Raw genomic sequence first — 120845 nt, 5'->3', positions numbered from 1 at the left:
CCAGTGATTGACTTGTGAAATCCGATAGACTGTCGATCATAACAACATACCGAAACACAACCAATGGCTCTATAGCTCACCTTCCCCGATAAAACACAATAGCGCTTGTAATTACCCACACGGGTGACGTTCACACAGTGGGTTGAGGTTTCGGTAATTATTGTTTGTTTGTTGTTTAACGCCGTACACAGCATTATTCCAGCCATATGACGGCGACCTGTAAATAATCGAGTCTGAACCAGACAATACAGTGATTGACATCATGAGCATCATGAGAGGGCTCAGTCATATGCTCTCTTGAAGAAGATTGTCTTGAGTTTTGACCAGAAGCTGTTGATATCCTCCAGACATCCACTGGAACCTCATTCTACAGAGCAGCTACAGTTTCTGATTCCATTCGTTGTTGGCCGGGCTGGTGGCTACACCTTCTGTTGTTTGCATGCAGGTCGTTATGCCCGTTCAGGTAGGGAAATCCTTGTTCTCGTAGGTACACAGGGACACAGGGACCAGGCCAGGGACCAGAAAATCAGAGGCGATGAAGAAAGGTTCGGTATGGGTACTATCTCAGCTATGAAATGAACAAAAACACACAGGATAGCACGTAAGGTTGGTTGGTTTGTTGTTTTACGCCGCAGTCAGCAATATTCCAGCTATATGACGGCGGTCTGTAAATAATCGAGTCTGGACCAGACAATCCAGTGATTGACATCATGAACATCGATCCACGCAATTGGGATCGATGGCAAGCATCCACCAAGTCAGCGAGCCTGACCACTCGATCCCGTTCGTCGCCTTTTACGACAAGCATAGTCGCCTATTACGGCAAGCACGGGTTGCTGAAGACCTATTCTACCCCGGATCTTCACGGGTCAAGCACACATGGTGTCTTAAATGTGGGTGGGAACCGACTTGTAGTTAATTCATAAATACTGGGCAATAACGTTTGATCTCACTTCCATTTACAGCCCACCCCGTGTCCACTTATTCGGAATTCTAGCTCCGGGTATTCGATCTTTTTCATTACAAAGCAAATTTTACATGAAAGCATAGCCTGGCGGACACAGATAACGAAGGTCCTGTATGACACACTGTAAAATATACGTCTGTATTTAATCAGATTATGATAAATTAACAATTAATGTATGTTGATACGATAAGATTTCGTCAGCGTCTTGGGACACGTATGTTTATAAACGTTTAGTTAAACGATAAACGTGCCTATGTGAATGAGTGAGTGTGTGAGCTAGGTTTTACTTTGCTTTAATGAGTTAGATACAACAGCGTCCGTCAGCTAACTGTGCAACCTCAAGTGAAGCATCTCCTTGACATAGTAATTTGAAAGAATTAGGTGTTCTTGAACTTCTTTTGAGTAGTATATATACATCGTCAACGCCAGAGACAAACCAGTCTCGATCATTCACCATAAGGCAAAATGGAGGTGAAAATTTAATATGCATGGATCAAGGAAAATCAGTGATGACACCAGGTGTTCGCGAAATGGGTAAGCATGTCCTGTCCTACCGGTAGCACAACCCAATCACACCAATTGTTTAAACATGTTAGTGTTTGTTAACGCCATGCCCAATCAAGATTTCTTCCCCCATTGATCGCGATTAACGTGTTGCCCAAACCACTCTTTCCCACCATTGTCTGCTCGCTGGGCATAGCTGCACGATTACTGAAGTGGTTAGACCCGTGAAGATCCGGGGTAGAAGATGTCTTCAGCAACACATGCTTGCCGTAAGAGGCGAATATGCTTGTCGTAAGAGGCGAATAACGGGATCGGGTAGGCAGGGTCGCTGACTTGGTTGATGCATCTCATCGTATCCCAATTGCGTGGATCGATACTCATGGTGCCAATCAATGGATTGTCTGTTCCAGACTCGATTATTTACAGACCGCGGTCATATAGCTTGAATATTGCTTAGTGCGGCGTTAAACAACTACTAGTATCAAACTGATGTGGTTAAGCAATATTCCCTCACTTCCACCATTGTCTGCTCCTGTATATCAAGGTCATGAGTCAGCACCAAGACAATGCCAGACCTTAACAGTTATGGAAGACGAAAGGGTCGACAAATATGGGGATAGGTTGGTTTAAGTGTGTGAGGTACAAGCCATTAATGCCGTACGTTGTTTCCAGGGGCCTTTTTTCTGCAAGCCTGTACTGCATATAGATTTGTCTACAGGATGTAATCTTTCCTCTGTTGTAATTTGTTTGTTGTTTAACGCAGCACTCAGCCAAATGCCAGCTATATCCAGTGACTGACATCATGAGCATCGATCCACGGAATTTGGATACAATGACATGCATCATTAAACAAGTCTGCGAGCCTGAGCACCCGATCCATTAGTCGCCTCATGACAAACATACACACCTTTTACGGCAAGCATGGGTTGCTGAAGACCCATTCTAACCAAGATCTCCACTTGTAATTAATTGCTGTTTTTACTGTAACAAATGAGACAAACATATCTCATAAGTGATAAAATAACACTTCAGAAGACAGCAAAGATGTGTGAAAAAGACTCTATTACAAATATACAGTTCGATTTACTCTTCTGGCAAATTCATATGTGATGTTGGCTACTACATATTGAAGGCATTCATTGTAGTTGAGATGTGTGTGTTGAGCAAATATTTCTGAAAGGACTTCAGGATGTGAAGTCGACTCCACCACCATTGTAGACGAGCCTTTCCATGACAAAGACAGTACAGTGTGACAAGCTGACTGCTGTCCATGCTTGCTGTGACTGTACAATTACCTGTTCGAGGCGGCTTTACTCCCCTGCTTAACAGACATAGTATTCATCAGTACACGTTTTATTGAAATAACATACAAACTTGATAACAGTTGAACAAAAATGTTTTTAACAGGTATCACAATTGTGGCCTGTCACGTGAATGGAGGGAATAGGATTTTGTGTTAGACACATGTCAATCACAGTCGTTTTTTCTGATTAACCCATATATGCACATAAATATGTTTTAACCCTTGAACCAGCATAAGGTCAAATGAATTATTTCCAAGACAAAATAATGACTCCTTGGCTGTTAGTAGGACTATCTGGTTACATTACTAATTACTAATAGACATTCACTGTATATGTTTCAAGGTTTGACAGTGAATTTATTATATTTATAATTTACCAAGCAAATATTATACAGAAGCACAAATAATGTACAGTGTGCAAAGATATTTAAAAAATACCTTCTTGTATGGACAGTGAGTTAGTGAGGGGATTAATATATACTGCTCGAATTTGTGAAATTATTTTACAGAAAGAAAAGATCAATGCACCATGACCAAGTGCCAGTGATTAATTAACTTGTCTCGCTCGAAATAGTACTTTTTATCATCCTCCTGGAAATGGTAATTTTAAACCCCTGAGAATTTATATTTATTTCCCGAATCTAATGAAACATGTCTAGGATACATGGCACAAATATAATTACACACATCCAAGACAGTCTATGGTCTTCTAATTAACATTTTGATCTGCAAAGAAAACAGCCTTGACTCGTAAGTACATGTACATAACAACAGCCTTGGCCTGTAAATGTGGCCTTGTCCCAATAACAAGATTGTGAAATATAAGATGATATAAGCTGAATAAACATGTGCAGCTGATATAAGATGCAGAGTTTTATGAAGATTGTTTCCTGATCATATCAAACTTCCGATTACCCAAGCAGATAAGAGGCATTAAATAGACACTTATCAAGCTTATTTTCATCAGCTGCACCATGATAGGCTGAGTAGCTGCTAAAACATCATACTGATAACAATATTTACAGAAAACAGAAGCATCATTATGTTATATCGTAAAAAAATATGATAGACTGGTAATAATGTGGAAGATATTATGGAAAGATAAAAACATGGATTTCCTTGATATCACTTACAGATCAGCTTCATTGCAAAAAGATGCAAGGTAATCACATTATTATTTTAACATGCATACATGACTTAAAAGAATCGTTCCTTGTTATGTTGCAAAGTATACAAAGTCTTGTTTGAGGAACGTACACATTAAGTTAATATAAAGACCAAAATTCTGCATGTAATATAAAACTTGATTATTCAACCGACTTCCCATAAATAAAAAAAAGAACAGTACATGATTAAAACTCTTCCTTTATGCCCAAACCTATATGTTCCACAAGGTTTCATGCTAACACTGACCATATTTTCTATAGCAGTTAACAAAGCTATGTTAGGACTATCAATAGAATCATGAAACATGTAGACCGGTATGTCAAAGATTTACATAAAATACACACACCCCGGCAACACTGCCGAGTCCCCACCACCATCAGGACTATATCAATAAAATACTGAAAAGAAATGTCAACATGACAAGAAAGCTGAAGGCACTTGTTCATATTTCCAATGTTTGTTGAAAATTGCCTTTGCCTGACTTTATGAACTATTCCTCATTGCATAGCACTCGGCATGAAGTAAGATCATTTCTAAATTTATATACCATATTCTACGTAATAAGTGCCCGGGGTGCTCTCTTAATTAGAAATAGGGAGCTCTTATTAGAATATCATTTTGGTGAGGAAAAAAAAACGAGTTGAAAGATCGTAATAGTAGTTTATGCTGATAGCCTGAAATGATACAAAAGAAGAATCTGTGCATATTATACACAATAGATATATTTTCCAGAATTTAATTGCCCATAATTAAGGGTGCTTATAACACACGAGTGCATATTATACATGAATAAATAAGTCTTGTGTACATTGATCAATCGGAAGGGGTGCTTATTGGGATTGTTCACTAGCCTGTATATTAGCAAATATTGCTGTGGGCGCTTATTAGAGCGGGGCGCTTATTACGTCGAGTACGGTATACCAAGTTCAGAATATACTTATTATGAAACATAGACATAGAGAATAACCAACAAACAATGAGGAATTATGGATTATCTGTCCAGAGTAAATGAATGGGGCATAGAGTTTCAAGTGGGTTATTCTACATAATAATCATTCACATTATAAGACAGAAAATGAAGACAATATGTATGAAAAGTCAACCGGGCAGAGAAACTTCACTGAAGGCAAACTATTGTTCAGAAGACATTCATCAAAGCTTATACATTACCTGTCTAGTGTTACAAGATATTTTTCATTCATAGCCATCACCAATTGTGAGCCACCAGGAGAAAAGGGACCTTATGGGTGCTAGGAAACAATTACGCTATGGTGCCTGACCAGTTTTAGCCATTGACATATACTACACACAAAAAGTTAAGGACCACAGATTCTTTCATATTACTATTGTTATAACCGACTTGATATTGTCTGATTGGCTTGCTATCAAACTGTGTTAATATGTCTGGGTTTGACATAATACACCTACCTCACACATCAATACATATAACGATACTTGAGTCATGATTAGGTGTCATTGACTTGAAAATTTAGTGTTAAAATATATATCGACCCAAAAGTATCACAAAATATCAATTATTATGATAATAAAAACATTTATTATTCTGTATGTGTATAGATATAAATTACCTTTGTATACCCGCAATTAATCAATTTAATGATAAATATAAACGAGGCTCATTAAATGTTTAAAATTGAAATTTTGGCCTTCAAATAATTAATGTCCATCCTAACCAAGATATCTTATTAAATGAAAATCTTTCTGTAGTAGTTAATTATCAGTTTAGTATATTTATGAATTTGTATTGATGCAGTATTGACATTAAAAAGTTATTGATATATATCGACATAGCAATATGGGACATCCCTTAGTCATTATATAAGAATCGCAAAATTAAATTTACACCTTTTTGCGTGAATTTCTCCCCATAACCCAGCGAACAAAAATTTGATGATTTCATGACAGGCTAACTTAGACTTGTTCTAATAATACTTTTATGTCAGATTTAGCATTTTCTGTTGTGATTGGTGGTAACGTAACTTTGGTCTGAATGGTTGTCAGATCAGGTTATTACAACATTTCAAACATAATACTTTTTGAAAATCGATGCATGGGTAGGCATATCATGTATCGTGTCATCAGGTGTAAACTGGCAATACATCGATGTATCATGACACCCGTATGTCTTCAAAACTGTCCTTCCTTAGACCACACCTTGTGTTATTACTTGCTTTTCAGATTTTTTACAGGAAAATAACTGTATAGGTGGGGAAGAAAAGCGAAAGCAATTCAATTTTTCCTTTTTTAAATTTCTGCTCTACTACAGGTCGGCTGGTATAAAAATATATAAATGGTTTAATGTGGGAGGAAAGCCTGCAACACAGCTGTTGCTTTAGCAATTCAAACCTGAGGGACGGAGCGGGAACACTGTTGTGCATCTGTGCATCCTCTCAAATTCAGGAACAACAATCTTTATCTGGACTCCCATGTTTAATAATGTCAACTTCAGCGGGTCCCCGTTTAATAATACTTTTTGGTGCAATAAGCTATCAGCTTATCGGTAGGATTAAAAAAGGAGCAAATTCGGACTTTATTGATGCTGTCCATTTCAATAAAATTTAGAGTCACCAGATCCATAAGGCAAGTAAAAAAAATGTATTGCAAAGTAATAACCCAAACACTATCAGAGGTCATGACATGATGTACAACACCAACTGTCAAACAAGAACAGCTTTCTACTGCCATTTGAAGATTTTGAAACTACGGAGACTAATTTCAAAAGCATTCTTACACACTCCTACATTTCTCCAGGACATATGAGATATATGACTTACTCTGTATAGAGGACTACTACCAAATGCTTAAGAAATGCTGATTCATGGTGGCTTCATGGCTCTGTGATTATCATCAAAGCTGGCTACATGTGTTGGAATGTGTCATTAAAACCTCACCAGAAAGTGAAAAAGTACCCAATATTGAACACAATAGCAGTGAAGATGAATTTCGCATGGACAATCTTGAATGCTAGTTGTGATTTTTGATATTTCAAAGATTTATGCTGAATCATACGAAACACTTTCTGTTTTTTTCTGTGTGCAAAGTACTGTGGTGTCACAGCTGTAGGCCTATTGGTCCAATTGATTCTTTTGTCAAATCATTGGGGTTTGACTAAAACCAAGAGTGACAAGAACCTAAAGCAAAGGTGTTTCAGATTCAAGCAATCAACAATAACAATTGTTGTACACATGTGTTCTCTCTGGATTCATTTGATATGACCATCAGATAATAGGTTTTCGGACATCATGTTTTCAGACGGCCAAGTTTATTGCGATTACTTACGCTATAATGAGGGGTGTGGCGTCACACAGACATTGTAAATACTCATATGATGGCCTATTTTTCAGACCAAGTTGTCTTTTATAAGTGAGTGAGATGTTTTACAGTTGTTGATGTGATAAGCGAGAAAACAATGAATGTTCCTTCAGCGTCCGACAACCCATAACACAGGGATACAAACATTCATAAAGGCCACATATCATTCCTGGTTTATGGATTCAACTTTAATAATGGTTAACCCTGCAACATTGTTCATGTATTGTAAACCTGTAAAATCCTCATCCACCAAAATTGACATTCTTTTTCATAATGCAACATTTTCTTTCTGCAGAGATAATTTCCCGGTACAGTGGATGGTTCATTTATCAAGTTGTTTTTTATCCTTATTTCTGGACATCCAGAGCTTCTTCTACCATTGTGATGGCCTGAAATAGATAACACCAGTAAACAAATGATCATATAAACGTACATGAGAACTTTGATACCACTCATAAAGCAGACACATTTTCACAGCCCTGTTTTGAGGTCCCCAAAACTTGTACAGTTGAACCCCATTGTCTCGAACTTCTGTGGGCCAGAGAAATAGTGGACTTATCTGAGTTTCGACAAATCCGAATTGACCTTATTACCATATGACCAATCAACAATTTCCTGCATTTGGTGTTTCATGTCCTAGTCCGTTAGGCAATAAGTTCTTGTTATAACTTGTCAAAAAAATGAAGTTCCACTTATCAGGATAGGTTTTTTTGATCTCTTGGAATTATAAACTGAGTTTGGGACCACCGAGAATTTGTCACTTCCAGTTGGACACATCTGGGTAAAAATAGTGATAAGTATAGTAAGAGTTTGACAGAATGGAGGATTTGACACATTTGAGTTCGAGACAATGAGGTTCAACTGTATATACATATATGCAGTGATGAAAGAACTTTTGTCTGCTCTGACAGGACTTTTTAAGAGTCCAAACTAAGTGTCTTTGGTAGGCCAACTTTGAAAAAATCATATTTTTTAAGAGTGTTTTAATTGTTTTCTTTTTTTCATGATCACCCTCACCCATCAACCACCTCCCCTATGAAAAAAAATACCAGTCCCTTAATCCATTTCAAGACAAGCATGAGATACCAGCGACCTATTCCCAGAATATACACAATATCTTGGTCTTTGTATTTGTATACATGACATCTATCTATGATCAGTCTGTTTCCAAGGCAATGGAAGTGACCTACCCAGACATAGAAGGTCGCTGCCCCCGCTGACACATCTCGAACCTCGTCCAGTTCAAACTTATCCAGGAGTGTCTTGGCTCTCTTGGCGATGGCTATTGGGATCTTTGCAGCCTGGGTCTGCACACACTGACGTTTCAGACTCTCCTTGCCCGTCTTCCCAACCAGAGCCTGGACTGCCTTCCAGTCCTAGATACATGTGTACATAAGGGTAAAGGTAAGTCCCAGCAAGGTGTGTGTACATAAGGGTAAAGGTAAGTCCTAGCAAGGTGTGTACATAAGTGTACAGGTAAGTCCCAGCAAGGTGTGTGTACATAAGGGTAAAGGTAAGTCCTAGCAAGGTGTGTACATAAGTGTACAGGTAAGTCCCAGCAAGGTATGTACATAAGGGCAAAGGTAAGTCCCAGCAAGGTGTGTACATAAGGGCAAAGGTAAGTCCTAGCAAGGTGTGTACATAAGTGTACAGGTAAGTCCTTGCAAGGTGTGTACCTAAGTGTAAAGGTAAGTCCTTGCAAGGTGTGTACCTAAGTGTAAAGGTAAGTCCTTGCAAGGTGTGTACCTAAGTGTAAAGGTAAGTCCTAGCAAGGTGTGTACATAAGGGTAAAGGTAAGTCCTAGCAAGGTGTGTACATAAGTGTAAAGGTAAGTCCTAGCAAGGTGTGTACATAAGTGTACAGGTAAGTCCTTGCAAGGTGTGTACATAAGTGTACAGGTAAGTCCCAGCAAGGTGTGTACATAAGGGTAAAGGTAAGTCCCAGCAAGGTGTGTACATAAGGGTAAAGGTAAGTCCCAGCAAGGTGTGTACCTAAGTGTAAAGGTAAGTCCTTGCAAGGTGTGTACATAAGGGTAAAGGTAAGTCCTAGCAAGGTGTGTACATAAGTGTAAAGGTAAGTCCTAGCAAGGTGTGTACATAAGTGTAAAGGTAAGTCCTAGCAAGGTGTGTACAGAAGTGTACAGGTAAGTCCCAGCAAGGTGTGTACATAAGTGTACAGGTAAGTCCCAGCAAGGTGTGTACATAAGGGTAAAGGTAAGTCCCAGCAAGGTGTGTACATAAGGGTAAAGGTAAGTCCCAGCAAGGTGTGTACATAAGTGTAAAGGTAAGTCCTAGCAAGGTGTGTACATAAGTGTACAGGTAAGTCCCAGCAAGGTGTGTACATAAGTGTACAGGTAAGTCCCAGCAAGGTGTGTACATAAGGGTAAAGGTAAGTCCCAGCAAGGTGTGTACATAAGGGTAAAGGTAAGTCCCAGCAAGGTGTGTACATAAGGGTAAAGGTAAGTCCCAGCAAGGTGTGTACCTAAGTGTAAAGGTAAGTCCTTGCAAGGTGTGTACATAAGGGTAAAGGTAAGTCCTAGCAAGGTGTGTACATAAGGGTAAAGGTAAGTCCTAGCAAGGTGTGTACATAAGTGTAAAGGTAAGTCCTAGCAAGGTGTGTACATAAGTGTACAGGTAAGTCCCAGCAAGGTGTGTACATAAGTGTACAGGTAAGTCCCAGCAAGGTGTGTACATAAGGGTAAAGGTAAGTCCCAGCAAGGTGTGTACATAAGGGTAAAGGTAAGTCCCAGCAAGGTGTGTACATAAGGGTAAAGGTAAGTCCTAGCAAGGTGTGTACATAAGTGTACAGGTAAGTCCTAGCAAGGTGTGTACATAAGGGTAAAGGTAAGTCCTAGCAAGGTGTGTACATAAGGGTAAAGGTAAGTCCTAGCAAGGTGTGTACATAAGGGTAAAGGTAAGTCCCAGCAAGGTGTGTACATAAGGGTAAAGGTAAGTCCCAGCAAGGTGTGTACATAAGGGTAAAGGTAAGTCCCAGCAAGGTATGTACATAAGTGTAAAGGTAAGTCCTAGCAAGGTGTGTACATAAGTGTAAAGGTAAGTCCCAGCAAGGTGTGTACATAAGGGTAAAGGTAAGTCCCAGCAAGGTGTGTGTACATAAGGGTAAAGGTAAGTCCCAGCAAGGTGTGTACATAAGTGTAAAGGTAAATCCTAGCAAGGTGTGTACCTAAGTGTAAAGGTAAGTCCTTGCAAGGTGTGTACATAAGGGTAAAGGTAAGTCCCAGCAAGGTGTGTGTACATAAGTGTAAAGGTAAGTCCCAGCAAGGTGTGTACATAAGGGTAAAGGTAAGTCCCAGCAAGGTGTGTACATAAGTGTAAAGGTAAATCCCAGCAAGGTATGTAGATAAGTGTAAAGGTAAGTCCTTGCAAGGTATGTACATAAGGGTAAAGGTAAGTCCTTGCAAGGTGTGTACATAAGTGTACAGGTAAGTCCCAGCAAGGTATGTACATAAGGGTAAAGGTAATTCCAGCAAGGTGTGTACATAAGGGTAAAGGTAAGTCCCAGCAAGGTGTGTGTACATAAGGGTAAAGGTAAGTCCTAGCAAGGTGTGTACATAAGTGTACAGGTAAGTCCCAGCAAGGTGTGTACATAAGGGTAAAGGTAGGTCCTTGCAAGGTGTGTACATAAGGGTAAAGGTAAGTCCCAGCAAGGTATGTACATAAGGGTAAAGGTAAGTCCTAGCAAGGTGTGTACATAAGTGTACAGGTAAGTCCTTGCAAGGTGTGTACATAAGTGTACAGGTAAGTCCTTGCAAGGTGTGTACATAAGTGTAAAGGTAAGTCCTAGCAAGGTGTGTACCTAAGTGTAAAGGTAAGTCCTTGCAAGGTGTGTACATAAGGGTAAAGGTAAGTCCCAGCAAGGTATGTACATAAGGGTAAAGGTAAGTCCTAGCAAGGTGTGTACATAAGGGTTAAGGTAAGTCCTAGCAAGGTGTGTACATAAGTGTACAGGTAAGTCCTTGCAAGGTGTGTACATAAGTGTACAGGTAAGTCCTTGCAAGGTGTGTACATAAGTGTAAAGGTAAGTCCTAGCAAGGTGTGTACCTAAGTGTAAAGGTAAGTCCTTGCAAGGTGTGTACATAAGGGTAAAGGTAAGTCCTAGCAAGGTATGTACATAAGGGTAAAGGTAAGTCCTTGCAAGGTGTGTACATAAGTGTACAGGTAAGTCCTTGCAAGGTGTGTACCTAAGTGTAAAGGTAAGTCCTTGCAAGGTGTGTACATAAGGGTAAAGGTAAGTCCCAGCAAGGTATGTACATAAGGGTAAAGGTAAGTCCTTGCAAGGTGTGTACATAAGTGTACAGGTAAGTCCTAGCAAGGTATGTACATAAGAGTAAAGGTAGGTCCCAGCAAGGTATGTAGATAAGGGTAAAGGTAAGTCCCAGCAAGGTATGTAGATAAGGGTAAAGGTAAGTCCCAGCAAGGTATGTACATAAGGGTAAAGGTAAGTCCCAGCAAGGTGTGTACATAAGTGTACAGGTAAGTCCTAGCAAGGTATGTACATAAGAGTAAAGGTAGGTCCCAGCAAGGTATGTAGATAAGGGTAAAGGTAAGTCCCAGCAAGGTATGTACATAAGAGTAAATGATAAGATAGGTTCTAGCAAGGCATGTATGCAAAAGGAAAGCAGGTAAGAGCTAGCAAGGCATGTGCACAGGTCTAAACATAGGTAAGTCCTGTCTCAGTCTATCCACAGGTCTAAACACAGGGAAGTCCTGTCTCAGTCTATCCACAGGTCTAAACACAGGGAAGTCCTGTCTGTCTATCCACAGGTCTAAACACAGGGAAGTCCTGTCTCAGTCTATCCACAGGTCTAAACACAGGGAAGTCCTGTCTCAGTCTATCCACAGGTCTAAACACAGGGAAGTCCTGTCTCAGTCTATCCACAGGTCTAAACACAGGGAAGTTTTGTCTTAGTAAATATACACAGGTGTACCGGTAACCAGATAAGTCCTGTTACATTGTGTACACAGGTGTTAAAACATAGGTCGGACTGACACAGTGTGGCCTTGCTGAAAAGACATGTAATACTGTATTTTGTCTATCATATGACAGGCTTAGGGGTTAATAGGCTTTGGGCGCCTAATAGAGGATAAACATTAAGTTCAAGAAAGGTTTTGATTCTGTTGAACAGTTCCGACTTGTCACATGATATCACAACTTTATCAAGACACTGGGTCTCACATCGTTTCTTGACAACAAAGAGCATGTCATCTATATTATCATGGTTAGCACATATTATTAATGATATCATATAAAAAACAGATAAAACATGAATTGTTTGATAGGCATCAGGGGCATTTCATAGAAGTTGACGGATGAAAAAGTAAACACAACTTCTTTGATTACTGTGAAGCGGACGTTTCGGTATACATCCTTATACTGTTGTCAAGCACGAATTGAAGCCAACGTTTGGGTATAGATCTTTGCTTGACAACGGTATAAGGATCTATACCGAAACGTCGGCTTCACAGTAATTGGAGGAGTTGTTATCCATAGATAAAACATGTGAAAGAATTTTAATATCTTATACAAGATTGTTTCAGATAGCTTTTACAGTATTTGAGTAATGTGGTTCATATTCAATGTAAGAGTCAAGCCTTAAAAGATGGTGGTCATGGACGCTTACCGCCACAAGGGTGGTCATGGACGCTTACCGCCACAAGGGTGGTCATGGATGCTTACCACCACAAGGGTGGTCATGGACATTTACCGCCACAAGGGTGGTCATGGACGTTTACCGCCACAAGGATGGTCATGGACGCTTACCACCACAAGGGTGGTCATGGATGCTAACTACCACAAGGGTGGTCATGGACGCTTACCACCACAAGGATGGTCATGGACGCTTACCACCACAAGAAATCATGGACGCTTACCGCCACGAGGGTGGTCATGGACGCTTACCGCCACGAGGGTGGTCATGGACCCTTACCACCACGAGGGTGGTCATGGACGCTTACCACCACAAGGGTGGGTAAAGTGCTTAAAGCAAAGGATTCAAATCCCTAAACATCAGATCCTGGAAGCAAATCTTATGCAATACAGCTGCAAAGAATTTACCTGGCACCAAATCGTATGCAAAACAGCTGCAAAGAAATTACCTGGCACCAAATCTTATGCAAAACAGCTGCAAAGAAATTACCCAGTAGCAATTTTTATGTTATACAGCTGCAAAGAAGTTAACTGCTGATAAAACAAAAAGATGTGTGACCCTGGTGCATACATGTCAGTACTGAAAATTGTGTTTTCTTAAAATTGTTCACAAGAAACATAGTGTCATTTATTACTCCACTGATTCACAAAACATGTAGAGCACATCAAGATTCAGAACAGTATATATGTTGTTTCAAGGGGAATCCCCTATTAGTGGCATCTTAATTAGTAACATCCAAGGAAGACTTTTCACTGGTCACATATAACAGTGAGTTAGTGCCGTTTTGATCAGTATTTCAGTAATATCACAGTATGTCGACTTAATGTGGGAAGAAAGACCACAAGAAATATTTTCAACTTTGAAGAAAAACAGCCTTAGCATATGTTTGGTGCTGACAGATCAAGGATCATAACTTGATCCCATGAACAGTGGATCCTGACGTGGCTAAGGGACACAACTCTGAACAGGGAGACGTTACACCTTAGATTACTGGGGCACATTGCCACAACTCCTCACCCCCACCTCAACAGAGAATAACATAATGGCAATGTCCCTTGTGGATTGAACCCTTAACACATTTTAGTTTATAAAATGGCCGCCCCGTGGCCTTTTGTAGAGCATCCGCCCGGGGAGCGGAAGGTCCTGGGGTTCGATCCCAGGCCGCGTCATACCAAAAGACGTTTGAAGATGGTACTTGTTGTTACCCTGTCTGGCGCTCGGCATAAAGGGGCTAAAACAAGGACTGGTCGGCTCGGAGTCAGTGTACTGTATCTGAGTGGGGTATTCATGTTAAACTGTGGCATGGTATCTCAGTGAGCTAGCACTATAAATCGGCATCAGTCCGGACTAGTACAAGCAGCCACGCAAACATGTGCATTCACGTCGGTATATAAGTGCAATAATCTTGGACGCGACGATAAACCAAATTTCACCTCACTAGTTTATAAAATAGAATCAATTTTAAACACTAGTATAATCTGACATCAACACCTGGCAAAATATTCTTGACAGGGAACATATACATATACATATATTTCTGTACTAACATGTTTCTGCTGCAAGCACATTGCCAACATGGCCAAGTCATCTCTGTACAACAAACACTTAAATCTTGCAACTTCCTAGCTCATATGTAAGAATCTAGTAAGCAACATTTTGAAAATGGAAACTCACTACAAGGTTCTCCTGTGAAGACAAGAGGGTGAAAGTAGCCATGTACTGATACAAAATAAGAGAGGATGAGAATGAAAGCAGCTATATTGAAGACATAGACATACAATAGAAATTGAAGATGGAACAGAAAATTGAAAGAATTATGCTGAAAATGTATGCACGAATGGTCTAACAATTGGAGTAAAAACAGTGTGCTAGCCAGATATACATGAGTGTTATTAATGATGTCACTGAATATCGTGATATTGATGTAATCGTAAATGGTTAATACTGATGTTGTATTTATACAAATTTATGAATATTGATACTGAGTTATAAATTCACTGCCACAGAAACGTTTACATTTATACATATTACCATGGTTAAGATGAACAATGAGAAGGCAGAAAAATCAATCTTAAACATTTCATGGATCAGCCTACTGGGTAGTTCATATTTAGCATTAAATGGATTAAATGCACAGGTAATTTGTGTCTATACAATCACAGAATAATTTTATTATTAATCAATGTATTGATTATATATTGTGATATGTTTGGGTCAATAGATCAATACTAAAATAGCCAATCAATGACACCTCAAACATAGTTATGTGGTTCAAGTTGGAGAATCAAGTCCAGTTGCACACCATTGGGGGAGTTACAAAGGGACATAACTCTGTCAATTGTCACAAACTGCTAGATACTTGTACATCTCTTTGAATTTGATCATTTAAATATAAAACATCTGCAGGCTAGTGTCCTCACACATCTTCAGGTTCAATATATACTGCTCAAAAGAAGTTAAAGAACACACAATTTTTTCATAAGACTATAGTTAATCTGTCATGGACGTGACTTCTTTAACTAGATTTTTTTCAACGTTTGGGTAGTCTCACGTAACAATACATGTCTGCATCAAACTTCAATTACATTTGAAATCTTCAGTCTTGAATTACGAATTGAACATGTTGAATGTCATTGAATTGTCTATCAGAAATACATTTAAGGGAAATAAGCATCAAGATTACAACATCTACCAATATATATGTACGAACCTTCGTATCCTTCTCCTTATGGCCGAGAATGAGCAGTGTGACAGTCATTACTGTGTGGACGACCAGCGGAGGCTTGGAGTAGCTACGGATCTCGGCCACAGTTGACTGCTTCAGTTCCAGGATCTCGTGCCGGATTCGCTCCAGACGCTTGAGTCGGCTCAGCATCTGGTTGGCCTCCTGCATCTCACCCGCCAACTGAGCCTCAAAGCCGTTCTTCTTGACGAAGTTCATGGCCTGCTCCAGCTCCTCTATTTCACGTTTTGTCATTGCTCGCTTCAAGTCTGAAATGACGTTATAAGTCAGACACAAGAAAACTTGACTGTTGTAAGCAGTGTTCGAAATACCTGCCTGCCCGACCGTCCGAGACGGGTTGATTTCAACTCGGGCTGCCAGATTTTCAAATCCCCCTGCCCGACGGTCGGGTTATATTTCATATGTAAAAATATTCTAAATATTTCCCGATGATAAGCATGATGTATTCTAGGATATTAAATACAAATCTGACCTAAAAATTGTTTGCTATTTCTTTTCTTGCATTACTTCATGTTCAATGAATTTCGATTTATAGTTTTAATTAAATCATCCTGAGAAACATATGATTATAGTGGGCAGGCAGGTTTTGGTCAGGGCTGGCAGGTATTTCAGCTAGCCAGTCCTGTGGTCTGGCTGAAAATTTTGGGAGTTTCATACCCTGTTGTAAGGTTATGATAAGGTATGGCTGTTTCAAAGTTGCAGCACTTCATTTGCTACAGAAATCGTAGTGCTATGTCTGTCGTAAGCCTATTGATGTAAGGGGCATTACTCTCATTCCTGGAAGAGCTTATTCTATGTTTATACCTTGTCTATTCTGTTGTCTATCACAATGTTAAAGTAAGGGAGTTTCATCACTGTAACTACATGGGTTTTTAAAGTCCATGGGCTGAAAAAAGGGAGGGCTTAAATGTGTGCATTCCTGGTACATATATATACATATATATAAGACCATAATAATAGACAGCTCTCTAATGCTGAGGCAAGACTGCATACATACTGTCTTTAGCAGTAAATTCCTTGATCAGTCTCTGGGCCTTCTGGAGATCCATGTCTGTGTCCTCCAAATTGTACTTCTTGAATTCTGTCACAGAGTACTCCAGCTTGAACTTGTCGCGTGACTTGATGGCCACCTTCAGCTGGTACCGAACCCTCTTGTTCCGGTGCTCTGTGGAGGAAAGGAGCCATTTGGATGACAACAGGATGGAAAATATCAGACTGCAGGTGGTGTGAAGTAGCGTAGTGGAATACATGGGTACTGAGTCAGTGAGGGAGGGAGGGAGGGAGGGAGAGTGAGAGTAACGGGGGAGTGTGGGTGAGTCAGTGAGTGAGAGTGAACTTGAGTGAGTGGGATACATGGGTACTGAGTGAGTGAGGGGAGCGAGTGAGTAAGTATGGTTTTATGCCGCCTTTAGCAATATTCCAGCAATATCACGGCGGGTCACACCAGAAATGGGCTTTGGCGTGGCGAGCGAACGCTTTAACCACTAGGCTACCCGAGTGGAGGGGAGGGAAGTGAGGGAGTGTGAGTGAGTGACTGGGATACATGGGTACTGAGTGAGTGAGTGAGGGAGGGAGGGAAGGGGAGGGAGGGAAGGGGAGTGAGTGTGAGTCAGTGAGTGGGATACATGGGTACTGAGTGAGTGAGTGAGGGAGGGAGGGAAGGGGAGGGAGGGAAGGGGAGTGAGTGTGAGTCAGTGAGTGGGATACATGGGTACTGAGTGAGTGAGTGAGGGAGGGGAGGGGAGTGAGGGAGAGAGTGAGTGAGGGAGTGGGATACATGGGTACTAAGTGAGTGAGTAAGGGAGGATTTAATGTTGCATCAACCGTTCTGCAGACATAGTAGGTAGACAATAAAGAGTATATGGGAAAGATTGGATAGTGAGGTAGGAATGGGTTGGACAGCTTGAGATGTCAGATTAGGTGGGATTGTTGGGTTAGCTGGGTAGAAGACAACATAGTAAGTAACCTAGAGAGGTAGATGTGCTAGGTGTAGATGGATAGAGTGGAATAGACCGCCAACCAAGTGAGGTGGATTAGAAGTGGTATTTGGGGTATTAATGAGATAAAAGGAGTTGGTTTGGTTGATGGGTAAGGTGGGCCTAGCTCAGAACTAATTCCTGTAAACTTTAATACTTCAAAGCCTGACAGTTATTTCCTAAACAGTCACCCAAGCAAAAGAAGATGTGAGTGAGTGGATGCAAGAGAGGATGTTAATCTGTCCATACTCTCTTCTCTGTATCAAGTGCTAAATCCAACTGCAGTTATACCTATGTAAAGTTTGGACATCTTGGCCTCTTCATCCTCCAACTGCTTTCTCCTCTTCTCATCATTCTCCTGCTCTCTTCGTTTCTTGAGACGATTCAGTTCATCCTCAGTCTCCTTCTCCTTGCGTTCTTCCTCCTGATACACACACAACATAAGTCAGTCATAGTGTTAAAATGATCATTTAACGCTCATGCATAAAACGCATTGTTTAACCTTCTCAAGAGCATTTTTCAAATCATATAATTGAGAAAATGTATGCAATATAAAATGAAAACAAGCATGAAATACTCACATCCCCCGCCAATATGACATGTCGGGTGTGTGCAATGCATTAGCTCCTGTGAACTATGTTCACTGGGCCTTTTTGTAAATGGCCTAATTGCTGCACTAAAAAAAAGTTATTACTGGTGTTGTTTTTCCATCTGCAGTTTATGATAGAATATGTTACTGAATTTGTAATGAGTAAGGATGAGACATATGGACGAACAACTTCTTTATTACAATTAGGAGCGATGGTTTCGGTGTAGGTTCTAACACCGTTATCAAGCAAGTGAAGTACAGAGTATGGTTGACAAGAATATATCTTGTTTATACAGTTGAGTAGGTTTAAGATCAGTTACACTGTTGTATTTGTAATGAGTTGTGTTTCTGTATGCAGTTAGTCAGTGAATGCAACAACTGTGTCCATGACACTTTTGGAGGAACATACACTCAAGCAATGCAGAACTTACCAACAAGAAAGGAAATGTATTCAATACTGTGAGATGACATGTGCCAAGCTTGGTAAAGAAATATAGATCTGCTCCGGAAACGAGGACTACCACCATTTTAAGTCTAAGTCAAAGTCATTGCCTTGGAAACTCGAAAAATAATTTGTTTTAAAATCCCAAACTATCAAAAGGCCGCAGTTCAACACTAGATCGATCTATGTGCCAAGTTTGGTCAAGAAATATGGTACGGTTTTCAAGATCTGCTCCGGAAACGAGGACTACCGCCATTTTTAGTCTAAAACAAAGTCGTTGCCATGGAAACTCGAAAAATAATTTTTTTTTAAATCCCAAACTATCAAAAGGCACCAGTTCACCACTAGATCTATTTATGTGCCAAGTTTGGTCAAGAAATATGGTACGGTTTTCAAGATCTGCTCCGGAAACGAGGACTACCGCCATTTTTAGGCTAAATCAAAGTCGTTACCATGGAAACTCAAAAAATATCTTTTTAAAAATCCCAAACTATCAAATGGCACCAGTTCAACACCAGATCTATCTATGTGCCAAGTTTGGTGAAGAAATATGGTACGGTTTTCAAGATCTGCTCTGGAAACAAGGACTACCGCCATTTTTAGTCTAAATCAAAGTCGTTGCCATGGAAACTCGAAAAATAATTTGTTTTAAAATCCCAAACTATCAAAAGGCACCAGTTCAACACTAGATCTATCTATGTGCCAAGTTTGGTGAAGAAATATGGTACGGTTTTCAAGATCTGCTCCGGAAACGAGGACTACCGCCATTTTTAGTCTAAATCAAAGTCGTTGCCATGGAAACTCGAAAAATAATTTTTTTTAAAATCCCAAACTATCAAAAGCCACCAGTTCAACACTAGATCTATCTATGTGCCAAGTTTGGTGAAGAAATATGGTACGGTTTTCAAGATCTCCTCCGGAAACAAAATGTGACGGCTGGACGGACGGACGGAAGGACGGCCGGACGGCACCCATTCCTATATCCCCCTTCCACTTCGTGGCGGGGGATAATAAACTAAAGCACAAACCATTATTTCAAATAAATAATAAACATGAAACATTATTTAAAATAAACAATAAACCATACAGGCATTAAATAAATAGGAAATTAAATTTAAACTGCATGTCAATTCTAGCCATACTCAAATAGTTAACAAGTCATAAATATGTATAAAATGAATTTCACACAAAAATAATGGCACAGGCTGACTATAAGTTACATGTAGGAAACCTTACCTTTATATGATCCTATTTGGCAGTCATAAAACACAACAGAATGATCTTAATGAAACTGCATAAGACTATCTTTGAATGGTATCAGTATTTCAGTTACATATGGCATATTATTAGATTCAGTAAGAGGAAAGCCAGAAGTGATGCAGGTCTTTGGCCTTAACACTTAACCCATGATACAGGTATGGTACAGACAAACCTAGAAACATAATTAGGGTGAATCTAGAACTTGAACCTTATGGTTCCTTGCTGTGCCTAAGGGATGCAACGCTGCACAGAGAATTGCGGTGTGTTATATATCATGTTAGATGACAGGGCCCCATTTGCCCAAAACTGCATTAACTCATTTCACAATATAGTAAACAAGTCATCAGTTGAGTGAGTGAGTGAGTTGGGTTTAATGCTGCTTTGAACAGGTTTTTTTAGTTATATCATGGTGTGTCAGCTTAATGTGTGAAGAAAGCCAAAAATGATGCAGATATTAACCACATTGGTGAAATCCATGAGCATGGGTTTGCTGCTGAGACAACAAGAAATACGATCAGCTTCAACCCATGACCTAGGTTCCTGGCATATCTAAGGGGTGCAACTCTGCACAGAGAATTGCAGCACCTTAAATGCCACTCATGCCTCTTATTTGGTGTTTAGGAAATGCTTCCCATATGAATTAACCCCAGGGATTCAGGTCAAAAAGTTATCTCTCCTACCTCTTTGACCTTCTCCACATCCTTGTACTTCTCCTCTTCTTCCTTGCGGCGCCTCTCCTCTTCCTCTTCCAACTCCTTCAGGCGCTTGGCCTCCTACATACAATGTCAAATACATCTGATTGGTTGAAACACGGAATAGTGGTACTCGAAAGATGGAATAGTGAAATTTGAAATGTGGAATAATGGGATTTGAAATGCAAACTCATGGATTAAAATTTAAAAAATGCCACATTTCCAATTTATGTAGCTAGGAAATAGGCGTGTCAATATGTTTACAACACTAATTTTATATATATTCAAATTGATTTATATTTGAAGAACCATATAAGCTGGTTCAGTTGGTGTATATCAAAACACATAACCTTTATCTCCCAAATAAACCCCTGCACATGGACTGCACATTAAGAAGGGGCTCACACAAAGGTAATATGGATTTGTCAGGGTTGTGTTGATAGCCAAACATGTTTTCAGCAAGATTTAATGTATATTTAATGTTACACTTTCATCATGAAATGTTTATACTATTTTCTTTGATAAATATGCCTTCAGTATCATATTGTCAACAAGAGTGCTCTGAGAGCACAACATCCCCTGCATGAATTTTTTTAACGAGTTTATATTTTCTTTGTATTTTATGAAATAACAACAGTAGATGGCACTGCATTTGAAACAAATTGTGCAGAACATTTTGTTGGGAGTAATCCAGTCTGAATGCTAATGCCATAAGAATGTCGCTCACCCACAAAAGCCTTATACAAGGAAACTAACTATAGTTAGATATTGTGACATTTTCACAACAGAGACTAAATGACATTGTTTTATAATGGTTGTTACCTGAGGCAGAGTTGTTCTACACTACTCTGACAACCAAGGGCTTGTGATCTGAGAAGAAACATTCCAGAGTTCCTGCTTCAACCTGAAGAGTTCCTCTAGTATAGACATGGTCTATTGAACTTCCATAATCAGTTGTAGGGCCTTTTATGAGCTGTTGAAAACCGTACTGTGACATATGCTGGTCTAAATGTTTAGCATCAGAATTCTGTGTGTTGTCACTAATGTCAATGTTTAAATCTCCAAAACATAAGCATTGTGTTGTTGATATGTTGTGAACTTGTTGCAGAGCACCAAGAAGAGAAGAAACTGGTGTCTATGGAGGTTTGTAGACTATACAGATCATGAGGTTTGGGACAGGGCTTGCAAGATAAAAGACTGATAGTTCTATGCCATCTACATTCATAAACTTAGGACTGTCTGATTTCTGTTTCACAATACCTCTCTCACAATTAGGCAAATGAAACTCGGGGCAGTAACTCTGTCAAAATTAGTCGAAATAAAATGACTGCGATATGCGTATCATCAACATGTCGACATCTTGTGTGTAGAGTGTCAGGGATATTCTCTAAAAGCTGGAGGAGGAGTTGATTTCACAAGCTTAGTACCTCTCTCCCAATTAGGCAAATGAAGCTCCGTAAAAAAAGGGGCAGTTACTCTGTCAAAATTAGTCAAAATGAAACAGGACTGCGATATGCCTATCATCAAGATGCCGACATCTTGTGTGTAGATTGTCAGGGATATTCTCTGGAAACTGTAGGAGGAGTTGATTTCACAAGCTTAGTACCTCTCTCCCAATTAGGCAAATGAAGCTCCGTAAAAAAAGGGGCAGTTACTCTGTGAAAATTAGTCAAAATGAAACAGGACAGCGATATGCCTATCATCAAGATGCCGACATCTTGTGTGTAGAGTGTCAGGGATATTCTCTGGAAACTGTAGGAGGAGTTGATTTCACAAGCTTAGTACCCTCTCTCACAATTAGGCGAATGAAGCTATGTAAAACAGGGGCAGTAACTCTGTCAAAATTAGTCGAAATGAAATGGGACTGCGATATGCGTATCATCAACATGTCGACATATTCTCTGGAAACTGTAGGAGGAGTTGATTTCACAAGCTTAGTACCCTCTGTGAGACGGACAGACAGACAGACGGACGGACTGCGCCACAACATAACCCCCTTCGGCCATTCTGGCCTGGCAGGGGATAAAAAGGATGCATTTTTTGCTGACATATACCTCTTCTTCTTCTCTCTTTCTTCTTTCCTCTTCTTCCCTTTTCTTCCTCTCTGAAAACATTTAGCAAAAATATTTATTTGATTGAAATTGATTTCATTTACTTTGCTACAAACAGCTGTGTGAGCCGTTAGACCAGCTCATACAAACCAGCCAAGACAGCAGCCAAGGCCACCAGTAACCTATTGTCAATAAGCATCTCGTCAAATTACTCTTGTTTATTGTTTCCTCTATCTCAAAAAAATATCAAGAGTAATTTTGTATATTGCCCAGTATTTGGACACTTCAAAGCCATGGAGCTTATCAGTCGCAATGACCGGGACAAGTTGTATATTTATATACAGTGGTCCCTCGCTACAACGCTACCTATGGGGTCCAAATAATTGGTGGGCGTTATAGACGATGAGCCGTTTAACCGAGGCCGAGGTGGGGGAGCGCGTTCTGCCAATCCTACGATCTTGGCCTTGTCTCGCACATTGCATTGATACAAGTTGTTTACCGTTCATAGTGTAAAAATATATATCCATTATGTTTTCGCCGTTTGTTATTATTTACAAGCCTTAACTGTCACATTCAATGTGAATGCTACTTACATGAAAATATCGATCGATAATGGTAGTAATAGACGCTATGAGTGAAGAGCCAATCACAATTCATTACACAAGTACAGTGTTTCAGTGGCATTGATTGGTCATGTTGCTTAAAATACGGAAAACGAGAGTTTTGACCAGCGCTACGCGCATTCATACACATTCATACAAATATAGATACACATTCAAGCCAGATTAATTGGTTTGATATGGTTACTTGATCCGAATCAAAAGGCATGACCGCCGTGTTGTGACAGCAACATGTGAGTTGACAGTGTCGCCTCACTTTCCCATGATGCTGCCTCTCAAAATAGACTCTGTTGACATCAAGAGTATAAATCTCCCTATTAATGCGAATTGCTGTTGCTAGTGCAAGTAGAAATACCATTTTGAGTGTGAAAATTTTCAAAATGTTAACTTCCAAAGGTTCAAAGTTCTCCGAAGATAGAGGACATAAGATGATAAGGTCCCAAGCAGGTGATCAAACTTAGGATGATTGATCAGCAAGTTTGTAAGACTGAATAAGAGCTTGCAGCTACCGGGGAAATCTTCGCACACTTAGTAGTAGCAATAACTGAGTTAACTGCTGCTAGATAAGTAGCCAAAGTCGATCCCTTGAGTTACCTTGTAGAACGTAAGTGCTGGAGATACTCCGCAACTTGTTGAGGTGATGCAGTGGTCGGGCTCGTGATGTCTCTGGCTTGACAATGTCTGTCCTCTTAGAATAACCCTTGAGTGAGGTTGAAGTAGAAGATCTGGTCTTAGAGAAAGGCAATGGTAACTGCGATCTGCAACATTTACCAGGACAGTGAACCAACTCCTCGCTGGCCCAAAGGGCACGACCAAATGCAGTAGGTGTTTTGTGATGGCTGCCTTCTGCAGAACTTGAGGTATAAGGCTTGTAGAGGGATAAGCATAAGCGTTGATGTCCTCCCACGAGATGGCTAAAGCGTTGCGATACCATACATGTAGATGGTCGATATGGTCAATACGAATCTTGGCAACTGTGTGTTGAACTGAGTTGCAAAGAGGTCTACTTCGGATAAAGTTGGCAAATCCACCGAAAGATTTTCGGATGAAGTTGCCACACTGTTGTAGATGGTTGATCCAGATGGGATAACGCATCTGCTATGCCAATTTTGATACCTGGCTCAAGCTAGTTGGAACAACTGGATCGTAGTGGCCAGGAGGGATAGAATCAAGTGGTGGCTATTCTATGTACTGCGAGTTGAAAGTCTTCATGTTGAAAATCATCCGTAAAGTGTTGCTGTCTTTTCTCGGGACCAGAAAAATTGGGGAATATTACCCTGGGTTACTTGGGATGGGACCTAGACAATCTATTGCTTGCTTTGTGACTAATGTACCGATGGCGTTTTGCAGGGATGGAAGTTGGCTGGCAGCGTACTGTCTCTGCATAGGCCTGGATTTGGTTGGGGCATTGTTGATAACAGGAATCTGTAGCCATGACATAGGAGTTGTGTGACCAATGGATCTTCCAGTATTGTCCAATTTCCTGCAAAAAAAAATAAGTCTTCCATCTACTGGAGACTTGAATATGGGTACGCCTGGGGGAGGAAGGTCTCAGTCGAACTAAAGCTGTGTTAAGACCTTGACCTTGACTTTTTCGCATAAAATTCTCTCAAGTCATGTTGAATGCATTGTCTGCTATTACAGATGTTGTCGCTGGAGCTTAAGGAGATCCACAGATATTTGCAGGTTTGTAACCTTGGGTGATCTTGTGTATCCTGTTGGCAAATAGGAAAGTGGGGGACCAAGGGAGTAGATAGAGGCAAACCTTGAAAAGGTCCTCCCATGGGCAAGATTGAAGAACATCTTGCCATTGTATAGCCGTGACAGAGCCCAAGAAGTGAGATAAATAGAGAATGCTACACTCATTCTCGTTAGATACCATTTTTGAGAAACGAGTGGACTTTCTATGGTATCTGACCGAGCGAAAGCGATGTCAGATACCATAGAAAGTTCACGAGTTTCGTAAAAATGGTATCTAACAAAATGAGTGTGGTATTTTATTTATTACCCACGTTAAATATATATTTAAGTGTAAATACATAACAACTTTCGTTCGTTTACAGACCAAACTGAAACCGGTTCCAAAATCTGGTTGCGCATGAATATTGATATATGACCAAATATGGGCATTGTTGACATGTTTATGCATACGCATTAACAACATGCGCCTGCTGTTCTGTTTGCAAACAAACAAGCACCGACGCTCAAGATCCTTTTGGAAGAAAGTCTTCAACTTATGGTAATTCAAGCACCATGTTGTTAGTACGCAGGACACCGATAAGAAAATTTGAAATGTCACATTAGCGCCGCGCTTTGAATATTGGACCAACAGTCACACGCATCACACTGTCGGGGTCCCGTCTGTGCAATCAAAATGGTTCGGTTTCCTTGATATATCAGCTGAATTTATATCATGTCCGTACCATTTTGGAAGAGGGAAATCAGACTGTTCGCCAAAGACATTCATGTTAACTGTACCACCCTATATACTGAAGACGTGAAAATCAACAAACTCAAATCTGCTTGCATGTCAGTGACAGCTTCGAACGATCGAAGGGCAAGGTCGCCACCAGAATAAGAAAAGACAACCGCGATCCACTCACAGCGTTTTACGCTAGAGATAGGGAATGTTACTGTTCACATTTGGGATGTTTGGGGCCACAAAATCAGAAGTCAAGCACACTTCCACGGAGTTTTCGAATGATTTGTATCGGAACTGTGAACTTTAAGTGATCTGGTCGTGCTGTCGTGTTCGTTCATTCATGAACAACACCTCCCGAAACAGCGCCACAAAATACGCTTCAAGGCACAACCAGATCATCCCAAGTAAGTCTAGATATCTGTTCAGATAGTTTAAACAGACTTCATTTCACCAAGCCTATCCTTTTACGTTAAATCAAATTGAAAGTTGCGAAAATGGTCGGTTGCGTCACGCTAAAGGGACGCGCTCGATCGGCAGTCGTACATTGTAAATTGATTTAAAGATCTAGCTCGATTAAATGTCTGTAGGACCTCTATGCATAACTTATATAGAATGCAAACCGAATTTGATGCGTGTTACTATCTTGTTTGGTTTAATAAAGTGTTTGTAAATATCTCTCGTTCTCATGAATTTCTTCAGTTCTGCCTTGCAATCGCAAAATGAATGACGTCTCGCGATTTTTTATGAATGAAAAAAGTAGTCCCAGTGTGACAGAGGTCACGGTTATCCAATCAGAACGAATAAAACAAGGTCAACCTTGTACGACACACGTGTGACGTACGGATTTAGTATCTTACCACCTGTATCTTCACCACGTGGGTAATAAGAGGTCCATAACACCTTGGAACTTGTCATGTATCAAAGCTATTGCTTGCCTGATATGTGCTTCTTCAGAAGATTTGGCATGGGCGACTGTCATTGCAGACAGTGTAAAAGTGCGGTGTAATGTGGTATCTGGATCCAATAATTCACAGTCCTCAATGATGGAAGTATGGGACAACCTCTTAGGGTTTAATGTGTGAATGTCCCCATCTAAGACATGCCTGTGTACCACTTTCCGACAAACTAAACCTTGGTGGGTGCAAATTGTCCCTATGCTTCCTGAATTGCGAGAAAGCCTGATCCAGGTTCTTGGCTAGGTCCAGCATAACTTGTTTAGAAGCTTAGGTAAGCGTAGGTACAGTCAAGTTAGACAGACGATTCCAGTCAATTGAGTCTCCTCCGAGCAACTTCGTTCTGAGCCCAACTTCTCCACTATCCAAGGCAGCAAGTCCACGGGATCCACAATACCAAAACTCCCAATCGAGGAAAGTAGGGACTCTTGGTAATGACTAGTACCTCCTGGTTGCTTCGGTGTAGTATCCGGGGTTAGCATGACTTGTCGCATTCGCATATGTACAATGGGAGGGTGGTGTAGATTCATCAGTGGTAGTCATAGGAGGCACAGCTGTATGTATATCCCAATGTTCTAAGGCTGAAGTCTTGGCCTGTAGTAAAGATTCAAAGTCTGTGGTAGAAAGTACTGGTTGATCCCGGTGATCCCAAGATGTGGGTAAACACTGTCCTTGTTGTCAATCACTAGCATGATTTATCCTGTGAGAAGATGCAGGTCAAGAAGTGAGAGAGTAGATGCTGGGCAATCTACTGCAGGAAAGTCGATCTTGTGACAAAGCAGGATGATGTCAATCCGGTAAAGGTCGATCCCTAGGAGAGAGAGGTATCGGTGTCAATCACCTAGACAATATTTATCTGCTGATTGAAACATCTCGATCCTCAGGTCAAGGTCTATCTGAGTATGGATCCATAACAGAAGCATAGCGATGTCGATCCGAATGTCAATCCCTCTGAGGGGTGTATCTATAGCGTCCATGAGTTGGTGTTGATCCAGATGAAGAGGGGATCGATGTTTATCCGGATGTCGATCCAACAAAGTGTCTTGATAACGCTGTTCAGGTCAATGGCAATCTGAATGTCGATTTGCAGCCGAGGGGTGACAAAGTTGATCTGAAGAAAGATCGTCTGGTAAGGTGTATCGACTTTGAGACATAAAGGTAAGAGTTCGTAGGATGGTATCGATCTACTGGTGAAGGGTTTCGATATCGATCCTAATGTCAATTAGGTTCTACAGATTTATGTCGATCTGAAAGTCGATATCGATCCGACTGATCTGAATTTGCAGAATGATGTTTAACCACCTGTCGATGTCAATCCTTCTGTCGATATCAATCCAAATCATCTGAACATCTGAACGCTCCTCGCTACAATATTGATCTGAAGGTGAAGTGCGAGTACAATCACGACTCTGCCTTGTGGAGAGGGTGAAGGAGAGGGTGAAGAAGAGCATGAGGTAGCTTCCTTACTCATTGGTGAGTGTCCCTGCGACTCCTGAGGAGAGGCTGAAGAAAGAGTGGGATCGATTGTATCATCATGTTGATCATCCTGGTGGGAAAAGGGGGATGATAATCGGCTCTCTGCTGAGAGTTGGGGCACATAAGGTGTTGCTTCGCCATTATCGTAGAAGTATGGACCGGAGACTTCTCCTTATTTGGCACAGTACGGATAGCGATGTGATGGTAGATGTCTTGGTAGGTTTGGCCATGGAAACAGATGAGCTGACAGATGCCTGCACAACATGTTTAGGTTTCTTGGTAGCAGATGGTCCATGCTCCGCATCCTCAGATAACGACTTCGATCGTCGATCTGTGTTGCACTTTGCATTTGCAAAAATAAGTCTGAAAATCTTCCTCAGATAAATGTTTGCATTGAAAGCATCTGTTTGACACCTTGCACTGTCCACGATAATCACAGCTGTTGGAGTGAGGATCTACTGTAAGAAATGTATGATTATATTTTTGGCAAAACAGGTGTTTATCTGTTTTAAACTGTCTGACATGTTGCGGTTGTCCGACAGTTACAAGTTGCAGGTAGGTATGTCAGGTCATCAGGTCACTTAGGGTCACTTAGGGTCGGGTCGGATTGCACAGGATTGCAGTGGTGCATTACCAATGGTTTAGGTGGTGACCATGGTGATGCTGGGATTTGTTCAGGTAAAATATTTGTTCTAAGACGTTACCTTACCAGAAACGAATGAAGAAGGAAAAAATGCATAGTGTGAGATAGGAAAGGTTTAGAAATTTAAGAGGTATATTCTCAATATGGTATCACATTTTTCTGTGTGTATTCGTGAGGAAGTGGTGCTCATAATACATAAGTCTTGAACTTTTGCTCTGTTAACACATCACCTCACAACTGAGGAGTCAAGATCTTATTTTTGAAAGATGCTCATATCAATATATTTTCATGGAATTCTGCTCATATTAATTCCTTCTAGCTTACCATCATCTTCTAGCTCCCGCTTTCTTCTTTCATCGTCATCCTTCTTCTTATTCTAATAACAATACAAAAAGTTGGAATCACCGTAACAGAAAATCTGGTATATTTAATTTTCATAATAAATAACTTGCTTGCATTGTAAGGGGAACCACAAGCATTAATCCTGAACATTGTATTGATATCCGTTAATTTTACAAAAAGCAAGATGTACAGAATCTACTTTAGAACGCATGAACACCTACCTGCTCCTTCTTCTTTCTGTTTTCTTCTTTCTCCTTTTTCAGCCGCTGTCTCTGTTTCTCCGCCTCCTCCTCCAACTCACGCTGCCGACGAAGCCTCTCTGAACACACAAAATAAGATTGGAGCTTGATGTTCATATTTTACAGAAGTATTTTGTCTCCATTGATCATGTCTTAACAATAAAACAGTCACTCAATTATGTTTAAGTCTATAATAGTGATCTTTGAATAGTGACAGTTCAGATTAATGTGATTATTTACTGTTTGTGACCATTACCTGATAAAATAATTGTCATAATAATAATAACAAGCATGAAATACTCACATCCCCCGCCAATATGACATGTCGGGTGTGCAATGCATTAGCTCCTGAGAACTATGTTCACTAGGCCTTTTTGTAAAGAAATATAGTACGTTTTTCAAGATCTGCTCCGGAAACGAGGACTTCCTCCATTTTCAGTCTAAATCAAAGTCATTGCCATGGAAACTTGAAAAATAACTTTTAAAAAAAATCCAAAACTATCCAAAGGCACCTGTTCACCACTAGACCTATCAATGTGCAAAATATGGTGAAGCAAAATGGTACGGTTTTCAAGATCTGCTTCGGAAACAAGGACTACCACCATTTTCAGTCTAAATCAAAGTCGTTGCCATGGAAACTAAAAAAATATTGTTTTTAAAAATCTCAAACTATCAAAAGGCACCAGTTCACCACTAGACCTATCTACCGGTATGTGCCAAGTATGACGAAGAAATATGGTACGGTTTTCAAGATCTGCTCCGGAAACGAGGACTACTGCCATTTTCAGTCTAAATCAAAGTTGTTGCCATGGAAACTCGAAAAATAACTTTTTTTTAAATCCCAAACTATCAAAAGGCACCAGTTCACCACTAGATCGATCTATGTGCCAAGTTTGGTGAAGAAATATGGTACGGTTTTCAAGATCTGCTCCGGAAATGAGGACTACTGCCATTTTCAGTATAAATCAAAGTTGTTGCTATGGAAACTCGAAAAATAACTTTTTTTAAAATCCCAAACTATCAAAAGGCACCAGTTCACCACTAGATCGATCTATGTGCCAAGTTTGGTGAAGAAATATGGTACGGTTTTCAAGATCTGCTCTGGAAACGAAATGTGACGGCCGGCCGGACAGCACCCATTCCTATATTCCCCTTCCACTTCGTGGCGGGGGATAATAATGGGACAATGACCTGGGCTCCCGGTAACTGGGAACACTGGTTGCTATTTACTTCATATTCACTATCTTTTTAAATGTGAACATAAAGTAGATCTCTTATGGGCAAAACAGGTATGTTCTATAGTCTCTATACAGTTTTAGGATCTCTACATGATCCGCTGATGGACTTATCATCATATCTAGTGATATCTAGACTAACTGAACAAGTTCCAAGTATCCTTCAACTACACAACTCAGAACTATCATCTTCATATAAACACATCCTACCTTCCTTCTCTCTATCATCATCTTTATTTTCCTTCTCAAGCTTGAGCCGACTAGGAATATCACACAGAAGGACCTCAATTTCAGCGAATGACACTCCACTGCCAGGCACAGCTCGCCTCAACAGGAACTCCTCCCATGCCCGCTTGGAGAAGTAGCGGCCATGAACTGTCTGGACCAGCCACCTGCAAACACAAAATGTTTAGGTGTACGCTCAACCATAGGGACAGTGACTTATGAACGAGGCAGTGAGTTGGGTTCAACGCAGCTTTGTACAGTATTTCAGTTATATCACAACATGTCAGCTTGATCAGAGGGGTGGGTGTGTGTGTGTGTGTGTGTGTGTGTGTGTGTGTGGGTGTGTGTGTGTGTGTGTGTGGGTTGTGTGTGTGTGCGGGGGGGCAAATTGATGCAGGTCTTAGACTTTTACTATTTTGGTGAAACCCACAAGCACAGGAATGGTAATGATAGACAAAAACACGGATTTGAACCCACAATCTCTTCCGTTTCAATGTTTATACCATTGAATATTGATTGTAGATGTAGATATTGATTTTGATGGAATCAGTCACACAGCCTGTAACTGTCATCTGGAACACTGTGTCAACCTTTCTGAGGTTGCATGATTCCGTAATGGGATGTCCTCAGGTCTTTGTTTAGTGGTAACCAGAACTGATTTGAATGAGATTGTCTTTGTGTTGAAATGGCAATCCTTCTAACATATAATTCAAAACTACTGGGTATCCGTGCTCATTGCTTGACATGCAATCAAATATTTGTGTCTATGGCGTACTTACCCAAATTATAGCATTATTGTTACAAAAAGTTTAAAGCTAATTTCTAAACATGCATAACATTAGTATCAATATACAGAAAATGTAAGTGTGTGGTTAACATATATGTTGAGATTGGGAAATCTGTGGAGACACAGAAATGAAGTTCCAATTGGGATGGACATAAATGAATATGTTTATTTTGGGAAAATGTTTGAATTTTCGTGCCAAATACGCTTTCTTGCCTGTATGTATGAAAAACATAAACATCCTTTTCCTAAACATTGGCTTAACAGGTACACAAGTAAATTAAATGTTTAACTGAACATCTAGGTAACTGAATGTCACGTGAACTTTGTGATTAAATGCTCTCTGCTGTAGTGATATAGTTTCTCTCTCACCTAGCTTGCTCCTCCGTGATGAGGTCAGTCTGTGTTCGGTCTAACATGGAAAACTCCCAGCGCAAGTCCTGGACAAGGAAATAACGACGATCCATCTCCTGCAGAGCATCGTACAGTTCCGTCTCACTGCACATGTCTGTTGCACAGGTGTATGCCAGTGAGGCCAGCACCTGTCAGAGGATGAATTAAACACTACAATCACTAATGCATCAAGGAAACATTTAACAATGCAATCAATTTTAACAGTATGATAGATTCCTATGAAAAACATATTTCTAATACGCTAATGGGAGGTTTTAGTGTTGATTCTATCACATGTTTAATAAAAAAACAGAAACAAACAAGAAAACAGCTCTATCACTATCTCCCGCTATACATCTTCCCGAGGCAAGTGAGTTAACTGACTTTAAAAGTCCAGTTTCCACCTTTGCCAAATTAGGCTGAAATTCCTGGGCTCAATCGTAGCGCCACCAGTGGTTATATCCCTTCTAAACCTCTCTTATGAACCAATCAGATTCCACCTCTCGTATCCCTTGCATTTGATTCAAACAAAATGGTGGCGCCCAGTCAAGACAATCTGATCGATAATCAAGATCTATACTGTGATAAAACGGGTCTTACTTCGCGAGGTGCATCAAATCATGTGAGCACTTTGATTAAAATCATGAAAAGATTTGGAAAATATCTGTTGAGTTGGCGGTGCACATGCTTTGTAAATCCTGCAATCGACCGAAATCAGCACGACATTTTACAAACCGGATACCGATTTTGTTGTGCGATTTTGATTGGACTATGCATAGACTTGTTAGCCCAGCCAAAATTTAACTACATAATACCAGCCTAGTTCGGCAAGGGTGGAAACTGGACTTTTATAGTCAGTTAACTCTCTTGCCTTGGGATGATGCCGCTATAGGACACATCACAAAGTTGTTGGTTCATATAGTAGTGAGTCCAGTATAAGCTAAAACAAAAAGAGTCCTATAAAGCCTAAAGAAGAGATAGGCACTAGGGTCACTTTATGTTGTCAAAAAAAGTGATTAAATGTGATTAAGTGATTTAAAAATAGGTTAGGTAATGATGTTTTATTCAAATTTGACTGCACGTATCAGCTTATACATGCAAATGATGTAACAGTGTCTATATCAATATATGAAAAGTGAAATAATATGTTACAGTGTACACATGATGAAGATGATGAAGAGGGCCTGGAAAATACAAGATAAAACTTCTCAAACATGTGTTTCCATTAAAATTCTTAACCAAGGACCAACCTGTGGCATGCTGATTCCACCAATTCGAAGATCTCCATGTAGAATCTGAAGCTGTACAGGAGTAAACTCCCCTGTCCTCATTGTGTCGTACTGGTTGAACACATGGTCAAAAACGTGGCGCTTTTCAATGACACTCAGTTCACCCATTTTAGTATCCTAAGAAGTAATGGTTAAAGTAAAACCATGCCAACACAAATAGTGACATTATCCAACAGTAAGAACAGATACAGACCTGTTATCTATTATAGTGATGGTGAGCTGAATTCATAGTTCATGGATACATTGCTATTAGTACCATGACTACCCAGCATAAAAAACTGTCATTAGTCCCAACCAAAATTCATAATGGCTAAGGTATCAAATGACATTTTTAATACAACTTTTGTTATCGTCTTTTTCATAGACAAGATGGTCAATTTCCTGGCACACTGATGATTTACAGTTGGCAGTGTCAAATACACAGATGAAAATATTTACATTTTCACCACAAATTTCACTACTAATTAGTTGTTGGTTTTACAGTTATCAATGCATCAGTGTATCTCCCACTAATATCTAGTAAATATGAAGAATCATCCTTTTTTACACACATAGTTATGAACTTAAAGCAATGTTAAAAAAGTATCACTCAAAACTTACGACAACTTTAATAACATTTTTTATGTTACGAAAATGGATAGATCTACTCATCAGACAACATGGCAAAGGCTAGAAACGACTCCTGTTAGCAGGATGGCCGGCGGCACTCTTGCAGACATTAAAATGACAAAAGCAAACAATCATAATAAAATCTTAATAGAAATCGAAAGAAGTATGTCCATGCTCAATGCCTTGTTTGTTATAATATTTGGTCTCATACATTTTGAGTAGGCCTCTCATACATTTTGATTAGGACTACTTTTGAGATCAACCGTTCTCGGCGTTTCGAAAGAAATCGTCGACAGATTACAACTGAAATGTCAAAAAAGTCTAAGGAATCACATGGTCAATGCCACTGATATAATTAAAGTGAAAGTCAACCACATACTTTTATCCGAAATATGTTTATTCCTTATCCGTATCTACTTCCGAAATTGGCACCTGTCATTGTCGGCCATGTTTCAACAAAACAGTTACCAAAGCCCTCATTGTAAAAATAACTTTCATTGGTCGAAACGAGCCAATGAAATTTCTCAACGCATACAAAGTAAAGAAGATAGTATCTTCCTAACAATTAATCAACAACTAAACTGTTGTGTGACTGATGGAACAGACTTTTTCTTTTCAAAAGATAATTTCTAACCTATTGGTTATTTATTCCACTTTGGGTCAAGGGACCAGTGCCAAAGAGGTGCAGTCAAAAAGATCAAACTTTAATACGATCACGAATAACATTTATGTCATTATAATGTAGACGTAGATAATGCCAAATAGAAATGGAAAGGTCCGTTATTTCAATACTAGACTTGGTAATTACTTTGTCAAAGGTTGAGACATTGCTTGTGTATTGAGGGAAATCATTAATTGCTGGACTGATATACACACGATTACAGGAAATATGTTTTACCGTTTTATCAGCCCTCGGATATAAAACTTGAAAACAAACCGTGTCTACAATTATATCAGGATAAATATCATCAATCTATTTATGAGTTATTCTGCAGGTAGACAATTAATCTATAAAATCTTTAATTACAAATAAATGCAAAAAATATATAATGCTATCTAGGTGTACTTGCCTTGCTATTCTGTAGCTAGGGATACACACACATTTATACCGTATACCCTATACATGCATTACGCCGTTACGGTTCATTATCACGTACAGTCCGTTTGACTCCAAATGAGAACGATGAATTGCAAAATAACTCGAAATCCAGAAAAGTGTATGAAACATCAATACGGTACTTGACCATGAATACCCTGTACCCAACAAAATCTGAATTTTGTTCATTTTAAGACCCATTGCGGATGAAGTTCTTTAAGAAACTATCATGTAATTTTGTATAGAAATGTGTACATGACACGTAGGGGGACAAACCGTGGAAGGAACAGCGCAAGCACGGTCTGCACGTGCTACACAGTGACCGTGTTCCATTCAATGACAAGATGCGCTACTCAGCAGATGTTAAACAGTTGATGTTGAATGAGTATGATTTCTTTAGATGTGAAGCAGGAAGAGCAAAGCCTTTTTATGCAATTAATAAATTCTTGAAACGAGCTTCAAAAGCTCTTGGTATGTCCCCTCAGAAACTTAAAAATGTTGTTAGTCGACGAGATACAAATAGTCAGGCCAAGGAGGTAGGGAACATGTCAAATCCACGCAAGGTTGATACATTAGACAGTTTTCAGAGGCATCAAGTCAGACGTGCAATTGTTAAACTGCACTCAGAAAATAAGTACCTGTCCCTAAGAATTTTGAAGAAACACCTTGAAACTGACCATGATTTACGTGTTAGAAAGTACAAACTATGGCAGCTGTTGCATACATTTGGTTACAAATACAAAAAGATAACTGGAGAAAATAGGGCTGTGTTGTGTGAACGGTCTGACATTGTCCGTCTCCGAAATCATTACCTTCGTACCATCAAGCAGAAACGTGAAGAAGGATATGAACCCGTCTTCTTAGATGAGACATGGGTAAATGCGTCACATACAGCCAGGAGTCAGTGGGTACCCAGTGGTGACTGTAAGGAGTCTGGTAGAAAGTTACCAATGGGAAAGGGTGAAAGACTCATAGTTCTCCATGCTGGTTCTGCTAGTCAGAGTTTTACTCCCAGACTGTGACCTCGTCTTTAGAGCCAAGGCCAAAGACAACAGGGACTACCACACAGAAATAAACGGCAATGTATTTCTGGAGTGGGTGAAAGATAAATTAGTCCCTGCTTTGCCTACCAAGTCTCTCATTGTCATTGACAATGCACCGTATCATAGTGTGCAGGATCCAGAAAGCAAGACTCCAACCTCTAATAACCGTAAAGGAGACATGGTTACTTGGCTGCAACGGAGGAACATTACCTTTCCTTCTCGAGCGACGAAACCACAGCTCTATGAAATCATCAAATCTATGAAACCTGACCCCGTGTATAAAGTTGACAGTTACATCAAGGGTCAGGGTCACGCTGTCTTACGACTGCCACCTTATCACTGCGACCTGAATCCAATCGAGTTGGTAAGGGGCATCGTCAAGGATGACGTTGGACGATCGAACACAACGTTCAAATTACGAGACGTTGAACAACTCGTAAAGGAATCCCTTGGTCGGGTAACAGTAGAAACATAGAGGCGTTGTGTGGCCACAGTCGTTGACGAGATAGAGCCACGTTATTGGTCACGAGATGGACAACGGCCAGCAACAGTCCAACCTATAATAGTGGCAGTCGTTTCAGGCACCAGCAGTTCCGACGACGAGATCTATGGTATGAGCGAGTCAGATTGCGACTGAAATTATGAGACGGCCCCTCTAACGCTCTGTCATTTCCCCTACCACAGAACGTGCAGTGCATGCGTGCTTGCGCTGTGCCTTCCACGGTTTGTCCCCCCTACGTGTCATGTACAAAATTACATGATAGTTTCTTAAAGAACTTCATCCGTCATGGGTCTTAAAATAAACAAATTTCAGATTTTGTTGATGTTTCATACACTTTTCTTGATTTCGAGTTATTTTGCAATTCATTGTTCTCATTGGGAGTCAAACGGACTGTAGTGGCAAATAACTGCACAAGTGTATTTAGTTGGTTGGTTTGTTGTTATACGCCGCACTCAGCAATATTCCAGCTATATATATGACGGCGGTCTGTAAATAATCGAGTCTGGACCAGACAATCCAGTGATTGATATCATGAACATCGATCCAAGCAATTGGGATCGATGACCTGCATCAACCAAGTCAGCGAGCCTGACCACCCGATCCCGTTAGTCGCCTTTTACGACAAGCATAGTCGCCTTTCACGGCAAGCATGGGTTGCTGAAGACCTATTCTACCCCGGATCTTCACGGGTCTAGAGTATTTGGAGAAAACAGTAATATATACGTATACATTTAATTGACCATTAGTTATCTTGTCCTATTGTTGAAATAATGTGCCTGCTTTGATTTGAGTTGTCATGTTAACAAGTTGCTTTATTTCCAACAACTGATATACGCCAGTACCCATCTATATTTGCTGAGCAGAGTTGCGTCCCCTAACAGATATCAGGACTATAAAAAACACACCAAAACCATGGATTCGAATCCAAGATTTGCCTTAATTGCCCTGGGTTTCACTTACGTTGTTTCAACTGCATCGCTTCGGACTCTCGTCCAACATTAAACGGATTACGTCACGATATAACCGAATTACTGTTCATAGCTCAACTCACTCACTGACATTTTATGCTCATATTTCACCTTCTACCGTTAAAGGCGACTATGCTTGTCTTGTCGTAAGAGGCGACTAACGGGGTCGGTCGGTCAGGCTCCCTGACATGGTTGAGGCACGTCATCGATCCCAATTGCGTGGGTCGATGCTCATGATATCAATCACTGGGTTGTCTCGTCCAGATTCGATTATTTACAGAGCGCCGTCATATAGCTGGAATATTGCTGAGTGCGGCCAAGTTCTACAATCACATTGACGACTGAGCATTTATCTGTTCAATATATGATAACAAAAATCAATGTAGTGAATTGAAACTAACAGAGAGAATGTTGTCATTGTATTGTCGTGTTTGTTTCGACATTCAAGACACCAGTAAACAATATTTTTGTGAGGCAGGTCATTTTGATGGTGACTTACATGTCAGTATGAACTCATGTGGATGAACATTGTCGAATACTGATACGCCACAAGAACCCTAGGTTCCCAGACACTTTATCAATAGCTATCATGTGTAATGTCTATGCTGCCTGACCCAAGAAGCACAACGAACATTCAACAAAGTGTTATCTTTTTGGAAAGAATGTATAGCAAGTTGCGCTGGAAGTAGTATAAAATGTTAACCGGAAGCGGAAAGTTCAATGTTGTGAGAGAAAATTGCATTGCCGTCTGCTGTGATAATTGTAGGTGTTTCCGCAATAATGATGGAAGTTTGATAGCTGCTAACACCTATTTTGTGCACAATATGATGGGTTTATGTTAACGTAAACATGAACGCTGACGTTGAAACCCATATTCGCCAAAATCACACATGGCAAAAACTTCCAGCCAACATCAAACAGGTAAGATTGTCACACCCACCCCTTCAACTCGTTGCAGTTCCATATTCTCTTGGTCCATGCAATGATTTGGAGAGGCATTGTCTATTTAGATATTCTGATTTTATTCCTGTGGTATTTTCTCAATGAAATGGACTTTTGCTAAACGCTTTTTTCGGATAGCCTTGGTTGTTTTGAACAGTGGTCGTTTGCCCATATCTACATGCCCATATCAATATCCTGTTGCTTTATTTAACCCCCTGGATGCCATTTGGACATATATGTCCCTACACAAAACGCAGTTGCTGTGCCAGAGGGACATATATGTCCTTCTGAAACATCATGTTAAAAGAATTGAAATAAAATATTTTTGGATTACCCCAAGCCCATAGCAATTGCAACATCGCAAAAAGCAGTAAATTTCCATCACATCTGTGTCATTTTCACAACTCTACTGTCAATAAATAACGCATATGGAGTTAGTCAAATTCCCCTTGTTTACACTTTCGTTCAAATGTGCCGCCATTGAAATATTTTTTCATTTCGAACAAATTGCACCGACTGATTGAAAATCCATATGCGAAGGAATGTTTGAAACCTTCATAAATATTTTGGTTAAAAGATTGAAAATGGTCAAATATCTACGCATCGATGTATTAATTAGCTAATGAAACCAACTAAATGCCCAGTTTATCGATGGTGAATGGAGTGTATATATTTTTTTTACAGTATTTGTTCAAGGCCTCGTTCATCACATTCATATCAAAGCGTATTCAAAAACATTCATACAGTTATACATACCTACTGACATCTTTTAAAAACAGTCTGTGTGAAAATGTGCCACTTCTCATATGCATACGTATACTTAGAAATTCCATTCATGCTTCCTAAACCTCAAATTCTGCAAAAACACAGAAAAGGTACCGCAACTTTTTAGCCGAAACTTAAAACAAAATGGCGACCGAAGTTGAAGGTCGCTTAGCGGTACTTTTCATGAGAGAAAACAAGTCGAAAGCATGTCTCCCAGAAGAAACGAAAACGCACATGGTAAACTTTGACACACCCTCTTGGGTCTGTGTTGTTCATGTTTTGTGACTGATTATATGTAAGTCACGTTTTCGTATGTTTAATGAGGCGACCCAATTTATTACAAGACGTTGAAAAGTAGGTTGGTAGCAACGGCATATAGGATCTTATGCAGTGTCGAATATATTTATAATTTATTGGTTATATAAGTATATAAACAAGAACTATATGATGTTGAATTATGAACGTGTAAATGTCAGTTAAAATTACTTGAATACCGGTCCCCGATGAATCTATATATTTATTATTAGTTCGTATGTCTAAATATAAATAGCTAGCTCTTTGGCAGTAGAATTCATTACTAAATTATTAATAATCTTTCGTTTAATTTCAGTATGTAAATTTTGTATTCATGCGGTTTGTTATTGTTAAATACCTTATTACTATTGCAAGACTAAGTTTTTTTATTTCACGAATACAAATGAAGCTGTTACGGTTATCGACAGTTGGTTTCAATCATCCACCATAACGGGGTTGGCAAGAGCGGCAAATTTCCGATTGTTCGTCTGGAACGAAATACCGTGACCCGCGACCTTTGACATGCAACGTCACAGAGGTTACAGGTGCCCGAGTAAAACAAAATAAAATTTGATGTTGAAATCACCAACAGTGTTAAATATGACATCCAATGTAAATATTTATACATTATATGCTTTAATCTTTATCTTCGTGCTTTGTATATCGAATCAGCGCGATGAACACAAATCAAATATAAAAAAACCGTTCGCCTCCCGCCGAGAGCATGAATATTCATAGAGATAAAAATAGCCCCATGTGACAGACGACAACATTGCGATCGAAGCTGTCCACCAAGAAGGAATAATGTCTGCGGTGGGAATTGGCGACGACGATGATTTGGGGGAGTCGGACTTCGAGTCGGACATATCCGTCGATTCTCTCGATTCCGACTCCGAGTCCGACTCCCAGGAAGAGATAAGCGGTAAGTAACATTAATTCATTTTCAGTAAATTGAGTAGGTGTACTGTCAGTGTCAAAGCAATGGCGGGAATAAGAATTTGTTATTTTTTTTTAGCAATTTTCCAAATTGTAGGCTAGATCTACTCGTGATAGTTGTGATGTTTAAAATGTTAAAAATATCTACCATACCATGATAGTCATAGTAGAAACAGCAAACTACCTTGTTTAGTATTTCATGAAATTGATTTGAAAGAAAGTCTCTCATCACTGCTCATGGTAGTGAAGTTTTAACATGTCTACATGTGGCCTACACATGCTTTTGGTAAAGCTCAGTAATATTAATGGAAAAATGTCTTTGTTAAAAATTAAATTTATCTTGAAGGACACACTAGTTCACACTTTGGACATGAAGCCATATTTTTAAATGAGTATAGTGAGTCATTCCTAAAAAATCTAAAATGTCTAACTTATTTTGAAATTTTAAAAATAAATGAATATGTTTCATAATTTTAAATGTTAAAAATATATCTAAATGATGTAGATTAACATTTACTATAACTTACTAAGGGGAAAGGGGAGTGGCATTGCACCAAGTGACTGTTGTCCTTGTGCCAATGGGTTGGGGGGTCAGCGCACTGAACAAATGTTCCCTCACTGGGCAGGTAGCCCGGAGACGTGGAAGCTATGGCCAATTTTTTTTTTTAAATTTAGCATCATTGTAAAGCTTTTGATTTTAGTTCTCACCCTGGAAATGTTTGCATCATGATTACACAATTGTTTCCCTGTGACTACTCAAGGAAGCCCTTCAGTTTTCATTAATACATTCATGTGGAGCACATATATCCTAATCTTATCTTTATGTTGTAGTAATGAAGAATAAGTCTTTCAACATGTTTAATCTGTACCCAACTAAAAAGGTCACAGGTTATACATATTAATTACAAGCAAAATATTAGCCTTGACGAAAATAAAGTTGCCACATGAATATTGATACTGTGTTGTAAAATATTCACTAGATCTACAGGGTCTGAAACATTTCCTTCAATAAACTAAATATATGTCTATAGGTCTATATGTATATATATATGTGATATATTTATATCTTTATTTAAATTTAAGATTGATAACAAACATAAAATAAATTGGAGAAATGACAAACTTCCATGAAGCAATTTGCAAAAAGTATGTATCCAAGGGAGATATTATAGGACATAAACAAATCACATTATCTCCCCTTGATCACCAAGAAAACATGAGTCAGCAGTTGCTTAGTTCCAATTATGATAAGAAACATCCATGAAAACTTGCAAATTCAGCGATAGAAACTAACATTTTAGTCCACTAGTCCATATATTATAATGATGAGTATAACAAAACCCTATAAAATTGGCAAATGTCTACTAGTCCTTATGATACCTTAACTATTAGACTGTTTTGCAAATATATAATCAGGACAATGACATGGAAATTAATACCAACTCACTTATCTGTAGACAAATTTCCAAATCTTCCCATTGTTTTAACAGTACAATGGAATTTTACCCTGTCTTGTAAAGTATTTTAGTTCCAACCCTTCATTTTGATTTCGGTGTTAAGCATCACATAAAAAAATACTAAAGAGGCAAACAAATAAACAAAGCTAACCATGTCCTCACTATTGTGATTGCATTAATTTATCTGCAACCTCTTAATTCTTATGCTTTAATTTTCCACCATGTCATTATTCAAAATTATTTGAAAAGCTTTTAAATTTCATGATATTTGAATTTTGATAATACAGTTTTACTCTGTCCAGGATATGGTCTGTGAAGTGGAATGATTCATACATGCTTTTTCCATGCTCCTATGTTATTTGAATGCATTGACACACTACACATATCTATCTTTTAACAAGGAATCCTTTCCCTTAGCACTTTTATATGTGATTGAAAAGGACATTATTAATAAGAAGCATTATTTCAAATTTCAGATCACGAGGAAAATAACCAAGAAGAGGCAGGGGCCAAACCAATGGTCTGTGGCCCCTGGCTGCCCGTGCTGGACACAGACAGCTTTGACCTCGGCAACAGCATTGACTTTGCCGAGGAGTGCGGCCCTGTCAACCCTCCAGGTAACAAGAATTGATAAATACAAATATCATTAAGTGCATGAATTCATAATCAACATAGACAATGCCTGTCATCCAAAACTAAGTAAGGAATTGTTTCATATTTGGTGTCTCGTTTAGGTATAAATGTGGATATAAGTTGTATGATATTAAGATTATCATTACATGTACATGTATCAAATACAATGATATATGTCAGCATGATTTATAATAATTCATGTAATAAATTATGATATATGTTTCAGATTACCATGCCCCTCCTATATGCTATTTTGAACAGCAACTCAGAGGAGGGGATGGAGGTGTTGATTTGTTCGACCTTATCTTCTGAACAGCTATTTCATAATGTTTGATTTTAATGTTTCATACTCATTTCATTTGCCTATCAGACATTCCTGAACACCCATGGTAGAACGACCTCCCGTCTGGACTTCCACATGTCCCTTCTCCACTCACTCGTCGGGAACACTCAGGTGAAGAGGAGGACTGGCAGGCCCAGGACCCAGCCTCCTTCCCGACGACTGACCGGACGTCACTTCATAGAAGTGCTGCCTGAAGGGAAGAGGAAACAGTGTGTTCTCTGCAGAAAGAGACAGAGGACCTTCGATGGCTCCGCAGGAAAGGTCAGGACCTGGTGTCCTGACTGCCACATTGGTCTCTGTGCACGCTGTTTCCGTCAGTATCACACAGTTGATCACATTGCAGCAACATTACAGCGATTCATTGTAAATAGATTAAATTATATTAATGATATATATTATATATATTTACTGTAAATAGAAAATGGATTTGTGTATATATAAAAGGACATGTTGGTGCGTGAGTATGATTCAACGCCACATTTACAATATTCCAGTTAATTCGTGGCGATTCATTGTATATGGATTATTGATCTTTTGTTCACAATTATGTACTTCATGTAAATAGAGTGAGTATGATTCATGCCGCTTTCAGCAGTATTCCAGCTAAGATGCGGCCCTTTTTTAAAACTTTATTGTACATAGTTTATATATTATTCACATGTAAATACTGTCAATAAATATGTATAGATTGAGAGATTTGTACATTTGTCTTATATATCTCATTTAAACAGTTACAAGATTTGTTACTGATGATACTTTTCAAAATATTAAATAAAGTACATTAAGGACAGTAAGTATAACAGTAAGGACCTTGGAATAAGAAATAATTTTCTAAAGTCTTTCCAATTACAGCCATATGAAAGTGTGGTTGTTCCTCTGGAATATTAACAAAATATTCAAAAATGTTCATGTATGCATATGTAAGCATACTTTTTAATTATTAATTGATATATGGAAATCGATTCTCCAATGTTATCATAACCAATGACTTACATACATCTACAGAACTAAAGAAACTTTTTACTTCTAGTCCTTATTATGATAAACCCTTAAAAATTGAAAATTTCTTCTTGTCCGTATTATACCTTAACTATTGGTCAGTTTGGCAAGGACTATTGGACAACTGCCACGTCTTTGCCGTAACGTATTCTGATAAAGTTCGCTCAACAGACATAATGTAATCCATAAATTTTAGCGGTAAATGCCACGAGCAAGCGCGGACGTGAGAGAAGACAGCAAGCCGTGAACGTATTTGTTCCGGCTTGCGCAAATCTGAAATGATGCCCGTTTTTTTCGAGCGGGTAACCTGTGCCTTTTGGTGTTTACAAATTCTTCATAGATTACCTTTTTTTCAAATTCGTCAAACATTACCAGGAATACATGGTTTGATTTGTATTAAATGTCCGTTGAAATATACTTCGGATAATGGTATTCATAACAGCTAGTCTACCACATCGCCATGGAAATCATTCGTCAAAAAGTTCCCGAAAGAAAGATTAATTATCGAGATCAATTTTGATTATACTTTGAACATTTCATGACAAAAATCACATATACATCCATCTGACTGTAATAAATGTTAGCTAATACAGTTCCTTTGGGTTTGTGATCAGTGGATCCATGTCTTTAATACTGCTTGATGGTCACTCAATGGCTGCTGATGTAAGCAGGGACGGAGATGGAAATCGGGAAAATATGACCAGATCGCAACGTTTGAATCTTTGATGAATCAATGCGTTTATCATCTCCAAATTACGACAGATTTCAGACCATCATTAGAACACTAAGCTTTGCTTACAGAATGATGTTCAAATGTACTTACTATCTCGGTTGCTGTCAAAGATGTTATAGTAAATCCAAAATCCCAAACACCGCTGAACACGGTCGACGACATTTTGAAATATTCAAAACTAAAGCTGTCGACAACACAAAAGGCATTTTCGTATGGTTTCTACTTCATGTGAATTTTTTTTATTGTTTTGTGTTTGTATAATCGTTATTAGTTAAAAATGAAAATAAAACAACGTTATTAAGGATTCATAAAGATACGAGACTAACTCGTTCAATCGTCTGTATGCAAATTTCGTCGACGTGCAAATGGACATGTCCGCCATCGCCTGGTAGGAGTATTTACAGTGAACTGATTGACATGAGCCGTGAGGAATACCTTTCGGTGCAAGAAAAGTAAAAATATGCCATGCACAAGGGCATGTTCTTTGCAGATTACATAGTATGATTTTCTTACTAAAAAATGAATAATGACCGAAAAGAAAAATAATTTATTGCAATGAAGAAAACACAACACCGCGTATAAGTTTTAGTTTGAAATGCGATTTCGTTCTCTTCTTTCTAAAAGTACGTAATTTTGAATTTCATAGCTAAGGTTACACGTTACAATTTATATCAGCATGTAGGTAATAAACCACAGATTTTAGGGATAAGATTTTATTCCTTACTCATAAATAGTTTTTTCATTAATATGCTTTTTCCGACATGATATGCAAACGATAACGTTACAATTTCACTAATTTACGGACAAAATGGCGTCACACATATTTGAACAAATTCGTAATCGACGATTTCGCGGACGATTTTCCACGGAGATTTTTCATTTTCAACACGGTAATCGGGAAACAAACGGGCTTTCGCATAATGTTTTTGGTTTTTATATTGGTGGAGATTTACAACCTGACAAGACGCTCAAAGTATCCAGTGCGCAATGTCAACAAAACAGCCGCCATGGACATTTTGTAAAAAATCGCATATTCAATACGTTTGCCGAGCTATAAACTACTGTTAATCACGTTAATGCTTTACAATATTTACATAGACAGTTAGGGAAATGGTTGTGCTGTTCTAGTGTGAAATTTGAAAATTGTGGGTTTTATCGTTGTTACGTTACGTCGTTTTTAGACGAAAGTGTGCAGTTTCCACAACGTCACTCGCAAATAAACTCGGCACAGCGATAGTACACAGGCTATTTTTAGGTGGCAGCCAGAGGGTTAACCAGAAAACATGGCATGTACAATTTTATCTTTTTCTTATCCTTGTATTGTGTGTATAAAGCTGCTGTCTTGTCGGGCAAATTACGAATATCTTCATGGTATTGTCACTTGCAATGTGTAAAATATATTTACAGTCCATGACTGATGACTTTAGAAAAGATCTTGAAGACTGAGTCGCATGAAATTTGGTTGTTCTAGCATCGAGACTCGAAACTGGTACATCTGTGTATCAATTCAAAGATGAACTGAAAACAATGACTTATTTTCTATGACATTGCCTGATTGTCATCCCAAATGTTCTAGATATTTATTTTCATATTTGGTAATGATATACAAAAATGCCCTATCAAAAGTTGATAATGTCATGAAAATGTTCTGAAGATTCCTTATGTAGTCTCCAGAAAAGTTACTGGATTATAACATGTTCAGTCACATTGTCACAAATGATATCACAAACATTATGATGAAACATTATAAATGACAACAAAAACTATTTGATGAGGATAATTAATCATATTTTATTATGCATCAAATGTGTATGTCATGATTGATGTTCTTTTTGTTTTATATTTGCCCCCACATTGTTTGGTTCAGTGATTCAGCTAATGATGATGATGTTGTACATTGCTATCTTTCTTTTTCAGAGTTTTGGGAATTCTCAAAGAGAGTATGACAAGGCAGTTGTGAACTTTAGTGTTAAAAATCAGCTTCGGTACAAAGGCAGTCTTGGTAATTGTATTTTTGTCTCATTATTATTAGCCAGTTTGTGTCTGTGTATCAGTACTTAACATGTATTGCGATCATCATCATGATCAATTTGAAGATTTTTCATATAAAAACGTTTGATTCAGTTTTTTGTATGATCGTGAGGATGTATGAACATGATAATATACCCGCAGCCATTGTTATTGTCAGCATAGTTATGATCAAATATGCGGGCTACGTAACTTCCGTTACCTTATTAGTCGCCATGAATATGTAGATGATTTAGTTCAGGTCGAGAGAGAAGGTTTATTTGGGAAACTGCCGGTCATATCGTTGTCCTTTGACAGATGGGGGTAAGGCAATAATAGAAAGATGCCAGAAGTAAGTATCAATGCGTTAATGACCCCTAACTTGCAGCAGACGGAACATTCCGAGGAAATTGAAATTGTTTACGGAGCGAGCACTTCCTGGTTACTGATTTTCATTTACAGACAGCCGCTAAAGGCGTGTCCCACGTGAGCGATTGGAAATCACAAATGCCGCCATACGATGAATGCCGCGGTCCCACGAGGTCCGAGTATACACGGAATATGTCAGAAATAACATGAAAAAATGGTGATAACTGGTCTCTAGCTTCGACGAGTACACTTTCAAGTGTATCCAGTCCAGAATGACATGTTGACCTGTCTTAACTGTTCAAAAATAGGGTATGTGAAAATAGGAAGGCGGATGCCTCGATGCACACGCGACCTGCCAGTCACGACCTTTGGTGGATTGTGGTCCCTCTCGGCAGTGGGTGATTTTACATAGCACTTTTATTACTTTCGCGGAGGTCGCGGGTGACAGCACTGTCACAGTGATTGAATTAATTAGTATCAAGCTATTAGTATCAAGCGCTTCACTGAGTACCGTCTCGCGTACACGTTACATCTGCGACTGATGATACTAGGTTATCTGTCGTAAGAGGTGTCTAACGTGCTTACAGCACTGGGTGGTCAGGCTCACTGACTTGGTTGATGCATGTTATTGTATGAGATTGACGCTCATGATGTCAATCACTGGATTGTTTGGTCTAGACCTGATTGTTTAGACCACTGTCATATTGTCGCGTTAAACGACAAACAAACTGAGCAAACTGCTGAGTAATCAAATAATTGTCAGTTAATCACGAAAAGAAAAACTACATACAGGATGATACACATGATACCAATTTCAGTGATTATTATCATATTTGTTAGGATCCAGAAATGATCATGATAATGTTTGGGGGATTAAAATTTCAGTTCGCCATATACGAAAGGATGAGCGTCGTTACTACGAGGACCTCCTGCAATACAGCCGGGACCACCTCATGTTGTACCCCTACCATCTGTCTGATGTGGTGGTGAAAGGACTGAGGATCTCCCCATTCATCTACTACACCAACATGATGCAGGATATCATGACACAGGAAAAGAGTTATGACTCCCTCCCAAACTTCACTGCCGCAGACTGTGAGTGGAACATGTGCAATAAACATGATAAAATTTAAACTGAAAGTTTTTCTGCAAAACAAAACTGAGCTCAACTTAATCAATGAGACATTATTATTTTTCTTAGGCCAATTTTAATTAATTTTTGGAAATTTCATCCCCCCTTTAATTTGTGTGTTGCCTTCTTTCTTCCAATATGAAACATGCCATTCATATTTATGAAAAATACTATTTAAACACAACTGTTGACACTTAATTACACAGATGCCTTGAAAACTTTGTTTATAAAATTAAAAAAATAAAATTTGTAATGCCCCCAGACTCCTTTTACAGCGGTAGAAACTAACAGTTTTCTTCCACTAGTCCTTATAATGATAACATATAGCAAAACCCTTAAAAAGGGCAAATTTCTACTAGTCCTTATGATACCTTAACCATTGGGCAGTTTGGCTAGGACTATAGGACTAGTGCCAACTTCTAACGCTGCTTTTATATATGTGGATTGTCACCTTAAGCATGTTAGGTTTGACATGTGATTGATTCATTTGTTTTTTATCTATAGCTAGAGTTTTAGGAATTGGATGTTTTGATTAAAACTATTCATTTTCTGTCTTCTTCAGGCCTGAGGCTTCTAGGTATTGGCCGCAACCAGTACATTGATCTCATGAACCAGTGCAGGTCATCAAAGGTAGGAATCTGTCATTGTATGCTAATACTATTACATAGTCTTACATTGACATGATTTTTATATTTATTGTACGGCTTTGGCTATATGCATGATATTTTGCTGTTGTAATGTAAAATGTAAACTCACTCACAAAAGACTTGCATGTTGAATTAAATGGTTTCTTCCATGAATTATTAGCTAATGAAATATGATTCAGTCCATGAACATGATATTGATGCCTTGACATAAGATGGCTGTGTGTTGCAGAAATTTTTCCGCAAGAAGCCAGTTCGAGAGTTGTTACCTGTTCAGCCAGTAGAGACGGCGAGTATTGAATCTTGGTGGATTGTAAACACAGGCTACATCACAGAAGATGATATCAAGGTACACTCAACTTTCAGCTGTTTGAGATGTCATGAAATGAGATGACATTGTAGTAGGGTAGAATTGCATCTTGTCTTGCTTGAGTCAAATGTAGAGTGTGTCATGTTTGAGATTACATTCTCTGTTGGTATTCCATGCTTAGCCCAGTTTGTGATGCCAGTTTGTCTTTGCAGATATGTGTTCAACCAGAGAAGACTGTGATAGACTCCATCATTGACATTGGTCCACAGACAGCTGGGGACCAGGATAAAGATGTTGTACATAGTGAGTAACCATAAGTTTTGCACTATGTTTGATTGTTATTTAACGCCGCACTCAGCAATGTGACAGCTAAATGACAGCGGTCTGTAAATAATGACTTGACCAGATAATCCAGTAATTGACTTCATGAGCATTGCTCCACGCAATTGGCATACGATGACAGGCATCAATGAGCCTGACCATTCAATCTCGTTAGTCGTCTCTTATGACAAACAGTCTCCTTTTATGGCAAACATGGGTTGCTGAAGATCTATTCTAAACCTGGTCTTCATGGGTAGAGTAACCATAGTAACGGGTGATGATCACACTCTGATGACAAGATTATTGATGGTGATTATGTAGGGTATGGATGTTATCAATGTTTGCCAGTACTCCATAGTGAAATATATGGAAGCTGATCACTAGTTGCTTTTTTCAAAATATTACCAGCTTCCAAAGTAAATGGTGTTTATGATGTTATGTTTCAGGTTTGTATAGGAAGGGGCTGGTGTATCTAGATGTCCCTATGGCGGATGAGGATTGTATCATAGGTAGGTCATGAGTAGATGTCAGATGGTGTGGAATCAGGAGGTTCTTCCCATTTCAGAATACATAAGTACCTATGATTGATGACCAGCCTCCCATGATGGGCTTCACAGCCCGGTACCATGGCGATCGTTTGGTCACAATGCCTGCAGAGTGGGAATGGCTCTTTGTGGGATGACCTAAGGAACACTGCTCAGGAGTCTCAGGGGTGATGGTGTGCATGCTAATGGTGTGGCTTGTTGCCTGCATCAGTAATCACTGATTGTTCATGCTGATGTTTAGTTTCATGTTTACACACTGCTATCGGTACAGGTTACACACAACCAAATGTTTTCCCATAGACTTCTATAGTAACGTTATATTTTTTTAAAAAATAACTAAGCATTCAACAGCTATTACCTGTATGTGTGTGCACAGTTTGGCCTTAGAGCAGCAATAAGAAAATAAAAAATGACTAGCTTAGCCAGCTCCTTTTCCGAGTACAGGAAGCTAAACACACCACCCCCAGTTTTGCACCAAATGTCACCTACTTGAAAATAGCTGTGGTCACATTCAGCATAAGTCATCATGTTGAAAAAGACAGTACTAAATATAGAAAAACATTGTCAGTTTTAATAACTGGATAGATGTACATTTGAAAGACATAAAAATCTTACAGAATATCCTCCAATCACAGCCTGCAGATATCTCTCGATCTGCACTGAAGGCTCCCTACGAAAACCGCACTGTCCAAACTGGTTCTGATTTGGTGTAGTAGAACCTACATCCATAAATAATGGACATTAATTGGAACTCGATTTTTTACCTAGTCAGGAAAATCATAGCACTATTAACAGTAGGCTGGGACGATACACCAACTGTGCAATCCAATACATATCATGATACCTTTCTCACGATCCAATATGTATCATGATACTTCCATGTGCTCTTATCTGTGGTCCCTCAGCTATTTGTTTCATAGACAGGATGGACAAATACCTGGGACACTGATGACTTACAGTTGGCAGTGTCAAGTATGGCACAATGGATGAAAATGCTTACGTTTTCACCACTAATTTACTTATACTCAGTGTTAAGTGTAACAGTTATTAAAGCAAACACCCAAGTCAGAATCAATATTTTTTACTCAGTGTGCGACTGTGATCGATACTTGTATCGAGATGTAGAAAATCGTGACGCATCAGTGTATCGTCCCACCACTGATTAACAGTGATATTTCACATTTTATATCCCTGAGTAGACGAGGCTGTGAGTAGTGGAGCAGTCTCACATTCACCACAGGACCAGGTTTTGTTCCCCACATGGTTCTAGTTTGTAGCATGCAGTCCATGTCCACCTGCGAAGAGTCACATAAATATCACTCATATCTAAACTATTGACTTGATATTCTTTATTGATAGTAATATTACATGTAATATGAACTTGATGAAAAGGTAACTACTTGATGGTTGGTTGGTTTGTTTGTTGTTTAACACCGCACTCAGCAATATTCCAGCTATATGACGGCGGTCTGTAAATAATTGAGTCCGGACCAGACAAGCCAGTGATTAATATCATGAGCATTGATCTACGCAATTGGGATCGATGACATGCATCAACCAAGTCAGCGAGCCTGACCAACCGATCCCGTTAGTTGCCTTTTACGACAAGCATAGTCACCTTTTACGGCAAGCATGGGTTGCTGAAGACCTATTCTACCCCGGAATCTCCACGGGCAGGTAACTACTTGTAACGGCATAATGAAAGAAATATGCTTAGATATATTTCTCTTGACCTCCTGATTGGTATGTTTCAGTATCAGAGATGATGTGTGTTCAAGGAATCCGCTGAAATAAGTACAGCAGTATAATGTGTTGAGTTTTCTTTCAGTGCCTCCCCTGGAAGGGTTCGTGATGAACCGAGTTCTAGGAGACTACTTTGAGACATTGCTGTACAAGATCTTTGTGTCTATAGATGAACACACTACTGTGTCCGAGGTACACCCATCCCATTATCTTGTGATGTTAATAAACAAGACATGACCAAAATGTACAGCCTATGTTAATTTATTAAGATTGCAATTGATAAGAACAATAGTAATTTCACAGAGATTGTTGACCATAATTTAGTATAATTTTTATAAGTTATTTTTTTTACAAGTTGTACATGAAGGAAATAATGAACTGAAGCACTTACAAATGAGAAAGTAAGCAGATTGGTATGTTTTTTGCATTAGAGTAACTGCTATCCTACACACGTTCTGATTGCCTAAAACGTCCACAGTCTTGGTGTACAAATTTACAAATACAAGAGTGTTTTAACTTATGATCATTGTGCTTCTGTTTCAGCTTGCAAGTGTTCTAGAGATAGATCTCCAACTAGTAAAGGTGAGAAAGTAGTGCTCATTTGTTACCCACATGGATATTATGTATAAAGTCCATTTCTGGTGTCCCTGGCCAGGATATTGCTGAAAGATTTGCTAAAAGTGGTGTAAAACCACACTCACTCACTTTGTCTGCTGAAACATTGTATCCTTATCTCGATCCAGGTTATCCAGAAATATCTTTTTCTCGATAATTATAACTTGTTTACTTTACTCCATTCAAATCTTAGGTAAGAAGTTGGCGCTGTGTTAAAAATCCGCTTCATTCTGAAATAGTAATCTTTGTTATAATATTGGGTTAGATATTGCCTACTTTTCTTATGAAATTGATCTTTGGCATACATACATCTGTTGCCACCATGTTTCATTGCTGTTTGTAAAGACATTGAATTGCTAATCTCTAGGATCCCTGTTTTCAGAATGCTGTGTCAATGTACTGTAGACTAGGGTTTGCCAAGAAGAAAACTATTGACCTCAACCCCTATGAAGTGCATCCTTCCTGGACACAACAAGCTCCCAAGACAGCTAAGACCCCCGTTATGCAGAAGTAAGACAGGGGGAGACTTCCATTCATGTATCTTAGCTAGTGGTTTTGTTTATGTGACATATTATTTTTGACAACTAGAATTGAGACATTTGTCAGAGTGTGATATCTGATTTCAGCATATTGCTTGTCATTGCCACAGAATCAATGCACGGTACTTTGGGAAATCTGGGATGTTTTCACCTGAGAAACTCATTAGGATATTGATATCATAAGTCTTTAGTAAAGTGATTTGAATTATTTGGTGCTGTTTTGTATTTCATGTACACATTTTCTGTGATTTTCTGTATTGCTGCAAGTTAGTTCTTGTGCTAAATACAGTGATATGTTTGTGAGTCAAAGCTGCTGTTACAGAGTTGTGTCCCTTAGTAGGTCTCTGACTCTAGTCATGTTGAAATCACTGATTCTGACTGATGCTAATATTTGTGTTATCAGCATCTAGCATACTTTCCCAAATTAAACATCTACAACTGGCACCACATTTCTTCTCCCATTACAATCAGACAGCCTTATTATGACTAATAGTTTATATGTAGTGACATACTGTTGAGACCTCACACACCATGTTTGTTATCAACTGATCACATCCAATAGTTGTTGCTACCTGGTTTCAGATCTAGTCAGGATTTGTTGATTGACCTGAGTAATGCAATGGACGTTGATCTGACAGTCAGTGATCACTTCGAGTCCGACATGAACACCAACTCCAATGCAGATGCCTCATCCATTGAAAGTGCAATAGGTAGGCTTGTGATGGGATTGTGGACAGAGTACCTGCTGGCTTTTGAAACTGCCAGTTCTTGTGGACTGGCAACTCTAAAAATTACCAGTCCACCCCTAATTTTTGCCAGTCCCAACTTTCAACAAATAAAAAAAACCTTTGAAAAATATTTGGTTTTAATTCTTTCAGCTACATTTTCAGTGCAAAGATGTCGTCTCTGAAGTAACTTAGTTAGATCTATACGTCATTCACACAAACTTGAGTCACAATTTTCTCTTTGTTTTTTAATATTTTGAGATGAAGTCGCTACAAATGGATATTTAACCTAAGAATAGACAAGAGGAAACCCTGATTGTAACAGACAAGCTGACTTTGTTCGGAAAATGTACTTATATGAATATCACCAATGTTACTTTATTTACCGGTCCACAGGGAATGGCAGTCACATGAATTATCAGGAAATTCAGAGACCCCTAGGATAAATTAATATAACAGAAAACTTCAAGGACTTCATGACCCTTCCTAGTTTTTTATCCTCATTCAACTCACTCTGGGTCTAATAAATAGAAGCATTGCTATCCTGGCTATATTTTTCTTTCTAATAAATGATTATTAATTAAGTTTGGAATTACAAATTAAACAGTTCACTGTTTGCTGTTGAGCAGTAGGACATATTGAAAATGCTGTCAACATTTTGTCGGACATGTCTGATTTGTTCCTTATGATGTTTTCAGAACAGAGTAACCAGACGTCGGGACAGAGCAAGAGGATAGCCTTCCTGTTCGACTCCACCCTCACGGCCTTCTTGATGATGGGCAACCTCTCACCAGTAAGTCTCACACTTATCATTTAGCCAAATATTACAGAGTTGCTTTTCTCAGTGTCATGTAAGGGTTTAACTGTGTCTAGGACTCCTGATAGGTCACCATTTATTATGCAAACATTCTTTAGAAACTGAATGTCATTGTGAAGATATTCTGGAATAAGTTGAGTGAACTTTGGATTTCCATTTTATTGTCAACATCAATGTTCATTAATGTGTATTTCAAATTCTTAACAGACAACCTATGGTATTTGCCACAGCCTCATCTGGAATATTGTCATCAAACATACCATTCATTTTGCCTGTATGCAGACCATTCGATCCTCATCATTGCTTGTTGATGGATGTGAGAGAACATGTTACTGCTACAGGACTCTCACATCATTAGAGTGGATTTTATTTACGTGAAGTACTTTCAAGTAGGAGAAGAATACATCAGTCTCACATCGTTAATGAGGCAATACTGTCCTGGTTTAATTGTAGTTTTGACAGTGACAGCAAGATTGACTGCTGAATGGTACATGTTTTGTGTCCAGGGTTTGAAGAGCCATGCTGTCACCATGTTTGAAGTGGGGAAACTCAGTGACGAGTCTATGGATAGCTTTCTCTCAGAGCTTGAGAAGGTATTGCTGTAGTGTAATCAGTGTTTGAAATATAATAAATTGTCAGACTGCCATCAGGACCCACAGGCTTGAGAAGCTGCGGGCACTTACTAAACTCATCGGGCCCTTATTTAAAAAACCGCAGCTTACTGTGACAAAAAATCAACACATAAATTTACTGCAGGCCATTAGGACCCTCACGAATTTGAAACTACGGGCACGACACAAGGTGTACCTGCCACGGGCCTTTGGGCAGGCACTTATTTCGAACACTGAGTTTAATATGTCTTTATTTATCAATTATGTGTGTTGATTTATGGAATTATATCTATCATATAATCAAGATAGAGGTGACTAAATGGATCAGGTGGTCAGGCTTGACAATATGGTTGATGACATTTCATCGTGTCTCAATTGATGGATCAGTGCTCCTTTATGTCTATCACTGGATTGTCTGGTCCTGACTTGATTATTTACAGATGGATGTCATATTGCCATCATATAACTGAAATATCGTTGAGTGGGGTGTTAAAAAACCAAGAACCCCCTAATTTAGCGTGACAGCCCAGGTTTCATTTCTTGAACAAAACACTAATTTTGGTTTTGTTCCACCAATCAATGATTTCTCTATCAGGTTGGCTCAGATGCTGAAGGGGAAGCAAGGAGGTACTTCGACCACGCCCTGACGTTGCGCGACACGATCCACTTCCTGCGGCACAACAAGATCCTGTGTGAGGACACGGACAGTGTGAACGGTCAGGGCATTGACCTGCTGAGGTGTGAGAGTCTCCTCAGCCTGGAGCCAGCCACCAGAGCCAGGGTGCTCAACAAAAACTACAGGTACACTTTGACACAGACACACGCACACACAGACACACAGACACAGACACACAGACACACAGACACACACACACACACACACACACACACACACACACACACACACACACACACACACACACACACACACACACACACACTGTCAGTTATGTGATAGCATAATGAATTTGTCTGAAGGAACTGCGACCCTGTTACCCTGTTACCTTGTCGGATATAACTTTTGTCAAAATGTAAATGTTATCAGTTTGGTTTTGTCGATGCCTCTTGAAATCTTATTTGTTGACCATTTATGTATAGTTATGTCAATGGTCTTCAATTTTGTAAGAGTAAACTGTAAGTTATGTGTGGGGAATTAACAGTGAGATATTGTTTCCTGTGTGTAGTCTACTGGTGTCGATGGCTCCCCTGAGCAATGAGATCCGCCCGGTCAGCAGCTGTGTCCCCCAACATATAGGACCAGCCATTCCGGAGGTGAGCAGCACCCACTGGAGGGGCACAGCAATCCTTATAGGAAACCTGTGTATCTATCTCAGAAGTAGAGACTGGGCTGTATTGGCAATACATTGTTTATGGACATGTTAGCTCTTTAGATACAAGTGTTAAGAAATTCCCATACCAATTGCAAAGGCATTATGGAATCTCTGGCCTCTTCAAACATTTTATGAAGCGAACATCTCTTCCCTACTGGAATTTGTCAATCGATAGTTTTAGAGTTTGCATATATTGTGTTTCTGGTAAATGTGTCGTTGTTGACTACCCTTGTTAAATGGAATGGAAATATTTGAGATACACAATTTCACTTCCAACTACTCAACAATGCTGATCTGTTATTCAAGAATACCAGTATGGAAACCATATGGCCAGAAAGGCATGATTAAAGGGAGACAACTCTTCTCTTTCAAGTATGATATTAACTTTAAGTGTCTGAATTTGAACTACAGGTTTCCTAAATGCTATTTACATATCTATAAATGTTATACAAAAGCACTTAAACATGTTATGACTCTTGTTAACTGTAACCTTTGTTTTGGATGTGAAACTTGTACTGAGTGTTCACAATGCAGCTTTGTGTTGACCCAGGTGAGCTCGGTGTGGTTCAAGCTGTACCTCTACCAGCAGATTGCCTGCGGGCCTCCCTCTCTACTACTTGTGAAGGGCACAAAACTCCGCAAACTACCTGCTGTGTTCCAGGTACACTGCTCTTTCCTCTAGCAACCATGTCCAGTATTTTTATAGAATTGTATCGTAAATATGCAATAATTAATTTGACAACACAGACCCTGAAGGAATGTATTGCCCTAAAATGAAAGTAATATCAAGGTTTGAGAAAGGTGTTATGCAAGTAATAAGTTTGCAGTGTGAAATAGTTAGAAATAGTGAAATCAGCGTTAGAAATTAATTTTAATTTTGTTTTCACTTGTCCGTAACAAGTCTGCCTAATGGTGAAAAAATGGTAGTCGACATGGAAACATAACTAGACCTCCCTGCATGTTACTAGTCTCCTACAAGCTGACTTGTGTTAGTTTGAACCCTGTTTAGAAACATTGTGTGTCAAAGCCGTTATGTATATAAATTTCAAAATGCATTGCCAAACTCTCGAACTATTAGTATACTGAGTGCTAGATTGCTTATTTCAGAGATATGAGCGTCTACTGGTGACGACATGGGGTCATGATCCAGGCATCATCGCCACCTCCAATATTCTCCTCACTCTGAACGATGCCCTCACACATTCAGCAGTCCTAGTACAGGTAACACCAGCTTTGTTGATATACTCAAGGTTGTAATCCTCTGTGAGTAGAATGTAGAAAAAATGACTCATTGACTGTGTCTGGCATGACGTATATTTGCTGAATAGCCATTCATCCACTCAATAGCATGTGTGTCAACCTCTGGTTGCGATGCAAGCAACACATCTTTGTTTCATGGAATGGACCAGGTGTCGCACAAAGTCCTGTGGGATATCTGTCCATTTCTGCTGGAGCATGTTTTGAAGGTCCTGCAGTGTCTGTGGAACACGTGGTTGACGTTGAAGGCGCCGATCCATCTCATCCCACATGTGCTCGATTGGTGAGACTTCAGGGGAGCAAGCCGGCCAGGGGATGACATTCACGTTGTTTTGTTGAAGAGAATCCTGAACAAGTCGAGCAATATGAGGCCGGGCGTTGTCATGTTGAAAGGTAATGCCTGGGCCATGACGACGCAAAAACTGTAGAACAACAGGGCCAATGATCTCGTCGCGGTAGCGCTGTCCATTGAGATTTCCATCTACCACTATCAAACGGGTCCTCTGTCTTGCTGTAATCCCACCCCATACCATAATGCTGCCGCCCCCGAACCAATCTTCTTCCATGACACAATGATTGATGTAACGTTCACCTCGATGTCGGTACACTCGAATCCTTCCATCGCTGTGGCTGAGGTGAAAACGAGACTCATCAGTGAATAGAACTTGTCCCCACTGCATGGCAATCCAGCGAGACACTGTATGCACCACTGTAGACGTGCTTGACGGTGGTTTCCTGTCAAAATGGGACGTCTGGCGAGTCTTCTGGCGACAATCCCTGCACATCAGAGGCGGCGACCTACGGTTTGTGAAGATATTCGTCAAAGGCCAGGGATGCTTCTTGCAGTCACTGGCTGGAATCGATTTCGTAGGTGTGTTGTTCAAATCCAGTTGTCTTGTCGATTATTGGTCACACGTGGCCTGCCACTCTGAGGATGGTCTCTGACTGCATTCGTCTGTTGCCAACGTTGCCATAAACACCAAATGGTGTTTCTGTGGACGTTAAATTGTCTTCCAACATCACATTGACTCGATCCTGCTTCAAGCATACCAATGGCTCGCAGACGCTCATTTTCGGACAGCCATGGCATTCCGTAATGTTGAATAATTGTGTAATTTTGTTGTTTTTCTGAGTGGTTGTTGTCAGCAGGATGCTAAACAATGCATATGGAATCCTGTTAACGTACATATTTTTATACCCATTCTTAGGTAGTGAAATGCATGGGGCTTGCATAAAAGTCCACTTTTGCATGGAATGCATGCTTTTCTGTAGCAGTTGCGTTTTTGTGACTTGATTCCATATGTGTACTACAATATTGAAAACCAAACTTTACTTGTTTGAAAAATACACTAAAATATTGGTGTCACAGGAACTTTTGTTGTTGAGTATATATGTGTACCTGTAAGAACAACAGTAATAATACAACAGGGGAAGCCAACAGTTAATTGGCGCTGATAGGTGATTAGAATTGGACAAATGGAAGCCAAAACTTTACAGTTAATTAGCGCTGATAGGTGATAGGAGGACATTTGACTTGTTGTCAGGTATTAAAATCTTTGTTGCTGTGTCTGTTTCCTAGGGTCATGGCTACATGAACGATGGAGAAACCGTGCAGATATCTTTCCCTCTCAAGAAAGATGAACCAGGTAATGTCAGGCCATTAGGTAATACAAACTTATTCAGGATATATTATTGTATTAAGAGTATTTCTGTTTGTTGTAAAGTGGGTAAAGATGGATTCCCTCTGAAACAGTTGTGGCATCTAATGGTTGTTTTACTTTCTACGTGTTAATTGTGAATAGTTGTTTGACATTTTGTATCAGTATCTTGTTAAAGGGAATTCAAACAAGTATAACCTTCGGATAAATAAACATTTACAAATTGATAACCTCAATTCTTGTTTTATTCATTTATTATTTTTCTGTTTAATTTACAATTGATTTGTCTTTTTAGTCTTGATAGTTTTGCAAAAACAAAAAGCCAATAATGCCTTAATATAAACAATAGGTTGTTGGACAATGTCCTTTGAGAGAAAGGTGAGGGGAAACAACATTATCCTCCCATCAATGCATGACAACCTCTGTCTGTATCCTCACTGCAGGGTCACTCGGCAAAGGTCACCACAGCTGTCACCGTGTGATCCAGTCCCTCTCAACCAGCGTCGACCTGGTGCACACGTGTGGCTTCATCACACTCATCAGGCCAGGCAGAACGTGCCGCAAATACAATGACCAAATTACTTCTCCAATAAATAAATCATGCTCCTTGACCTCGATTGGTGAAAACCTGGAGAAACCGACCAATGGGATCAAAGATGACTTATCAGCTCAAGTATTAGCATCAGAGATTGATGCTTTGGATAGTGTGGAGAATTCTCCGTCAAAGCCATCCAAAGATAAATTGACTCTGCATCTAACGGGCGTGAGTGAAGACGGTGTGGGCGGTCACCCTGCAGAGGGAGACTGGCTGTTGCTTGACTGTTCCTTCGGTATACCACTGTTTGATACTAGTTTGAACAAAGACATTTGTAATAAAATCTCCTCTTTGGGACTTTTCAAACAGGAAAGGTATGTGCTATTTATTTTTTCATTTTCCAAATGTATCAGAACCATTTCTTTTATCACTCGCTCACTCACTCACTCACTCACTCACTCCATACACTCACTCACTCACTCACTCCATACACTGAAATTGACTATAGTGAGCATTGTGTAGTGGGGTCTCTTATTCATATGCCACCTGGGCATTCCAGAAACCTATAATTGTGGGTTAGCATTCTGGTTCGTCCTGATTATGTTTTTCGGGTTTGTCAGCACCAAACCCATGCTTGTTCGTTTCACCAAAGTGGTAACCGTCTAAGACCAGCATCACTTCAGGCTTTCCTCCCACATTAAGCTGACATCCTGAGGGCAGCCTGGCAGTATTATGTTTCAAACACTGTCGTAACACCCACGTCTCTTCTGCTGTAGTCTCCAGGGTCTGCTGCATTCCAGCCGTCTGCTGTCTCTCCGACTCCTGGACTTCATCACTGAGTGGCAGGTACGTCACTTCCCCACCTCCAGCAGCAACAGTCACAGCAACCTACACTTTGTACCTCACAGTCACAGTCACAGTCACAGTCACAGTAACATACACTGTGTACCTCACAGTCACAGTCACAGTAACATACAATGTGTACCACACAGTCACAGTCACAGTCACAGTCACAGTAACATACACTGTGTACCTCACAGTCACAGTCACAGTAACATACAATGTGTACCTCACAGTAACATACACTGTGTACCTCACAGTCACAGTCACAGTAACATACACTATGTACCTCACAGTCACAGTCACAGTAACATACAATGTGTACCTCACAGTCACAGTAACATACACTGTGTACCTCACAGTCACAGTCACAGTAACATACACTGTGTACCTCACAGTCACAGTCACAGTAACATACAATGTGTACCTCACAGTAACATACACTGTGTACCTCACAGTCACAGTCACAGTAACATACACTGTGTATGCCACAGTCACAGTAACATACAATGTGTACCTCACAGTAACATACAATGTGTACCTCACAGTCACAGTAACATACAATGTGTACCTCACAGTCACAGTAACATACAATGTGTACCTCACAATAACATACACCGTGTACCTCACAGTCACAGTAACATACAATGTGTACCTCACAGTCACAGTCACAGTAACATACACTGTGTACCTCACAGTCACAGTCACAGTAACATACAATGTGTACCTCACAGTCACAGTAACATACACTGTGTACCTCACAGTCACAGTCACAGTAACATACAATGTGTACCTCACAGTCACAGTAACATACAATGTGTACCTCACAGTCACAGTAACATACACTATGTACCTCAGTCACAGTCACAGTTACATACACTGTGTACCTCACAGTCACAGTCACAGTAACATACACTGTGTACCTCAGTCACAGTAACATACACTGTGTACCTCACAGTCACAGTCACAGTAACATACACTGTGTACCTCACAGTCACAGTCACAGTAACATACACTGTGTACCTCACAGTCACAGTCACATACAATGTGTACCTCACAGTCACAGTCACAGTAACATACACTGTGTACCCCACAGTCACAGTAACATACACTGTGTACCTCACAGTCACAGTCACAGTAACATACACTGTGTACCTAACAGTCACAGTCACATCAGTTTGATTAAGATCTTTGGTCTGTCTTTTCCAGACTTGATTATTTACAGACCGCCATCATATAGCTTGAATATTGCTGAGTGTGGCGTTTAACAAAAAACAAACAAAACAAACAAACAAAACAAACAAACAAACACTTTCCCCCACTGAAGTACTTCACAAAGGAGTGTTAACCCCTGTACCTCACAGTCACATCTGTTTAGAGCTGGAGATCTGGCCTTTACTATACATGGCCTGACCATATCACTCTCATCATAATTCAGGTGCATGAGTAAGATGGTATATGTCCCAAAGCCACAAGTTGACTTGTATTGAATTGCTGAGTGATGTTTTCTTTGTGTAGAACCCATCTGTGATATCGGAAATCGAGACGTCGGGTGTGCCGGAGGACAAAGAGGAACACTCTGCAATCTACCCCACACAGAACATCCTCTTCTGTGACGGCCTCCTCTCCAGATGGACCACGCTCTGATCACACATGGTCCGTGACATGAGTACCCCTCTGTACCACAGCATCACCAATGACAGATCGCCTCTACTGGAGGGCAGATCTGGCAAATCTTTCACATTGTGTTTGAGGCTGTCTTTATTTTCCATATGTAATGCATGTTCTAGGTATCTGACTAATTACAATTTCGGACAAACCTCGTTGATTCACCTATGAAATATCAAAACCACCAGGGATTTGATTCAAATGGTATTTATTCTGAATGATGCCAAAGTGTCTATGGTCTTCATGTTTTGAAAATGGCCAAACATATGATGGATGGATATTTGAAAAATTACGAATCTGACCACAAAGATCTCTGGCCAGGAGAGGTGAAATATGTTTGCACTTGAGCAAAATTGTTATTGGCAACAGATGTGAAGTCATCCATTTCTGGATACCGTGGTATAATGCCATTTTTGCCAGACAGCATTGAGGCATTGTAAAAGCATTTATAGATGTGGTTCAGAATCATACTGTAGGGAGATAGGTTCCAGTCTATGATTTGTCAACAAATTAATGAGCTAAAGTTTTCCCTTGATACAGCTGTGAGAGGTGTACGTTACCTACTCAATCATCTCTATGGAGGTGTAGGTGTAGTGGTCTGTAGCAGAGAGGAACACCAGCTGCAACATCTCCTGTATGTGGGGATGTAGGAAGTACTTCTGGGGACCATGTTAGTGTGTCAGCTGACCTGAGAACAACTCATATAGCTTTATTGCATTCGTGGTGTGTAAAAGTATATGCATGTCTGAGGTCTAATAGGACAGTTTTTCACCTGTTTGATAGCATTGACTTTTTAATCACAATCAACTTGGGCATGTAAGCTGGCTGTAAAATAAGAGCAGTGTGTCTGTAAATGTCATGTTTTTCTCTCAATACATTCAGAAGCTGTTACCTGAGTTTTCAAACAAACTTGAGATAGTTTTCTCAGGAGGTGAGGAACCTAGTCATTCCGTTTGGAAACATTTTGATCACATTGATACATGTTCCAAAGAATACTGTGCAGTATTTGATTGTGTCAACATGTCATGTATTTTCATAAAGGACGGGGAACGACAAGGGCAATTTCTTTAATACAAGAAGTGTAATTTCAAATTTACAAACTCTTTTCAAAGCTGTTATGAAAGGCATCATACATGGTTATGTCTGACTACTTTGAAACTCTTCAATACTTGCCATATTAGGACTTATGACGTGACCAAGAGCTGATGTATCATGATATAGTTGAAAGGAGTGAAAAAGGCTGATATGTTAAAAACTCTGGAACATAACCATGACCAAGATGATTTTCTTGCCATATATTTTGGTCAAATATTACAAAAACAGTTCTGAAATAAGCCTTTGTTACACCTTTCAGCCTCACGCCTCTGCCTTTGGTATATGTAGGCATTGAAAATTACCCATGAAAAATCCTTGTTCTCTGTCATATGTACTCTTCTCAAAACTTTTCTTGACTTTTTTTAGGAATTCCAATTTCCTATTTATTTCTGGTCCTTTGACCAGATGATGTCCAGCTGTGACAGATGACCACAGTCATAACATACAGCTATAGCTAGTTGCACCTACTACAAGCACTAGCTGTCGTTAAACCTAAATGCTCTACTTGTTTTCTGATGATAGATCATGAGCTACTGATCATATATTTGAAGACTTTCATCTTGGTGCCGACACAGTTACAGTGTCACAGATTATTTAAGACCTTTATCATTGTTCATGTTATGGCTAAATATTTTGACAAATGTTACTGTAAAAATTTAAAGTATCCCACATCAACCAAATATATTTGTACAAAAAAAAAAACAAATATATTTTATGAGAGTCAGGGGTACATATGGCAAATCGTAGTAGTCATGGAATTTTACAGGCTTGAATCTGGAAGTGGATTTTATTTATTGAATGTTACCTTGGGTGCCATGTTATGATATTGGCGTACAGTACACAAGTAGGTAGTGGTGAGATGTTCCTCAACCAGTCTGTGATGTTCAGTAGGAATTGTTAACATCAAGTGCTTATTCATTAAGGCTGCCTTACGTAGAGTTACCTGTTTAGTCCGTCTGTACCGGAGATGCTGTAGTTCCAGTACTGTACTGTGTAAAGTTGAGGCCTTTTGTCAAGGACCTGTCATTTAGTAGAGGGCTGGTGTAGCTGACTCATTGACCAATTGAATAAATGTCCTTTTATTGACCCCTCCCTAAATATCTGTCCATTTTCTTCATGAAACTCACATACACACATATTGCTGAATAGCTTTTTCTTGAACATGAAATGAATATTATTTTTTGAGGAATTCCTTACTAATTATTGTAGCATTTGTTTAAAAGGTTAGCTTGTTATTAGGTTATTTATAGAGGGGACTAAAAGGGGAAATAACTCTCTGTTAATTGCATTGATTTGTCCCTGTGCACAAGCACATTCCACAGTGTAGAGTGGATGCAGTTAAGATTGTTTCCATTTATGAATAAATATGTTTCCAATAAAATAATTGTACAATTTGTTCAAGACACTTTGCAAAATCCCTCTCTGGGTCTGCTGATACTTAGCAGAGTTAAAAGTTCCATTCATGAGTGCCTAAGGAAGCTGGGTTCAATATGTAGTGTAGACAGGATACGTGACAATTGTACCCTGGTCGAGAAAGACCATATCAACCCTGTTCTCTCCATCCCACTGTAAAGGGCGACTATGCTTGTCGTAAGAGGCGACTAACGGGATCGGGTGGTCAGGCTCACTGACTATGTTGATGCATGGATCAATGCTCATGATATTTATCACTGGATTGTCTGGTCCAGACTCGATTATTTACAGACCACAGCCATATAGCTGGAATATTGCTGAGTGCGGCGTTAAACAACAAACATACAAACCTAACCATCCCACCCACCACCCCTGTAGTAGATGACAGACTCCCTAGAGAAATATCATATGAAGGTGCGGGCGTAGCAACATAAGCAATGTATCTACATGTTTAATATATGATAAAACCAGAGGCTTTCATGTTCATGGTGTAATAACTGTTTATGCTGATGCAAAGCTATTTTATCATGTGTGCTGTACAAATGTTTTTATTCCAATCAATTGTCTCCCTAAATGTATTTTTTTTGGTGTTGATGTGTTCTAAGAAACTGGAGAATACTACATCTAAAGACAAGATGTGGAGGCTGTTTAGTTGAAGGAAATGTAGATTTGTATCATACACTCTCGTCTCTCCTGATAAGACATTCCTGGGTGTCGGACTGTAGAACATCAGGAGTCACATGGAATTATAACCCTATGGTGCATTATGTCCTTTGTTTTGCCGGGTCATTATTCTTCGTAATGACCCCTGGACACGCAACATGCTGAGGCTGGATGATTCGATCCGGATAAGGGGATCAAGCCTTGGTTCATGGTTTTGCGTAGTCACGTAATTGACTGCGTATGTGGATTAACTGGGCATAAGTTGGTTAGTGCGGCCCCTGTGAAGGTGATAGGGACCTGAACATTCTCGGCTAATGCCTTGAGCTTTGAAAGTCCATATCACCTAGGGAAGGGCGCTATATTATACTTGTTATATGGACAGGAACATGATTCAGTGTTTAGCCAAATATTTTACTTCTTTGTAAACCGGTCTATGAAAATCCAGAGTGTTTTTGTGGGATTAGCAGTGATCAAGGTAGATTGTTTCCTATCTTGACAATGACAATAATGTGATGCATGCAATTCAGGATATTAAGAACAGTCATCATAATATCGGACCATTTTGTATCTGCTTGTCAGGTAGGTAACCCATAGTGATCACCTTGTAAACCCGGTTAGTCACAACTGATTCTGATTTATTGTTTAAAAATATACACAAGTGACCATACTTCACAAATGGCAATTTGGCTTTCAGACTATATGGAAGAATGCAGTGTATATGCATTAGCTTGAAACTTTAGGGTGTTTGTGTGGTAAGAATATAATAGTGCTATGGCTGCTTTCGGTCAGATTTTACCCTCAACTAGTGCTCATCCTGTACCCAACACTGCCACTTGTAATGGGATCAAAGGTTGGGATCTTAACATTTATCTATTATTGCTGCCCCTTTGCCATATTTTCACAACTTCGTTGAAAGGTGCTTCAGAATGTTGTCAACATTTCAAGTGAATATGTTATGTAACTAAAACATTGTCCAATTTGTTCCCTACTGCTCAAGTGGCAGAGAGTAGATCAGAAACAATAGGATATTAATGTGATAAATAATTGTCTTAGTGGAGGTAGTTTTAGTAGTGATATTTAAAGTTCTGTATGTATTTAATACCATACAACTCTCATTAGGGTTAGAGATATATTGATTTGTAAATAATCAGTTAGAAATCCATGAATGTTTCAATATACACACACATGCAATAATCACTTCCTCACATATTCAGTTAAACTTTGATATCAATTTACTCCAAAGACTTATTATCCATATATGACATGGAGAATCGGCACCAGGTTTGAAAATATTGTATAAATATATACTGAAAAGAATCTTTTTTAAGTCAGGCAGTGATGATGATGATGATGATGATGGATGATGATGGATGATGAAATATAAGATTCCATTCCACATATAACAGGTAAAAGTGCATTACAAATCATTACCCCTTCAACAGTTCAGTGGTTACTCTGACTGAATTCTTGTTTCACCAAAGTGGTCCAAGGTGCATTTCAGGCTTTCCTTCCTCTTTAAGTGGACACACCCGGATATACCTAACTTGCATCTTTTGTTAGACACATAGGAGGGAATGCTGTTTTACAAGGGAGTCTACAACTTTTCACCAATATTACTGTGGCCCGTAACTAACCATATCGGAACCAGACAAATCAACAGCATGAGCAACAAAGATACCACGACATCAATCAGCCATGTCACACATCATAACCATCCAATCCACTTTAAGTCTGCCCCTATGACCAACATGGGGTACTGGGGACCTACTCTGATTGGGTATTCCAACACGATGAAAGGGTTCTTTTTTATTGATACATTATTTTGATCTGTTGTCGGACACAAATTGTAGGTAATAAGATTTGACAGTCTCCTGCTAGTCAATCATGTAACATTGCTGTATATTTTGTAGTAAGACTAGGTCGTATATTCTGTTTATATCTCATTGTGTGTACATAGATGTAATTATTGTTTAAAAGCAATTAATATGCTGTCTTAATTGTCAATAAACATGCAATGATATGGATCAGAGGAATTGGTTGAATTTTAATAGAGTACTTTTATCTAGAATTTCAAGTTGATTAATTCATCTCTTACCTGATTGTATTTTTTGTTGTTTAAATACTGTTGTTTTCTGTTTGTTCAACTATTGTACATTTAACACTGAAGCATTGTTCTGTAAGATATGTTATGTATATAACCAAATAATAAATGTCTCAAAAGCATTCTACTATCTATGACTTTGACCCCATTTCCAGGATTTCAGAGTGTTAGTTTTTTACTGCTAACAGGGCAAGACACTAGTGCTGGGACGAGTCCAAATTTACTACCCGGGTACCCGCTGCAAGTCACAAGAGATGGGTACAAAATGATTGAATGGAAAACGTTTGACCGTACTCCTGTCAAAATATATTTAGATACAGGTATAATCCGATCTGGTTGGTCATGCATACACTGAAGTTGACTGAAGTTATAATTATGCAAACATATAAAGTCAGAAGGATTGTGTGTATAGTCAGAACGAAATTTGTCACATATAGTGTAACCATAGAGTTCTAAATATGTTTTGCCATTAAACAATATAATCACGTGACTTACTACTGGTCCGGGTAGTCCTGTGGGTACCCGGGTCTTGCTCCATATCCACCTGACCCTAGTACCCGAGTTACCCATCCCAGCCCTACAGGACACGAAAGTCCTGATTATGTACTTTGTTCAGTGTGATATGTATGACAAAACATGATGGATGTAAAATCACATGGATATATTCTAAGTTCAATAACTTTACACCAGAGGTAAACAAAAACACTTTTTAGAAAAAAAATTGTTAATGTAATGATACACAACCTAATGTGTAGATTATTGCAACTTTTTGTTCGTGATAATTATCTATAAAAGGCCTCCAGTCATTTTCAGATGAGTGTTTTAAGCAGATGCTGAACCTATCAAGTCAATATTGCCTGTTGTGAACCTGACATACAAGCTTATTACAATGCACAATGGCAATGTTATCAAGTCAGACATTGTAGAAGCTTCATTGTAATAAAATAGTAACACATAAAAAGCTAAACACATTCTGCAGTAGCATAGTTTATTCAACATAAAAGGTACCTCAAGTTTGTTACTGACAATAAAATCAATGTGGAACACCAGAAATGTTTAGTTTCAGCTGCATGGGCTGAACAGGATTAGATACATAGCTAGTTCCTACAAAACTGAGACACAGAACAAAATGTTGTGCAAATTGCCTCTTACATTTACAGTCACTGTTGCCAGTCAGAAGCAACAGTAGTGAAAACATTGTGTAATTCTTCATTGGCTTCTTCAGAACAAAGTTTGATTTACATTTTCATAATACAATTATCTTGATAATGTCATTTCAAGATTAGAATAATTATCAAAAGCTTCAATATCTACAAATGTATTTGTTGATACTCTCAAGACACAGGGTGCAGAATGAGCTGAAGAAAATAAGTCTGTAGTTACATTTCAGCGACAACACGGTAAACCATGTGAGAAAAAATACTTTTGTTATTGCCAGAAATGAGAGAAAGTGTGTGTGTGTGTATGAGTGAGTGAGTGAGTGAGAGAGAAATCAAAACAAACACAGTATCTATGTTCCTGCAAGAATACACTGGTTACTATCAAAATCTGCAAACTTTTTTATTCCCGACAATGAAGCAGTAACTCGCCCAGAATTCAGGGAGCATGATTCTTACCAACAAAGCAACAATATGTTCAAGACAACTTTTATTCTGTAATTTGGATGTGCACTATCAATATTCTTCTCTGCTTATACTATTCATGTTTTTTCCTGAATGTGGGGTGAAACATTAATTTTCATATTTCCATATGTACAAATTCTAATTCGATAAAAAAGAAAATATAATAACAAAACAAGTATATTATCATGATTATGTCGAATTAAAGATAAATCTTTAGATTACACAATCAGGTATGTTTCTATATAGGATGTATAAACTAATTTCCCATATTGTAAATGTTTGTCAAGATAATTGTATATACATGTGTTTGTATATATGTATAAATATAATGTATATTATCCTCTTGTGCTGCAGTCTGAGGCTCACAAAGATCAGCTGCATGGTAGTAAAGATACTTTTAAGAGGTGAATGGTTCATTTGTATATAATCAGTAAGTAAGGAAACATTAAGATACAAATTTCATGTTCTGTTAACATCTAGTATTATTCAGTATCTCGTATTAAGAATTTAGACATCTCAACAAAACCATTTTGAGCAAATGTACAAACAAAACAGATCATGACATTATGTCAAAATTCCAAAGTAAACCAATGCTCCAATATATACACATTTAACAGTATTACTGGTACTGGCATGCAGAGATCAGTTGTGAGTGTCATTTGAAGTGGGTATCAAGCATTAAGGGAGTGTCAGTCTTTAAAAGGGGTTCCAGTCATTAAAAGAGGTTTGTCCAGTGTGTGAGTCCTTTTAAAGGAGGTTTCAGTGAGTTTTAGTCATTGTCCTAAAGAGGGCTCTAGTCAGTCATGAAGAGGGGCCTCCAGGGTAATTAAGTGAAAGAGTGTCATCAAAAGGGGGTTGAAGTGAGTGGCAGTCATTTATAGGGGGTTCAGGCTTCGGCCTGCCATGTTCTTCTGTCATTTCAAGGGTGTTCAAGTGAATGGCAGTTATTTATAGGGTGTTCAAGTGAGTGACAGTCATAAGAGGGTGTTCAAGGGGATTTAAGTGAGCAAGTCATTTAAAGGGGGTTTAAGTGATTGACAGTCACTTTAAGGGGGGTTTAAGTGAGTAGCAGTAGAACATGGCAGGCTGGAGCCTTAAATAACTGTCTTCCTCATGGATAACTTAATTCTATGTTTTGGATTTGTGTGATTATAAATGGTATTGCATCCCAAATATCAGATGGTCCCAATGAGCAAAACCTGATGCAGACAAGGCTGCAGTATGACAAGACTACAGCAACTAGTCCGAAGACTGAGTCTAGGAAAATGTTGTTTGATTGTATACACTGAGTCATCATAGTTCACATATTGACACTAAAAGTCTATTGAAAATGATGCCAAGAGAAAAATTCCAGATTGTTGATTCAAAAGTTTTTGGCACAGACTGAGGTAATTTAAAAAACTGTGGTTCACACCCATATATGGCACAGATAGCCCAGGGAGAGAACTCAGAGAACATGTCAAATATAATGACTGAGTAAGTGAAAAGTATTCCAGTTAACATCATGGCGTGTCAGCCAAATGGAGAAGTTTACCACTTTGGTGAAACCCGCAAGCAATGGATATGATGCTGACGCACCTAGAAACATAATCGGGGCGAACCGGGATTTGAACCTACGAACCCAAAGGAAGAAACTCCTTTGACAACTGGGCCGGCCACCTGTGCCCCCCATCAAATATGGAAATGCTCAGATGTATATGGCTTGCATCATGTAGCTGCCTTACATGTGCAACAGTTTGAATTAGCTACAAAATCTGGTAATAGGGAACTATTAATTTCATGAAGATAAAATATTTTCATACAAATACAGTAATTTTACAACTTTAAGGCACATTACAATAACAAATGTAAATACATTCTGAAATATACAGTAGACAGGTAAAGTAAAGTTAAAGGGAGTCCAACATTACATATCAATTGCAATAGTGACACATTTTATGAAACACCAGTTGATCACGAATCTGAAAAGATTTCTGGTTGTTAAAAGTGAAAGAATATTTTCTTACCTTTTTTATCAATAGACCAGATTTTTATCAACCAGTTGACAAAAGGCCTTCCTTAGAATATATTTGATTTATTCATGCTGTATGCTTAAATTAAATGGCATTTTATTTAAAGATGCATAGAGAAATAACTTAAAGAGAGACTGGGCTTGCTCAAAACTACAGTCTTACTAATTTTAAGACTGGTCATTCAAATGTTTTTTGTATCTGCAAACAAATAGGTTTAATGATCTAGATCATTTTTTCAAAACACAATTATTACACAAGGACAATGTCACAAAGTCAAATAACACTTTTGAACAAACACAAGAAAATTGATATTATTTTTCATTTCATTTGAAGAACCTACTCACATTTTCCATGAATGTACATTAAGAAACAGAGCTACCTACAAGTAATGATCAAGGTGGGAGAAGGCCCTCGTATGTTGGCCTCCAATGTAGGTGATGAATGATGTGGTTTATTTCGACTATGAGCACCAATAACACACTATAAGCATGTAACAAATAACAAGGTATACAGGCATGAATAGCTAAATTATAATACTGCTCATGTAAGACATGACATTATACACAGCAAATTCCAGGTATGAATTGTACATATGCATTATCAAGATATTAGTACAGATAATAAACATGTGAAAATCAGGTAATAATACATCAGAATTGAAATTTACATAAAGAAAATTCCACAAGGAATCCAATTTCACAAGGAACTGGTCATTTATTATGGGGGGTGGGGGTGAGGGTCAGAATAGATGGGATGGGGGAGAAGAGGGTGTTATCAAAATCAGTTCTATTTTTTTAAATAAAAATATATTCGAACAAGACCAATCCCACCCTATAATGGATGACCAGTCTCCAAGTAACTATGCATGTGCATTATTGTAATCCAGAAATCTCATGTCAACATAACCATTGAATTACATATAAATACTACACCTTTCATGGTCTGGGAACATCTCTGAGAATGAAAACAAAACCTGTCTGGATTAATAAGGCTTCATCAAAATCAATACAAAAAATACACAATGTTTGTTCATATCAAATCTGCATACCTATCGGAAGTGCTATGCAGAGATGTAATGTGCATAAGCACTCTGGTAGTCAGGGTGATCAGAGAATGCTCGACACAATGTACAAAGTAAGCTTGTGTCACTGTGGATGTCATCTCACTACTCAGTTGTCACAGCCTCATACTACACCTACAGACTACTCGTCACCATACCACTAGGCAAGGCTGTGTCATCATTGTAGAAATTCACTGAATCTGTTATCAACAATATCAAAGGGTGATCAATATATTTCAAATATGAAATCTTACCGCAATTAATCATAAATTATTCAATATAAGAATTCAAAAACATACTGTTATTTCAATCTAGAATAGAATATGGTTATTTTGTTTATCAATTTAATGATGATGACATAACATCCTTGTTTTTATGATGGGTCATTATATAATTCTATCATGAATTTGAGAAATACTGTATTTTGACGGGTCAACCAGAGGCATCAAATCACAATAACCACATCTGATTGAAACAGCATCAATGCAGAAGATAATATTAAAAGAAAAGAAGTTCCTTCTCAGTCATTGTCACAGACATTCTCAATTAATCGTATATACAATTAAAGGTTATAAAATAAAGACTGGTAGCTGCAATATTTAAAGTATATATGGCAATATGTTTTGTGAAGAAAACATGATAGAAACACGATCTAAAACCTAATGCTGCATGTTTCATTTCCAAATTCAATTTAGCGCAGGTCTAAATCTAGATCTAGGTCGCAATCTAAAGGTAACCTAGCTCTAAATTAAAAAGTAGTGTTACTGCCTAAATATTAATAGGGCAAGTATGGGCCATGTTTGATTAAGACTCAAAGTATTTCAGGAAAACACTGACCCAGAATATTTTCCTTTTTTACCAGTGAAGTCTTTACTGAAAACAGTATGGCAAGTGCTGTTTTTTGTTCACCAGCAGTATAATGTATTATGTTATATAATGAATGCATGAACATTGAGATATCTTCTTTCCATCTACCTCAGACATATATTTTACACATAGTATGATTTGATTTTCTAGAGGGACTTGCCAATTGGTCTTTAATTACTTAATATATTCATGCATCATGTTATTGCCAAACTCGGTCTCAGCTGGAAGTAGATTGTTACAACCTTTGTTTGATGGAGAGACAAGCATGGCTCTGAAAATGCTGTTACATTGTCTTTGGAATCCCACAAAAAAGGTTACTTTGGCATATAAAAAATCAAGGGAAGTTTGCAATCCTTGAAAGCACAAAAGCACATATGGTCAGGTCAAAAGTGACAATTAGGATAAAGGTAAAATGCTTTGGTTCAAAGAAATTATTTTTTTTCTAGCACCCATAACGAAAATCTGATTGTACTAAATCTAGGCACAACATAACTTCAGTTTGGTCTTCTGGATAACCGACAGCAAATATCGACTGCAAATTATGGCATGTTTTTGCCACATAATATTATTTAGTTGCATTAGACTACAGAAAACAATATGTAGCAGATAATAAAAACCAATGTATAAAAACTATTGCTAACCTGAGCTGTTGAATGGTGTTCTGTATCAGCTTCATAACCATATTGTTGCCTGTGTAATTATACAACTACATCAGTCATCATGATAAAAAAGCTTGAATATAAACGATCTATTATGCTTACATCAATATTATGCACATTGGCTTCTAATTCTAACAAACCATCTTCATCAAAAGATGGAAGATTGAGTTCTATGAATCATAATTACTTTTAGACAATAAAAACCTGTATTTTGTAAGAGATGTACCTCCACATACACGTTACACATGGTCTACTGACTGTTAACATGAATTGTCGATAACATGGATAACTCTGCACTAACTGTTACACAAGAAATACAGTTAAACACTCTTTATCCAGACAATACCATTCCCAGTGGTGATGCCCAGATTAGCACATTGTGGATTAACAAATCAGGGGTGTGGAATCCAAGGACATATATAAACTTCCCCAACAATAATTGTCTGGAAGGGAGGGTACGAGGGTTTCACTATCTGGTCCACTGTCTGGGGATGGGTGGTTCATCATCCACCGTCTCCAACATCAACATTAAATGAACACAATGTTGCAAGCAGTGTCTAGTTATTCACAATACTTGAATCCCTTGAAAATACCGGTACATTACTTGTGTAACAAGTATTAACAATGATCCAGTCAGAATTCAATAAAATCATCGATGAAGGGTCTTGTAAACTGCAATTAGGACTTGATCATGTTGAGAACATAAAAATGTACTTGGGGACCAGTTTTCCAAATCAAGACTTTAATAAAAATCCATTGCATTTCATGGTTTAAAAATATTCACACAAAAATTAAGCCATAATGATAAGTAGAAAGATATATAATGTGTATCAAGTCATATTTGAAAATATATTCAAATCAATTTACCAGCCAAGAGAACATAAATAATAAATTCAGAATTAGTCCTCATTTACATGATTGTCATATTTGTATCACTGGCTACTACTGTGTATACATATGGGAGTGTAAGTCTTTGAACTAGATCACATAAAAAAACCAAGATCAGTAATGTGAAAGTACCAATGATAAACTAAAAAGGCACATTGTGTAGGAATAAAATTTTCCCAAATAATAATTTTCTTCATGGTCCACATTGCACATAATAAACATCACAAAAATTCATATCAGGTAAGATTTCAAAAATATTCAGCAAGTTTGGTCCGATCCCAGCGCAACTGCACTAAAAATATTTTGATTCAATGCTACTACCCAGAGCTAACTGTAAGAAAATGGTGACTAGTCCTTGTAATGATAAACTTGTATTATTTTAGAACAGGAACCAGTCAATTAACTATCAAGTGGAATAATTTCAGTACACTGCTGGAGCAGATCTTGAGTCAATGAGTCCAAACCAGCAGGAACATCAAGGTTTGTATAACTTTCTTGAATTCTATTCCACACTCCCTCATTACCTTAATGTGAGTGTGTACTTCCAACTAATCTTAAAACTTTACACAAAGCAGCACAAATGTGGGATTTTCAGAAAAAAAAAGTACGGCAAGGGACCTATTTCGTTCACTGGATATATCAAATTTTGAAGTTGTGGAAAACTTTGAGATATTGGAATGAAAATAATCAGACATGTTTAATGACTGGCAGCTAGCCTCTTGTCTTTCTTACGCTCGCAAGAGTTTGACTTCTGAGTGAGTGAGTGAGTGAGTTCGGTTTTACGCCGCTTTTAACAGTATTCCAGTTATATCACGGTGTGTCAGCTTAATGTGGGAGGAAAGCCCGAAGTGATGCAGGTCTCACCACTTTACAACTTCGGTGAAACCCACGAGCACGGGTATGGTGCTGACAAACCTAGAAACATAATCGGGGTGAACCGGGATTCGAACCCACAATCATAGGTTTCTGGTGTGCCCAAGGGACGCAACTCTGCACAGCGAATCGTGGCGCCTTAGACGACTGGGCCACCCGTGCCCCCTTTTTTTACTTCTGACATGACAAATTATATAAGTATGGCTTAAATGAGTGAAAAGGCGGATTTGTTTTACTTCAACAGAAATTTCATTATTAGCAAATCTATGACCCAAGATAATTTTTTACCATAGGTTTGAACTGTTTTTATCTTGCTCACGGTCAAAATTAAGAAAAACTCTTCCTGAAAACCTCCAAAATCAGCAGTTCAAGCACATCATAACCGTACCTATACATTGAGTGTTGTAATAAGTTCCAAGGAGGCATCAGCTGAAATAAACATGCGCTATTTTCATTCATTCTATGAACACTTCAGATAAGATACAACTTTCATAATGATTTGTAAAGGTTTTCCTCAGATCTAAAATAATGCATATCTCGGGAAAAAGGGCCCATATCCTACCTTGTCCCTTAACTGTTGCAACACAACCTTTTTTGACAGCTTCAAACACCAATCTACCATATATATACTGCCATGACAAAATTTGTAAAATCCTTTTCATATCGATTTCAATCAATTGTACAGACCAGAATAGTTACACATTATCAACAAGAACAAAACAACATGTGATGACAATAACAAGTGAAATGTGAGATCTACAAAATTTCATCATAAAATGTTAACATGAGAGCAAGAAAATGTACTCTCGCCTTGTAGAACTGACAATAACTTTGTTTAAAAGTAAACATATACATCAGGTAAATAACTATTTTGAAGAAATTAATGGAAAAGAATACATTACTATGGCACAATATCAGCTACTAGTACATTAACAAAATGATAAACAAAAACAGAACATAGTAACAAAACAATTGGCACAAATCCTGGTTAAACTGTATGACACAAATGCAGAAAAATATACGCCGTGAATTGTACAGTCATACTGGTATGAGTAATAGTAATATCCCTGTATGTATTCAGGTAAAGTTGGAGTAAGTCGAGAAGTTCTCCAGGTAATCTCGTACTGCATCATAGCAGAACTTGAACTGGTTCTGAAAGAGAAGAACACATGCCCTGAAAGAAGTATGCATATGAGTTTGGTTTACAGCTACTTCAACAATATTGAAGGCCTTATTTACCACTTTGTGAAAGTCACAAGCATGTGCATGATGTGACAGGGTGAAGAGTTTAAGCATTATTCCAGCCATATCATGAAACTGGATAAGAGCAACCTAAGAATGGGCTTCACTTATTGTCCCCATGTGATCACTCGAACCCTGGTCTTCTGTACGAAATATTAGAGCTTTAACCACTAACCTGTAGGTGAGGTGAGGTGAAATGGAGTTTAACGTTGCCTTCAACATTATTGCCCTTATATAGCGATGTGCAGGCACGTGTGTGTGTCTGTTTGTACTAGTCCCAATTTTATAGTGCAAGGACATTGAGATAGCATACTGCAGTTTAACATGGATACCCCTCTCAGATAGTTTGCAGACTCGAAGCAGACCAGTCCTTGTTTTATCAACAAGTATCATTTATTAACAGTCTTTGGTGTGACGTGGCTGGGATTAAACCACCAACCTTCATCTCTCTGGGCAGACCCTCTAGCCACTAGACCACGGAGACGGTCATACATTCTGTAGGGCATGATAAGTAACCAGTAACTGACTTTGTACTGACAATGGTTCTGGTTCAGTCACATCGCTGTTTAGGAAAACAGTCACACCTGTACAATCAGGTCACGTTACTGGGTCTCTGTGGTTCATTTTACATAAATCTAAGAGGGACTTACAAAGTCTTGGATGAGTTGTGGTCGACACACTCTCATCTGGTTGATGGTCTGCAGGATACTGACATCCTGCTCAATCTTTAGTCTTTCCAAGATGGCTGACAGCACACAGAACAGCCCAGATCTTGTAACACCATCCCTAGAAGAAAAAATGTGTCATTGTCATCAACAGCTCCTTTCTCAGTCACAACGAAGTTAAATGTCAAAACCAGAAAAAAAATAACAAGACATGAGATTTATTGGCATCATGACCCAGCTCGTGGTATCTCCTTCAAAGTATAAAAATGTCTATCATTATCTTTCCATATTACAACTAGTCATCATGCAATCTATTTGCTGATCGAATTTCCAGGTTCTTCCAAGTTATAGGCCAAGCCCACTCACATGCAGTGGACTGTGACTTGTTCATGCTCCGTCTTCTGTTGCCATAGCACCACGGCTTCAATGACAGCAAACATGGGGAAATCAGAGTATGGAATAACCTGTTCATGCATCCAGAAATTGCACTTGAACAGCTTGATCACACGTGGGGTACCATTCTGAAAATGGAAGTAAACAGTGTAGTTTGATAAAGACAAACATATTTTTTAGACTAAAAATATCATTTATGTTTATCCTGACTCATACTTATTGCCTCTGTCATCTCATTTCCGGAAGGAAGTGTAAACTTCCTGAACTGTGTTCCAAGAGAACAGAAAAACAGCTCACCTGAACGCACCTCTGAGCAGTGCAAGCAGAAAGGAAGCACATGATCAAGCCGGTAGGCTTGTCACTCTCTCAGTTCCCTACCTAACGGCCAAAGCACCTAAAATGTGGAAGTGAAGACGGCTGGGTGGGAGATTAAGCGTATGAGTCAGGATAAGCATAAATGATATTTTTTAGGGCTGGTAAAAAGATTGATAATCGTCGATGGGAAGAACTTTTCGATATGAAATCATTGTCATCGATAATAACTTACATGAACTATTATGATGAAATAAATTTTAGATTTGCTGAAACACACTTGTTATTGTCAATAATCTCAATTGTCGAAGACGGAAAGCAACTGTTTTTGTCATATCTCAAATGTTCACAAAACAGCCCATGTATGAATGTGTTACTGCTCATCAGTAGCGTGAAATATGTTGATTTCTTTTGGGACTTTCTCGCATATTTGCTTTAGGTTACTTATCCGATATATACTTTTTTCACCTGATCCTGACTCATACTTTTTGCTGCTTGAATCTCACAGAAGGTGGTGGAATGCATGACTCAGGCCATGATCTGTTCATATAACTCTGTGGGAACATGATAATCTTTTTAGTTCTTACTACAGGAACACAGTTCAGGAAGTATAAGTAAGGATAAGGTAAAATTAAAAATATTTTCTATCCACTAGGCATAAAAGAAGTAAGATATAAAAACCTCAGCTATGAGCATAAGCAGCTATTTCATGCGCCCAACTGCATTGTGGACATATTGCAGACACAATTATTAACATAGTTAGACATAATTGAAGATGTAATGTGAAATGTCTTCACTGTCTGAGTGTTTTTTCCTGATACACTTTCAGTTGAGGTCATCATACTCCAACTCCCCTCAAGCTTGTTACTATGTCAGGCCATCTAAGACTATAGCTGCTACTACTGTAACAGCCTCACCTCTCCATTTCTGCTAGTCTTGTTGACTTTCAGTGTGAGAACTCTGTAGCATTCATATTCCTCATCCTCATCCAGCTCCACCAAATATGGCCCGTACTCCTGCTTCCTCTGGTTCTTCTGTGGCCAGTAGTAGCCTACAGTCTGTAGGAGATGTGTACTAGTAACTTATAATGTTTACCACAGCTCAAGTACAAACAGTGATACAAAAATTAACAGTACGCATTGTATTTACAATGCCAAAAACCAAATATTTGCTGCGCTTGAGTATTTGATGCTCATGAATCTTAACATTTGAAAATATTGGTTTATCCTATCCTCATCATGCTTAATCCATGTTTATTCAGCAAATATAGAAAACATAGGGCAATGGGACCCATATTTTTTATGCATGAAGGGTCATTTGTTTATATACTCACTGCCAAAAGAAACGCGAAACATTGAAACATATAGAGAAGTATGTACGTTAAGAAAAGATGTTTTCAATGTGTATCACTTAATGACAAAACAAATGCTCAGTTAAGTGTCTTTATTCTTATCATGATAGGCTGCACATGATTTCCAAACTTTACACGCTAATCCTGCATGAGTCAAATGGTGCATCGCGAGTCATGGATCTATGACGTCACATGTCATTCGTTCATGAGCGTCGGTTAACACAACATACCAGTATGTTCGTCTGTGCATCAAACCAATCTAACATCTCTTGAAAATAAGTAATTCTTCATATATTAACCAACATATCTGGTATTCACATTTCTTTTGTTGGTGAGCATATATGGAGTCAATGATCCAGGCCTCTGCAACATCCGAAGCACTTCACAAGGTTTATGAAATTAGGTATGTATGAGTTCAGCAATGTCTACACATACCTCCTGTTCTTCATTGTCATCATTGAGCATGACGATAGTCTGGGAGTGAGTCTCAAACATCATCCTCCAGAAGTCAATAACAGTATCCTTCATCGGCATCTGTGTCAGCAGGAAGGCTCGCTTCTGTTTGTATGCCTGAGAAGAAGAAAATAATCCTCAGTACAAATATGTAATTCATAGTCACAGCATTACCCCGTACATCAGTTGCCTAAACTGTATGACATAAAATTGACACCCGTTTTTGTGTACTAACTTCATATTACCATGATGATGAGGTTTTTACTTACAGGTAAGAATACTGCATTGATGTAATCAGTCCTTCCATGTATGGGCGTAGAAAGGAATGGCCGATAGTAGTCCGCTATGGGATGAGAAAGATTAAAGATGATTTCATTGCAATGTGTCTTCAGTAAACCCATGACACATGGTACAAAAACTTAATGTATACTGTACATAATTCATAACAAACCCTACATGGAACACACAATCACATGGTGGGAAGTATATTAAAGGTGAGTGACTGAATGTTGTGTAGTGCTAGTGAGCAATGTTTACAAACAAATTACACAGGCCTGTACAGTATTCCAGTCTTTACCAGACACCACAGATTCATCTAGGATCCCAAATAAAGTGTCCTTGGTAGTCACAATGGGAATTATTTTTTTATCTGGTAAATTCTTTTTATATTATTGTCCTCTTTTGGTCCTGTTATCAGTGAAATATAAATGACTTTGGAATTTTTGCTGACATTTGCTGAATATCGGCTTCTGAGTACAGTTGGTATACAATGACTGTTTGTTATGATACTATTATTGTGACTATCAGTTATTAATAATCTGAGCCAGGGCATGAAATTAAGAATTTAACTCATGGGATCTTGTCACAAGCCAAAGATAAAACTTATAAGATTTCCTACATTAATATGCTATAACAGGAAACCCCAAGGACAAAAAAAAGGCACCCTTTAATTTCTAAGACTGTGAAGCAGGTATGGTAAAAATATCATTTATACTTATTCTGACTCGTAAGTAATTGCTTATCTCTTCTTATTCACAATAGGTAGTGGAAACCTCCTGTGCTGTGTTCCCAGTGAAGTTAAAAAAATCTCACCCAAATTTCACCCCCTCTCACGTGCAGGTGCACCGGAACCACATGACCAACCTGTCTGACTCCTCACTCGCTAAATTGCATAATTATATTGTGCCAAATCCAAGCCCTAAAGCATGCTCAAAGCGATACATTATCACTCTGGTCAATGGACCAGTGTTCACTCCATTTTCATTCTCAGCTCCATGAGGAGTATAGAATCCAAGCTTCCTGTGAGGCGCTAGAAGGGTGACATACAAACTACACACTAAGTTTCATACTACTGATACTTTAAAGACTTGATTTACTTGTGTCTGTATTTCTCTATTAGATATTCCATCAGCTAGAAAAAACTTACAGGCAATGATCTCTTTACACCTGTTCTTGTCAACATTTTCTGGCAGCATGGCTGTCTGGTACTCCTCCAGCCTGTAGGGAGGGCTCATCAGGTTGAGGGTCTGCAGGCACACACAACACTGTCAACCTCTGTACATTACACACTATGAAGCAATCCAGCTTATATTTGCTAACTGGCCTTTCATTTCCACAATACCATACTTCTAAAACATATCGGCGCAAATGTCTGTATAATAACATGGTTTGACAAATGAAAGGCCATAACAGAACAACAGGCATTGTCTGCACAACAACAGTTTGTATGTTTGCTGTTTAATGCCACACTTAGCAATATGACAGCAGTTTGTGTATAATTGAGCCTGGAACAGATTATCCAGTGATTGATATCATGAGCAACAATCCACGCAAATGAGATATGATGACATGCAATCACCAAAGTCAACGTGTCTGACCACTAGATACATTTAGTAGCCATTTAAGACCAGCATAGGTTGCTAGGGCCCTATACTCTTTTCCAAAATCCAAACAGGTCATGACAGCAGTGCCTTTAGGAACATAGTATTGAAAGTAGACAGTGCCTTCAGGAACATGATATTGATAATAGAAAGTGCATTCAGGCACATGTTATTGATAATAGACAGTCTCTTCAGGAACATAGTATTGATAACAGACAGTGCCTTCAGGAACATGATATTGATAATAGACAGTGCCTTCAGGAACATGATATGGATAATAGACAGTGCCTTCAGGAACATTATATGGATAATAGACAGTGCATTCAGGAACATAGTATTGATAACAGACAGTGCCTTCAGGAACATAGTATTGATAACAGACAGTGCCTTCAGGAACATAGTATTGATAACAGACAGTGCCTTCAGGAACATAATATTGATAATAGACAGTGCCTTCAGAAACATAATAGACAATGTAGGGATTTTCAGAAAGTTTCACTATCTTCCTGTTCATAGCACTAGCATGATTATAGTATGTAAGTAAAGGAGCTATGACACTGACAGTCAAAGTTCTATGACTGCTTTGCTATACATGGTAAGAGCATATCCCGCAACTACCTAACACATACTCACCTCAAACTGTTCTCTAAGCCTGGAGATGCCTGTTTCTGGATTGCTCTGTAGGAGATTGTCATAGCAGGTCTTGAAGTCTGATGTGGAGACGGTTGTTCCCCCTGCCATCAGGGCCTCAATCAGTGCATTGTGGAGGAACTCGTACTGTTCCTGTAATGAATGCAGCACATTTAACACAAGCTGACACAGAGACCATTGATACACTGTTTCCATCTTCTTTTCTCATATGATCCTATGATTATTTGGTTGTAAACATCACTGTTTAACAATTAAGTGTCTCATCTCTTATTATTAGTAGATAAAAATAAAAGATTCCATTAACTTGTACATGACAAGGGATCCTTTCTACTAGCCAATACTAGCCTCATGACTGTCGTAACTCAACAAACACTTCTTATTGTTGTAACCATAACATTACCTTGTAGGATGAGTCCAAGAACAAAATGAAAAAACAATCTGATAATATTGATTTCATTCTGTTTACCTATAAGTAATAGAGGTATTGATCATGTTACATATAGTACTCTACGAAAAGGTTGCTCTAGTTCATACAAACATTTGGTTTGATAATTACAAATCTTCTTTTATGCCTTATATGCTGCTGTTTTTCATAATCGCATAGTTATCATAGGTTATCTCAAATAGAACAGAATATATGAATGTTGGCTGTAAGGTCTCACCAGTGTCTGCACCATGTTGACTCTTTCATGCCTCATCCTCTTGACACAGCTATAGGGATCCACCGTGTCTGATAACTTGGCCTCTTCAAATAGGTAGGACAGTGCCAGGAAGGTTCCTGTTCTACCTATACCGGCACTGCAAGCATAGGTTATCATCATCATTAGGCATCATGTGTCATTACTTGGGAGGGACCTTTCAGGTAATCCTGACAATAATACCCCCTGGAAATTTCTGACTAAAAGATATCCAAGGTACCCAAATCTTGAAATATTAGCTGGTCACAATGATTTGACACACTACTGATCGTTCTGAACTTCATCTAGCTACTGCTGAATACTAAAAGTCTAAGTTTCACACATGGCATCAGTTACAAATTCTAGACCTAGACTGGACACAGGGACCAGACCAAGGAGCACAGTCCCCCTTGTAACATCGACAGACTGCTTTGGACAAGTGACTCGTATTGTCCCTGCATATATACAAACCTGCAATGCACAACCATGGGTCCCTGTCCGTGTGTAGGTGTGTTCTTCACTTTGAAGTAGAACTCCACCAGAGAAGCCACATCTGTGGGCACCCCCTTGTCAGGCCATGAGGTGAAGTGGAAGTGTTTCACTATCCGGACACTGGATGACTTGCTCTGCTCCTGTCAGGTATGATTGCCCAGGGTTAAAAATACACAGAATAATATGAAAAAAACAATGATACAACAATTTTGCATTCATCTAACTTCTTTTCACAACTCGGCCTTCTTTAGTTCTAATTTTCTCCAGTTTTATTTCATAATTCTGGAACACATCTTGCAGGTTACAGAAAGAATTGGATGGTGGTTAATGGTTGAAAAGCAATAGTGAAGTCAGGTGGTGCTCTGAAAAGCAAGTTTAGTTTAAAACAATTTGGAACATTTTTTTGTCTATATTATAATGTGTCAGCTTGATAATGGAGGCGAGCCAGGTGTGATGTGGGTTATAGACATTTACTACTTTCGTGAAACCAGGAGCATGGATATGGTACTGACAAACCTAGAAACATACTCATTGACAATTTGGGATTCGTAAAAACAACCAGCAAGGTAGCTGGCTTGCCTGTGGGAGGCAACTCTGTACAGGGAATTGCAGCACCTCAGACAACTGAGACACCTTTGCCCCCCTGCCCCGAAAGGGGATAGGATAAATATATGGGTACCGTATTTTCTTGAGTATAGTGCGCACTTTTTTTCGAAAAAACACAGCTGTGTAGAAGGGGGTGCGCATTATACACGAATTATGAGTTTGGATGTTTTTTTCCCCCATGGAAAGACATTACTGTGAGCACGAAACACCGGGAATACCACGTCAACAAAGCCATACTGAAGTACGCAAAATAATTATGTAATTACACTGTCTGGCTATAAAAAGTGTTCTTTGTATATCTGGACTTATGTTTGTAACTTATTTCATTGATTTTATTCAAAATTCCTTATAATATTTTTTTTTATTAATTTCGGCGAAATCGTGTGTGAAGCGATCGGAAGATCGCACAACTCACCGTTATTAACAGCAACCACGGTCAGAATACCGCTATTGACGCCTTGAAACAAACTTTAGTTGGCAGAGAATGGATACATATATATCATAAATGACATACTTTGACTCGTTAAAAGTCATATTTGTTTTTGTTTGACGATTCTATGTCAACATGAAATTCTCGCGATCACGTGATCACGTGCGCGTGAGCCTTGACGGCGACTGGTCAGACATGTTCCATGTAAAAAATAATACCCGGGAATAGCGATCAGCTGCTTCGCTTAGGGTTATTATTATTTTAAATATGTTTAGTAAAGGTTGCATATAATTAAGAAAATAATTGAATATATTATTCCTGATAAATAAAATAGTTTCAGATACAATTGTTGCCGATCCTTGCATTAAAAATCTTATAAAGTTATATCATTGGGTGTGTCTTGACCGAATCACCGGTCGATTCCAAGAAAACGTGTGTACAGCTGATTGCTGTTTCCAGCTTAGTTTACGAGAAAATACGCAAGGTAATCTTAATCCCTAAATATAAAACAATGCCTAGCAGAACAATAAATACTATTTAAATGGTAAATAAACATGTCTGGTGATTTTTTATCTCAAATTTCAATTTGTACTGACGAAGTTTCTCAGCACCCGTTCGTTTGCTGGACTTCGCTGAAAGGGTACGGTGTAAAAAATTTCTGCGCATAATATTCAAATTTCTTTTTTTCCAAAATATTGAACCCGCTAGAGGGGGTGCGCATTATACATGGGTGCGCACTATACTCAAGAAAATACGGTAATTGATAAAGGGCTTTGTCTATACCTTAAAAAAATTGGGAATAGGTTATTGTCTCAATGAATATTAGTTGATATGCATGCAATATTTACCTGTTTGGTCTTGCAAATCTTGAGTGTCCTGATGGTGTAGTGAGCAAGTACTTCCTCTGTGGTGCACTCAATCACCATGTTGCCATACTGCACTGCTCCTGCACTGTGTTCCGGCCAGTACATCACACACTTCATCTACAACAACATCTACAGTGTCTGCACCACCATCATCACATTCAGTCCATAACAAACACATCTTCTAAATATAGGCTGCTACTCATCAGATTTGAATCACACATGACAAAATAATAATGATTAATTCTATACATTCGGTAACTGCTTCTGAATAGAAAGGGTGTGCATGATTAGTGGAGTGTTAGGCAATAATAACTGATATTTTGACAATCATTGCTTTACAAGAGAGTGAGTTTGGTTTAACGCTGTTTTTAACAATATCCCAGTTACATCACTGCGTGTCAGCTTAATGTGGGAGGAAAACCAGAAGTGGTGAAGGTTTTGGATGTTTACAACTTTGGTAAAACCCACAAGCAAATGTATGGTGCTGACAAACCGAGAAACATAGGTTCCTGGCGTGCCCAAGGGATGCAACTCTGCAAAGCAATTTGTTGCGCCTTAGATGACTGGGCCATCTGTGCCCCCGATTGCTTTACAAACGCCTCATGAAACTGGAGAATTCGAGGAATACTTTCGGGTATTTAAGTCTTGGCTAAGGCGCTACCAACTGATTTTGAATGAACATTTTGAATTTGCCACACCATATTTCATCTAACTTATGTACCTCATCCTTTATAAGCACTCATTAAACATTGCAAAATTTATACAAAAATTCAGTCATATTTTGTATACTTGTTTAAGAATGTTAACTGCATCAGGTATTTCAATGATGTACATCACATAATAGAAATGTTTCAGTTTTCATCATGTTTTAAAAGACAGTTGGTAAATTTGAATGGTTCCTACTCTTCCCTCCTCGACGATGTTTGTTAACATGACAATTTTGCTGGTATTCAGTTGCCAGATCATCCTCCAGAAGTCGTTAACGATCGCATCAACAGGTCCTGAAGGTAACACAAACAGTCAACAACAACACATACAACACCTGTCTGACCAGACAAGCTCTGCACAATTGCCTTCTGATTCCATGTAAATGTATCCTACTGTTTAAATTATTTCAGCAAGGCTAATAATCCATGGCTTACTTGGAATATTATCATGTATACTACTGAGACTATTTCAGCAAGGCCAATAATCCATGGCTTACTTAGAATATTACCATGTATACTTCTGAGAAACTATTTCAGCAAAGCTAATAATCCACAGCGAACTTAGAATATTACCATGTATGCTACTGAGAGACTATTTCAGCAAGAACGCTAATAATCATGTATGCTACTGAGAGACTATTTCAGCAAAACTAATAATCCACAGATAACAGAATATTACCATGTATGCTACTGAGAGACTATTTCAGCAAGGCCAATAATCCTTGGCTTACTTAGAATATTACCATGTATGCTACTGAGAGACTATTTCAGCAAGGCCAATAATCCTTGGCTTACTTAGAACATTACCATGTATGCTACTGAGAGACTACTTCAGGAAAACTAATAGTCCATGGATTATTAAGATAATTACCAGATTACAATACTTTTGCAAAGATTGTCATATTTTTGTCTGTGAATTGTTTTCACTTTTCAGGTCAGGCAATAATGCTAACATAAATCACTCCAAATCAAGAATTGTTATTGAAAAAAAAGGCATATTATATAATTACTATGAATTGGGGTGGTTGCGGAACTGGTCAACTCATCAGAAATGACAACCATGCAATATCTAACATAAATTCATCACTAACTTAATGAAAGAAATTATCACATTTTCAAATAAAAAAATATTGTATTAACTATTATTTCTTAAATTATTACTGACTGAACACACACTGAAGAATTTTATTTCACTTAAATTGAATAATAATGTCATCTTTTGATAAACTTCATACTTTTTATACTTTATTCCCTTCTACAGCAACAATTATTACTACACAAAGAACATTTAAATAGCTACAATAATGAATGCATAACAGTCTAAAATGTTAATATTACAACTTGAAAAGGGAGCACATGGGAAACTAGCAACATCCCAACTCTGACATTCATTCAAATGGTTATAAAAGCACAAAATACCTTGTGAGGCCACGAACAGTTTAGTTCTATTGTATCCCTGAAAAATAGGAGAAGGAATGAGGTTTTCGTCACAACTGTTCTACAAACCAGCAGTAGAAACTAACATTTTTAAGTCCACTAGTCCTTGTCATAACATATAGCAAACCCCTTATAAATGGCACATTTTGACTCGTCCTTATGATACCTTAGCTATTGGGCAGTTTGGCAAGAACTACAGGACTAGTGCCAATTTCTAACGCTGCAAACATAAATACATACACAACTACAAATTTGTTTAATGATCCAAAACATTTGTCTTGACTAACATTCTAAAAGTTCTCATGAATATAACAAAATCTCCATTACACATGTTACATGCTTTTCCCCTATCAGATCACAGTAAACAGCATCCTTTAATGTCAATATATACAATAATAAATCTGTAACATACTCATGCATAGTTAGCCATGAGTACTTTCATTCTTCACAACTGACAACTTGGTGCCAAACATGACTAATTTGGTTGCCTTGGCTTTTTATTGCCTGACAATGAATAATAGAGAGAGATCCCTATCTAAATTACAACAGAGGGAGTTTTGTTTGATCTGTGGACTCCGATGAGACAGTAAGTACTTACAGCAACGTAGTTGGCATTAATGTAGTCTGAATAGGGGTCATCACTTTCTGGGTCAAGGATCACTCTTGTTCTGTCAACTGAGAAACAATAAATGCACTAAAATATATGTCTGGTTTTTTTTAATGCATGATAAGCTACTCAACATAAAAGTGTGCAGTATCTAACACTTACCAAACTACTCCGTCAGAACCAGTAAATTCTATGAAAATCATAATAGGAATGCCTTTAAGACTCTCAATACCCTCTTATCACCAGGTTAGTTATAGTCTTACCAATATCACATAACAACAGATAAAGGAGATATAATTTAAAACCACATGTTTATCAAAGATGTTTTGTCCCCCAAAATATGACAGAGAAACCCCATTATCTCTAAGACCTGTAGACAATAGGGAAGATATTTCGATTCAAGCTGAGTGTCAATATTAAACAGTAACCTTGATAAGGGTTTGCTGGTACCTTACACTATAGTTATATCGTCTTAAGCATTTCACTGTATTTACTTCATTCATATTTAACATGAAAAGCTACCAAAGATATAACCTGTAAAATTATTTTCGAAAATGAATGAGAATGAGGATGCTGATGGCACACTTAACATTATCCTGATAATGATATAACCTGTACACTACCTGAGCAACCATGGTAAATAGGGTATACATGGTTCGCATTGAACTTGCTTATCTTTTCTCAACACACTTTTGTCAAAACAAAAACTATTCATTCATGTGATATCGTTACTGGTTAAATTTGAAATCTCTAAAAACTCTCCACCTAATGACACTGATACTCAAATGTACCAAGGTATAAAATAGTAAGTTTGTTGATAATTCTAGAAAGATTGATAGACCTTTGTAAGCTTGTGACACAAACCTTGATTTGACTACCCATTCTTCCTTTAATGAAAGTACCTGCTACACTAGAGACATGACTAAGAACCTACATGCACAGATGTTCTTGTATCTGTTTTTCCCCCTATGTTCCGGTGACATCGCAACATCACAAGGAAGGAGCAGCCCGGTCGGTAGTTTCTGCAAGGAATTGTTTCATTTATCTTACAACTTACTTAGATTCAGGTGTTACCTGACATCAGATCTTCATAATGAACACTAAAAGTCTGATTCATTGTTGGTAATTCAATTAAGAATGTTAGCAAAGTATACTTTAAAACTAATAACAAAAAAAAACATATGGCAAAATGTCTCTTTGGACTAATTACATATGACAAACTATTCCTTTGGAATGATAAAACAAGGCAAATCATATCCTGGGAAGTTTTACACTGGCAAATTATCTCTTTGAAACTATGAAGTAGCAAGGAAACACTAGCCCAAGTAGTTATCAGGCTGAGTTATTTCAAATCTTCAAACATATTACTACCATATTACTAACATATGATAACACAGAATTAAAACTGAATAGAAGCATCGTGTATTGGATTGTCAGGTGTAAATTACAATGCATCAGGGACAAAGGTAATAAATTCTCTAGGCCTCTTTAACACATGTTAGTAATTCAGCTCACATCATACTGTTCCTGATACCCTCCCTCCAGCTTCAGCTGTTGAATATGGCTCCACAGATCACTTGTCTTCACCATGGTAGGAGAGTTCTTTGAGACAAGGTTGTAGTAAGGGTTCTCAGTGTCATCTTCGTCCATATGAATGTCTGCCACTGCCACATGGCCATTCTGGCTGCCTGCAACTCCATTCTTCTTGAATGTAGCACGCAAAGCCTTGCTTGGAGCTGTTTGTAAAGGTTGAACTACAATGTTTCAATATATTCATAGGGTAGAGAAACTCAGGATGGCATCCATGATATATCATAATTTATAAAACTTTAGAAAAACCTGTTTGAAAATATTGCAACCATTAGATTATTGATGGTATCATCTGAGAATGTCGGTATTCTGTTGTAAAATAACAATAGACTGAAAAGTCACACACAAGAAGGCCACTGTTATATGTTTTGCAATGTTTCAGGGATTTAAGTTCCGACACAATCATGACTACACAGCGGCACTTCAATTATCCTCTCAGAGCAAGAAGTCTAATGTTGAGTGTGTTACCCTGGTTACCTCCTGGGGAGTGACAGTATGAAGGGTTGGCAACAATATTAGGAGACAATGGCAACTGCTGGTAGTCAGAATTCCTGTTATTCTTGGACTGTACAACCTTTCGTCTGTGGATCAAGAGATAAATCAATGACAACAGTGACTTGATTGAGTATGCTGAATGTTCTTTGAACAATGAACAAATGAGCAAAGTTAACTCCTTTGAACAGTATTTCAGTTATATCACAGTATGTCACCTTAATGTGCAAGACACCTAAAGTCCTGCAGCAGGTCTTGAAGTTTACCACTTTTGTTTAACCCATGAGCATTCATTTTGTGCCGACAAACCAACGTTCATTACAAGAGCAAATCTAGCATTTGAACCCACAATCCTCCGATCCTGGCACACCTAAGGGATGAATTGCAGTGCCTAAGATGACTGAAACACCTGTATCCCTTCTTTTAACAGATGATATTGTTAACGAACAGTGAAAGTTATTTTTAGCATTTTTACCTTCCTGACATCAATGCCACATTTGCCATATCAAGCTGTTTCAATAGGCGCCCTTAACAAAATTCTAAACGAATAGGTCAGTAATCTTTATAAGCGTTCCCTACTAAGAGTTAAAGACCACAAATTTAAATGACAGTACATATTTTCTTGTGTATAATACAGATTATTGTTGTTTAAAAAAAAAAAAAGCAATACAGAAGGTGTATATAATTACCTAGTAAAACTATTATCAAAAATGTTTTAGCATTTCATCAACATTTAAATTAACTTTTTTCACAACTTGAACTGCTCTATCAAGGAAACAAATTTAACTTGTGCATAATTTTAACAAGCACACAACTTTGTCAATTTCCTAAGCACCTGGGGCACATATTATGTTAAATAAAGTACAAAAGATGCATAACTGCTGGTAAATAGATAATTCATATCTGTAGTAAACAGTGGACTTCATTATTTTGTACCCCAAAAAACAACCAAACAAATAAACAAACCTACATGGTACTACTGTCAAGAACAACAGACTTTACCTTTTGTAGACAAGGAAACCTACATGATACTATTGTCCATGTTGTCAGGAACAACAGACTTTACCTTTTGAAGACTAGGAAACCTACATGATACTATTGTCAGGAACAACAGACTTTACCTTTGTAGACTAGGAAACCTACATGATACCATTGTCCATGTTGTCAGGAACAACAGACTCTACCTTTTGTAGACTAGGAAACCTACATGATACCATTGTCCATGTTGTCAGGAACAACAGACTCTACCTTTTGTAGACTTGGAAACCTACATGATACCATTGTCCATGTTGTCAGGAACAACAGACTCTACCTTTTGTAGACTAGGAAACCTACATGATACTATTGTCAGGAACAACAGACTTTACCTTTTGTAGACTAGGAAACCTACATGATACCATTGTCCATGTTGTCAGGAACAACAGACTCTACCTTTTGTAGACTAGGAAACCTACATGATACCATTGTCCATGTTGTCAGGAACAACAGACTCTACCTTTTGTAGACTAGGAAACCTACATGATACCATTGTCCATGTTGTCAGGAACAAAAGACTCTAACTTTTGTAGACTAGGAAACCTACATCATACTATTGTCAGGAACAACAGACTTTACCTTTGTAGAATAGGAAACCTATATGATACCATTGTCCATGTTGTCACGAACAACACACTTTACCTTTTGTAGACTAGGAAACCTACATGATACTAATATCCATGTTGTCAGGAACAACAGACTTTACCTTTTGTAGACTAGGAAACCTACATGATACCATTGTCCATGTTGTCAGGAACAACAGACTTTACCTTTTGTAGACTAGGAAACCTACATGATACTATTGTCCATGTTGTCAGGAACAACAGACTTTACCTTTTGTAGACAAGGAACCTACATGATACTAATGTCAGGAACAACAGACTTTACCTTTTGTAGACTAGGAAACCTACATGATACCATTGTCCATGTTGTCAGGAACAACAGACTCTACCTTTTGTAGACAAGGAACCTACATGATACTATTGTCAGGAACAACAGACTTTACCTTCTGTAGACTAGGAAACCTACATGATACTATTGTCCATGTTGTCAGGAACAACAGACTTTATCTTTTGTAGACTAGGAAACCTACATGATACCATTGTCCATGTTGTCAGGAACAAAAGACTCTACCTTTTGTAGACTAGGAAATCTACATCATACTATTGTCAGGAACAACAGACTTTACCTTTGTAGAATAGGAAACCTACATGATACCATTGTCCATGTTGTCATGAACAACAGACGTTACCTTTTGTAGACTAGGAAACCTACATGATACTAATATCCATGTTGTCAGGAACAACAGACTTTACCTTTTGTAGACTAGGAAACTTACATGATACCATTGTCCATGTTGTCAGGAACAACAGACTCTACCTTTCGTAGACTAGGAAACCTACATGATACTATTGTCCATGTCAGGAACAACAGACTTTACCTCTTGTAGACTAGGAAACCTACATGATACCATTGTCCATGTTGTCAGGAACAACAGACTCTACCTTTTGTAGACTAGGAAACCTACATGATACTATTGTCCATGTTGTCAGGAACAACAGACTTTACCTTTTGTAGACTAGGAAACCTACATGATACTAATGTCAGGAACAACAGACTTTACCTTTTTTAGACTAGGAAACCTACATGATACCATTGTCCATGTTGTCAGGAACAACAGACTTTACCTTTTTTAGACTAGGAAACCTACATGGTACTATTGTCCATGTTGTCAGGAACAACAGACTTTACCTTTTGTAGACTAGGAAACCTACATGGTACTATTGTCCATGTTGTCAGGAACAACAGACTTTACCTTTTGTAGACTAGGAAACCTACATGATACTATTGTCCATGTTGTCAGGAACAACAGACTCTACCTTTTGTAGACTAGGAAACCTACAACGAGGAGGACTGCTATCAGCAAGATGGCAACCACAGCCAGGAGCATGGTGAGGGAAATTGGTCCTGCACTTTTAGGGCCAGGCGATGGTGCAATTATCACTGAAACAGATAAATACCATGATAGGTCACCATTGTCAAATCTGGAAATTTACCAACATGCCTAATAAACGTGACAACAGTACTTTTTATTCTTCTTCTAGAATGGTCACTGGATGCAAGTGAGTAAAAGATGTTTGTGACAAACAGTGTTGGCAGTGAAACTATGGTTTCATTTATTAACAGTTTATGTATGCATGGATTCTTCTCATGCAGATGAGTCTAATCAGTTATAAAGAACTTAATTTTCCTTATGTTAAGGTTCATCATCATGATCATGTTCAGTCTTTGTGATGTTTATCATCTTCATGATGGTATTCCTAATTGAAAATTGTTGAAATCACCAAGCAATTTCGACCATTTCACCAGTTTCCACACAATACAGAATTAATCTTTTAATACTAATTGTGATATAAAAATCCATAAAACATAAACAGATGAAGACTTGACTGCCACTTTTGCATATTATGTGAGTTCTTTGTTGGATTAGGAGTAACAATACAAACATGCATGTTCTTTGTTCTTTGAGTGAGGGTCCAGTGACTATAAGGCTGTCTGAGCGTGGTGCTAATACAGATTTAACAGTTCAGCCACTATGCTATGAATGTTCAGTGCAATCCCACAAAGGTCTTCCAGAGTAAATTATGTAATAAAAGATTTTGTAATCGTTTGTAATCATGGTAATGTGGCCATGATGCAGGCAACTGATGAGCTTGCCACACAGCATGTTATGTGAACATTGAATTTTGATCAACCTGATGTAAAACAAATGTATATACTCACTTCTGTCAGAGCAGAAGAAGCCTCCATAACCATCTGCACATCCCATAGAACAGTTGCCATGGATACTGTCACAGGTAGCATTGCTTCTACAGTAACCACATGTTCCACTGCAGTTGTAGCCATAGCGACCATAAGGACATGCTAGAAATAGGGCAGACTGAGTAAAAGAGGAGCAATGATAATAAAAAAATATACTTAAGAGTTTGGCCCTCACTCTATGAAGGTTCATACTCCAATGAACTCACACAAAGTGAAAGTCAATTCTTATAATTTTTTGTATCACTATTTTGTACCTAAAAGGTTCTAGGTCAATACGCAATACTAAGTACGTGTGACTTCATGTTTACACTGACAGCCATACAACAACCAGTTGTATCGTGGAAGAAAATAGTTCCTCAAAACGAGAGGTGACATGAACGTATGCATGCTCTAAAGAAACAACTTTTGTAGCTCTTTTTCACAACAAATGTATTCAAATAATATCCTCATTAGATGAAATATTTCTGTTAAGAACTACCTCAGTAAGTCAGTCACAGTGACAGCGCGTCGTAATGCATTTACATTAAGTACCAGATGTCAAAATGGCCGACACGATAAACGTGACGGGAGAGATTTCGGAAGTTTTTAATGAACCTGTGGTGGTTACATGATTTAGTTATCATTGAACAACTGGTCATTCATTGAAAGGTGATTTAAGATGTGTTAATTAGATACTAAGGTAAATTCAAAGACTGCTGTACACTGTCACCCTTGACACGGATCGAGTCGATACTTAGAAAGTATGGATGTGCATTTCTTCGTTTAGTTCACATTAGGTTCGGTAGCGAGGATATTTGTAAACGATCATGCAGTCAAACTCTCTGACGTTTCTCAATGTAAACTGAAATGCTGAGTTCAAGATTAAATGGTCTAATTTTTCAGAAAGAACGCTTCTGTATGCATTCGTATTAGGGAATTCCCAGGGGTTTCCCCAGGATTGTGGAAGCAGTCCGTCAGTGTTTATGTCACCAATTTGGCAAGGGATGTGTGTTAGTTCCTTCCTTCGTCATGTTAGTCACCATGTCTAAGTTGTTCAGCTACCATTACCTGATTTCTAGCTGCTTTGCTATATTAACAGGGAGGTTGGAGAACTTGCCCCCACGAGTCCTTGTAAATTACGTAATAAATCTTTTAGTAATCTTTTGCTAAGGGGACATGATGCAGGTAACTGATGAGGTTACTGCACAGTATCAGCATGAGTATTTTCGAGTATGTTGATATCTGTTTTTCTATGTTTATGAATTGCTTTCATATTCAGTTTCATGATTTAATAATATTAAACCATATTTCCGCTTATTATGAGTTTTATTTGCCTATTTTTCATATAGCCACGTAATCACATGCAGCTTAATAAGAAAAATCAAACAAATATGACCGACAGGTATGTGCTATAATGCAAGTGTACCTTATATATGCAAATCATTTTTCCGAACTGACTAAACATGTTAACATGGTTAATAGAAGGTTTATCTCAGTATTATGAACATGATTAATGATGAACAGAGAAGATTCCTCCCTCTGCAACAACTGGTGTTACCATAATGCCCACAGCTGCACATCTTATAAACCTACTGCAACATAGTATTGTAGGTATCATGCTTTCCCATAGTAATCTTGTGATATGCACTTCTTTCAAGTGAGACCTGCTGAGAGGTTTTACAATTTGAATTGTAAGACCAAGGTTTTACAGTTTAACAGTTGAATTGTACTAACAGCATCTTAATATGCATCTAATGTTGGTTGACTGGTTAAACATGTTAAAACACATGAAAATTCCATGACATGAATCGAAACAGCAACTTCACAAACCAAAGGGATTTTGTCTATGATCTACGTCTGTGACTGATGATTCTAAACCTAGCAACCTTGCTGGCCAATAGGGAAATATCATTAATTATGGTAGTTCAAAATTGGGGAAAAGAATTAAAGTTTCTATTTTCCTAAATTCAGAGCTATTTTAACTTAGATTTCAAAGTAATAATCATGATAATGTTAAACTAAGTATTTAAGCCCATTTCTCAATACTGGTCCTGTTATCCGTGAATTTAGTCACCTTACAAAGCCACAACATTGGTTATAATCATGATAATGTAAAAGCATGAACATGATAAATTTTGAATTTTTTTACTGACATTTTCTGCTGCTGACTTAAGGCTACTTATTAGCTTCTAATCAGATCTAGAAAAATCCCTGTATCATGTTAACTATTGTAACCTAGTAAGTCATTCAGGCAGGCGATAAAAAGAGTGTTTAATCAATAGTGGTCAATGTCATGATTTCAGTTGTTTGTATGTTGCACAAGGTCTTTCTCTCACCCTCCGTCATCGAATTCAGTTTAATGCCAGACAAATGTATTGTGTCACACAAAGGTATCCCAAAGTTTTCAAGATTATTCTTTCTGGTATTTTTTGCTTTAGAGGGTTCAAAAGTTGGTTCCATATTCCTCTTTGGCTGAAAATGTAAAGGCCCGAGGGATTTTCCAGGTTTAACATTCACAACTAAAAACCTAGGAGGAGTGTTTTAACTATAACATCATAATTGAAATCTGATAAGGAAATAGTTTGTACAAGAGCAGCAATTAGCAAATTTCAAACTCCATTTGTCCCAAGAAAGACAGTAAACACAAACCTCTCTTTTCAATAAACATAAAATAAAATATCAATGTATGTCATAATTACCAGTGTCACATGTGTCTCCCATGATGCCCTTTTCACAACCTTGCACACACAGCCCTGAGCTCTGTCTACAGACTCCTTCATAACATCCATCTGAGCAGTTCTTGTCACAGTGGGATCCATACCAGCCTTTCAGACAGCCTAAGTTACAGGAACCATCAGCCTGGATGCACTGTCTGTCAGTGGATCTCCCACAATGTACACTACACTTCCGGTCACAGAAGTCCCCATGTCTACCGCTTTGGCAGCCATTGTTACACTTTCCGGAGTTCTGCTCACAGACATGCGCATGACATGTTTTACTGCAGTTTCTTTTACACAGGTCACCATAATGTCCATCTGTGCAGCCGTCGAGACATCGACCAGTATTCTGGTCACAATAAACAAAATTGTACATACCTTCACGCATTTTACAATATGTGGCACACTTGAGGTCACACTTTTTACCATGAAACCCTGGTAGACATCCTTCTTGGCAAACACCTGATCGTCGAATGCAGTTCCCCTCAGCACAATTTGGACATTCTCTCCGACAGTTGTCACCAAACCAGCTTGGATTACACTCAGTGCAGGAGGTGTCGGTACATGACTTGCAGTTGGATGGACATGTGGTTTTGCACTTGGGACCTTTCCAGCCATCCATACATCCGCTTGTACAGGTACCATCTTTGTCATTACATGTCTGATCTCTGCAGGTGTCACTACAATTCTGATCACAACGAGTCCCATATACTGTGTCAATACAGCCATTGAGGCAAGCTCCATCACTGAAGCTACAGAACTGATCCCCTGAGTCAGATGCTTTGCATCTGAAAATACAGGACAACTGACACTGAGTGCCAAAAAAGCCAACCTTACATGATGTACACAATCCTGTGTCCTTCTGACAGCCATGTTCACAGTTGGCTGGACAGGTCTCTCTGCAATCATCTCCATGAAAACCGTCCTTGCATACCATACAATTATCATCTGTGCAGTTATAGCATTGATCTGGGCATTGCTTCTGACAGTAAGATCCCTTCTTGCCATCAACACATCCATGGGTACATTCAGGAGATCCAGTTGAGTCTGTCACACAATGACTATTGCTGCAGGAGGAACTACATTCCTTGGTGCAGTTAGCCCCATACCATGTGTCCTTGCACTCAATGCAAAGTCCAGATGTCTGATCACACACGCTGTCCTTGCAATGCTGACCACAGAGCTGGTCACACTTAATACCATGATATCCTGGACTGCATCCCCTTTCGCAATGTCCTGAGGACTGTTCACAGGAACCATTAAAACAGTTGGAGCAAGGTGTAGTACACTTTCCCCCATACCAGCCTAACTTGCAACCATCTTTACATTTCCCTTTTCTCTCACATCCATTCAGACAGTTGTCGCAGGATTTTGTACAAAACCGTCCATACCATCCAACTGAACAGTCTTTACATTTCCCAGTATTTCTGTAGCAGGGGCCCTCACAGTTGGTGCTGCAGATCCTGGTGCAGTCTTCTCCGTGTCTTCCTGACACACAGTTGTTACAGTAGCCAGTCTGATTACATCGTTTCTTGTCACAAAACTCACTACAGCTTTCAGTACATGTGTTCCCATAGAAGCCAGCTATACATCCAGCTTGACAGACACCAGAACTGGTACAATTTTTCTTTTTACAATTTTTGCACTGTTGGTCACACTTGGGGCCATACCATGTATTCTTACAACCAGATAGACATGTCATGTCATCTGTACAGCTATGAAGATTGCAGTTCTCACAGATTACTTCTTTAACATCACATTTCTCACCCACCCACATAGGTTCACACCCATCAAGACATTCTCCGCTATCTATGTCACAAGTTTTGTCCATACAATGTTCTGAGCATCTTTGGAGGCATTTCCTGCCATAGCTTCCATCTTTACATGCCTCACACTCTCCAGACCACCGATTACATGCAGCACAGATGTTGCTAGGACATCTCCTATTACAGTTGAAGCTGTAGTAACCATCTGGACATGTCTGTGGACACTCACTGGACCCCTTGTCCTCACACTGGCCGCTGCTGTTACAGCGAGATACACAGGGCTTACAGTCTGCACCATAGTAGCCATCAGCACACGCTGTGTCTGGGAACAGTCAGGAAGCGATAAAGTAATGTCATTTAACAATTCACACATATTATAAACAAATCAAATAATCTTATACTACCAGCCTCACATTCAGGTTTTACGTGTGAGGTGACACATTCACTTTCATAGTTTACTCATCACTGCTCATGACTGAAGAATTTCGCGCCAAATGATCCAGTCCTTCCTATTTTAACTAGGCTTTCTTTTCATTCTTTAAGAGACTTACAGATTTTTGCACAATCCACTAATTCCAACATGTCAGCACATCTGAACAGATATTTGTATACTTGAAACATATGGTTTGGTTTTGTCAGATGATGGCAGAGGACACTTAGTTTGTGATCATTCCTGAAATACCTACATGCTATATCACAGTGTTCTCATCTGCCTTAACAACAGACCCACATTTCAATAAGCATGAGTGAGTGAGCTGGGTTTAACACTGGTTTAAACAGTATTCCAATAATATCATGGCATGTCAGCTTAATGTTGGAGGAAAGCCCGAAGTGATGCAGGTCTCAGACAATTACCTCTTTGGTAAAACCCACAAGCATTTGTATGGTAATGACAAACCTAGAAACATAATCAGGGTGAATCAGGATTCGAACCCACAATCATAGGTTTCTGGTGTGCTCAAGGGATGCAACTCTGTACAGTGAATTGTGATACCTTGGACTACTGGGCCACCCATGCTCCCCATTTCAATAAGAACACACAGAGAAGTTGTACTGCTGCGGGCACATACAAAATTGAACTCTGTACAACGGCAACAAAAACATGTTTTGCAGAGTTGTTTTGTATTTTTGCTTTCAACACTCAGGAAAGGAGATGGATATAAACATTCCTTGCTGTATAGAAGCATCCCCAACTTATAGCATCACAATTAAAGATATTAAAAGATGGTACTTGTTGTTAACCTGCCTGGCGCTCAGCATAAAGGGCTAAAACAAGGACTGGTCAGCTCAGTCTTATTTTCAGTTTAACACCTAACATTTCCCCAGATGTACCCATCAGTACTACTGATCTCACAGTGTTAATGAATGATAGGTAAACAGGCACATCTACCTGATTCGCAGATCTTGCAGGTCTTCTTACAGTGGCTGTATGCTTGGCTTGATACACTGACTGGGTAGCTGCAGTCTGTGCTGCCTCTACAATATCCCACCCAGTTAGGTGTATCCTCACATGGACTGACAGCCCACACTAAAACAGTATCCATAGTAACAGAAAACTATCAGAGACACTGTCCGAGGTACATCAAGGCTTTAACAACTTCTTATTTCTAAGAATATTAGTTTCAGTAAATAGAAATGGCAGGTGATTACTTCAAAACTTGCAAAAGAAATAAAGATCATGAAAACATAATCATGATAATGAAATTATTCACACCATGCGAAAAAATAGAACAGTAAGAATTGTTTTCGTTTTGCATCAGTGAACAAAATAATGCCCTAGAACTTAACATCATATCATGATTATAACTTCTTACATCATCATAATGTACATGAGTAAAAACAATCTGCATAAACCATGTATAAAAGCACGAACAAATATGAACAAATTTAGATTGTAGCCTAAACTTATCAATAATAAATTTTACAATCCCTACCTTGTATGACTTGAATCCCAAAGAGCACCGCACACAGCACACAGCATGTCCTGGCCATGGTTACATTATACTTACTTCACACACCAGAACACAATCAATGTCTAGCAAGGAATGTTTAATGTAGGAAGGCCTTCACCAGGGAGTGTGAAATACTCATGAACCATGGAGTCAGAGGTTCCATACTTGTGGTTCCCCCTATGTATCAACTCTTCCTGTGTGTTGTGTGAAGTGTGACCACACATCCTGAAACATGACACACAGAGGAAGATGATGTCAACTGCATCGATGCTACAACAAATTTGAATGAAATATATCTTTCCGGTCACTTATATCTGATGAACATAGGTTGTCAGTGTCCAATAAATACTCATGTACATTAATAAATCTCAGTTTGAGCTGATTGACCACGTAAAATAAGAACGCGAATGTATAGGAGCAAAGATGACATGGAATTTTAAGCAGGGATGTTTTATGTCGAAGGTTAAAAGAAATGTCTGTGTCACTTATCAGTAGAGCAAAAGAAGGGTTGTTTGAATAATTTTGCCAAAGTGAGTACATAACTTATTTTCTCTGTCACTCTATATTTTATCAAATGAATGTTATGTTAAAATGGTTGGTTACATCCATCCAGACTCTCCAAAAAAGCATCCTCAATTATCAAGTGCAATGTTTGAAAATAAGTATGAAATTCAAGATGTCCTTGTCATAACCCTATGTTAAAAGTTAAATATTTAGGGGGTTCCGATATTCAAATACCAAAGAACACCTCAAAGACCTCAGGACTCTCCTTAATTTCAAACACTGAAGTGTAGTACATACTAACACTGATGATAAATTCAAAGTATGTAAGGATACATTTCAGTATACATGTAAACAGGGACCCTTCTAAAATAATCCTATCAGCGTAAGTACCGTAATACAGTCTGGACCAAACAAACCAGTAGATGATGGCATAACAATGAACTATGTGATCTTAGGGGTGGAAAATAACCTAAACATTTTCTGTTACAGTGACATACTTGAATAGTGACAACATAGAAATATGGACCTCAACCCAAAAGCCTGAGTACAAACATACAAATAGCTCCATTCTAACAGGGTCATTAGTCAGTATGCATTAATATTTAGGGATTTTAGTCAGTAACAATGGCAAACAGTAACAATTTAACTGTGTAAAATCAAGAAGAAAATGGATTAGAAATCTAATTTAGCAACCAATAATCTGAGTTTTAAAAAAATGCTATGGAAGTTAGCTCTAGTTGTTTTACCAAACAGATTGGACAGTGGTGACCCACCATGCTCAAATCATACATAGAGAGTAATACACATTTTCAGATGCCTAATTTTTAAATAATTGAGCAGTAAATTAATTTTTACACTAGAGAAGTATTTCATTGTTTTTGTACATTAAACAATTACAATAAACTGCAGAATGATCTTACACATGTAGAACCTATCAGGACTCCCTTCTAGCCAGACCCGTAAAAAGATTCCGGGGTAGAATAGGTTTTCAGCAACCCATGCTTGCCTTAAAGCTGACTATGCTTGTCGTAAAAGGATAAAGCGTTTAGATAAAGCAATGTAAACATTTCATTTTGATTTAGTGGGTTAAATGTCAAATAGTTTCATTACAGACTATATGTCCTAAAACATATACTAGAATACATGCACTTCTTTCCTACCAAGGTTATCAGACCTGATAAAATCCGGGATAGAATAGGTCTTCAACAACCCATGCTTGTTGTAAAAAGGCGACTATGCTTGTCGTTAGAGGCGACTAACGGGATCGGGTGGTCAGGCTTGCTGACTTGGTTGATGCATGTCATCGATCCCAATTGCGTGGATCGATGCTCATTATATTAATCACTGGATTGTCTGGTCCAGACTCAATTATTTACAGACCGCCGTCATATAGCTGGAATATTGCTGTGTGCGGCGTAAAACAACAAACCAACCAACCAACCCTCCTAGCCAACCTATCCATTTTCATGAAGTTTGATACAACAACAAACCATAGGTTATGAATGAATTTACACAGAATATTCCATAGTACATCTAGGGCTGGTAGCTTTAAGCACAGGGCCATGTAACTAATATTCTTTACTAACAGACGGGTCTTCAAGTTTGTTGGTACAGATTACTAGTTACACTAGTTACATCATGTAGGCTACATGATCCTCAGTGTTAGAAATTGGCACTAGTCCTGTAGTCCTTACCAAACTGCCCAATAGTAAAAGTAACCTAAGGACTAGTAGAAATTGGCCCATTTTAAGGGTTTTGCTATATGTTATCATTATAAGGACTAGTGGACAAAAAATGTTAGTTTCTAACCCTCATCCTGTTCTTTAGATACCATACACTGAGTTATAGATGAATTTCCACTTACATTGTGTCACGACCACCACAACACAGTGTTCAAAATTAAGGCCAAATTTAAGGGGTCCTTCTCAAAAGCTTATGTCAAGTTCTTGGATTGAAAAAAAACAGGCTATAGGAGAAAATCTAAAGATCTCTGGCACCCCAGTAAATTTCTCACACCGCATGCGGCATGAGGTTTTTGCACACAACATAATATTCGGATGGTTAGCATTGAAACACTCTTCTTGAATTAGTAATGACGATATCCATGCAATCTTATGTGATTCAGATATTGAGCAGAAAGCATGAATTCGGTAAATGGAAAATCAATCAAAATTTTCGCAAACATTTCTTTGTCACAGGTCTGTCAAAACTGAAAACTCCACCAATTAAAACATATGGAACAATATAAGTGCTTAGAACCGTTAAAATATTCAAAAATGCGTTTGCCAAATCTTACCATAAGGCAGGAACGGTGCATATTAACTTGGCTTTTAGGTTAAATTCAGAACCGAGTCTCAACTTTCTTTATCAACACCAGGGATCAAGAAACTGAAAACATCCCCTCCCATTTGAGTAACACTGGAACGGAAATAATTACTACATTCCTGTTATATGACGTTTTATTAATACTATATTACGTATACGCGACGAAAATGCGAACTAACCTCACAGCTGTAATAAGGAAGTTTAACGCTTGTGTGCTTGCTTGTCACTTGTGAACATTGCTGACTGCGTTCGGAAGAGCGACCCAGATTCCAAAGCTCCATACAGGGGAAATGGAGATAGAAAAACCATGCGAAGAGCTTCGGTTTAAACGCAAAGTGCTTTTAATAGTTTGAACAGCGACCATAAAATAGAAACCTATTTTATGGTCTCTGGTTTGAATGAGTCATGAATGTTTTTTTTTTCAAGAAATGTTAAATAAACAATTTTAAGGAAAAACAGAGTCAGGCAAATTGGCAGTCCAAGGAGGCTAGATTCAAGTCATTCAAAATCCACTATGCTATTTCAACCCGGCAGTATTGTCACACATGGAGCTAATTACAATGTCTAGACTGGGGATCAATCTTGCATAAATTCTCGAAACGACACCAGTATACCATGTCTGGTTTAGAGTAAATAAATAACTAGTATGCATGTCCATTTTTGTTGATGCATTTTCTACTTTAAAGTTTAATTTCGGAATGTGTATATGTTCAGTATAAGTATGTTATGGGGGAGGGGGCGCGGCTCCCTGCGCGGGCGATGTAATACACGGGATAATCGATTATGAGCATGTTATTGTTTACGTTCAGTTCCACCCATTGACGATACGCAATACCACTGTAGGCTAATATATGTAAGTATGTACACATAACGTTTAGATAAAGCAATGTAAACATTTCATTTTGATTTAGTGGGTTAAATGTCAAATAGTTTCATTACAGACTATATGTCCTAAAACATATACTAGTATACATGAACTTCTTTCCCACCAAGGTTGTCAGACCTGAGAAAATCCGGGGTAGAATAGGTCTTCAGCAACCCATGCTTGTTGTAAAAAGGCGACTATGCTTGTCGTTAGAGGCGACTAACGGGATCAGGTGGTCAGGCTCGCTGACTTGGTTGATGCATGTCATTGTATCCCAATTGCATGGATCGATGCTCATGATGTCAATCACTGAATTGTCTGGTCCAGACTCGATTATTTACAGACCTCCGTCACATTGCTGGAATAATGCTGAGTGCGGCTTTAAACAACAAACAAACATACAAACAAACCAAGGTTGTCAACAAGTTAATTAGAAACTAGTTCGAAAAGAACAAGTCCTATGGTATGGTCAAGGGCATTTAGCGTCACCTTTAGCTGTAAACCTGTCCAAGGTATGAACTAAATCCCCAAACCCAAACAGGAGAAGAAGTTTCGTTTTCCTTTTGTAAATCGCATTTGTCAGATAGGACATGTTTCAGTCGTGTGTCATTGTTCGCCCTGGGTTACGTCACTTACTTTGTTAGGTCGTATGGTACATTGTTCAGTCGTTTGTTACATTGTTAAGTCGTTTGTTACATTGTTCGGTCTTGGTTACGTGGTTAATTCATGTATTACATTGTTAAGTCGTTGGTTACATTGTTCAGTCTTGGTTACATTGTTCGGTCTTGGTTACATGGTTAAGTCATGTATTACACTGTTAAGTCGTTGGTTACATTTTTTGGTCTTGGTTACGTGGTTAAGTCATGTGTTACACTGTTAAGTCGTTGGTTACATTGTTCGGTCTTGGTTATGTTGTTAAGTCATGTCTTACGTGCTTAAGTCGTTTGTTACATTATTTGGTCTTGGTTACGAGGTTAAGTCATGTGTTACGAGGTTAAGTCATGTTACATTGTTAAGTCGTATGTTACATTGTTCGGCCTAGGTTATGTGTATAAGTCGTGTGTTAACTTGTTAAGTCGTATGTTACATTGTTCGGCCTAGGTTATGTGTATAAGTCGTGTGTTAACTTGTTAAGTCGTATGTTACATTGTTCGGCCTAGGTTATGTGTATAAGTCGTGTGTTAACTTGTTAAGTCGTATGTTACATTGTTCGGCCTAGGTTATGTGTATAAGTCATGTGTTAACTTGTTAAGTCGTATGTTACATTGTTCGGCCTAGGTTATGTGTATAAGTCGTGTGTTAACTTGTTAAGTCGTATGTTACTTTTTTAGGCCTAGGTTATGTGTATAAGTTGTGTGTTAACTTGTTAAGTCGTATGTTACATTGTTCGGCCTAGGTTATGTGTATAAGTCGTGTGTTAACTTGTTAAGTCGTATGTTACATTGTTCGGCCTAGGTTATGTGTATAAGTCATGTGTTAACTTGTTAAGTCGTATGTTACATTGTTCGGCCTAGGTTATGTGTATAAGTCGTGTGTTAACTTGTTAAGTCGTATGTTACATTGTTCGGCCTAGGTTATGTGTATAAGTCGTGTGTTAACTTGTTAAGTCGTATGTTACATTGTTCGGCCTAGGTTATGTGTATAAGTCGTGTGTTAACTTGTTAAGTCGTATGTTACATTGTTCGGCCTAGGTTATGTGCATAAGTCGTGTGTTAACTTGTTAAGTCGTATGTTACATTGTTCGGCCTAGGTTATGTGCATAAGTCGTGTGTTAACTTGTTAAGTCGTATGTTACATTGTTCGGCCTAGGTTATGTGTATAAGTCGTGTGTTAACTTGTTAAGTCGTATGTTACATTGTTCGGCCTAGGTTATGTGTATAAGTCGTGTGTTAACTTGTTAAGTCGTATGTTACATTGTTCGGCCTAGGTTATGTGTATAAGTTGTGTGTTAACTTGTTAAGTCGTATGTTACATTGTTCGGCCTAGGTTATGTGTATAAGTTGTGTGTTAACTTGTTAAGTCGTATGTTACGTTGTCCGGTCCCGGTTATGTGTATAAGTCGTGTGTTAACTTGTTAAGTCGTATGTTACATTGTTCGGCCCAGGTTATGTGTATAAGTTGTGTGTTAACTTGTTAAGTCGTATGTTACATTGTTCGGCCTAGGTTATGTGTATCAGTTGTGTGTTAACTTGTTAAGTCGTATGTTACATTGTTCGGCCTAGGGTATGTGTATTAGTCGTGTGTTAACTTGTTAAGTCGTATGTTACATTGTTCAGTTATGTGTGACGTGGTTAAGTCGTATGTTACATTGTTCGGCCCAGGTTATGTGTATAAGTTGTGTGTTAACTTGTTAAGTCGTATGTTACATTGTTCGGCCTAGGTTATGTGTATAAGTTGTGTGTTAACTTGTTAAGTCGTATGTTCCATTGTTCGGCCTAGGTTATGTGTCTAAGTTGTGTGTTAACTTGTTAAGTCGTATGTTACATTGTTCTGTCTAGGTTATGTGTATAAGTCGTGGGTTACATTGTTAAGTCGTATGTTACATTGTTCAGTTATGTGTGACGTGGTTAAGTCGTATGTTACATTGTTCGGTCTAGGTTATGTGTATAAGTCGTGTGTTAACTTGTTAAGTCGTATGTTACATTGTTCGGCCTAGGTTATGTGTCTAAGTTGTGTTTTAACTTGTTAAGTCGTATGTTACATTGTTCTGTCTAGGTTATGTGTATAAGTCGTGGGTTACATTGTTAAGTCGTATGTTACATTGTTCAGTTATGTGTGACGTGGTTAAGTCGTATGTTACATTGTTCGGTCTAGGTTATGTGTATAAGTCGTGTGTTAACTTGTTAAGTCGTATGTTACATTGTTCGGCCTAGGTTATGTGTATAAGTTGTGTGTTAACTTGTTAAGTCGTATGTTACATTGTTCAGTTATGTGTGACGTGGTTAAGTCGTATGTTACATTGTTCGGTCTAGGTTATGTGTATAAGTCGTGTGTTAACTTGTTAAGTCGTATGTTACATTGTTCGGCCTAGGTTATGTGTATAAGTTGTGTGTTAACTTGTTAAGTCGTATGTTACATTGTTCTGTCTAGGTTATGTGTATAAGTCGTGGGTTACATTGTTAAGTCGTATGTTACATTGTTCAGTTTTGTGTTACATTATCCAGTAGGCTCATTCCCTCTTACCCAACCTGGATGGATTAAAAGCCTGAGTGACTGTGCATAGCCAAATGACACTCAAAACATTGTTCATATACTGTGCACCGATTAAGACAATAGAATTGATCAAGTGATGGGATCAGATGAGTGCAAATGTACAGTCAACACTCGCTACCTTCCAAATGTCCGAGGTGGTCAGTCTAAGGGGCGGTCCATTTGTGTTGGGGGTGTGAGGGTGGTGGTGGTGGTGGTGGTGGTGTGTGTGTGTGTGTGTGTGTGTGTGTGTGTGTGTGTGTGTGTGTGTGTTGGTGGTGTGTGTGTTGGTGGTGGTGGTGGTGTGTGTGTGTGTGTGTGTGTGTGTTGGTGGTGTGTGTGTTGGTGGTGTGTGTGTTGGTGTTGGTGGTGTGTGTGTGTGTGTGTGTGTGTGTGTTGGGGTAGGGTCATGTTTTTTACATGGGTCCTAATTTTTAGGGGCTGAGATTTATTTTTCTTCTGAAACTAGAGCTGAGATTATTTTACGGCACATTTCAAATTCAACCTATGGAGAGAATGTTAAAATTTTCTCACTGTTCACGAAAACATAATAACTGTACAAATGTAGGTGATTTTGAAACAGAACAATGAAAATAGTAGTATAATAAAGCATTTTTATAAAATAAAAGATCCTTTCTTACAACAGCATGTGTAGCAAGACCCACCCATGTTTTTCACTCACATCTACCGGAGGAATGCACTTTTCAGTTATTAAGATTGTGAATGATGGACATAAATAGCATAACTTTTTATGTAAACTGACGAACAAAAGAAATGTTTCCAAACTAAAAGTTGTACATGCTGGGTCCAAACCCTGAATACTGTTACAAAATAGTTGAGAAGCAATCGCCCAAACACAACTCAAACAGTTTGATAAGGAATGCCAGTGCTACAGTACCAAGATTAGTGGAACTTGAATTTGAAGTGAAACATTTGCTGCACTTGCATCATCAACGTCCTTGGTGACTAGCTTTGCACCGTAGCAATACCCCTGAACATCGTGGAGCTTATGTCCCCAAAATCATTTTTAGAATATTGTATACAGTAAAATGCATCTCTCCAATCATAAAGATCAGTTTTTGCCTCAGATTGGTCAGAATTAGGACACACTCACTTACATCATCACAAAATAGAAACAGGTGACGCCAGACCCATTAGACTCCCTTTTTATAGGCAAAACGCACCCTAGAAAAGAATGTTCCAGAAAGATGCAAGAAATATAAGAAGGCAATAGCATTCAGCCCAGTTCTTCTGAATGGCACTCTCCCATTGTCATGGTTAAAAAACGTGATAGCTCTTGCCACATTGTCGTAGATTATAGAATATATATACTGAACCAAATTAAAAACTTAACAATCCTAAAATTTTAACATTTTGACCAGTTATCATTGTGGGCCCTTATTGTTTATTTAAACAGTAATGGCCACGTATTGTCTTCAGATAACACCCGTTTATTGTGGAGGTGAATCGATCAAAATCATGTGCACAGCACTATAGTGGCAAAAGTGGTTTTCACGTGCAACTGGTCACGTGGCCATAATACCGCACGTGTTTTCAGCCATACTTGTTAGCAGTCATTAACAAAAAAAAGAAAAACACAAGAAAACAAAAGTCTTTTCGGCCATTTGTCATGCCACACTTTTCAAATGTGCAACGTGAACGTGCCATCGGCATGTTGCAGACGGGAACGTCCGTTGCTGAAGTCGCAGGGATGATGGGTTGTAGTCGACGGACTGTTTATGAATTACAGACGCGTCTACAGCAAACGGGTACCACCGCTGATCGCCCTCGGCCTGGTCGACCACGTGTGACATCACATGCAGAGGATCGTCAGATTGTCTTACGTCACCGTAACCGATTTTTGACGGCTACATCAACCAGAAATGAACTGTTTAGGGGTAGACTGAGGGCGCAAACTGTTCGAAACCGTCTGAGAACTGCTCACCTTCAAGCAAGACGGCCATACTGCGGGCCGATTCTGACTAAATTACACAGACGTCAACGTCAATTGTGGGCACAGCGACACTTACGATGGACTCAAAAGAAATTGGAATCAAGTCGTCTATAGTGATGAATCCCGATTTAATCTTCGATTTGCTGATGGTAGGGCGAGGGTGTGGAGGCGCCGCCATGAACGTTACGCCCAGTGTTGTGTACAGGAAGTTTACAGATTTCGAGGCGGAAGTGTCATGGTGTGGGGTGCTTTCTGTGACAATGCACGTTCCAGGCATCTTGTCATCCATGGCAACCTCAACGCTGCTGCTTACCGCGACCAGGTACTGGCACCAGAACTTCTGCCTTTTATGGCAGCACATGGACCCGGTTTGATCTTCCAACACGACAATGCCAGACCCCACACAGCAATTTTGACAAGGAATTTCCTTCAGAATGCGGGAGTCAACGTCATGGACTGGCCGTCAAGGTGTCCCGAACTCAATCCCATCGAACAGGTCTGGGATGCTCTTGGCAGAAGTCTGCGCACTCTCCAGAACCAATCACAGAATTTGCAACATCTTGGCACCATTTTGCAGCAACAATGGCGTCGTCTTCTCAATCATGTGTTCACAGGCATCACAAGGTCCATGCGGAGGCGTTGTGTGGCAGTTGTCAACGCACATGGTGGCCATACACGCTACTGAACTTGTGAGCCATCAGATTCTCGTGCTTGGGACTTATGATTTAAACTGTTGATGTTATTACCGAATACCGTAGGTGCTTGGAACAAATTATGGTTACCACCATTAATTAAAATCCTTCTTTGGACATTAATGATTAAAAATTACCTTCTCTGATACATTTGTCCGTTGTATATCATATATGGGATTATTTTTAAAAATGTGAAGCTTTTAATTTGACTCAGTATATTTTTCTCACTACCCTCATTGCGATAGCCATGCATATTATTTTTAGTGTCCTTGATTGTGCTAGTGGCTTTTGGCAAATACCGCTCGATCCAGATACAAAACACAGGTTGGCCTTCATTACACCCGATGGTGTTTTTGAATGGAATCGCCTCCCTTTTGGCTTATAAACAATCTCATTAAAATCAGATGTTAGTTCTCGCTACCGCGAAACAAAGATCTGAGGACATCCCATTACGGGTCGCTTCAGATCCTTGCGCGAACTTTGACTGACCAATGGAATGCCTATTCAGAAGGCAGCTTTCTCGTGCTTTACGGCACTAATTTCAAATTGGCAACTACGCTTCGAAACATATTTTGACAAATTCTGGATTAAAAATTTGAAACCTGAACAAAAGAACATTCTGGAATTGCTAATAGATGGTCTAGATGGTATGGATTCAGTTGTAAACCTGTAACTATCGTTCGGAGTTAAAGTTTTCGAGGCTGCATGATTAGAAATCCCATTCCAACTGTCACTTTCATAATCTGGTAAGCGATGCTCTGATTGGTCGGGTGAAAGGTCGTTCTGACGTGACCACCCCTAATGGGATGTCCTCAGATCTTTGTTTAGCGGTTGCGAGAACTGAGGTCTGATTTTAATGAGATTGGCCTAAAAAATGCTGCAATGGCATTTCTGCAAAAGATTTCAGAGGCAATTAAGAAATGAATTGGCGTTACATATTAGTAAATGTAGATGACATCATAGTACATATTTTCTAAAACGTTTGACATTTGAATCACCTCAAGGCACTATTCCAAAAGACCAAAGAAGCAGGACTCACTTTAAAACCAAGCAAATGTATATTTGCAACAAGACAAGTCACCTATTTAGGGTGTATCTTCAGCAAAGATGGCATCCATGTCGATCCTTCAAAAATAGATTCAGTCACACAGATCCCACACTTTAAAATTGTCCATGACATGCTCATTTCTTAGGCTGACCTCTTATCATCACAACTTATAGCAAGCCTTTCTGGCATCGTCTCCCCTCTATACAACATTCTGCAAAATTATGTGTCTTTCGAATGGTCCAACAGTTGCGAAGAGACATTCAAAGAGCTACAGCAAGCTCTTGCAACAGCCGCCATCCTTGCATATCCCGACCAAAACAAACCATTAATCCTCACAACTGATGCTGCTCAAACTGCAATAGGGTACATTTTAGGCAAACTTGATTCTCATCGCATAACTTGTGATGATGTTGGTAATTCATGTCTTTTGAGTGAGAGTGAGTGAGTGAGTATGGTTTTACGCGGCTTTTAGCAATATTCCAGCAATATCACGGCGGGGGACACCAGAAATGGGCTTCACACATTGTACCCATGTCGGGAATCGAACATTGGTCTTCGGCATGACGAGCGAACGCTTTAACCACTAGGCTACCCGACCGCCCCTCATGTCTTTTGATCATACAAGTATCTTCCTGTTCATTTTTAGGAACAAACAATGTTAATAGGGGATATTTCTTTTGTTTATCATTTTAGGTTATTGCAAAAAACTGTTATGGCCTCTTGAAATTGAAGATTTGAAATGATAATTGATAAATAAGAGTTACAGGCATACTGTCTCTCATGGTCATGTCTCTCTGTCAAAGATTATTGCATTGCTCACTAAAAACTCTGCATTGATGAGGATTTCAATATTGTGGATGAGACTTTTTTATTGAGGCTGAGTTATTTTTATCCCGCCCCTTAGTACACTTGCGCTTTAAGTACAGTGTACTAGGCGAGGAATATACATTCACCGGCGATGCAGCAAGACATACTGTCAAGCTACGATCAGCGCCCAAGATTGCCTAGTTCCCACAAACAGGAATAAATATAACCACATATCAGATTGACACCTTCCTTGTATCCTTGAAAGACACAGTCCAGCAACAGTCTGAACCCACCCCTTCCATTTACCAAGAAGCGGGGTCATGTAACTTAGATATGGTCTTTCTTCTAACTTTTGTAACATATTACCAGTAAGCCGTTTACCAAGAAGCGCGGTCATGTAACTTAGATATGGTCTTTCTTCTAACTTTTGTAACATATTACCAGTGAGCCGATTACCAAGAAGCGCGATCATGTAACTTAGATATGGTCTTTCTCCTAACTTTTGTAACATATTACCAGTAAGCCGTTTACCAAGAAGCACGGTCACGTAATTTAGATATGGTCTTTCTACTAACTTTTGTAACATATTACTAGTAAGCCGTTTACCAAGAAGCGCGGTCATGTAACTAAGATATGGTCTTTCTTCTAACTTTTGTAACATATTACCAGTAAGCCGTTTACCAAGAAGCGCGGTCATGTAACTTAGATATGGTCTTTCTTCTAACTTTTGTAACATACTACCAGTAAGCCGTTTACCAAGAAGCACGGTCATGTAACTTAGATATGGTCTTTCTTCTAACTTTTGTAACATATTACCAGTAAGCCGTTTACCAAGAAGCACGGTCATGTAACTTAGATATGGTCTTTCTTCTAACTTTTGTAACATATTACCAGTGAGCCGATTACCAAGAAGCGCGGTCATGTAACTTAGATATGGTCTTTCTCCTAACTTTTGTAACATATTACCAGTAAGCCGTTTACCAAGAAGGACGGTCACGTAATTTAGATATGGTCTTTCTACTAACTTTTGTAACATATTACCAGTAAGCCGTTTACCAAGAAGCGCGGTCATGTAACTAAGATATGGTCTTTCTTCTAACTTTTGTAACATATTACCAGTAAGCCGTTTACCAAGAAGCGCGGTCATGTAACTTAGATATGGTCTTTCTTCTAACTTTTGTAACATACTACCAGTAAGCCGTTTACCAAGAAGCACGGTCATGTAACTTAGATATGGTCTTTCTTCTAACTTTTGTAACATATTACCAGTAAGCCGTTTACCAAGAAGCACGGTCATGTAACTTAGATATGGTCTTTCTTCTAACTTTTGTAACATATTACCAGTAAGCCGTTTACCAAGAAGCGCGGTCATGTAACTTAGATATGGTCTTTCTTCTAACTTTTGTAACATATTACCAGTAAGCCGTTTACCAAGAAGCGCGGTCATGTAACTTAGATATGGTCTTTCTTCTAACTTTTGTAACATATTACCAGTAAGCCGTTTACCAAGAAGCGCGGTCATGTAACTTAGATATGGTCTTTCTTCTAACTTTTGTAACATATTACCAGTAAGCCTTTACCAAGAAGCGCGGTCATGTAACTTAGATATGGTCTTTCTTCTAACTTTTATTACATATTACCAGTAAGCAAATTATATAACTATATCACTAGGTAAGTGAATAACTTTACTAGAGCTATATCATATATCATTTTGAAACTACATTAAAGTTACAATGATATTGAATTTGTTGCCATGTCATTTTGTTTTTAATATGTTGTTTGTAAATGCTACAGGTCTACGAATAGGCAACATCGATCCTGAGATCATTGCTGTGATGCCATTTTTTGTAGTGTCAGATCTATCCTCTATAGATCAAGGGCCAAAGACACATCTCCTCAACTAAGACAGATCCCTGCCATCGACCTGCCAGACGTCTACACTCAACAAGCCAGGACTTCCCCCTGGCAGACGATGTTGACCACAACAAGATCCTGATTTTTGCCAACACAGACAACCTGCGTCTCATGTCTCCAGCAGACGTATATACTTCTGCTATGGAACTTTTGACAATGAAGTGCCCCGCCATCTTCAACCAGATTTACACCATCCACACCTTTGTTGAAAATAAGATGTGCCCACTCGTGTATGGATTCTCCCAGATAAGAAGCAGTCCACATACGAACAGTTCTTCAGCCACCTACCAGAGTCCGCTGCACATATCAACATGGATCTACGACCCACTTGCGAGTTCGTCGTGCCATAGCTCTTCCTTTACTTCCCCTAGAGTGTGTTAGTGACATGAGGTGGCATGTCTATATCGAATACGATTCACTGACTACGTGACTTCCTATTGGGTTGAAGGTGAGCATGGACGCCGTCTTTGGAACCACTTTCAAAATGGGTTGGACTCGTAAGATCAGGTGCTCTATTGCAGGGAGCCATCCCAACTTGTTTAAAGCTATTGACTTCGTAAAGAAAGAACAAGTCTGGGTTGAGGCATGTAGGGCTGGGACGAGTCTAAATTTACTACCCGGGTACCCACACCCCTATTACCCGTACCTACCCGGATACCCGCTGTAGACCTCAAGAGAAAAGTCCAAATGTCCGACTGGGAATAGTTTGACCGTAGCCCTGGCAAAATGTATTTAGATAAACGAATATATACGATCTGGTCATGTATAAACAGAAGTTGACTGAAGTTTTATCTTTAATCAAACATATAAAGTCAGAAGGAATGCAAACATTAGTCACTTATAGTGTAACCATAGAGTTTTAGATATATTTTGTCATTAAACAATGTATCACGTGATGATTAACCACGGTCCGAGCTACCCGTCCCAGCCCTAGAATCATGCGGTCTTGAACTGAAAGCTGAAGTCGGCCCCCAGCCAGAAAACCCCTAGATTGTTCACCTTGATAATGCACTTGACCCCCCCCCCCACCCCTCCTCACCCACCCCACCCCTCCCTCCGTCCTTGATTCGTGTTTCATGATTAAGTCATGTGTTAACCTGCATATTGTCATGTTTACAACACACTGCACTGCACTTATAAACATATCCATAACACTAGAGTCTGTGGGAATGAAATATGGGATTGAGGAACACCACACCCACAATCCAAATGTCCTTAACCTACAACAGTTTCATCATAATTCGTTGTTCTTGCGAGTGCATTGGTATTTGGGTGGATGATTGATGGCGAGTTAATCAGTGTGGAGAGAGAGCCTATAGAAGGGTTTGTGTATGATCGTTCGCGAGTGCATGGTTGGTGAGTGGGTAAGTAGCTGGTTGAGCATAGGGTATTATGTTCGACATTGCAGTCACATCGTTGAGCAGGACTTTTACACCCTCATCCCCCTCCGACCACCACCATTTTAAACACCCACCTACCCAACACCGACATGCGTCTTATCAGTAAGTGGTATATTTACTGCGATGATATTTTCCGAGGAAAGATCCAGCAAATCCCCAGAAACTCTTTTATTCAATCTTCAACGGGATATGATTCATAGCGGAATCCTGTAAATCATATGACATGTCGCGTTTTGTATTCAGCGCTGGTCACGTAACGGAGACTTGCTCTCCCTGACGTATACGGAGATTTACAGCATATAGTGATCGTTGACAAAGTGCATCTACTTGAGTAACTGTTTCCTTACTTGACGACTGAAGATTTAAGAAACCGTCAATGTGTTTAAGGAAAATCCTGTTCAGCTGTTTGAATTCGTAAGTCTTAACGACTCAGCAACCGGCAAGTTCGGACAATAACTCTTAAAATGTTTATCCTGTGGTGAAATTCAAGACATTGCATACAACCCCCGCCCTTTGATTACTGCTCAATTGAGGTAATTACTAAGAGAATAACGAGTTGCGAGAATTTACGAGGGATTAACAGTTCCGTGTGGAATTAATTTCACCTGGGTGATATTTATTTATTTATTATGCATTCAGTGATACGATACTCTTTTAATCTTAAAAATAAAATCGATATCCCACTTCACATGTAATTTCCCCCAAAGTGAAATGACACTATATGGCGGAACTACTTAAGTCTGCCTCAATGAAGAAAATTACGTTTATAACGAACACGCTTATATCGAACTGACGGATATACTGAACTATTATTTTTATTGCGACAATTTGCTGTATATATACTGTATACGAACTACGGTTATAAAGAACTAGAATTAGTGCTCCTTTTGAGTTCGCGATAACAGTATTTTACTGTAAATAGAACATTTGCATTTTCTTTCTTAAATAACATGTTGATTTCATCTCGTGATCCGACTACGTAGACATTTTCCCTCGTAACTGGGTCATTCATAAAAAATTGTCATAATTTTTTTCAAGAATATTGGCTTGTTTGTTTCCTTGTTTATCTCGTTTGTAGATATATGACGTCACATGAACGCATTGTCGCCAATAATCGAAGATGACGTCATCCATTGTTCATGACGTAGCGGCGAAAATTATGTGAATGAATCACTGAAAATCTGTGATGACACCAGAGGCGTGTTCAGGAGGGCGGGCGCTCGCTATATTACGCGAGCGCCCGCTGTTGAACACGGCTGACCGCGCGAGCGCACGCGTGTACTCGCGATCAAGCGCGGGAGGTAGTTCGCCTAGTCATTCAAGATGGCGTCCAACATTGTGCAAATGATGGAACTGTGCCTAACAAACGGAGATAATACAAAACTGATCCCTCTTCTGTCTTGTGATAAAACACTGAGAGCAGTGTGGGCGTAATCTAAATAAGTGGCATCCATAGCCTCCGCCGGCCTTGATAAGTCCTCTAACGCCAACTCGAATAGAGCAGTCCCGACACCCGGCGACGCCATTTTGAATGCTGTGCCGCGAGAGCGAGTACGCGCCTTCCGTTCAGGAAGGCGTTATAGTGTCTCGCTGTTCGCTCGCGCGAGCGCCCGCCCTCCTGAACACGCCTCAGGTGTTCGCAAAAAGGCTAAGCACGTCATGCCCTACAAGCATTCACACTCACTTGCCAAAGGAACTTTCATACCAGATAGGTGTATTGTACTCTGTTGTTATTATATGTAATTGAGGAATGGCTTCTCAAGCAGGAATATCTGCAACAGCCATTAAGATTATGACTGAGCTGAAGAGTTGACCTAAGTATGGCCACAGTCTCATTGTAGGGTGTGTTCTCGGTTCTACATGTATGGTGTGGCATACTCTTCCAAGCAGAACTACACTCAACGTAACAGCTTGTGATTTTACACACGGATCGGTCGCTATTCGTGTACAGTTCAGACATACAAGCTAATCGGGTATGAGGTATAATCGGTACATGTCCTATATTTAGAATCAAACTATATAAAATACATTGACTATATTTAGAAACATTTTTCATGAAGGACATGGAAACGGTATTTTTGGCCATGTGCCAAAGTGCAACATACAAGGCTTGGTATGCTTTAAATATCCCATTGCACCGTTGGTGAACCAAATACATCAAAGAAACACAAAATTATCATTGTGGAAGTATGAATAGTGATTCTAAGAACTATGACCATTCACAATAACATTGTTTTCTGAAAAGCAAAATGAAGAGACTTGTCATAATTGACAACATAATATATTTATCATTACCTCTTCCCCCAAAGCAATGATATAGACAGGGGGTAGTAGTGGTCTAGTGGTGTAAGGCGTCGCATTTCGCTTTGCCAAAAAAGGGTCTGCAGTTTAGGTGCCAACCCTTCAACTGTCGCAAGAAACAGTATATTGCTTAACAGGTGTATCGTTTTGAGGTAACGCCTCTAACAAACGGGAAGCTAAATTACGATTTTAGATGATAATATATCCACATTTAAATAACAAATTCTGTAGAAGGGTTTTGTTTGTTTGTTGTTGTTTAACGCCGCACTCACCAATAGTCCAGCTATATGACGGCGGTCTGTAAATAATCGAGTCACGCAATTGGGATCGATGACCTGCATCAACCAAGTCAGCGAGCCTGACCACCCGATCCCGTTGCTCGCCTCCTACGACAAGCATAGTCGCCTTTTACGGCAAGCATGCTACCTTCAAAATGGTACTTTTATCAGATTTTGTCATGGTTTTGAGATATTTCTTATGCTTAAGAAAAAAATATTTTGTCGCTTCTAATTATTATTAGTTTTGTTTGTCTGTTTTGTTGTTTAACGTCGGAGTGAGCAATATTCCAGCTATATGACGCATCGATCCACGCAATATTTAGGATACGATGACCTGCATCAACCAAGTCAGCGAGCCTGACCACTCGATCCCGTTAGTCACCTCATACGACAAGCATAGTCGCCTTTTACAGCAAGCAGGGGTTGCTGAAGATCTATTCTACATCGGATCGCCATGGGTGTATTATTATTAGTAGTATTATTAGTATTCATATATATATATGGGTATATATCCCTACAGATGAGTAGATATGGTATACATGGGTATACATAGAGATGATGTGATCATGATTAGCTGGGTGATCTACTCTCATAATACGGCGATGTTCATCGGCAGAAATGGGTGTTTACATTTCCACTGTTGATATAAAAGGTTATGTATAAACACTGACATACATCGAAAATATATTGAAGGACCTCGTCGATTCAAAAGAACGGTTAAAAAGATATCTAACTTTTACGAATGAGATTTGTTGACAATACTTACCGATGAGCCATTGCCTACGATGCTCGCCACCTGCAGTGGAGGTGTCGTGCGATCGTGCACCAGTCACGTGATGACAGTAGTAACCGCCATCACGTGACCATCTCTGAGACCAGCATAACCTTTCATACTGACATTGCTCACTAGGCTTTGTTCGCTTTCAAAAAGGTAAACGGTTAACTGTGTTTCCTGATGTTGCGGACGTAACCCCTGTACCGGATGAATTTTTTATTGTTGTTTGTTTGCTTGTTTGTTGGTTAACGCCACACTTTGCAATATTCCAGCTATATGTTGGCGGGCTAATCAAGTATGGACGCGACAATCCAGTGACTGACATCATGAGCATCGATCTACTCAATTGGGATACCATGACATGCATCAACCAGGACAGCGAGCTTGACAACCCGATCCCGTTAGTCGCCTCTTACGACAAGCATAATCGCCTTTTATGGCAAACATGGGTTGCTGAAGACCTATTCTACCCCCGATCTTCACGGGTATTCTTTTGTTGTAAACTTATTAACGTATGCATATAAATATTGTACAACAATGACGCTTAAATTTGTCAATAGTAACATCTAGTTCCCGTTTCAACAAAACCAAATTAATAAAATAAATAGAAAAATAGCCGTAAAAATAGTCCGTCGTTGAGAGCGTTACCTTTTGGTTGTAACAACTAGGCATTATTGTTTCGATGTTTTTAATCTTTTGATTAGATTTACACGAAAGTGACCGTTCCACTCCTTCTGGTATACACATACTGATGAAAGTATGGCTTCTGGTGCATGTACTGTAATCATTTCTTAGATATGCAAAATTTTCGAGAGGAGAAGACCGACGTAGAGTGGTGCTTGTCTAGTCGGCTGATTATATGTCATCGTACCCCAACGGCGTAGAGCGGCGCTTGTCTAGTCGGCTGATCTTGTGTCATGGTATGCCAACGGCGTAGAGCGGCGCTTGTCTAGTCGGCTGATCTTGTGTCATGGTATGCCAACGGCGTAGAGCGGCGCTTGTCTATCGGCTGATATTGTGTCATCGTACCCCAACGGCGTAGAGCGGCGCTTGTCTAGTCGGCTGGTCTTGTGTCTTCGTACCCCCACGGCGTAGAGCGGTGCTTGTCTAGTCGGCTGATCTTGTGTCATCGTACCCCCACGACGTACAGCTGTACTTGTCTATCGGCTGATATTGTGTCATCGTACCCCAACGGCGTAGAGCGGTGCTTGTCTAGTCGGCTGATCTTGTGTCATGGTATGCCAACGGCGTAGAGCGGCGCTTGTCTAGTCGGCTGATCTTGTGTCATGGTATGCCAACGGCGTAGAGCGGCGCTTGTCTATCGGCTGATATTGTGTCATCGTACCCCAACGGCGTAGAGCGGCGCTTGTCTAGTCGGCTGGTCTTGTGTCATCGTACCCCCACGGCGTAGAGCGGTGCTTGTCTAGTCGGCTGATCTTGTGTCATCGTACCCCCACGGCGTACAGCTGTACTTGTCTATCGGCTGATATTGTGTCATCGTACCCCAACGGCGTAGAGCGGTGCTTGTCTAGTCGGCTGATCTTGTGTCATCGTATGCCAACGGCGTAGAGCGGCGCTTGTCTAGTCGGCTGATCTTGTGTCATGGTATGCCAACGGCGTAGAGCGGCGCTTGTCTAGTCGGCTGATTATGTGTCATCGTACTCCCACGACGTAGAGCTGTGCTTGTCTAGTCGGCTGAGTATGTGTCTTCGTACTCCCACGACGTAGAGCTGTGCTTGTCTAGTCGGCTGAGTATGTGTCTTCGTACTCCCACGACGTAGAGCTGTGCTTGTCTAGTCGGCTGAGTATGTGTCACCGTACACCCACGACGTAGAGCGGTGCTTGTCTAGTCGGCTGAGTATGTGTCTTCGTACTCCCACGACGTAGAGCTGTGCTTGTCTAGTCGGCTGAGTATGTGTCACCGTACACCCACGACGTAGAGCGGTGCTTGTCTAGTCGGCTGAGTATGTGTCTTCGTACTCCCACGACGTAGAGCGGTGCTTGTCTAGTCGGCTGAGTATGTGTCTTCGTACTCCCACGACGTAGAGCTGTGCTTGTCTAGTCGGCTGAGTATGTGTCTTCGTACTCCCACGACGTAGAGCTGTGCTTGTCTA

The 120845-nt window shown here is 39.0% G+C and overlaps 4 protein-coding genes and 1 long non-coding RNA gene across 10 annotated transcripts; 2 read left to right on the top strand and 3 right to left on the bottom strand.

Moving 5' to 3' along the window:
- Positions 1 to 6951: 6951 nt before the first annotated feature.
- On the bottom strand, positions 6952 to 34398 carry LOC124111610 (vicilin-like seed storage protein At2g18540). Of its 2 annotated transcripts, XM_046471378.2 has the most exons (14): positions 34305 to 34398; positions 33278 to 33433; positions 32007 to 32176; positions 30836 to 31017; positions 29373 to 29470; positions 29134 to 29185; positions 22699 to 22748; positions 20633 to 20725; positions 19929 to 19940; positions 17953 to 18085; positions 16683 to 16850; positions 15653 to 15933; positions 8465 to 8650; positions 6952 to 7663 (listed from the first exon to the last, which is right to left on the bottom strand). In XM_046471378.2, exons 2-14 carry the CDS (start codon positions 33422 to 33424, stop codon positions 7622 to 7624), a joined length of 1614 nt encoding a protein of 537 aa, XP_046327334.2. In that variant the 5' UTR covers positions 33425 to 33433; positions 34305 to 34398; the 3' UTR covers positions 6952 to 7621. The 2 variants fall into 2 exon arrangements, with proteins under 2 accessions (XP_046327334.2, XP_046327335.2); XM_046471379.2 differs by lacking the exon at positions 19929 to 19940.
- Positions 34399 to 38243: 3845 nt separating this feature from the next.
- LOC124111612 (protein FAM91A1-like) lies at positions 38244 to 67699 on the top strand. The gene is made up of 21 exons (XM_048399642.1): positions 38244 to 38455; positions 46554 to 46638; positions 47898 to 48107; positions 48707 to 48774; positions 49021 to 49137; positions 49311 to 49401; positions 49866 to 49928; positions 51793 to 51899; positions 52251 to 52289; positions 52705 to 52832; positions 53444 to 53571; positions 54285 to 54379; positions 54910 to 54996; positions 55610 to 55815; positions 56199 to 56286; positions 56896 to 57006; positions 57453 to 57566; positions 59182 to 59248; positions 59704 to 60169; positions 60572 to 60641; positions 62154 to 67699. The coding sequence occupies exons 1-21, from the start codon at positions 38384 to 38386 to the stop codon at positions 62280 to 62282; spliced, it is 2541 nt and encodes an 846-aa protein (XP_048255599.1). The 5' UTR covers positions 38244 to 38383; the 3' UTR covers positions 62283 to 67699.
- On the top strand, positions 40095 to 44435 carry LOC124138219. 2 transcript variants are annotated; one of them, XM_046504760.2, is made up of 3 exons: positions 40095 to 40457; positions 42405 to 42545; positions 42788 to 42924. In XM_046504760.2, the coding sequence occupies exons 1-3, from the start codon at positions 40340 to 40342 to the stop codon at positions 42871 to 42873; spliced, it is 345 nt and encodes a 114-aa protein (XP_046360716.1). In that variant the 5' UTR covers positions 40095 to 40339; the 3' UTR covers positions 42874 to 42924. The 2 variants fall into 2 exon arrangements, with proteins under 2 accessions (XP_046360716.1, XP_046360717.1); XM_046504761.2 differs by lacking the exon at positions 42788 to 42924 and adding an exon at positions 42932 to 44435 and having other exon boundaries at positions 40097 to 40457.
- Positions 67700 to 68549: 850 nt separating the features above from the next.
- Positions 68550 to 118828, bottom strand: LOC124111613. 4 transcript variants are annotated; one of them, XM_048399637.1, is made up of 23 exons: positions 118723 to 118828; positions 100662 to 100904; positions 100118 to 100255; positions 96944 to 99049; positions 94227 to 94367; positions 93323 to 93446; positions 90384 to 90496; positions 89841 to 90061; positions 89260 to 89347; positions 88317 to 88393; positions 87701 to 87737; positions 86478 to 86575; positions 85557 to 85691; positions 83652 to 83812; positions 83166 to 83301; positions 82486 to 82635; positions 81399 to 81498; positions 80242 to 80315; positions 79955 to 80089; positions 79086 to 79226; positions 77830 to 77984; positions 77449 to 77584; positions 68550 to 76708 (listed from the first exon to the last, which is right to left on the bottom strand). In XM_048399637.1, exons 2-23 carry the CDS (start codon positions 100717 to 100719, stop codon positions 76634 to 76636), a joined length of 4599 nt encoding a protein of 1532 aa, XP_048255594.1. In that variant the 5' UTR covers positions 100720 to 100904; positions 118723 to 118828; the 3' UTR covers positions 68550 to 76633. The 4 variants fall into 4 exon arrangements, with proteins under 4 accessions (XP_048255594.1, XP_046327338.1, XP_046327341.1 ...); XM_046471382.2 differs by lacking the exon at positions 118723 to 118828 and adding an exon at positions 103688 to 103796; XM_046471385.2 differs by lacking the exon at positions 118723 to 118828 and adding an exon at positions 103688 to 103796 and having other exon boundaries at positions 90393 to 90496.
- LOC125382028 lies at positions 91066 to 91658 on the bottom strand. The gene is made up of 2 exons (XR_007222159.1): positions 91592 to 91658; positions 91066 to 91528 (listed from the first exon to the last, which is right to left on the bottom strand). It is a non-coding gene; the product is annotated as an uncharacterized LOC125382028 (long non-coding RNA).
- Positions 118829 to 120845: the final 2017 nt, after the last annotated feature.

The sequence above is a fragment of the Haliotis rufescens genome, unplaced genomic scaffold (assembly GCF_023055435.1).
Source record: "Haliotis rufescens isolate VD_foot unplaced genomic scaffold, xgHalRufe1.0.p SCAF_2, whole genome shotgun sequence".
NCBI lineage: Eukaryota > Metazoa > Mollusca > Gastropoda > Lepetellida > Haliotidae > Haliotis > Haliotis rufescens.
Note: the sequence above shows the minus strand (reverse complement) of the source record. Positions and strands in the feature narration are given on the sequence as shown.

Coding starts and splice junctions, on each gene's coding strand:
- LOC124111610 (XM_046471378.2), bottom strand. CDS start 33,424: ATGGGTGAACTGAGTGTCATTGAAAAGCGCCACGTTTTTGACCATGTG. Junction 31,018..32,006: donor ATCACGGAGGAGCAAGCTAG/GTGAGAGAGAAA, acceptor TTGTGTTTGCAG/GTGGCTGGTCCAGACAGTTC. Junction 29,186..29,372: donor ACAGAAAGAAGAAGGAGCAG/GTAGGTGTTCAT, acceptor TATTGTTATTAG/AATAAGAAGAAGGATGACGA.
- LOC124111612 (XM_048399642.1), top strand. CDS start 38,384: ATGAACGCTGACGTTGAAACCCATATTCGCCAAAATCACACATGGCAA. Junction 51,900..52,250: donor AACACACTACTGTGTCCGAG/GTACACCCATCC, acceptor CTTCTGTTTCAG/CTTGCAAGTGTTCTAGAGAT. Junction 52,290..52,704: donor TAGATCTCCAACTAGTAAAG/GTGAGAAAGTAG, acceptor CCCTGTTTTCAG/AATGCTGTGTCAATGTACTG.
- LOC124138219 (XM_046504760.2), top strand. CDS start 40,340: ATGTCTGCGGTGGGAATTGGCGACGACGATGATTTGGGGGAGTCGGAC. Junction 40,458..42,404: donor CTCCCAGGAAGAGATAAGCG/GTAAGTAACATT, acceptor TTCAAATTTCAG/ATCACGAGGAAAATAACCAA. Junction 42,546..42,787: donor CGGCCCTGTCAACCCTCCAG/GTAACAAGAATT, acceptor TATATGTTTCAG/ATTACCATGCCCCTCCTATA.
- LOC124111613 (XM_048399637.1), bottom strand. CDS start 100,719: ATGGCCAGGACATGCTGTGTGCTGTGTGCGGTGCTCTTTGGGATTCAA. Junction 90,062..90,383: donor CTCCCCAGGAGGTAACCAGG/GTAACACACTCA, acceptor CTTTACAAACAG/CTCCAAGCAAGGCTTTGCGT. Junction 79,227..79,954: donor ATGACAATGAAGAACAGGAG/GTATGTGTAGAC, acceptor CATCTCCTACAG/ACTGTAGGCTACTACTGGCC.